This window comes from Acipenser ruthenus, chromosome 1, assembly GCF_902713425.1.
Source record: "Acipenser ruthenus chromosome 1, fAciRut3.2 maternal haplotype, whole genome shotgun sequence".
NCBI classification, from domain to species: domain Eukaryota; kingdom Metazoa; phylum Chordata; class Actinopteri; order Acipenseriformes; family Acipenseridae; genus Acipenser; species Acipenser ruthenus.
The window spans coordinates 18,465,843-18,592,818 of NC_081189.1; the positions used below are offsets into that span (position 1 = coordinate 18,465,843).

General features: G+C 38.3%; 9 protein-coding genes and 1 long non-coding RNA gene across 21 annotated transcripts; 5 read left to right on the forward strand and 5 right to left on the reverse strand.

Moving 5' to 3' along the window:
- The first annotated feature begins 461 nt into the window (after nt 1–461).
- On the forward strand, nt 462–26,920 carry LOC117409604 (testis-expressed protein 15). Of its 5 annotated transcripts, none has more exons than XM_034924188.2 (12): nt 462–603; nt 6,859–6,923; nt 8,186–8,215; nt 10,894–11,044; nt 12,824–12,989; nt 13,275–13,515; nt 13,788–13,931; nt 14,225–14,384; nt 15,308–21,771; nt 22,214–22,257; nt 24,912–25,915; nt 26,193–26,920. In XM_034924188.2, exons 4-12 carry the CDS (start codon nt 10,918–10,920, stop codon nt 26,204–26,206), a joined length of 8,364 nt encoding a protein of 2,787 aa, XP_034780079.2. In that variant the 5' UTR covers nt 462–603; nt 6,859–6,923; nt 8,186–8,215; nt 10,894–10,917; the 3' UTR covers nt 26,207–26,920. The 5 variants fall into 5 exon arrangements, with proteins under 5 accessions (XP_034780079.2, XP_058868968.1, XP_058868975.1 ...); XM_059012992.1 differs by lacking the exon at nt 462–603 and adding an exon at nt 2,764–3,109; XM_059012985.1 differs by lacking the exon at nt 8,186–8,215.
- Nucleotides 26,921–28,085: 1,165 nt separating this feature from the next.
- On the forward strand, nt 28,086–39,875 carry LOC117409015 (serine/threonine-protein phosphatase 2A catalytic subunit beta isoform). Its single transcript, XM_034014515.3, has 7 exons — nt 28,086–28,598; nt 32,283–32,492; nt 33,203–33,376; nt 33,915–34,004; nt 34,208–34,369; nt 38,101–38,219; nt 39,178–39,875. Exons 1-7 carry the CDS (start codon nt 28,497–28,499, stop codon nt 39,248–39,250), a joined length of 930 nt encoding a protein of 309 aa, XP_033870406.1. The 5' UTR covers nt 28,086–28,496; the 3' UTR covers nt 39,251–39,875.
- A 530-nt stretch (nt 39,876–40,405) lies between these two features.
- LOC117973103 (UBX domain-containing protein 8-like) lies at nt 40,406–49,132 on the reverse strand. Its single transcript, XM_034924320.2, has 8 exons — nt 48,982–49,132; nt 47,650–47,778; nt 45,705–45,775; nt 44,905–45,027; nt 44,186–44,332; nt 41,485–41,526; nt 40,873–40,947; nt 40,406–40,666 (listed from the first exon to the last, which is right to left on the reverse strand). Exons 1-8 carry the CDS (start codon nt 49,064–49,066, stop codon nt 40,499–40,501), a joined length of 840 nt encoding a protein of 279 aa, XP_034780211.2. The 5' UTR covers nt 49,067–49,132; the 3' UTR covers nt 40,406–40,498.
- A 3,625-nt stretch (nt 49,133–52,757) lies between these two features.
- LOC131740212 (uncharacterized) lies at nt 52,758–54,951 on the forward strand. The gene is made up of 6 exons (XR_009330842.1): nt 52,758–52,831; nt 52,916–52,974; nt 53,048–53,154; nt 53,549–53,671; nt 53,750–53,894; nt 54,171–54,951. It is a non-coding gene; the product is annotated as an uncharacterized LOC131740212 (long non-coding RNA).
- A 554-nt stretch (nt 54,952–55,505) lies between these two features.
- On the reverse strand, nt 55,506–62,448 carry LOC117973105 (S-adenosylmethionine synthase-like). Its single transcript, XM_059013350.1, has 9 exons — nt 61,997–62,448; nt 61,052–61,129; nt 60,665–60,787; nt 60,187–60,300; nt 59,898–60,040; nt 59,148–59,366; nt 58,443–58,622; nt 57,659–57,792; nt 55,506–56,483 (listed from the first exon to the last, which is right to left on the reverse strand). The coding sequence occupies exons 1-9, from the start codon at nt 62,076–62,078 to the stop codon at nt 56,372–56,374; spliced, it is 1,185 nt and encodes a 394-aa protein (XP_058869333.1). The 5' UTR covers nt 62,079–62,448; the 3' UTR covers nt 55,506–56,371.
- Nucleotides 62,449–62,625: 177 nt separating this feature from the next.
- LOC117408805 (vesicle-associated membrane protein 8) lies at nt 62,626–69,737 on the forward strand. 3 transcript variants are annotated; one of them, XM_059013146.1, is made up of 7 exons: nt 62,626–62,952; nt 63,522–63,614; nt 64,034–64,104; nt 64,804–64,900; nt 66,811–66,912; nt 69,091–69,249; nt 69,456–69,737. In XM_059013146.1, exons 2-7 carry the CDS (start codon nt 63,537–63,539, stop codon nt 69,597–69,599), a joined length of 651 nt encoding a protein of 216 aa, XP_058869129.1. In that variant the 5' UTR covers nt 62,626–62,952; nt 63,522–63,536; the 3' UTR covers nt 69,600–69,737. The 3 variants fall into 3 exon arrangements, with proteins under 3 accessions (XP_058869129.1, XP_058869187.1, XP_058869245.1); XM_059013204.1 differs by lacking the exon at nt 63,522–63,614; XM_059013262.1 differs by lacking the exons at nt 62,626–62,952; nt 63,522–63,614 and adding an exon at nt 63,110–63,341.
- Nucleotides 69,738–70,902: 1,165 nt separating this feature from the next.
- Nucleotides 70,903–80,739, reverse strand: LOC117408804 (heterogeneous nuclear ribonucleoprotein D0). Its single transcript, XM_059013441.1, has 7 exons — nt 80,141–80,739; nt 78,640–78,808; nt 77,503–77,664; nt 77,156–77,287; nt 75,621–75,720; nt 74,431–74,583; nt 70,903–72,612 (listed from the first exon to the last, which is right to left on the reverse strand). The coding sequence occupies exons 1-7, from the start codon at nt 80,311–80,313 to the stop codon at nt 72,545–72,547; spliced, it is 957 nt and encodes a 318-aa protein (XP_058869424.1). The 5' UTR covers nt 80,314–80,739; the 3' UTR covers nt 70,903–72,544.
- Nucleotides 80,740–84,793: 4,054 nt separating this feature from the next.
- On the reverse strand, nt 84,794–91,230 carry LOC117970743 (heterogeneous nuclear ribonucleoprotein D-like). Of its 4 annotated transcripts, none has more exons than XR_004662973.2 (9): nt 91,009–91,230; nt 89,953–90,121; nt 89,708–89,869; nt 89,008–89,139; nt 88,714–88,807; nt 88,131–88,286; nt 86,451–86,550; nt 85,940–86,044; nt 84,794–85,175 (listed from the first exon to the last, which is right to left on the reverse strand). XR_004662973.2 is itself a non-coding variant. In XM_034918490.2 (8 exons), exons 1-7 carry the CDS (start codon nt 91,095–91,097, stop codon nt 86,480–86,482), a joined length of 873 nt encoding a protein of 290 aa, XP_034774381.1. In that variant the 5' UTR covers nt 91,098–91,230; the 3' UTR covers nt 84,794–85,175; nt 86,451–86,479. The 4 variants fall into 4 exon arrangements, 2 of the variants coding, with proteins under 2 accessions (XP_034774381.1, XP_034774380.1); XR_004662972.2 differs by having other exon boundaries at nt 86,451–86,553; XM_034918490.2 differs by lacking the exon at nt 85,940–86,044.
- A 10,173-nt stretch (nt 91,231–101,403) lies between these two features.
- Nucleotides 101,404–110,198, forward strand: LOC117973120 (enolase-phosphatase E1-like). The gene is made up of 6 exons (XM_034924365.2): nt 101,404–101,597; nt 101,716–101,817; nt 103,653–103,855; nt 104,284–104,416; nt 106,998–107,121; nt 109,753–110,198. Exons 1-6 carry the CDS (start codon nt 101,514–101,516, stop codon nt 109,890–109,892), a joined length of 786 nt encoding a protein of 261 aa, XP_034780256.2. The 5' UTR covers nt 101,404–101,513; the 3' UTR covers nt 109,893–110,198.
- A 593-nt stretch (nt 110,199–110,791) lies between these two features.
- LOC117408446 (transmembrane protein 150C) lies at nt 110,792–123,498 on the reverse strand. Of its 3 annotated transcripts, XM_059013849.1 has the most exons (9): nt 123,104–123,498; nt 117,849–118,023; nt 117,659–117,747; nt 115,989–116,042; nt 115,175–115,207; nt 114,707–114,774; nt 114,037–114,164; nt 113,618–113,795; nt 110,792–113,100 (listed from the first exon to the last, which is right to left on the reverse strand). In XM_059013849.1, the coding sequence occupies exons 3-9, from the start codon at nt 117,730–117,732 to the stop codon at nt 112,892–112,894; spliced, it is 744 nt and encodes a 247-aa protein (XP_058869832.1). In that variant the 5' UTR covers nt 117,733–117,747; nt 117,849–118,023; nt 123,104–123,498; the 3' UTR covers nt 110,792–112,891. The 3 variants fall into 3 exon arrangements, with proteins under 3 accessions (XP_058869832.1, XP_058869902.1, XP_058869785.1); XM_059013919.1 differs by lacking the exon at nt 123,104–123,498 and having other exon boundaries at nt 117,849–121,874; XM_059013802.1 differs by lacking the exon at nt 117,849–118,023 and having other exon boundaries at nt 110,793–113,100.
- Between the last annotated feature and the right edge of the window lie 3,478 nt (nt 123,499–126,976).

Here is a 126,976-nt window from a genome sequence, read left to right on the forward strand (position 1 = left end):
CTTTACTTCTCCGTCAAACCAAAAAGTATAAAACTGACGTTGCTGTCCAATTTTTGAAATAATAATATGAATTATCTGTAGCCTGCCAATTAAAAACAAATATTCTTAGGTACATTATTATTGCTTGTAATGTGAAATAAAAAGATTTAAGGTTCATTAAAAAATTGTTTTTTAACTGCGCTTTGCCCCATCTCTGCTGTTGTAAACTATAAAGGCGACTTTACTGTAGCCAATGTGATTGTTGGTTAATCCTATCATTTTTGCATATTATTTAAATGTGGACTTTAAACAAAACAAGATCTTCCTACTATTTAAACAAGGCTGCATGTAAGCACGACACAGAGGTGGAACAAGCTGATTTGTTGACAAGATGACAGAGTTTTCCGGTCCCTTCACCATGTAAGGAGAAGTGGTGAGGTTGGTTACATGTGGTTAACAGTTAGTAAAAGCATTGGGGTTCCTTAGTGCTGAATGTCAGTGGTACCGAGAGAAAAGCACCATCTGTTTAAGTGTGTTATTAGAAGTGTTTGACTCCCTGGTGTGTAGAAGATGGACGTAAATGGCACTAAGCAGTCTTGATACATTTGGGTGGAGTTGTCTGTGGTAAGTACAATGCTATGTTCTTCTAGCGTGTACTGGTACCAGACTGTCAGTACCGACTGGTTTCACATACCCTGATGAGCACTAATCTTTGACTACCTTTCCAAAGGTAAAAATAGGCAGTCCCAAGATTAGTGCTGCTTAGTAAAGCCAACAGTAAATCTGTTTGTTTTTTGATTATTAAGTATGTTACAAATTGATTGAGTCCAGAGTAGGGAATTGCGCATTGAGCATAGATTGTTATCCTGGCAGGGTTAAGTAACCTGTTTCGACACAGAAAGGGCACTGCACAGCCCAGTCTTCATATAGGCTGGTAGTTTAGATTGTATGCAGATAAGTGTCATTTTTAAGTACAGATAGCCAGGTGCATTTCCAGTGACACAGAAATGTGTTTAAATGTATGCGGCATGCCAGTGCCATGGCAAGCTGATGCATGCCACATAGCCTTGAAACTTCTTTTATCAGAGGCACTACTGTAAGGTGTGTCAGTAATTTAAATGTAATTAGGTATTTGCGTTCAATGTGTATTTTGAATAACTTGTACAATAAGCACTGTTAAAATGCGCACTGGTGGCTCTAGGTCATTTCTTTCTGTTGTGTATATATAAAACAAAACATTTGTAAAAAAAAAATAAGTCAATCATAAAATTGTTGATATGTGGACTTCCTCTAAGAAAAAAGAAAACATTGCTTAATAATACTGTGCCTCCAGTTTTTTTTTTTTTTTTTTTGTTTTTTTTTTATGTGATGTACCGTGGATCTTTGTTACAACAATCCTATGCCATTTTTAAGAAAACTAAAGAGTAACTGTAGCATGTTTCCATTATCTTACATTATCATAGAGAAATCCATTTAAATACTGTTGCATTTAGACCAAACCACAGAATGTCAAGTGACCAACTTTTGCAGCCTTTTCAACTATTTCAAGTGCTTTGCAGACTGGCTGCAGTGTGTCACAGGAAGCACACTCACTGAGAAAGCATTGCAAGAAGTTATTTTCCTGAACAGTTTGTGGTTGTCTGTGATCTTAAATTAGAATCAGAGTGCAGAGCTTCTGGACGATCTCTGTTTCCCCAGGTGTGTGACTCGCCTCCCACCTGCACCTGTTGAGTTTTGCATTCAAGTCAAAGCTTTTAACCCATTTCACTTTTACTGCTTTTCTGGTGGCGTTTGTTTTCTTACTCTTTCTTTTTGACATTATTTAAATGTCGTTAAATTAATTCAACCCAGCAATGTAACTGGTTTAAATTTCCGTGTACCCTTATAGATAATATTTTTTTTATTTTTTTTTTATTAAAAATGTAGTGTGCCCAATTATTTTGCCCTTGATTTTCTCTCCAATTTGGAATGTCCAATCATTTTCCCCCTCACCGCAGCAATTCCTCACACAGCTCAGGAGAACTGAAGGTTCAGTGGGCGTCCTCTGATCCCACGACCGAGCTAGCTTCCTCTTTTGCACCCAGGAACTCGAGAGCGGATGTCAGCGCGCTACCGGCTTCTGGAGGACAAAAGCCAGCTCTGTAGGTGTCTGAGCTCACATTTCCAGAAATAATTAGTTTGTTAGTAGAGGTTTTACAGTACTTGTATCTTGTATATTTGCAGAGGTTCTGTACAGGAAGTGAGCTGTCTTCACCATTGGCTAAAGAAAAAAAAAAAAAAAAAAAACATCACATAGGGCTAACCACACTTTATATCGTTGGTGACTAGCAAGAGTTTGATACACCAAGAAGTAAGAGAAATACAGAAATTAGCTGTCAAAGCTTTTACCTAAAAAAAAAGAATTGTTTTATTATTTTAACTGAGGTCTACTTATTTTTGTTACTAAAAACCAGATGAGCATTGAAGAACCATATAACACTGAACGTTAGAAACATTATTGAGTTAGAGCGTATCAGAATCAAGGAATATTAGAGGCACCATCTGTACATCTATCACAGTTACATTCTTACCACAGAGTCATTGTGATCTGCTTCATGATACTGATAGCTCACGTGGCAGGTGCTGTATCCCACTGACATACATGTCATTGATTAGCAAAGGAAATGCAGTATTAAAGCAGAGGAAGGTGACTAGAATACTAATCAGCTAGCATCACAGTATGAGCTTACTTCAGAGTGCTCTTGAAGTAGGCACTCAGAACTATAAATAGTACCGGATTCAATTGCTGTGCTTAGTAAACAAGACAGACATCATGTGTATCATTTATGGTACAGCGCAGCTTCTGTAGTCTTTTGTGAGGGGAGCGGAGTGCTTTCATTACATGAATGGGAACTTGAGTGTGGAGGAACAAAAAAGAAAAAAACATCTAATAATAAGGTTGGCCTCTGTTATTATGCTATGTTGCACAGGCCATTTGCTCCGTTCATTTAGTCAATGCCCAGCTCTGTTGTGTTTGGGTGTATTTGTATAATGTGTTTGTATCTGGGTTTTTCTCACGTTCACTGGAAAAAGGAGCACTTGGTTGGGAGAAAAATACACATAAGCAACAGATTTTCCTACAGACCACCATGTAAGTAATATAAATTTATATGTTCTGTATATTCTAGAACAAAATCTGATGGCACCCTTCACTTAGACCTGTGACCTGCGATAGCTGCCATATTGTGGTTATGTGACTTTTTGATATTGTCATTGTACTCAGTACTGTTTTCTGTGATTCCTGTGTCAGACTTAGCCTTCACTGCCAAATTGTTTTAATCTCCAGACATATCAGTGATGACATATCTGTTTTACTTCCTGTTTACAAACCATAGGATCTCTTGTTACACAATAAATACCCAAAAGATTGTAAAACAGAGACTTGTTTTAGGTAATGCTTATTCTTCATTCTACCTGCACTATGCATTAATCAGGAACCATTCGGTGGACTACAATTAGCTATGTATTGTTTCTGGTCAAGTATTATAATACACACAGTGCACACCGACAGAGTGAATACATGTATGTCAGTTGCTAGATGCAATGTGCTCTTCATAGTGTAACACAGCAGGGAGGGGGTTAATCCTCCCTGCATGACAGAAAACATGTGAGAATGCACATTTGTTTAATTGTTTTATTGTTAATGATCCCCTGCACCTGGTAGTGATTGTAAATTAGGACCAGGTGCAGGGTATATAAGAGGTGCAGTCAGTCTGCTCAGGGCTGCTGAGGAGAAGGAGGCAGGAAGGTGTGCTCTGCTTCCAAGCAGTTGGGAAGGGAAGGGAAGGGAAGGGAAGGGAAGGGAAGGGAAGGGAAGGGAAGGGAAGGGAAGGGAAGGGAAGGGAAGGGAAGGGAAGGGAAGGGAAAAAATACTGTGTGTTTTGTGTTGTGGGGAAACGGCTTAGCCGTCCCTCTTTATAGTATAGGTGTTCATGAGTTTTAGTTAGCGCTCCGAAGGAGCTAGGTGTTTGTTTTTGTTTTGTATTTTGTTTATTGTTTGTATTATTAAAAGTGCACGGAAGCGCTGAACCCCCAATTTCTGTGTCTGGGTCAATTTTTAAAGGGGCAACGAACCCGAGTGGGTGAAGGTCTATCACAATAGAAAATAGTAATTTGTTGCCTGTCTACAGCTCTTTTCTCATGCATTGCCCTTGAAGCTTGTCTGCAGTTTGCTGTTTAGAGCAATGATTTTCATACTCCTGTTACGGTGGAGCGGCCTGAGTCAAGAAAAGCTTAACAAATGTATAGTTTACTAACACAAATTAATCCTTCTGTGTTTTTCGTAACAAGGCTACAGTAATAGCTGTATGTTTTCAATTGGACCCCCCCCCCCCCCCCCCCTTTTCATTTTTTAAGATTTGGCTTGTTAGTCCAACATCTTTCTAGTTGGCGTTTCATTTGTTGGGAATTGACATTGTTGAAGGTGTAGCTGTTGTGATATCTGTGATTTAAAAGCCTTCAGGTAACCCCCCACCCCCCAAACCAGGATAAATCAGACATCTCTGCAGGGAATACACAGCAATTATGGAACTGAGGTCATCATTTTGGCAAAAGGCCTCATTTCAGTCTTAAACATGTTTTGTTTCTTGGGGAATTGGCCCACCCAGCCACATGTCATATCTGAAAAAAACAAATCTCAAGGGTATTCGTTAGGGCCTGCAAGCCATAGATACAGTTACAGCAGACCATGTGTCTGTCATAATTGACTGAATTACATTTTGTTTTTAGAGGTGAAAATTAAGCATCTACGGTCTGTTTACATTTTTAATTACAGCATCCCAGTGATGTTATAACAAGCTTTACATTCGTTGGCTAAGTTATGGCTTTTACCCTAGCCACATTTCAAAATTCAAAATCAATGCAATCATTATTATGGATTATATTTTAAAAATACACCCCATGCTCCTTCCATTTCAACCCCAAATCAGCCAGTAGCATAGCAAAAGCAAAAACAGGCTTTCTAGCTTTTAAGACGTGTGACACATTGGGCAGTGGCCATGCCAATCCTGTACTATGGGCAGTAGTTTGTGTATCGTGCAGGATGATAGTTTCCTGCAAGTAAAAAGATTGTCAGAAGCAGGGGGGACGACAACTATAGGCATGGGCTTGTGGTGGCAGTCTATATGTGTGTGTGTGTGCGTGTGCGTGTGTGTGTGTGGCAGGGTGTCGGCTTCCCCCACAGAAACGGATCCGCACGCTTCTCGGCCTGTAGAAAGCTGCCATTGTAAAATAGAAACATGGCTCAATTGTAAAATACAAAGGTGGCTCCCCAATGTAATAGTTAATTGCAGGAATTGTTATTTAACCATAGCTGTTGTATGAACAATACTACTCAGAGACGCATTGATTGAAACGGCTGCAGAACCAGTAAACATTGCCCAGTGAAAACCACAAGAAAAAAGGCAAACCTACAGTGGAAATTACAGCTTCCTCTGAGGGATTAACCCTTTTTTAAACAAATATATATATATAATTTGTTTAAAACATGCTTTTGAGATAACTATCATGCTGTTTTTTTGTCTCGTGGTGTTTGTTGTCCCATGCTATACAGGGTTTAAAAAAGGCAAAACCAACAGCTTTCATATCTACTATTTGCTGTGTGCAAAACAATAGCCACTGCAGAGAAATGGCTTTGGTGTTACTATTCCTGTGACAAGGCCCTTGCCAGGCAGCCTTGGTAAGCAAAGCCTTGGAAGAACTGGATAACGTTACATTTTAGGTAGGAGACATAATCTATTCTGTTGTGGCAACAGACCAACATATACATCCTCAATCTCTAGCCACAAGATAAAAAACTGCTGTAGAATAAAGATATCTGCGACTATCAAGGACAAGGTCGAAAATCATTATTCCCTCCTGGAAAACCAGATAAAACAACCAGCCATCAACCGTGAAACCGATGAACGTGCAACACAAGAACAATTCATGCTCAAACATAAGAAACTCTATCCACTTATGATTGTGGTGAAACAAATGTACTTCAAACAAAGATACCAAGACACATAAGACTAAGGCCTGTCCAATTGGAAGCATTTATGTTAGTTTAACATTTTTACATGTAAATTACCTGATTTTGTCGATGTACAAATCTCAAATATAAAAAAAAAAAATATGCAAATTAATTTTTTGCATTTTTACTATATGACTTCAGAAAAACAGAACTTTTAGTTTTTAGTTGGAATACAAAAGCAAAGAAGACTTTGAGTTAAAACTTATTCCACTGAACAAGTTTTGTAAATCAGACCCAGAGTGTGACTGTAGATCATGCTGGATCAGCTTCCATCTCTGGAAAGGGGATGTGTGTTACACACACTACACTCTTTGGGTTTGTCAGTTTGTTGGGTAAAAAAGACCAAACCAAAGTAACAAGCATTACATGGTCATGCAATGGATCATAAATTACAATAAAAAGCCCTGTAAAGTATTCTGTATAATCACAATAATGTACTGTATTGATCATTTTTTTAATGCAACCTAAGCAAGGTATTACAAGGAACCCAAAATGTAAACTTTTACATTGCAAAAAAGTGTGCTTCACAATAACCAATGAAAGGAAAGTTTCTCTCAATAAGTAGAGAATGTTTTATTGGTGTTGGTTTAGTTTTCCTGCAGTTCTCAAAGAAGCTTGGTCTGCCCATCCCTGTCTTTGTTGGTGTGTAACATGATCTGTTTGTGCGGATGCACCATGCAAACTGCACCACGGTGCATTTCATTAGCTTATCAAAAGGGGGTGTAATAATGGGTTTTAAATGATATTTTACATATTAACTTCCCACTTGTTGTTGTGGAGATGTTTATTGGTAGTCTCTCTGTAATGGTAGTCTCATAATCTTTTCCCAGGTTGCACGTGTCCAGTATGAAAGCTGATTGTCTTTGAAAAAGATTACTACTAGATTCAATGACAAGTGAGTGGTAAGATTTATTTATCTAAACTTTACCTAAATCTAAACTAATTCTATGCAGTTATACCCGAATAAACAGAAAGTGTGTGCAGACAGCTAATTGTTTGGAAACCGGACTATTCAGCTGGGAACAATTCTTCCTGATAAATGTTTTTTTCTGGGATCATCAGGGACAGAATGTCTGAAGCTTGCTAAAGGAATAAAGTATTGTTCACCTTAAATAAAATGCATTTAAGGAATTAAGGCTGTAAAATCTAAATACAAGACAATTGAAACCATATCCTAGGTATATCACTTAAAAATGCCTGGCTAAATTCTTCAAGATACATAAAATGTTCCCTGTGACCCCCACCTCACCTCAACAAATATATAACATACTTTAAGGAAATGTTCCTTTCAGTGCAGTTTGGAACACATTTGCTTGTAAACTTAAGTAACATAATAACAGTACAACTATAATAAGCAATGCTAGGGAATTGAAATTAAATTAAATAGCTTCTGTCTGGTTTTTTTCCACTCTTTCTCTTTAAGCTGAACTCCTGATGTACAGGTGTTTTAGTTTGTTGCATCACAGATGTGAAATCATTGCCAACTATTACTGCTGCTTTGTGGAATTCTGATTTTTCTTGATGTTCTTTCAGTTTTGTAACTGCTGAACCCCAGATTTTTAAAGGACTTGTGTACAACCTGTCAAGTTTCTCACCATTTTTTTATTTTTTTTTACTGTTTTTCTACCAAAATGCATGCAATATTTACAGTAGGCTCCATCAAATTCTGAATTTTTTTTTTTGTTTTTTCTATTACATACTTATTTTTTTTTTAAACAGCTTACAACATTTTACGGCTATCTTTCCTCATCTAACATCTTGTCCCATGATGGCTAATTGGAACACTGCTGTCGCAGGGGGATCCTGGTTTTATAACCTGATGTGTTTTATTTTTGTGGGGGGGGGGGCAACATTCTTTCCCCTGCTCTACTCACTAAAAAATAAATACATACATGAATTAGTACATAAACTCAAAGACAAAGACATCTGAAAGTTGTATTCTTAAATAATCTAAAATATATTTATTGTGGGTAACAGACAAAAACAAATCTGGAAGAATGCTACCAGTAGGTCTAGTACCTGTAATTGCAGCCAATTAGCCACATACTCTTCAAGCTATCCAAAGCAGTGTCAGACTGCAAAGGGTATGAATGAATCCAGCAGCCCATTGTCAGGTACAGCTGCACACAGCACACTTGACTAGATCTTTTGTTTCAGACTCCCAGACAGAGGATCAGGAAAACACAAGTAAGTAATATAACTTTTTTTTTTTTTTTATATTACTAGTGGTTTTTGACTGCTTGAGCTCAGCTAATGAAATATTTAACCATGCAGGTGGTTATATTTGCAGGTATGCTTTTTGTCTTTTCAGTATAAATACACAGTGAGTGACAATATGAAAGAGGGCTTGTCTGTTCCAGCACATTAGATAAATGCAAATATGTTTGAACTGTCTTGAGAGTTAAATTGTTTGTAAAGAAATCTGACTTAATAAACTGGTTCACTAAAGATGCAACAACGCACTAGAGAACGAAACTTGAAAGACTGGAGGCTGCCAAGGATAATAGACCTTCTGTGGTTTGTTTTCCCAGGCTTAGTATACAGAGAACAATTCATGGTCAAATTTGAATTGTGAGACTGAAGCAATACACTGTACTCTCAAAGTCTGCCATGTGGGTTTTAAAAATGACTGACTTTGGCCACCATATACAATAAGCTGTGTCATGATTGAGCTGCTGATTATCTCCAGGTATTTGTTCTAACTGAACATATATATTCAGTTGATTTACAATGGATTAGTGAATCCAAGTATAAAGTAATTAAAGCTATAAAGCTTGTATGAATACAGCAATCAAAAAACAGCAAAGGCTAAGGTTACCTGCTAAAAACAGATGTTTTCTGTGTTGCCCTCTGACATAATTTAATGGTAGATTGCAAATAGTTCTTCAGACAGTGAGGAATTACTCATTGCAGCTCTGAATGAGATTTAAAATGCTCCATAACATTTTGCATGGAGGCTGTTCCATAGAAGTAAAATAGGATTGTACTGTATCTTCCATATTTATCAGTTCTGATGTGTGGCGTGTGTACAGTGTATGTTGTTGTAAGTCCAAGGAATTGCAGACAGTCTGAATCATATTGGGGTCTGTGCAAACTACCAGTAGTTGGTTTTAATATATTTGGATGATTTCAAGGTACTGTGGCAAGTTTACCATGGTGATACTGAAAGTTTTAAACCCATTTTTGTATTCGCATCAGCAGCAGTTTCACTGCCCCCCCCGACCCCCCCCCCCCCCCCTCCACCGCCTGCATGCTTTTTTCTGCTCTGCAGCGTTAAATTTGAAATATCTGTTTATCCTGAATTAATGTAAAAAAAAAAAGAACCAAAATATCTTTAAAAAAAAAAATTATAAAGAGGTACTGTACCTGTATTCATGTTACAGTAGGTATGGAAATACAGTATCACTGTGAAAACAACATCAATTTCAACTGAAGTGTTGAGAGGCTATTGTTATCATTTGAAATTTAAAACTAATTTTATTTTATAAAGTCCACCCAGGCACCTTTAATCTGAATGTCAAAGTTAAACTGGTATTTCTGCAAGCAGTAGTTAATAAATGAACTGGCTGAGACTTGTTGAAGAATACATTTTGATGCTGCATTATTCAAATGTTGGAAAGTATCAGTTTAGCACATTTGAATGCATCTCAGTACACATAGTTTTCTAAATATGTTTTTTGTTCTCTGTGAGAGGTTTTGCATAAAAGCTGCACAGGAAAAATACTCCCTGACTACATATAGCACTGCATTGTTTTCTTCAAAAATTGTCAGGTACATTTTTACAAGCATCACATAATCATTCCTGCTAATCGTTTCAAAAAAGGAGGAAAGCCTTCGTGCACTGAGTGGTGCTGCACTTACAATTGCACGGAAACTGTAAAAGAAGGGGAAAGCACAGGAACAGAGTCATGTGGACAAGGGAGCGGATCCTAATTCGTGAGGAGAGAGGAGCGTACCATAATCTTTTAAATGAGCTACGCTTAAGTTATTGCAATTTTGTTCTTATGGATCCAGATACTTGTGAGGAGCTGCTGAGGCTTGTAGGACCACGAATAACTCGAAATGACACTACAGTGTGTCAGCGTACATAGCAACAAAACGATGGATTGTAGTAGGTTTCCAAAGCATGTCATCTTCTGTAGAAGTCACCGTCTTGCATAGTCACATGATCCATGACATGCACACAGAGTCTCTCCAGATTGGCTAAAGGCAAAATGCTTTTTTGTTTGTGGAAACACGGAAGCATGCAGCATATACGAGGACACATTTTGTCTGGAAACATGTTTCCTCATGTATGCTGGGCTTTGGGATTATTAAACATTACCTGTCACGGCAGTGAAGATTTTTCTGTTGTTTATTTTTGTAGTTGCCTATGATAACAATCACGAGTACTGTAACTTAAATCATGGTTAATTCTCATGAATTGCTACTGTCTCCCTAGTTATATTATCTGTGCAGCACCCTTATAAAAGTTTACTGTCATGTATTATTATTATTATTATTATTATTATTTATTTCTTAGCAGACGCCCTTATCCAGGATGACTTACAATCGTAAGCAAATACATTTCAAGTGTTACAATACAAGTGAGCAATATGCAGTAAAGTACAGGTACAGAAAGTGGCAGGTACTTATGGCAATGTACATGTACTGTAAATGTAATGTTGGGCATTGCTAGATTCCCCAGAATGACAACTACGTCATTCATAAGCCTTTTTCATTAACAGAAATGAGAGGTCTTCATTTGAAGTCTCACTTAGAATTTGTTATAAAAGAAATCCAAATGTCGTTTTATATTTGGAATACGAATGACATCTTTAACTATGGTAACAAAAACAGCATGTCATTTTGTCATTTCAATTTAGGGTGATGCGCCATAAGAACAGAAAATGGAGGAAAGCAGCGGGGGAAATCGATCCAAAGTGCAAAGGTCATGGAATACTTCATCCGTCTGTGATGGCCAACCCTCTTTAAGAAAATTCACTATCCCAAGAAGAAAAAAGCATTCTGAGAAAAGTATGTTCGTATTGGCATTATTTGTTCCTTACCAATAGTTTGGCAGTCTGAGCTTTCAAATCCAGCTTTTTGAACACCTTATATCTCTGCGTACCCTAAAACAATACATTGTATGAGAGGCGAAAACTGAAGTTGTGTTTGAGTAAAAAAAAAAAAAAAAGTTGTTGAGTCTGTCACGCCTGTGACTGTGTATAGACCTTACTTGAATGTTAGCAGTATGTACAGATACAAATTAAATTGATGCTCCTAAACTGACTAAAACAGCCAAATGCTGAAGTATCAAATGAAAATGCACCTGAAATAAGCAGTGAACTGTACCTACGTGAAAGGGCTGCAACTTCCATGTGCACCCTCATCCTAAAGCAAGTTGATAGTCATTTTAAGAAGACCCGGTCTGAAAATGTGTAAAATAAGCACTTGAATTCAAAGGGGCTTTGTACCACCTGGATTCTTAATATCTGGAAGCCGCTTAAATGTAGATGCTTCTGTGAGCAGGTCAGTCAGTATCTTTGTTGAGCACGGTACTTTCATTTAATGTGCATGTACTGAAGACATGGAATGAGTCGATTTACTTTGTTGCTGCTTTCTGTCTGTACAGTGATTGAACTCAAGTTGCAAGGGAATTATTCATAGAGAATTTTGCGTATGTTTTTTTTTTGGGGGGGGGGGCTGTCACCCTGCCTGTGTACAAGTACGGTTTTCAAGGTGGACTGGAAAGCAAAGCAAATGTAAAAATAAATGTTATTTCCATCGCCACACTGTCAGAGCCTCGTCTCAGAGACGTTGCAGTGCTGACTTCATATTTTGAAAACTTCATTTTGAAGCCAGATTTGTTGTATCTGTATCTCACAATTTGTTTAAGATACATTCTTCACATGGCAACCTGTGTCAGTGTCCTTAAACTTAACCAAGCACGGCTGCCTTAATTGCTGTTATGACACTTTTCCATTACAAGATGATAAACGCCACACATTGTTTTCAAATGCAGTTCACAGCTGTATTATGTTTAATTGTTGGTATTATCCAATATGAAAGTTCTGTGGTCGTATTTGTTTTAACTTCCCTGAGTATCCCAATGAAATGTAAACTGTACTTACTTCATATATACATTCATTGAATAAAATCGCTTGGTTCGGGGTACATACACACATGCTGCGGCTTATCCAGGCGACGTAGAATGCTGAGCTAGAGTACTGGCACAGAACAAAGAAGCCTATAGGGACTGCTTCTGAAGCCCACATGTGCATACCGTGTCACATGGTTAATTCACTGTGATCAGCTCTAAAGCTCAGTGTTCCAGTCCTCGGCTCATTCACCGAGCATTGTATCTCTCGCTGATGTTAAAGTAATTGTTGCTAACAAAATAATTCCCCCCTGTTGGCATTTAAAAGAATGTAATCATTGTGTTTCCCATGCCTTCTGCACCAGTACCACAATTCTGCATGCTAGCCACTAGGGGCGTGTTGATATTCATACTTGTACTCATAATTGCCTTTTGAACTAAATTGTAAAAGTGAGAGAAGGACAGTTGTTTTTTGTAATCAACACGTTAATGAATGGATTCATTTAATACTTAATACAGCTAAATACTTTTTCAAGGCAATTACGAGTATTAGGACACCCCTACTACAATTTATTTTTCTTTTATAATGTAACCCTCACGTGTATTATGGTAAAACATGAACCTGTAGTAATGAAGTATAGATTTCTGTATTACAAAATCCTTGTCCTTGTAGATTTGTCTTATATATCACAGCAAATTGATTTTTTTTTTTTAAGCTTTCTTGGAAGATTGCCCGACAGATTGGAGAGAGTACAGCTCTATTCGTTCAATCTTAAAAGAATCTAGACTGGACATCAGTCGTGATATCTTTCTGACCTGGAAGTGTGAAGGTGTTAAATGTGTCCACAATGAAGAACTTGAAAAGGAATTTGCTGAAAAGAGGCAAGTTCCATTTCTGAACTACCTTTCTGAGAAGTGTTACTGCAATCTACTGTAAGCAGTCTAAAGCTAAATTGGCTGTGAATTGGTTCAAGTAAACCATTTTTCCTCCATAGCTGTCTGGTCTCCAGTATGTAATCACTTTTCAAGCTATTTGTTTACAATTCTCACTCCAAAACGGTTTGATTTTAATCCATAGGGAAAATTACTTGACCTTCAATCAGTCTTTTGTTAAATTGGCCCATGTTGTATCATCACAACAATCCTTATTTAATTGGTTCTTTATAGGTCCGAGATGCGTTCAAAAGGGCGAAATAGAAGAGAAATGGAAGAGCGTTTCTGCTTTTTAGTAACTTCTGACAGTGTGGCCATGCAGTTGTATAAAGACGGTGTAAAAACAGATGCTACAGCACCATCCACACTTGGGAATCCTTTACATGGGATTTACTTATACAGGCACGTGGATGTGGCTTTGAAGCACAGCTGCCAAAAATCATCAGACGCTGCGCAAAGAATTGTGATTTTTAAGGTAAAGGTTTTTTAATATATATATATATATTTCCCATCCTCATAGAAGTATAAGGGCCATGGAATTGACCAAGAGAGGGAGCAGCAAGCACAACACAGCCTCTTTAGTACTTTACCTGGAATGGGGGAATCTCTTCAATAACTTTATTTTTATAGAAAATAGTATTTTAAAGTGTCTTTTAAATACATTGCATTTACACACTGATGAAGACATACCATATGTGTATTGCTATGAAAGTCTCATTATGAAATCAATGTTTATGTTTCTTCAAGGTGATATTTGGAAAGGTGAAGAATGTTCAACCATGTTTCGGGAAAAAAGTTGCCCTGGATCCCACAGTAAAGGCCGACTGCCATATGTCTAATAATCCAGCCAGCCCGAAAGACACTGTCATTCAGCAGGTGGTTGGCTCATCTGTAAGTAGGAAATATTATTTATTTTTTCATCTTGTTGTTAAGAGAAAACTCTCTCTGTCCATATTTCTGCATCATTTTTCTCATTTTCAACTTATCGGGGAGAAGGGGACAGTTTAAAAGGTGTATGGTTTTCAATCATCTGACAGAGTCTTATTCTGTATTTGATTTCAATGGATCTACTAATTCAATCAATTGATTATTTTCTCCATTGCCTCCAAAAAATAAATAATTCAGATTTGTGGAGAACTTTTGAGTATGCAATTGAAATGTGTATTATTTCTGTTTGTGTTTAGATTTACTTGTTTGACTACAGTGAAGATCAAGAACTGGTCAGCAGGCCAAGACAGTGCTTGCCCTATGCAGTTGTCTCAATCAGTGGTTTAGCCAATGACACCATGGCGCCTTCCACAACTCTATTATCTTTGAAGAAGCCATACCCTAGGGAACTGAGTGGTAAGAGAAAAACAGTTAAGCTTTTATTTTGTGCCGTATGTGCATATTTATACTGCATATGGTTTTTAATTTCAAAGTGATATGTGCTCTTGTATTTAAACTACATACGTTTATTCAGGTAATGAAAATGGTTCTATGGAACATGCTATTGTTTGAGCACCTTGAAGTAAGAATTAATTCATTGCAAGGTGACTAGAACCAGCACAGTGATTTGTTAGGGATTCAAAAACACAGTTTATATGAGTGACAGGTAAGTCAATTGAATGCTAGCTTTAAGTACATATACAAAAACAGCGATTATTTATTATCCCAGAGAGACCAGCTTATGTTTTGGTAAATCTGCTGCTGCCGTCACCACTTCCTCACCTGCTCAAAACCCATGAACATTTCAGATACCGTCTTTATATTTTCATTGTTCATGGAAACTCCTCGGGCTAAGTCTAACAGGTCCCTTCACTTTGACCTGGGACAAAATATGTCTGTCATACTGTGGTCAGGTGACATTTTTGTCTTTTTGGCACTATATTGTGTACACAGCTGTATTCTGTGATTCTCTCGGTCACATTCAATTGCAGTTGTTTACAGTAAAAAATGAACCATTTCAATTTCACATTGTTTTAACCTCTGGCAATGTCAATGATACAGACCACACTTTGAGATATTGGGCTGTATTTCTCAGTGGCACAAATACTATTAATATTTCAAAACTACAAATTAACAGCTTTTTTAGACAGACTAAAAGTTTACATTTGCTAGCTAAATTTATTTATTTATAAATTAAATTATAGGAATTAGCCCTCAATTACCACGCCACTAGTATTAAGAAGGAACATGGTTTATCGGTTTAAATTATCAATACAACTAGTATTGGTTACTTTCTCAATGTATTTTCTTTTGCTTTATTTTCTTTCTAAATAATACAGGTGCAGTGAAAAATCATAGAATTGATAAGAGGAGGGGTAGAGGTCAGAATGCTACTGCAGTCTATAAACAATTTGGCACGCTGGAGAACCCAGGAAAGTCACCAAGCTTAATTTCTCCAGGGAGCTGTTCAGCCAATTACAATCCAGGGAAAACCCAAAATGGAAGGTTGTTTAAAAGGCAACCAAATATAGCAAATGAGCATGAAGGTGAAAACATTCTACTAAACTGTGGTGTATGCACTCCTGAGCAGCTTTGGAAAAGTACTTTAAATTTACCTGGAATCTCTTTGTTTCTCCACCGCATCACTGAGAAGCCGCAAGAATCAAGTGTTGCCAAATGTAGCACAGCATTGTGTGGTCCCTCCTTCACGTCTGTCGTTACTTCACGGGTTACGAAGGATCCGAGGTTATTAAGGAGAAGAGCGGCTACTTACGAAGAAAAACAAGGAATTATAGGTCAAGGGTTGAAACCTCAACAGCTGGAGTGCCGTGCTGGAAATGATCCTAAACACAATGTGGGTGCTGTAGGGATGCAACAGGATGAACAGGAAAAACAGGCAAAGAAAGCTGTAGGGCATACAGAACCTTCAGTGCAAAGTGCTCATAGCAAACTGGAATTGACTAAGAGAACTAAAAACTCCTGCCAGATGGAAACACATTCTAGTCACTCTCAACTTGGCAGTTCTAAACACCTTGAACAGGACCCGCCTGCCAGCCTGCTAAAAGAGAAGTTTAAGAAGTATGCAGAGTATCTTGTTATGTCAGACAAAGACAGAATAGCAAGAATTGAATCTCTAAAGAATGTATCTTCAGAAGTAAAGAAACTTCTGTACTGCAGGATACAGTTTTATGATCGGTACTATAAGAAGAACATGAAGTGTTCACAATATGACTCCAAAATGACCCCAGTATCAAGTGTGCCTATGTCGGAAAAATCTCCAAGTCAAAGGTTTCTATCTAAACTAAGTAAAATTGATGATGGCTGTGCTAAGGAGTACTCTGGGGTCCTGGGGTACACCGGTAATCTTGACCCAGGGCCAGGTAAAATGTCCACAGAACTACAGCAAGATGATAAAACAGCAGCTGCATGCAAAAGCAATGCAAGGTGTGTGGAAGCCTGTAACAAACCGAACAGCATGTGTGCAGGGATTCATCTTAATCCCTCTGATCCCAGCCACCCCGACCTCTGTGAAGAGAAAAAGCAGAAAAATCCAAAAAGTGGGATCACTCCTGGTCTTGTAAAGAGTAAAGAAGCAGGAGATGCTCTGAAATCATCATCGGAATTAGAGAGCGTGAAGTTTAAAGAACAAAAACAATCATTAGGAATAATGAATTGTAAAGATGCAGAATCTAAAGTGCATATGTCTGACAAATCGAAATGCACCAATTCTGTATCCATGAGCAAAGGGGAGTTCAGTGAAATGTTTGCTGAAAGCAAATCAGCAGAAATGGACCAAGAGGTTAATGGAGAACATGGGGCTACAAATCACAGCCTTCTTCAAAGCAATGGAGTGCATGAAACATCATTAGATCTGGTGGACAACAAATTGAAAGACAAAGATGCTTTGCTTATCATTAAGTTAGGTGACATTTTTGCAGAAGGCAAGTCTACAGAATTGCAACAGCATGGTAACAAAGAAAATGTATGCCATAGCACTGCTGATAGTCTAAAGGAAGCTTTAGCTGAATCAATAGACCCCCAACCCAATGTGAATGAAAATAGCAAACCTAACAAAATGTTTACAGGAATTCAGCCTCTTACAGCTAATGGCATGTGTGAAGATAAAAGTATGAAAAAACCAATGGAAGAGATAACACATAACCTCCAAGAAAAAGTACCACAATGTGATATGGAAACTTCGGAAGAGTTAGAGAACAGCAAACAAAAAGTAAAAGTACTCATTGAAGACGAAGTAAGATATGCAATACATATGTCTGCAGAATCTCATTGTAACAGTTCTGTATTCAGAGTCAGTCGAAATGATGGTATTAAATTAACCACTGGTTATCATGCCCCAGAGTCAGGTGATTTTTTAACTAAAAGCAGATCAACAGAAATGCAACAAGATGGTACCTTAGAAAATACTTATGAGAGCACTACTGAGTGTCAAATACAGTGCTCAGTAGAATTGGGAGACTCTAGATCCAATCTGCCTTTCACGTATGAAGAAAACAAACCGAACAATATGTTTCCAGAAATTCCACCTGATCCTATGAAAGAAGATGTTTGTGAAGCGAAATGTACAAAAACCCCAAAAGAGTGCATAACACATAACATTCTACAGAGTAAAAGAACACAACATTTGGAGTTCGATGATTTTTTTCCCAAAAGCCAGTCCACAGAAATGCAACAAGGTGTTGAAGCAGAAGTTGGATTAAAAACTGCAACTGAGTGTTCAAAGGAAGCCCAATGGAACGATTCACTTGAACATTGGAACGTTGAAGAAACAGAACCTAAAACAGAGGAACTCCTATGCATGGATCTAGAATCTGGTAAAATTGAACATTGCTGTAGAGAAGAAGATTTGTACATTTCACATTATGAGGAAGTATGCGGTATTGATGTTTTTGAAACTGCAGAGTGTACAGAGTCGGATGTCATAGATCTACCGATCTCTCATGTGTGCATTGAATCTGATAGAAATTGGACTGAGGGATCTGCACTTGACTGCATGTGTGAAGATTTTAGTGCCAGTGAACACGAAAGCCCCAATAATATGGACGATTTTCAGTCTTCAGAATCAGTTTACTGGTTTCTACACAGAAGAATACTGTGCAGGACGATGTCACTCTCAACCAGCCAAAGTGAAACCAAAATGGCTTCAGATAAAGATTATTTTAAAGACAAAAACCCATATTTCAACAAACATAGATCGTTTTGCATTTCTGAAAACAAACATGCACATTCTGATGTCAGAGTGGTACCGCAATTACAAATTAAAATTTTCAATGATGTAAGGACAAACTGTATTACTAAACCTCAGTTCGGTTCACTGTTTTCAAATTATACCAGTCAATCTACATGTTTTGACACTGAATATCGTACAGAGAACCTAAGCTCAAAATCTACAGCACTGGTTGATGATATTCCAACTCAGCATGTTTTGAAGGAGACAAATCCAGTGCAGACTGCCACACCGTTGTTCACTGCCAAGCATAGAGTTGATGAGCAGAGTCAAGAGCTCTGCTTTGAGGGCACTGCAATTAAGGACACACTAGAAAGTAAAAAGCCTGTTGCAGTAACCCCAAAATACTCCACACACCAGAATCTGGGTTCTCAGGTGATTGTTGATAACTACCGTTGTGTACAAAAGTTACCTGATGCACTAAAGTCAATCACACAGTCCAGTTCTCCAAGTAAGGAACAGCCATTGGTAAACCAGGCAGGCACTAAAATGATCCATTACTCAGAAGGAGATAGTGTTGTATGCAGAGATACAGTTAATGTTTTCAACGCATCAAAAGAAGAGTTAAAAAGCATTGTAAACAAACTTAAGAGTGAAGTTCCGTTATGTCAAAGCAAGAGATTGAATAAGACCCTGACCAGGGATCTGAGTCCCCTAAGCAAAGCCCTCAAGAGACTTCCTAAATCTTCAAAACAATTGGTACAATCTCTTGTAAAAAGAAACCAAAAACCAAGACAGAAAACGGGTGAGCTGGTAGAAGTGTGTGATAACTTAAAACCAAGAAAGCATCTGTCACGAACAGCTCACACCAAAAGTAAAAGAAATATCAATAGTAACCGCTATGTGAAGAAAAATGAATTATGCTTGTCAAAGAATGCTTTAAACACTCACAGAAAGGATGAGGAAAAGAGTTTAAAGCAGCAGGTACTAAGTAGTGCATTTAGTTCTGGGAATTCTAAACTGACTTGCATAAAGAATCAAGGAATCAACTCTGAAAACGGTAGAGAGCCATCTTTGACAACGGTTTTGAAAAACCCCTCAGATACTGAAAGTGGTGCTAAGGGGCTAAATTGTGAACATAACACAGAACAAGACAGCATTTGTCTGTTTGGTGAGAAAAATAGGACTTTCAATGTTCTTGCAGCCAATTGTGATCATTCAAATATACCCCAGGTTGAGGATGAGGCAAGGAAAAAAGAGTATTCAAAATCTTCTGAAGCAAAGCAACGTTGTGACACTGTGATACACAAAAAGGATGATTCTGTTATTTTAACCAAAAATGAAAATGAGAACACCATGAGCTGTGTAAACACATTTACAGCAACATTTCAGAAAGGTAATGCAGATGAGAACAAGAAAGAAACAAACACTGACGTTACTAAATCTCCAACCCAGGTAAATTCAACTGGAGAAAAAGCAGATGGTCTTAATTGTAAGGCTCTTTTTTCTCCAACTGGGACATATTGTGACACTATATTAGAAAGCACAGGTCATTTTCACACTTCAAGACCAGAGGCCGTGGAGGATATCCATTCTTGTGATGGTGAGAGTGTGGATCGTGGAGGGAAGAAGACAAAAAACTTTCAGTTGACTATTTCAGAGGATAAAAACCAGGCAGCTAAGACGAAGGAAGATTTAGAAGATAAAACTCAAACCGTGCATAAAGGTTATGCCGAGAAGGGTAAATCCATTGGTTACAAAGAGGTTGCTGTGGAGGAAGTGAGTTCCCATGCAGTGACTGATTTAAGCAATGGAAATGGGCATCAATCACAATGGGAGACTCTGCCAGAAGCACATGAGGAGAAAAGTGATGAATCACCTAGCACTGTATTTGAAGCCAATAGTTGGACCTTCAGTTGGAAGCAAACCCAAGGTGGCCAATTTAGGTCTTCTAAAGTACAAGATACAAGCTGGACATCAATACCATTCATAACTGATGAACCGATGGAAACAGAGATCAACTCAAGAAACTTTCGACCTGTGTTATCTCATGACACAGCACTCCAAAACGAGGCTCATTCAGTTAGTTTTCCTTCAAAAAAAGAGGAAGAGGTAGACTACCCAAAGAGCCTGAAATCAATGCAATCAAGTAATGTATCTCAGACTAATAAGAACCAGCATTCCAAGCGAGATCCTGAAGATATTAAAATCACAAGTTATGATGTTCATCAACTCGAACCCCACATAGAAGCTGCGCTAAGTGTTCAAACGGTTCAGATGGAATTACAGACCACTGAGTCCCCTGACACTACGATACAGATTCAAAGTGTGCATCCCAATTCAATGCAATGTAACGCTGACTGGATACGGTCTTCTGGGACACCAAAAATAAGTTATTCTTTTAAACAAGAAAAAAGCACAGAGATGAACGCTAATTGCAAGAGTAGCACTGATACTATGTTATCAGAACTGGAATCATTTTACACTACACTGTATCTAAAAGAAAAAAATGTGAAAGAAATATCTCGTATTTTAAAACAAGCTGATGGTACGTCATCACTTGATCAGCTGTACCTGCAAAGTTCAAAATGTAAGAAGATGCTTCCTTATTTTATTTCAGCTTTTGAGAGGGAACAGGGTGTTGATTTTAAGGAGGTATTTGTTTCGAGAGAGTTGTTGATCGAGAAAAACCTAAAAGATGTTGCTATGCCAGTAAAGCTAAAATCCACTGCGTTGGATTCATTATTGGAACTTCAAATGATGATGGAAGCAATGCAGTTTGTGGAAAACAAAATAAACTTTCTGAAAGGGTTACCAACATTCAGGAGTTTGCTTTGGTATGACACAACACTGTACAGTGAGCTCCTCAAGGGAAACTCAGGATATCAACAACAGTCTTCATTATATCTGTCATTCCAGGACAAAATCGACCTTGGTGGTTTTGCTGAATTAAGAAAATATCACTCTCAGTTGTTGTGTTCAATGCATCCAAACACTGAGGGTAGTTCTTACTACGTGTACCTAAAGAACACAAGAGAACTAGAGGAGTGTAAGGCTGTGTTGCAGAAGTATTCGGATTGCAGTAGTTTTTTTCTGTCGTTGCCGTTTTCTTGCGGAGTCAATTTTGGAGACTGTATAGAAGATTTAGAATTGCTCCGGAAAAATATAATCTCTTTGATTGCTACCTATCCAAGTCATCCAAAAGAGGAATGTGATGTAGGGAAGCTGGAACATCTTTACAGCATGCTTGGTATAGTTTATGGAAAAATCAGCTTCCTGAAGAACAATGCAGTACTCGACAGGAAAATCTCCTTTTTCGGTGTAGAACATATTATGTTTGATGTTGCTAAGACACTAGTATGGCAGGAACAAAGACAAGCGGAAGAACAGATTGCTGGTACTAGGAAGAGGATAAAAAAACAAACAGCACTCGGAATAAATGAAGATGCCATTTGTAAGCTGCGGAAATTGTATGAGAAAATAGCTGCAGATGCAAACCACTCCGAAGTTCCAATCACTGATCGGAAACTGAAAGCTTCTGATTCTGAGAAGAAACGACCACGTTGTGATCTTGATGATCCTGAGCAAGTCATAGATCTTGAGCATAAAAAGAGAAAGGTAAGACCATGCACTGGACATTGTTAATTTTGTTCAGATATATCATGTTTTGTAATTCGGAAATGCTCGTTAAAGTGGTCGTAGCTAACAAAATGGTTGAATAAATCTGTTGTGCACTTAGAGTACATTCCCACCTACTCACCCTTCCTATATATATGTATATATGTGTGTGTGTGTGTGTGTGTGTGTGTGTGATGTAGGTTGCACCAGCACAGTTAAAAGGCCACATTGTCACATGGTTTGATTGGAATGAGGAAGGCTGTTCAGTTAAAATTCTCCAAAAAGCTCAAATCAAGTTGAATGCCAGGTAGACGGATATAGAAAAAATATACGCTAACATCATAAAAAGACTAGGTAAACAGATACATAAAATGACTGTAAGATCCTTGCTCTTTAAAAGTCTTGAAGCTAATGATCTCCCTAAAATGGAATTTCATTTCAGTACAAAGAAGCCACTTTGGAAGACAAGTCTCCAGAAAAAGAAAGGTTAGGAAACATCAGCATGTGTGTTATTGATATCGAGTCCAGATCGGGTCTGCTCCCTTTTTTTTATTGTACAGAACTTTTCAGTGACATTTTTATGTAAGGATTTGTGTTCATGGTGGCGTGTGTGTATGTGGTTAGAGACCAACTGACTAAACATGTTTATATCTCACAAACAATGCTGGTTCCCTTTCAAGTACGAAATGTAACCATTACCGAATGGGTATTTACCTGCAGAAGACCTGAATCCTGAATATCATATCTCAAAGCTGCTCACCGAGCCTGTGACGCAGTCATGACTCCGCCCCTGAGGTATCAAAAGGACTGCGCTCACAGATCTCAGCGCCATGTTTCCTTTCACTGACCTGCTCGGAGAGCCTTGCTGGAGATAAGTGCTTTATTCACGTTATCTGTTTACACAAACGTATGTGATAAAATTACAATTCACTAAAGTAGTTTTTTTAATTAAATCTGTTGCTGGTTACGTCCCGCTCGGCCTTGTGCCCCATGTGAGGCCAGCGTCTCAAGTCATGCCTTCTCATGGATCCAGTACCTTAAGTCGGCTGACTTTGTACTCTCCCCCCAGGCTGCATAGCTCCGACTGGAGTTTATTATTTTTCTCGTTTTGCTAACTTTGCCAGTACGAGACGGTTATATAATAATTTTATAATTATTGTATTGATATTTGTTGAACAGGGAACGTTTTTTCTCTCGTATATTTTATTTCTGTTTTTCAGAGATATCACGCAGGCCTGTCTGTAATGTGGGAGACACATGAGCAACCGATGGGCTCTATTAGCATCACCATTGCATAGGCTGTTAGTGGACTCTAACAAGCAGCCTTCCCTCAGTCTCATGTTGGTGCTGACTGAGTGGTTTTGCCAGTGGCTCTTACAGGTGGGCATCCCTGGATGTCGCCACCCCTGGTGACTGCGAACGGTGGAACCATACCGAACCGTTACTGAGGTTACAGACCCGAGCCGGTACCGAACCTGGACCAAGGTTACCGCACCGATGCACGGTGCCGAACCGAGCAATAGCTGCAACCCGGTGGACCCATACCACTGCGTCCAATTCTAACCCAATACCAAACTGGTACCGAACCAGGGCCGAGGCTACTGCACTGGTACAGACCGGCGGTACTGATTCGGTACCAAAGTCACTGAACCAAAGTCACCAGTTTGGAACCAGGACAGACCCTGTGTTAAACATGCCAAACCGGTACCAAACCCTCTCAAGGGAGTCCCCAGCAGCTCAGAGTGGAGGCTTCACCCTGAGGTGGTGAGCCTCATCTGGGAGAGATTCGGTAGAGCAGAGAGAGACCTCTTTGCCTCCCAGGAATCAACCCACTGCCCCCTCTGGTTCTCCATGACAGGAGACGGGGAACCACTTGGAATAGATTCCTTGGCACACCAGTGGCCGAGGCAGCTGTTATACACCTTCCTACCGCTCGCGCTGCTCCCGCTGTGTCTGGAGAAAATTAGGCAGGACCGGGTCAAGGTGCTCCTAGTAGCCCCATATTGGTCCAGGAGAATTTGGTTTTCAACCGTGATGCAGCTCCTGAGCCTCGAGTACGACCCCACAACCTGTCCCATGGCAGGTATATTGCAATTTTTGCAGGACCGTTTTGACGAGGGAAATCTTCCACATTAAAAATCTATCTGGCAGCTATTTCAGCTTGCCATGTCAAAATTGACTTGGTCTCCCCAGGAGCTCACATCCTGGCGGGGCAATTTTTGAAAGGGGCTCGTGGCTTTGGCCTCCTGTGAAGGATATTGACCGACGCTGGAGGCTAAACGTGGTGCTTAATGTATTCATGAAGCCTCCATTTGAGCCCCTGTATTCACCTGACAAAGAGTTCTTGCTTGCTGTCACCTCCACAAAGCGGGTGAGTGAGATGCAGGCATTCTGTAGCAAAAGCCAGCTTCATTTTTACAGAGGCCAGGTCACGCTCCGCACCAGTCCTGCCTTTTTGCCGAAGACTATCGTGACGTTCTTTGTCAACCAGTCTGTGGAATTGGAGGCTTTCCATCCACCTCCTTTCCAGTCTGACAGAGAGCGACAGCTCCGTACGCTCTGCCCAGTTCTGGCCTCTTGTATACTGTGTAGACTATGGAGGCTGTCTGAACAGTTTTTGTCTGCTGTGGGGCAAAGTCCCGTGGTCAAGCCCTGTCTAAATGGGTAGCAGGCACAGTCAGAACTGCCTATGAGCTTTGGTATACAATTTTCAGGATTCCAGGGTTATGATAATAGCCTAATGTGCCACTCATTTCAATCAGAGCACCAGCATTGTTGCATGAACTAAATACACTGCAATGTTCAGAGGAAAAAAATATTTCTCCTGGCCCAGTCGAAGTACAAACAAAAGTTAACTTCCTAGGATGTGTGAAAAAACATCAAAACTATTGGGAGTATGTTAAAAACAACATTTTTCACTTTTGTAAGGATACAGCAAATGAAATGTGCTTCTTGTAAATAGTACAGGTGGTTCTGTAACACTTTTAAAGTATAATTTAAAAAAATATATCACTTTATTGTGTTGAGTATTGATTGTTTAAGCATGGAAAGTAATTTCCGTTCCAGTCTTGTAGTATTGTTAACACAGCAAACAAGTATTATCCTCATGTGAATTCCCTATTTTCTTTTTTTTTTTACAGAAATACACCAAAAAACATTAACACTAATAAGCACCCTCCTTTGATTTGGACTTATGAAAACATGGTTTGCTTAACTGAGCTGAAAGAAAATCCTGCAGAAGAAAAACCTTGCCAAGGAAACCCCCAATATCAGCTTCCTTTGACAGGAATAATGCAGTCTCCCACAACGCCTGCTCTCCAGCCTAGTATAAACACTGAATTTGCTGTGCAAGTCCATGCTAGCTTGCCACGACAGTCAAGCATCTCAAGAAGAAATTATCGTACCAAAGCTGTGAAAAAGAATCGACTGGCTATGGATAAAAATGGGAAAAGTGACCAACAGATCTGGAACCCCGTATGCTCTGACCGTACACCTGCTTCACAAAACCTTCCTCTAATGTCACAGGACAAGAAATGCACCATTGTGAGTTATGATCAGTTGAGTTGCACAGAAGGGAGAAATGTCTTGGCCACGCAGTTCTCTAAGCAATGTCGGTTTTCAGCAGCTGGGCCGAAAGAATGTCCCTCTTCCTCACTCTGTGGTGCAACCCCATCTTCTCAGTGTAATTTAGTCAGTACCCTCAATGAACAAAGGAAGGCCATTGTGGGTTCCAGCATACCTGCTGAAACACAGAGTGGTGTCCTACAGCAGCAAACACCACATGGTCAGTCTTCAAGCATACCATATCCACGTTATTGGTTTCCGTATCAGGATGACAGGGCAGAGACACACGGCTATCCCGGTGATGCAGTTTCATTTCAAAACCAACAGCTTGCTGTATCATATCCTATTCCTCCTCACACAAGCACCACACAATATGCTTCATATTTCAATGACCCGCAACACCTGGACTATAGTTCAGACTATATTTACCCTCATGACTACAATACTTGTTTAGTTTACTCTGGATACACTTATGCCAGTGGTAATTCTCAGTTACCTGATGTGGGAACTCAGCCTCTGCCAGGATTTAACGTTCCTTATTCGTACCCACAGTGTCCAGAAGCAGGATTGTGGCCATCAGGTATGTATGAGCTCAAACTTTTACAGTTTTATTGTAAAAGCTGGTAGTCTTAAGCCCAATATACACAATAAATGTGTTTCTGGGGGGGGGGGGGGGGGGGAACACAACTTTTCTTCAATTTTATTAGGGAAACATTTTCAGGAAACACATCAGGATCGTTCCTATACAAAATGTAGGTTATAAAATTACACTTCAGGTGATTTTGATGTGAAATTTGTCTTGTCATGGTTACAGTTTTTAAATAAAAGTTTGAATTCTTTTTTCCACTCTTTTTCAGTTTCTTGGTCCTAGGATTCAGGGAGGAAGTCCTGCTCCAAACAGTATTCTTCATGTTTGAGATGTAAACAGCGTCATTCCAGAACATATATCTTCACGTCCTTTCACAAACAAAATAAATGACTGTACATGTATTTGTTTTAAGAATTGTGTTATAATTGTGACTTTTTGATTTCTGGATGGTAAAGGTCTGCTTTGATCCTCAGTATCATACAAGAAGAACTACTTGGCAGTAATTTTACAAAGCTGCCGCTACCTCGCTGGCACCGCCTCATGTGCCTTTAAGGTTCCAACTTCTCTTTTGCGGGGTTATATAAACACTGCATGATAAACATGTGGGTGACCTTTACATTGACGTTATATACCGTAGCTGCCATAGAGTGTGTATTCTGTATAGAGACAGTGCTGTTTGAGTTGTCTTTACATTTGGAACACAGCTGTATTGATTGATTTTCCCAGCTGAGTTCCACAGCTGGTGTTGTCCAGTAAAATAAAGCATTTTGCTGCAACATTGTTATGACCTCTGGCTATAGCGATGATACAGATCGCACCTTTATGTTTACAAATTATTTGACCATAGCCATTCTACATTATGCCACATGGATTTTCTGTTTTTTGTTCACAAAAAAAATTAAAATAATGAGCCAGGTGGTACAACATTGTGGTACAAAAAAAAAATAATTGGAACATTGTACATAAAGCAGTTTAAACACTATTGAGTCGTTGTGTTACGTGTCTTGTATTGTTGTTAATAAAACAGTAAACATGATTTTCCGACTCTGTGAGAGTATTGGTAAGTTCCTGTGTCTGGTAGTGGCTTTTCTGCTGGAAGCATATTGTGACAGGGTGGCCAAACATCAAGCAGGCAAGCAAAAAATGAGACACGTAAGGGAAGAAAACAAGATACCGATATTTAAGAAGGGACATAAGCCAGAACCATGCCATCTGCATTACCTCCATAACATGTAAATTGATGAAATCATAAGGAATAAACTGGAGGATTGTTTATTTAGCAACACAGATTCAACCACGGTCCTGTCTGACTAACCTAGATTTTTTTAAAGACATTACTGCAAGGTAATGTGCATGAATTTCAAAGGGCCTTTGGACAAATGTACACATCAAATGCTAATTCTTACCCTTAAACCAGTAGGAATTCAAGGTGGTACATGGACATTGACACAGAGATTACATCTAAGGGGAGCAACAAAAAGTTGGAGTCGTACTCGGAAGGGATCCACAGAGATCGGTACTGGGACCCCTGTTCTTCCTTATCTACGTAAAAAACCAAATGCAGCAGCATTATAAATCCACACAAAGAGATTTTGACCACATACATAACTGGACTGAAATGTGGTAAATTAATGTAATGTTAACATGTAAACTGCTACATGACGGTCACAAAAATGTAGGTTTCAAACAAGAAATGGGGATACAGAACTAAACCAGGCAGTGTGGGGAGGCAACAGAGAGCGTAGTTATTTACTCAAACATGTAGAGTGCAAATGAAGGTAGGTCATGATGAGACTGTGTATGCACTGGTGAGACAGCACTCACACTACAATGACTAGTTGATGCCATGCCCTAAAATGCTCCAGTAATCAATATACAGTACTGTGATTCATTAATAATGACATTGGTATTTTTATTAAGTTGTTCATCGGTATTTGCAAAACTAACTGGAAAACATAGTATATTACATATATTATATATTTAAAAACAAAAAGGTATCCCCTCATTTTAAATCACTTTTCATCACCCCCCACTTGGAAGTACAATACATTACATTCAATGCATGCAATACAATGCATTATAGTCTTCTCAACCTAAGGTGGCGCAAAACAAATGATGGTTTTGTTCAAGGTTGTAAAAAGCACACAGCGTTTCCTCTTCCTTTCTCATTCGGTGTGTTATGGTGGAAATGCCATTGTGATGACGTCGAGGGGATGAGTGCGCAGAGCCGGGCAGCCATTATTATACAGCAGAGCTTCCCTGGGAAGGTCGGAGGGAGAAGGGAGGCACTCGTGCTAGCAAAGAGCTGGTCTTGTTTGGCCACTAACTCATAATACGAGGACACCAGGCGGTCTACTTTCTGGGAATATAGACCCGCCAGGACCTTTTAAAAATCTCAGCGTCTCTGTCCCGCTTCGGCACCCATTCTGAAAACGGATCCGTCCACACCGCAAACTCCCGCTGCATTGAGAGTACGGTCTTTAATTCAGAAGTATAAGTAAACCTGTACGACGACTGTAGTACAGCTAAATTGTTTCTTTATAAATTGATAGCTAATTTTAATCAACACAAAATGGATGATAAGGTGTTTACGAAGGAATTGGACCAGTGGGTCGAGCAGCTGAATGAATGTAAGCAACTAACTGAAAACCAAGTCAGAACGCTATGTGAAAAGGTAAGTGACATATATTTATTTATATTTACCGACAGTCATTATTTTACATAAATGTGTGCTTATCAAGTATTCTACTAAGATACTTCTAATGGGTATAGTGTAATAGTCGTGATGTGCTCTCTTCAGTAAATCTGTTCCTGTTTGTGAAGTGTACCACTGTACTGTAGCCAGTGGGCTGGTGTTTGGGCCACGGCGGGCCTGGTGCTAAATAGTGTGCTCTATTTTCTCTAATGCTCTTGTCAGTGGCTGACGATTTTAAGTTGCCAAATAGTGAGTTGATGGGGGAGTACCACGCATGCGTCCTTTGAACCCGTCTACTTTGATGTGGTCAGGACTGGGAGGGGAGGGGAGGGCTTCGGCTATCAGAAAAGCCTAGGCTAAGTTATGTTTTAAACCATCAGCAAAAACCTAAATACATGCTTTACCAATCCTGGTGGTCAGTTCAGAAGTACACGAATACTCTGTCGTTTTAAAGTTATCCTACATGTCTATTTTATTTTTTTGCTATTGGATATGGAACAAACCCAAAACTCATTCGGAATTGTAAACGCAGTATTGCCTAATAGTAAATGCATACAAGCATACACATCATCTTTGCTGTCATTTTATAATCAAATGTAGACAATCAAATACATGACTATAAAAATATAATTACAGTATTGCAGCAAGTCACAGAGTATGTTAGCAATTACTCCAGGCTAAAATTGAGATATAAAAATGTTGCTCTTGGGTAAGTAATTTCACAATTTATAATTGTATTTTATTGTGTACTGCCTTTATAGTGCATAAAAAATGTTCTGGTTCTTTGCTTGTTTCTTTATTACATGTAATGTGGGTTTTGATATATAGAATCTGCAAGTACATCTGTACAGATAAAAAATATATACAATGGTTTCCTTGAGCCATTCACTTCCTGTGCTGTAGGTCATAATGTCTAAGTGCAACTGCAACTTGAATTCAGTAGAGATCATATTGAAAATATTTTCATGTAAAAATATGCAGTGTTCATTGTGTAGTGCGTTTTGATTACAGATGTTATGCAGTCTGTATGTGTCCGCTCTTGGCATGTGTGGTTTATTTTTCCTTATCTATTTAAAAAATCTGTACCATAAACTTTCATAACAATAGAGTATGTATCGTCTTGCAAAGTGCATCACTAGAAGGATTGTTTACATTACGAATACTGGAGAAATCACTGTTTCTCCCACTAGGATTGAACGTTTCTCTGGGAAAGCGAAGTATCAAGAGGCCCCTACTGACAATGATCGCATTGTACAAGATGTGACGGAAAGAAAGAGTAGTGAGTGGCTGATTAGTGCAAAGCATAATAAAGACAAACAAGCCTGTAGATACAAGCTTATAAAGCCAATGCAATTTCAGTACTCGACTCCTCCATCTCTAACATTCGATTGGTTAAAGCTCCCTGCCCACCCACAGTACATGAGATTTGCTTGTCCTAGCCTGTAGGTTTAAAAAAAAAAAAAAAAATGTACAGACTTGGAATTTGTAATCAAAATGTTCAGATGGCAGCAATCTGAAATATCTGGCACGTGTTAATCTTCTCTGAATTGGCTGAGGTAAAATGTTCTCCCTCCATGGCTGCCTGGATCTCATGCAGAAGTTTAAGCAATTTGAAGTCAATCTTAACATGTGCATTTACTTCTAAAGTACGGGTTGCATGGTCTAGTTGAGCTGTGCAGTGCGACAAAATATTTATTTTTTATTTAATTACTATTTGCTATTTAACTTGTCAGATATATTTTTGCAAATATCAACAGATGGAACATTATAGTATAAGGTTCCTGGATCTGTACAGAGCGTATTCTAGCTCTTTTCCCAGTATGTAGGTATTAACAGGTTTAGTCTCCACACCATGTCACCTCACCTCACCCCCCTTTCCTACCTCCACCTCTAATTGAAATACTTACATTTCATACTGTGTACTGTGGCCCGATATCAGCCAACTTTAGAAAATGACAAAGTCCGAGGCTGATGTAATGACATGTGGTTTCATGGAAACAGAAACACTAATGTTCAGAGCAACATGCAGTATTCATTGGCTGCTGGGTAACTGCAGTTAACTTATGCTGTTCTACTTTCTCATATTGCAGCTGTATATTTCCGCCAAAAATTGCTATTTACGTAGCCTGAATAACCGATTAACATCCATGAGTGTCAGTTGTCTGTGTTGAAAGATGCTGTATGTGATGCTATTGCAATACAATTAGTGGTTTTAAAAGCAAATGCTTATTTATTATAGTTTCTTTTCTTTTATTAGTTCCTGTAACTCTAAAATAGTGAGACTTTATTTCGCTTTCTATTCCACTGGCGGTTAGTCATTACAGTAATGCTTGAAATACAATGACTTTGGTTTTTATTATTATAATGTTTGGTATAAAGTAATATGAAAAAGCAGCATTGTAATAGATTTGAGTTCATTTAAAGGAACCGAGTGGAGTGAGAGCTGCAGATGTTCCACTGGTTTCTGCTTGTTAACTATAATCAACCCTGAGTGACTTCTAACTTCCAATTTAGCAAAACATGTAGGCTTTAAATGAAACTGTGGGATTTGAGTTCTTTGCATTGATCACCATGGTAAATATGAATAAAATGACAGTACATTTCAGGAAACTTGGCTTTAGTCATTGGATATTTAACTTTGCATTTCTTAAATGTATTGATTGTGAGATTTTACTGCATTGATATTTTTTTAAACTATAAATAATTTATTAGACAGACTTCAGTTACATGCGTTCAGTACTTGCCTTTGTTTAAAACAATCAGTTGTTTACGCTGTCATCCTCAAGTTTCATTACCAAGAAAAAACCTAGCTATGGCATTGTAGCAGTGGCTTTTAACCCTCCCCTGAGGAGCCAAGCCTTGAGTACCGAGTGCTTTTCTGCTGATTCTTCTACATGGTGTTGACACGGTGAGGTCATGCGGCTAACAGTTCAGATTCAGCTTGGTGATGGGGGTTACTCTATGGACTGTGAAGGGAAATGACTTTCATCCTGACATTTCTTTTCCAGTTTGTAGAAAACCTGCTGGTCTCCCCGGAGCATGATAAATGGGTTTGCAATCATAAACTGTACTTATCTTTACAGTTCATCCATAAATTCATACACTCAAAAGTAAATGTATAAGGTAAAACAAATTCAAGTTTTGAATGTTTAATAATTGGTCAGATTTGAAATGGGGTCAGGTTGTTGATAAGCTTTATTGAGACTACATTTTGTAGACTACTTTTTTGTTTTCTGGTCCGTTGAGTTGTATTGACAAGTTTGTGGTTTTGAATGGAGCAAGTGGTAGTCTGCTTCAGTAACGGTTAAATCACGCGATCAGGCTCCTGGGTTTGCATTCCAGTCTGAATTTCAGGGCAGGTTGGGAGGTAAACCAAACAAATAAGCAACGTCGTTTATTTCGTAGTTCGAAGGACATGACATTTTAACTAAAAGGGAACTGGTATAACATTTAACACACGCGGCTGAAAACCTGAATGACTTGTTTTAAGAGCGGTGGTGGGGTGGGGTCGAATTAATGTTTTAGTCAAATAGTTGTTTCTACATTTTTGTCAAATACATGCTAAAAAAATTATTATTATTATTATTATTATTATTATTATTATTATTATTATTATTATTATTGTGACAATAACTTAACAGATTCAGGGCTTGTTGTTTGCAGGCTAAAGAAATCCTGACGAAGGAGTCAAATGTCCAGGAGGTGCGTTGTCCGGTCACTGTCTGCGGAGACGTTCACGGTCAGTTCCATGACCTCATGGAGCTCTTCAGAATTGGAGGCAAATCACCAGACACCAACTACCTTTTTATGGGAGATTACGTCGACAGAGGCTACTACTCCGTTGAAACGGTCACACTTCTTGTATCATTAAAGGTAAGCATCATAAGTGTTTTTCCTCGGTTTTTAAAGCCCCAGAGCAGTGCTGTTGGTACAGTAAGAGAAGGTGCTATCTGTTATATACAAACATGCAGATTCATATCTCATGGCCCAAGCTGAGAACCAAGGTCTGGTATTTGTACAAAGGGCCAGCTATAAATACATAGTTTCAATCATAAACCCATGAGAGTAGGATTTTTGGACCTTGCTCTTAAAACTACTGTACATGTGCAACTGTGTTATTTAGTCAAACCACACGGTATGTATTCAATTTAAGTCCACAAAGTACAGATAGCTGTTCGGTTCAAAATCTTAGACACCAAGAATAACAAATTGTGAAGGCGCTTCGTTTTATAGAACTGAGTTGTGAGATGGGGTTGTGGTAGTGGTCTGCTATTTTTGTTTTTATCAACTAGGGCCCAATAAAATGTTGGCTTGTTTAGTTTACATGAATCTTTCTTCGCAATGAACTGTGTTAATCAAACCAAAATAAAATTAGTTTTTAATTTAAAGACACACTTTTCTGTCTTTCATCATGTTACAAAGTTCTTGAAGTGTTTGTTGCAGCAGATAGCAGTTAATCTATTCTGTGATCACTGTCATGCACTATCAGGTAGGAGTACATCTGGGTTTTATTGGAACTTGGCCTCCTTTTATGGTAGTTAGTAATGCTGTTATGTAACTGTCTTTTGCAATTTAACCGGCAGGTTCGTTATCCAGAACGCATCACAATATTGAGAGGAAACCATGAGAGCAGACAGATCACACAGGTGTATGGGTTTTATGATGAGTGTCTGAGGAAGTATGGAAATGCCAATGTTTGGAAATACTTCACAGATCTCTTTGACTACCTTCCACTGACTGCTTTAGTAGATGGACAGGTAAGATTAAGTTAAAGAGCCAATGCCCACTGTTTAGAGTTAAATAGTTGAGCGAGCTCAAATAGAATTTGTGTGTGTGTGTGTGTGTATATATATATATATATATATAATGTATGTATGTATGTGTGTATATATATATATATATATATATATATATATATATATATATATATATATATATATATATAAATATATAAATTATTATTATTTTTAAAGCTTTGTTGTATGTGCTTAAATTTAGCTACTTAACACTGTACTGAACTTAAACCAACAGCAAAATAACCCTTGTGTGACGTGACTTTCACATAACCCACTGCTTCCCTAGTTGCATTTATCCACCGTAGAAGAAATCAACCCATTCTAATCATTGCCTTTTTTTGTTTAACCTTGTAAAGGTAAACTGGGGTTGTAGCATGTAATAAATTAGCATTTTAATTAAATAATCTAAAGTCGTAAAATGTGGTAATTCATGTGCTGTCAGTTGCCTGTGGAAAATATATATATATGCATGTTTTTTTTTTTGTGATTCTCCCCTCAGATATTCTGTCTGCATGGTGGCCTTTCTCCCTCAATAGACACACTGGATCACATTCGAGCTCTGGACCGTCTGCAGGAGGTTCCACACGAGGTGAGAGGATCCCGTAGAGGAAAAATATGCATTGGTACAAACATCTGTCTGCTTCAGTGTTTTAAATGAGAATACAGGCGATTGTACGTTACTTGAATAATAACTTGGTATAAAAACACTTTTCAGAGGAAGCATGTTTGTCAAGTTCACTGTGTGTAATACTTGATGAACCCAGCTGGATTTTGTGGTGCTGTGTATTTCAGGGTCCGATGTGCGACTTGTTGTGGTCCGATCCAGATGACCGCGGAGGCTGGGGAATCTCTCCTCGTGGTGCTGGCTACACCTTCGGACAGGACATTTCTGAAACCTTCAACCATGCAAACGGGCTTACCCTTGTCTCCCGTGCTCACCAGCTTGTAATGGAGGTACGATGTGTTTTGTCTTATGTGGGGGGTGGGACAGACAGGGTGGCCCAGTGTGCTTGCTTAATGCATTGGTGTGTTGGTCTTTAGGTAGACATTGAAGTGATCCGTGAGCCTTGGAAATTGGTGAGTCTTTGGGTCACTGGCATACTCCTATAAGGTTGCTATTATGGTGGTTGAGGTGTGTGATTACACACTGAGATCTGGGGAAGACGCAGAGACATCATTCCAGTTTGAATAATGTCAACAGGACAGCTGTCTCCACATCTGTGGTCTGCACTGGTCTCCAGGGAGTTTTCCACAACTCTGACTGAGCTGTTTCTAACAGGAGTACCTCTTAAAATTAGGATCATGCACAAGGAAATAGAGAGAATTATATATTGGGTATTATAAATCATCACGAATAGAGGAATCAATCTCATTAGCTAACAAGTGTTCCAACCTGAGCAAATATGTCACCTTTAGGGCTGGGTATTGGCAGTGTCTTCACGATAGTCAAGCATGAAACATAAAAATCACACAATTGTCATTTGCTTGTGCAAGTGTTTGCAATAACACTGGTAAAGCACTTTTGGTCAAATAAACTTAACAGCCTGTTTTGCTTTTGTTTCCTGTTTATTCTTTAAAATACGTTTCTTTAAAACAAAATTACAAATCAGGACTCCAGACAGAGTTTTTGTCTTAGGAGCCAATGGCTCCAGGCCAAAAATAAAATAAATTGGTTGCCAAATTCAGTTGCTGGGTGCCACTTCAGGAGCAAGTTAGTTGCTACCATATTCAACTGCTTAAAATACAACAACCCATTAAGACACTAAAGTGGTACTAAAACAGTAACTTCATGCCTGTTGTTTGTTGCCACATTCTGCTGAATGGTTAATCTATGCAGCAGCTGACTGCAATGAACTCAGCATGTTTATATTTTAAATATTTTGCAAGCGTTGTGTCTGGAATTGGTGACGGCACCTCTAATTGTGTACAGTGTAACATGGGAAATAGCATGCTGCAGCTCCCATGCTCAGTGTCAGTGTAGTCCTGATCTGACAGCATGCAACACAGACAGCTACCGTTGTTACCATTTTATTTTTCATTTAAAAACAAGTTTAAATTACAGTGAGTTAGTTCTGCTATTTACGATATTATTTGGTCACCGTCACAACTGTTGCATGAAACTGGGGTTACCAATTTCTGCTGGTGTTAACAGTAGAGTATATCTGCGCTACAAGCATTTGTATTCCATGAAAATGTTGTTATTAATATTAGTGTATTTGTTACCGTCCTTCTCACACTTCAGTTTATTAAAACATATGATATGCAGTTTTTGTCCACCTTAGACTGACCTCATAGCACATTCATAAATATTGACACATCCTTTTATAGGGAGAGGCAGCATTTTTGTGTTAACCGCAGCATTGGCGCCTAACCCCCAAAAAAACGGTTTACAATTTTGTTGTTTTTTTTTTTTTTGGCACATTTGCAACTATTTTGGTCCTAGTCTGGAGCCCTGCAAATTCGAGCCTTACACTTTTTACACACAGCGTGACTCTTATAGAACATGAGGCAAGTCCACACTGGATTTTAAACAGGTCAGATTTCACTGCCGCCCTGATTACATTAATAACCTGCCTCTGCTCAGCTTCCATTTCGCTCCGCTGCTGGCACACTTGACAAAAACACCCTGAACACAGTGATTGGTAGGTGAGGCTGCTAGAGCACATGACAATAAATAATATACTGTAATTATCATTGTTGACACAAATTAATGCATGCTCATGTTTATATTGGCAGACAGAATTACTGTATCAATCGTATCGTCAAGAAAAATATCACGGTTCACCATGTGAATCGATGAATCGGCACACCCCTAGTCACCATACCATCAGTTTGGACCTTTTAGAACCACCCTGATTCATTTAACCACAAATTCTCTTTGGTAAGGGGTGGGGTGGGGTGGGGTGAGGGTGCCATTTTTATAAGCTCAGTAACACACTCCAAGGTGTTCAAATGAGGTCCAAAATCCAAAGGCCTAAGCTGTTTATTAACACTCTCTTATGAGTGGATATTGGGCCATATTTGAACACCCTGTTGTGTATTTCTGCTTTGTAGTTCTTCACATAACTAGTGAATATTAAGGGTAAAAAAAAAAATACTGAAGTATCTGAACAGGAGTTCTACAGTACTGTTGGCGCTAAGCCAGTCATGTATACAATGTCTGAGGGAAACGTCAAACAGGACCTGCTGACAGTGCTGCTGTGAAGGTATTTTTTAATGAATACATAATCCAGCTTGTTCAGTGCCCCCACTGGGCTTTCCCAAAGCAGGAGAGTTGGCAATGATTTGATGCACTTCTGAGGCTGTAAAATTGAAGCCTGAATACCAGTGTGTGTTCTTTGACTGGATAGTTTTCTGATATTGGATGTCTGTCTTGTTTTCAGCTGTGTATCTGAGCACTGAAGAGATCACCTGGATAGAAGGCATTTTAGTTAACATGTTTTTCAAAACAAACACTTTTGTCTTCATTTTTATGCTGTTAGTCTTTTTATCTGTCATAGCCTTGGGGATCTCTCTTTTGACACTCTTGGTAGATCAGTTTCACCTGCTCAATACTTGAACGCTGTCTTCTTTTCAGTCACCTCTTCGACTATTCAGCAATCCTTGATTGAACTCAGAACTGGATTCTTGTGAATAGACCAACAACCCAGTGTTAAAACATTTTATCAAAATCAACACTTACTGTATGCTGCTTTTGTGCGGCACAAGAATATGACTGCAAATATTTATACAGGCCTCACAAAACATTTCAGCATTGAGTCATTTGTTTACTGCTGTAATTATTATTCTTATTATTATAATATATATATATATATATATATATATATATATATATATATATATATATATATATATATAAATTATATATTTGTGACTCCGTAGTCTTCAAAAAAGTTGGTTTTGTAAGCCATGTGCATGAAAGCTGTACATGTACACTAGTGGCTAATAACTTAATTTGTGAAATCAGTTTCATCTGTCTGTTTCCATGTAGTGTGCATTTTTACAAACTACAGACCCCCTTGGTACCTTATGAGAAGTAACTTCTGAAAGACTCAGTGTGTGTTCCAGTTTTACATATTCCTTTACTCCCACAATCTGGCTGCTGTGTTTTGTGTCTATTACTTTTTGGAGACTGAGACACAGCAAAACGAAATAGTAACAATGGGGCTCACATTTACACTTGTCTCCTCCAGTTTAGTGCCATTACTCCGCTCAAAAGAAGTTTAAACACACCTGTGGTGAACCCTATACCACGCTCTTAACAGATTTTGATTTTAATTCTAAACTACCTTTTTGTTTTGTTGACCTAATTTTAGTTAAGTTGTGTGTAAGATGTTGCAGTATTAATGTTGTGCATTTGAAGTAAAACCGTCCATTGTCTTTGCTAGTGTGTCAGCACAGTGTGCATCTTTCTGAGGAGTTTATAATGCCACCGCCTGGGAGACTTGCCAGTTAGGCTGATGGCATGTCCTAGTTTTGTAATGAATACAAGGCTGTTTAATATAAGAACCAACGAGTTTCATTGAGCTTTTACAAACCAATTGCATCAGATGACAGTTATAAATGTTATGCATTTATGAACTTGTAAATGTGATTTAAAATAAGCATTTATTTTGTTTTTCATAACTATGGCTTGGAATTATCAGAATTCTCAAATAACGTATCTCTTGCTTTTTTTTCTACAGGGTTACAACTGGTGTCATGATCGAAATGTGGTCACCATTTTCAGTGCTCCGAACTACTGTTATCGTTGTGGCAACCAGGCTGCTATAATGGAACTGGATGATACTCTTAAATATTCTTTGTAAGTATCTTTTTTTTGATGCTCAAACACATGTTTACAAATGTGGGTAAATTGGTAGATTAATTAAAAAAAAGATAAATATTCCTGATTTCTCAACGTGGTTGATTAGGTGGGACAGATACAGGGTGATTAGAATGTAAGTTTACCACATCACTTTCTATTCACCCTGTATCTATCATCTGTAATCCTAGATTCATTATTATGTATCTTAGTTTTGCTAGCGAGGCTTGAGACACGTCTGTGATGGAGGGTCAGAATAGAGTTCCAAACTCTGCCTAAATCTGACCTTTTTGCTGCAGTGTTTTTTATATAAGGGCATTATGCTCACTTATGACTGCAGTTTCAGGACAGTTGTACTGGGGATAGTCTATTTTCAAATATAATATAATAAGCCAAGTAAGAATGTAGGTTTTTCAGTCTGTGCAGAAAGATATCCTATGATATTAAATACTACTTTGTGCACAACCGATAACTGTTTAAAACGGTGCACAAGTCAAAAAAACTTTGAAGCTGTTGTAATAATAAAATAGGTATCTCTCTTTTGAAGTAGTGCCACCCTTTGGAATGATTCATGAAGTATTTCAAGTCTAGTAAATAAGCATGAAAGACTAGAATAAAGCGTTTCATAATTCAGCATGTTCTTCACACTGCTGTGTGGTTTTCAGTCTGGTTTAAAGAGGCTACTTATAAAATATCTGTGTAGCTGAAAATCTGTCTCGATGTAAAGGGCTTTTTATTTTCCCTATTATGTTGATACATTTCTGGAAAATATGCTAGCAAGTTCTGTTTAAGGTTTAGCCAGATATTATTAAAGGAGAAAGCATCTGAATGTTCTGTAAGGCTTTTTCAATCGTTTGTTGCTTTAACATGGTTTGAATGTATTCAAGAAATAAAGTAGGTTTTTTGAAACTGCAGTAAAAAAGCTGACTTTTTCTCTCCTCCTCATTTTGTCCTACAGCCTTCAGTTTGACCCAGCACCCCGCCGAGGAGAGCCCCACGTCACCCGCCGCACCCCAGACTATTTCCTATAAAGAGATCCTTCTATCTACCTAACCTTCTTCTGAAACTAACCTGGTGTAGAAAACACAGTGACAAAAAAATAAAATGTATGGGATCTGTTACAACATGAAAGCACCAACTTGGACCAAATGTGCCATAAATGAAATGACAAGCATTTAGCACACATTAGAAATGACCCAGAGTTTCAGTAAGACACCATATCCCATTTAGCATTCAGTTCAACAGTCGATTGCCTGCTGTATACTATTGGTAGTTTGTCATTTTGTTCCTGGACTGTATAATAATAATAACAATAATAAAGTTATTGTGGCAACTTGCTTTATTGCCTTCACTGGACATTTGTAATTTTTTTTGTTGTAGCTATGCCAGGCATGAATTTTAGGTTTTTATTTTATGAGGACAATGCTCAAGCTTATGCCCCTCCACTATTAGTTCTGGAATGTTATGCTGAAATGGGAGAGAAAATGTGCCCTGTTGGGAGTGTATGCTTTCATATATAAGGCTCTCCCTCCCCTTTTATTGTCTGAATTTACTGTTCTGTGTTTACTGTACCTTTTTTCTGTATATTTGCCATGAAGTGCTAGCATTTTACTTGGTGTATTTGAACAAATAAAGTAATTTTGATCGTAAATTAGACACAGGCTTATGGGTTCCAGTAAGTTGCTGTAGTAGGTCTGTACAAGTATGGATCTGATGTACAAATATTACGCAGACTAACTGGGTCATTACATTTATATACCAAAGAACCCAGATACTTTGTTTTGCAATTGTGTGGTGAAAACTGCTTTTTTTTTCCCCCCACTCCATTGCTCAGCAACTCATATAAACAACTTAATAAAGAAGCACTTGTAGGTTCAGTGACTTGGCGAGTTTACTGCTGTCAAAGTAATTTACTGAATTCTTCATTAATTATAAATATCTAAACCTTTTACAAAGGTCATGTATTGTGTTTCTGCTTGTATCTTTGGACTAGTACATCCATCAGGAATGGTTACATTTGCCATTAAGTGATGGTAGTTCCTATGGATTTGCTAGCTCTATTTCTTATGAAAGATTTTTGTGATGTGGATTAACACCTAGTTGTGGGGGGAAATTATGTGCCCCAGTAAACTGGTCAAGTGAGTTTGAAACCACTGCACAACAAGAAGAGGCTGATGTATCTTCAATTTATATTTAAAATACTTCACCAGCAAAGAGTTGCAGTGAATTTGTTTATTGCTTCAGAAATATGTAACATCTCCAGGTTCGGGATTTGGTATTTAAGTACAGGGGTCTTTTTCATCCACGTTCAATACAGTATCGCTTGTAATTCCAGTATCTTCTAGACTTGTCTCCTTTCCAATCTCAAGAGGTCTTCTAGGATATGTTGTACAGACAGTGTAAATGGCAGGGTGATATCCTATCTTCAACATCCAGTCCAGCAGTACCTGCAAGAAAAATATACTTTTCAATCATTTACAAAAATAAATTGCTATTTTATCAAAAACATAGTGTTGGAAACGGCAGCTGCATGTAGTAATTGTTTAACTTTGAAATGTTTAGCATATCTGTATTTTAACATTAAGGACCTAAATGCAAACAGACCCAGCTGCTATTTTGTGAAACTTGAAATGTATAGAACAATGGAACATACTTGGGTACTGTGGGACTTAAGAAACCTTCTTTTCAAAATCCTTCCACTTGGACATCTGAGGGCAATTGTAACCACCTGCAATACAATCACACTTTAAAAAGATTGACATAAAAAGCTTCCTGTTTATATATGAACAAAACTCACCTATTCCATATGCAATTAAGATGTGCAACAGGGAGGAGCGGGGTGAGGAAGGCAACCACCTGCTTAGACCTTGATAATACACCTACACTGTGTTCATCAAGCCACATGGCTTAGTCTATTACTTCAAACAATCTTCCAGAGCAACAAGCATATTACATGTGTGTGTTCAGGATAATGTAATTATTTTTCATTACATAGTAACCCCATAGTCCTCCTTTATATACTCTTACCCCTTTGTGAGGTGGTATCTTTCAGCCTAGTGCCTGCTACATGCTGGCCCAGCATCTCATCTATCCTCCAAACCTGGCACTGGGCAACAAGCTTCCACATAGTTTCGCAATTAGACTTGGTCATAATATGTGATGCTGGCCATTTAAACTATACCTGCAGATAATGACCGATCCATTGCAATACTATATCCCAAATGACAGCACGACAAAATAAAAATAAGTAATTTGTGTCACGTACCCCATCAACACCATTTGATGGCTCCTCAGGTAATACAATGATCTGTTGAAAAACAAGTTATTGAAAAATAAGTGACTTATTACCACTGGCTAAGAATATGTATGTGGCGTTTCCTATACGTAAAAGCCCTGTCTTATAAACAGAAGAACCAAGTTTAATAAGTTGAAATGTTTTGTTATCTAAAACTGGAGGGCTAAGGTTACTTGAACTAAAAGTAACCCAATATGAATGATTCTGTATCACTTATCTTATTTACATTTGTAAATGAACACTGCACCCTAATGAATGTAGCTCGCTGCAGTATCATCCTTTCTGACTACAAAACAATGGAACAGATTTGTTTCAGTTGTTTTGACAAAGTAAATAAATACTTGTGTGGAAATTTGGAGGCTCAGGTCTTGTAATGGCTTAGAGCAGTGGTTCTCAAACGTTTTTGTTTGGGACCACTAATAATTGTTTTTTATCTCGGCGGTCCACACAATAAACAGTATAGCTGACTGAAAAATAAGCACACAAAAAAAGTATAAATACTAAGAATAACCGTAGAGACTTGCCTTTCTTTGTTTCAATGCAATGGGCGGGCCTGTTTCTGTGAGCAAAGTTATTTTAAAATTGGAGTTTTAAACAACGGTTCTAGTTTACTTTTCATCAAGACGCATTTACAGAGAGGGGAAAAAAAGGGCTTATCTTTAAATTGATAATTACAGCAGAAATTGATTTATGTAAATTAATAATCTGTGAAGTTACATCTATGACGTACCAACGCAGTCGGAGCTCCGAATCTCCAACTATAATCTTTATTTATAAAACGGAATGTTTGGATGCTGCAAGCTCATTGGCTGTTGAGGATTTTTTACCCTGCAGTTAAATAGTAAACTTATTTTTTCCAAAGAACAGTACAATGAATACATTATCAATACACAACATATTAAACTCGCAATAAATATACACATTGTTGCGAGATGTCTTTTAAAGATGAGTGACATTGCTTTCGTCACATTTGATCTTTTCGGAGGCATGATAGCAGACTTGTGGCTAGAATTACAAGAAGCAAAACCAATAGACACAAAGACTTAACAAGTCAACAACCTAATGAAATCGAAGAAAACTCATTCTTGGGCAGCTGGTGTTTTTATTGATTTGATGAAACATAAAGAAATGGTAATCGACTTAAAAACAGTTTGTCTTGAAAATATAAAACGGTCTGTTACGAGAATTCTATGCTTCAGTGCGTAATTCAGGTAGTCGAGAGTAGTCAATTTTGTTCTGTTAGCCTCCGTGCTGGTCTCAATCACTCCGTAAACAGTGCTGACATAACCCGCAATGATAGCCTTGTTAGTGACCAAGCATTAAAAATGTCAATCATGTATTTTTGTATTGGCTTCTCCAGGTCAGCTGTAGTAATGCGTGGATAGTGAACTTTGTCTTTGCCTCCTTTTCTGTATCATTTCATTATCAACAAAAATACATTATTGCAATTTTGAAATGCTTGGTCACTAACAAGGCTAACATTGTGAGTTATGTCAGCTGTTACGGAGTGTGTGAGACCAACATGGAGGCTTCATTCATTTTAATTAATTACAATAAATGGAAATGTTGAAAACCTCCAGTTTAATGTTTACAACAAATAGAACCATGTTTGAGGGACTATTTTTTTCTCCAAAGTGGAAGGATATATAACAAAATTGCTCGTTTTTTTTTTTTTTTTTTTTTAATATTATTTGTATTTTTTGGTTATTTTTTAAAATTGTATCAGTTTTAGAAGCAGGTTAAGAGTCCAGGGCTTGTGTGTTGTGTTGTATTAACATAAGTCCCTCAGTCCAACCCAACTACAGCTGTATGTTAATGCAACACAACGCACGCCCTGTCGTGTGTTATCCCTTACTTTACAAGCTGCTGTGTTGAGTGCATGTGAGCGCAATACACAAAAACTTTAGAGTTTAGATATTTTGTTCACTTGGAGATATTCTCCATGTATGCATTTTCTTCCTGCTTCTGTAGCTGAGTTTTTAAAGCCTCAAATTTTGGGTTTGCAATGGGATGTATAAACTATGCTGCCACTTCCTTTCTGTAATTACGTAACCTTTCCACGGATCACCTGAAGCTGGCGGACCACAGATTGAGAACCACTGGTTTAGAGGGTTGCTAAAAAATGGATCAATGTATCCTGTTTTAAATACCTTTATACACAGCTGTAACAATTACTATATTCACACAATTATTGTTTTGAGATTCACATGACACTACCGGCAATGTCAGCGCACGGATCACACAGTGTACGAAAACTTTGGTGTGATCTACAATCTCTGAACTAACCTTCTCTGTTCAATAATAAACTAACGTTGCTGAAGAGGTTGATAATGGCGGGTAAACGGTTAGTGGCGGATATGTGACGGACGGATACACGGCGGATTACTGTATATCCTATTATTCCTGTCTTGCAAGCAATGCACCCAACAACATCTGCAAGATATCCAGATTTCATAAGTGAAGTGAAGAGTGGTGATTTAAAGTTGCTATTCCTACAATCGCAATGGAAATCTGGAAACGGGTACAGATCCTGCATTATTATTTCAGAAAATGCTAAGCTCTGGAAACTCAGCCTAAAAAAGACAAATACCTTTCCCCTCGAGATCTATTCTACAAGTTATCCAACATCCACTGCAGTTGCAGAAGAGTAAACAATGTGCCCGTCACTCACCCTCTTCTGCCTGGGTGGTTCTAGAGGCGGTGGGGGTCGTGTGGCGCTCTCTGGCAGCTTCCTTCTCCTCAGAGCCTCCTGGTTGGGGGATTCAGAAGTGAAGTCTTCCTCACCAAGGACTGCCCCTTCCTCAGAGTCTTGGTCCAGCTGTACAGATAAACATGCAGGTAAAACTAAAACCACAAGCATCAGGAATTAATATCCACCACAGCAAGCATTATAAGCTTGTGACAATAACTGCATTTTTCACAGTCCTTTAATCTACTATTGCAGTCTACCAATAATTGTGAAAAGCAAAGATCTAACAACATTCAAAAGAGACATGATAGCGATGCATACTGAGCAGGTGCCACAGTAGCAAGGAAGGTCGTGATGGCGGGCTGCACCACGTCGTTCGTCATCGGAGTGTATTAGAAATGGCAAAACAAAGGGAAAGAGGTCGCCAAGAGAGACGGGCAGAGGAAGACCATCGAGAGGCTTGTCAATGGCTGAATAGATTAACATCACTCAAACCTCCCAGCACCTTGTGGAAGCCATGTTGTGACAAGGCTATGATTATGGCAAATGGTGACCCAACCCCATTAAAGTGGCCAAGCAGTGTACAGTGTGAAGCTCTCAACGACTAAAGAATGTCCTAACCAAGTTTCAACAGTGCATCACAAGGTTTCCCAAATATATGTAAAACTGAAAGAATACAAAAACAAAAAGGAAGCGCTCACCCCAAGTGCATATCCCTCCGACAGTTTCCAGGCCTCCCCTGTCATCCTGTAGAAATGCTCTTCCTTTTTCCTGAATTTAGCCTCTTGCCGAGGTTTCAGTATGTTTTCCTGGTACGTCGATGCCTAACACGTGACAACAGAAAAAACAAATGAGTTCCACTGCCTTTGGTTTTGTTATGCAAATGAAGATGCTTTTCTAGGACAAGCTTCAACTACAATATCATTTCTAAAGCCAATATGGGCGGATAGAAGCTTGTCTAATAGATACACTTTGCAAAATCATTTTATGGGAGTGTAACAGAAATGACTTTCTTATTTTTTATTTATTTTGATGCTACTAAAGATTTCTTTGTATCCACAGCAGGGACATCTCTAGCAGAGGCAACAGTCTAGTGAGGATGGAGCTGAGGTGATAAAACTCAGTGTACATGCAACCTGAAGTGCAATGCAATCATGTGCAATGCCATATTCCCAGCCTTGTTGTCAGGCCTGCATTAGTCTAACTTCTACAGTGTCACTTGTGATGTTATATATAGAATTGTGGGGATGTAGCTGCAGCTGTGTTGCATTGTGCACTTTGAATCACAAAAGACTAATTGATTATAATACTGTCTGAATCTGCTCTTGTCAATGCCCCCCTGGCTGGAAACTAGAGTCACAATTTGGGAATTAGGCTGCGACTAGAATGTGAATTATATCTAAAGTGAAAAATGCATCTGAAATTGGTCCTGGTACAAGGACCTTTGACAGGATCTGGTATAAAATCATTAATAACATTGTAAAGAATACCCTCTCCTTACCTTCTGGCTGTATTCATCCTGCTGCTCTCTTCTCGCCAGCTTTCGTTTCTGCTCAACTTCATCTTCCGGAGCTGAAATACACAGTTCAAAACAGGACTGTTGTGATTTATTTACTTGAGATTTGAAGCTTGCCAAGATAAACTTTTTTTTTTTTTTCTTTCTGTAGCGTGTCAACATCAACACATTGTACAACTCCAGCATGTGTAGTCAAGATACAACAGGAGAGTTCACTCGACTGAACTGCACAGCTATCAAAATGGAAATGTTTTACTGTTAAAAATGTGCTGTCACTTCTATAAGAATTAGACTGAAGAGTGCTTGTTAATATGTAGAAAGGTCATTCATTTAAATGCTTACAAGATTCAGGTGAATTTTTCAGCTATTTATGTCGGTGTTTATTTTTTTCCCAGAAAGAAGAAAAAAAAACTAACATGGTTCTATTGACACTTTGGACTATAAAAGCTTGTTTAATTCCCCCTTCGTGTTTCAGCAATGGAAAGGAAAAAAGCTGCCTGAACTCCAGTTAACCACTATGTTTTATTTTCATGTAAACCTAAACCAAATCTTGCATTTCCTATTTATTCCCCAGGACACACAAGAAACCAGTTACATTATCTGACAAACCCTTTTGAAACAATTTAGAGACCTTCACTGGGAACTGATGAAGAGTGTGTGAGATTTTCCGTGGTGCTCCGAATCAAGCTATGGGAATGGAATGAAATCTGGATTCACAGAGTCTTTAATCAGCACAGGACTCACAGGTGTGGTCTCTATAGAACAGGCTGCAATAAAATCTCACAGAACGGACCTTTAGGTAATGACCTGTTATTTACAGCTTTGATTAACAGATGTTTGATTTCAGAAAGGGAAAAAAAGAGGGACAAAACACAAATAAAAAATGACATTGTGCTAACACGTAGGGATGGTTGCCACAGTTTCAACACATTGGGGTATACATTTCAATTACTTGTGCGCTGGACCCAAACTGCACATTAGTGTCTCTGGCAATAAATCATGACCATAATGGGTCTGTTACTCAGATAAGAACTGTTATATATGTTTATATATACTTAAATGCTGCTGTCTTTTATATTGATCCACTTTGTATTAATTTAAAAATAAAACCACAGTAATTCTGGCATTTTGGTTTTAATGTTCTTTTGAATGCATTAAGTCAGAACAAGTTCACCATATTTTTGCAGGAATTAGTTTTATAAAATCAGCCAATTTCACACACACAAGAACATCAGAACTACTACTTCAAGGATGGAGATAAGACTCCTATTGCACAGCAGTTTCACCCATTCCAGGTTTTAATACAAGCTTCATTAGCTACAGTGTATAGGTAACAAGTTTAGCTCACGTGTATCTTATTACACTCATATTAAAACCAGGAATGGCTCAAACCGCTATGCAATGGGAGTCGTACTTCCATCCCTGAGTTACAGATTCATATTTTGATATTTAAATGCACATCTCAAAACTCTTTTGTTAGTAATGTTTTTACTCCCTGGTCAACCATATCTGGGGTTTAAACATCAGATTTTGTTTGCATGTATAATAAACTCTTCAGTTGTAATGATATCAGAGGCTTAAAAAAATCATCATAAAAGCACAGTGAATACCTAATACAAGAGGGGGGGAAATCACATGAAGATCAGACACCGGGAAAGTTACCAGTTCAACATCGCTCCCCTGGCTTTTTTGTTTTCTTATTATTATTCCTAACCTTAGATCTGTTATGAGTACAGTACACACACACACACACACGAAACCATTGGAAATAGGGCAGGCTTCAGAGTTACACACATTTCACACTTCGGAACAACCTGCAATCCTAATGTGTTTGTAACTGACTGTACCCGTCAGAAACAGTATTACAGTAACGGAGAGCTATTACCTATACCTCTAGAGCGGTTTTTAAAAAAAAAAACAGCATACTGACCTTCAGGAAAACTCCTTGGAGGACGCAGTGCCAGCGAGCTGATCCTCGGTACCACAACGGAGACCAGCCAGCTGACAAGACCCAGGACTAAGAGGGCTCTGCCCACCAGCAGCACCAGCCCTTTCACCCCTAGAAACACAACAACGCTCACTTCCTGACAGTCACATTATATTCTTATTCCTTTTACCCATTTACAAAAAAAATATCATACTGTATTAGTACAAACCGCACTGCTGCAAATGTAAGTTTTCTAATTGTTGTATTACTTAATTACTGTATGCATGCCCTTGGAAGACAAAATGAAAAGGGGGCAAACCAGCAACCAGAAGTATCTCCAGTAACACAGTGCCCTCAAAAACATGGGCACTGCTTACATTTTGGCAGAGTTGGACCCCAACTGAGCCATCAAGAACAGTTTCTGCTGAACCATTTCCTATTTAAGTACAGGAATACTAATCAAACCCAGTTGTTCTTAGTTTCTGAGATTTCATGACGTCAGAATACTGTAAATTAGTGGGTATGGCTGTTGATCCACCTCTTTACAGACTCAGGGATGGAAATAAGACTTGCGTTGCTTAGGACTTCGGTCCATTTCAGCTAATACTGTAAGCATAATCACTTGATAAGGCAAACAGCAGGATATCTAAAGCTCGGAAACGATTGATTAAGCTCAGGTAAAGCTTGGAATGAGCCTGAAGCGCAATTCAATGGGAGCCTTATTTTACCATTCCTGCAGACTTTTATACTACAAATGATCAGGTTTGTTTTTTTTCTTTTTGCCACGCCATCACTGACTGTATCCTTCGACTACATGGGATTGCAATTAATTAATTAATCAATTAAAATTCTGAAAAAGCAAACATTTTACAAATACATTACTAGCCAATGATGTCTAGTTTACATTCCCAAAATGTACGATGGTTACAAAATGTACATCTCGTGACCAGTTTGATGGTGAATTTCGTTGTTCATTCTTATGCTAATTGTGAATTACATCTAAATCACAACATATACAGCTATAATTATTGATATATAATTTTCCGGCAATAAGATAATTATACAGTACTATTCCTTTTACTAAATGACATAGTTATGAATTTTCCAAACACCGCAAAAAACGGATGTGTCTGGTGTTGTTTTGCTCTGACCGTGTACGATTTGGTTGAAATGATCATTGCAACACAATTAGTATCTACAGCTAATTATAAATGCTGTAGCCTATGACAGTACTATTTACTCGTCATTCTTCCGTGTGTATATCCGAGTACAGCTGAACCCTGCCACGGTTTTCATTTCACTCTAACAACAGCTAATCAATGCAGTGTTTCTTACCTACATTGGAACTTTTCCAGGAAGCAAAGCAAAAGAATGACAAAGACAGAATACCAAACAGCCAAACTGTCTTGAAAGAAACCATTGTTTAGAAATTACTCTCGGACATTTCCAAATGTCCGGTTGCTGCCCGTGTTTACACACTTCCTTCACATTTCTTTTGGGAGTTGTAGTTCTGGCGGGCAAACCAAACTCATGATACGCAACACTGCCCTCTGCAGCAAAAGAAACCACCTTGCACGTGAATTGCGCAGTTGCTGCCCTGGTGGCAGCGTAAAGGAATATCCTCGAGAAAGTGTCCTGGGCGCATCAGATAATTCTAGGGCATTTGCCAAGCACCCCCACCTTTCACTTCCAGAGCTCTGCAACTCTACCAAATCAACCCACTCTGACCATAACCCAAGCCCAACCCGAACCTTAAGCAACCCCAGCCCTAAAACCCTAACCCAATACCTATCCCTAACCATTAAGAATCATCTGATGCCCTCAGGACACTTTCTAGGGTATATTCCTTTGTGCTGCGCTCTGGTCTGAGATTTGCTAACTCTAGCTATGAATCATAGTACAGTCGTACAAATATTTGAAATTGCTTAAGTGCTTTTATTTATTTTATTTTTTATATTTGTTAAAGATTGTTTATTAATCTACCATAAATTATGTATGTTGGTCTTTGTCGTGTTGATTAGTGGCTAATGTTCACTAAATGTTTGTATTCAACATGTTTTCTTGAATTGTTTTATATTAAGTGTAGGGTGTCAATGCTTGTGACTGCATGGGCTGCAGATAACTACAAGCATATCAATTACAGACTTGTCAACTCTCCCGTATTCACCGTCAGTCTCCCGCATTGTGGTCCCTTCTCCCGGACAGCTCTCGGTACAGATTTTCTCCCGTATTTTTGGTCAAAACTCTACTGTTAAACCCCCTTATGTCAGCAAACCTTTAATGTTTGCAAAGGTCCTTGCCGGTTTGTGGTTACTGCAATACCCGTCTGCACATTGCAGGGTTTGGACCCACGGGAGTCCTGTGGCAGGCAAGCATTCAGTCCGCGAGGCAAGTTACTTAGCTGCGCACCTGCGTCCCCGGCTGCTGTTTCGCCTTTAATGAGACTACCACAAGATATATTTTCACAAAGGAACTTGTGTATTTTCACTTTGTTGTTTTTGACACATGTAGGACCTACAGAAACGTCTTAGTGCCAGTTAAAACCCTACCTAGGACTTTTTTTTATTATCTACTAGCACTAGGACGCTTCCGTAAGGACCACTTGTGCAGTTTTGCTAGTTTTTAAACACAAATGATGACTGTGTGCTCCATCTTTAAAGAACTTTATTAAATATTTTAAAATGGACATAAAAGTAAGCTGACCTTCAAATGATCGAAACATCATTTGAATTACTTGTGGTTAATGGTGATACTACCAGGGTCGGGTATACTCGGTTTGTTTTTCAATTCTAATTCCATTTCAAATTCCTTTTTTAAAATCAGTTCTAATTCCAAGTCCCTTCTTTGAATTGGAATTGATTCAAACGGAATGGGAATTGGAATTGGGAATTGATGTTAAAAAGGAATTGAAATAGACTCAATGATACTAGAATGCAACAGATTTCCTTGGTAAAGAAATACATTTTCTGACTTGATATAAATACATTACTCTGGTTGCCGGTTCCTAGTTGCTTGAATCACAGGAACTTCACAATATAATGTGTGACTTAGGTGACACATTTCTTGTAATATGCAAAGGCTGAAGTATATAGGCTAGTTCCAACAAACTCCATCTCTCAACAGCTGCCTCATGTGATTTTCCTATGTGTTCAAGCAGTTCTGAGCAGATAATGAGTAGCTATCGTGCCAGTACCACAGTCAAATGTATGCCTTGTGAATTACAGGAAAAAAATGATAGCTGCTATTTTCTGACAATTATGTACAGTTAGAATACGTTATCTTTACTCTTCTGTATGTTGGGTACTTTGGTGATTATTTGGCAATTCTATTAGCATTAGCCTTTCTTTCCCTTCTTAGGTGAGACCACCCAACCCCCCGAAACGCCAAGCAGTCAGCAGCGTTGTGGGAGATATAATACAGATTCTCCATGGCAACAGGAGCAAGCTTATCCACCTCTGGAGCTGGAGATTTGCCGCTCAAAGAGTGCTTTTTGGATGACGTTTTCTTTTTGCCTGGATTGGCGCTGTGCAGGGTTTTTTTTTTTTGTCTCCACTTTTGGGAGGCTGAAATGACAGATACAGAAATGACAGATACAGTTACAGCTGTTTTTTCTGTCACTGTTCACAAGCCCAAAGGTGTTCACTTGCTTTATGCAGTATGTCTCAGTTCTGACATGCTTCATATTATTATTTGTTTATTTAGCAGTCTTTATCCAAGGCAGTTTATACAGAGACTAGGGTGTGTGAATTATGCATCAGCTGCAGAGTCACTTACAACAGCGTGAAAGACAAGGAGGTTAAGTGACTTGCTCAGAATCACAGTGAGTGAGCTGGGATTTGAACCGGAAACCTCCTGGGTACAAGCCCTTTTCTTTAAACACTGGACCACACAGCCTCAAACACATTACTGGTTTCTTTTTATAGCAATAGTGTTAAAGCAATTTAAAGAAGCATGTTGTGAAACACATGGGTATTGTGTATTTAAAAACATAGCTAGGGCATAATGAAATTACTTTTAAAAAAGCATACGGTTCAAAATAGAAACATAAGGGTTTGATAATTCTATTCCATAATTCGGTGCAGACATTCTTAAACAGAAGTACGTCCTTCCCATTAAACATTACTGACTAAAGATATGTTTCATACAGCTAAAGACACGGCTGATTTTATAAATATGTTAAGTATGACTTCTGGTCCTGTTTCTGTTCATGACCTAAAAACCAAAAAGTGCATTAATAAAATTAAATTGGTTGTTTTTCGGTCCTAAGGATAGGAATCCAGCATTGGTTAAGGGTTGAAGGCAGATTTGCTTCAGTGCACCACATAAAGCTGTAATGATAAACATCAAGGATCCCTCAAATTGAGATTATTGTTTTTTAGGGACTGCAAAGTTTGCTATCATTTTTCTTTTCATTATGTATTAGATTGGTTTTATTTATTTATTTATTTATTTTTAGTTATCATTATTTCAAAATGGCATGTTTTAAATACACTGACAGCTCTGGCCAAAGGTTTTGCAGCACCCTATAGAATTAGCTAATTTTGCTTCATAATGTTAACATATTTAATTACACACCCCTTTATAGTTTTTCATATACTTAACGAAAAACTGACAAAAAATGAAACAAATGTGACATTTTGAAATCTAACATGAAACACTGTACTACTATTATGGCTTCCAGTAGACTTTTGGGATATCATTGTGTAGTTTCTTTGATCACATGATGTTAAATAAAATATCTGAATTATGTTCACATATTTTTTAAAAAAAAAACAATTATGTCTCAAACTTTTGGCCATATTATACATGTCACTATATAGTTTGTTCCACACTCTGCCAAACTTAAATTCAAAGTACAATCTTCTAAATGGGTTGTAATATAATTTCAAAAGTATTATTATTATTATTATTATTATTATTATTATTATTATTATTATTATTATTATTATTATTATTATTATTATTTCTTTTAACAAACGTACTGGTTGAAAATTAGAGGATTAATATGAAACAGGTGCGTGCATTAATTGCAGCCAATTAGCTCACATTAGCACCTGAACCTCTTTATAAACCCATTGCGCACTAATGAACACCAAACTCAACTACTGACTGTTTTTTCTTTAGACCGAAGAAAGAAGTTCACGGTTGCCTTGGATTTAATGATGCTGTGCTGTCTTAGATTTGGGTAATTGTTGACCTTTTCTGTACTTTAGAAACGTTAATTTTATTGTGTGTATTTTTCACTTTTGTCTATTTTATTTCAATGCAGAATAACATTGCTGTTGGCAGTGTTAGTAACTGAAGTTTGGATGCGAACCCCCCCTCTAGGTACGATAATGGTAGCTTCAACAGAAATGTCCTTTTAGCTTCCTATTTATTTGCCGGTTGTATTTTTTTCAAGGGCCGTTTTCTGCAGGCTCGGTGAGGACAGAATGTTAAGGCAGTGTGATGATAATGATGATGATGGAGAAGTCTTTTGGGGGATATGTTTTCGTATCGATGTGATTGGTGAGTGACTTTTTCTGAATGTACAAAGCCTGTTGATTCCTAATTGATTGACCTCAATTAAGTAGAGTACTCCTGCACTGTGGCATCAATCAGGCTTCATTTTTGCAAAGTGCAGGGTAGGAAAGGCTCTTACGTTGGCTTTAAAAGCATGTTGCTGATCACACTAAACCTATGCTGCTACAACCTTCATTTGTTGACGCAAGTGCTCAGAAATAGAAATCATTTACCCTGAACTTACTGTTCTGAATGGGTGTTTATTTCTAATAATAATCGTTACAAAACTGCAAGAAGTAGATTGAACAGGGCAATGGGGGTGTTAACTTTGTTATCTCTCTACCTTGCTTGATGACATGTACAGTTTTGTTAAAGGGCAACCAAATTTCTATTTCCATAGACAATAATGGGGTGCTTGTTTCCCTCCAAGACTGGCTGCACAGTGTGGATATAGCTTAACCTTTGACTTCTTGCGAAATGTCAAGTTCCTTGCTTCTGTGCTGAGCTGCTTTGCTCGAACACAGTAAGTCTTCATTTTATTTCTTATAAACTTGTTTCTAATGGTTACATGTTGTGATTTAACTTTAGCCTTTGTTTCCAGAATGATGACCCCTTCAAACTGACAGTACAAATCAGTATCTTCTCAAACTGTGCTATGACTTCAGCTTCCTTTTATGTTCAGAGCATGACGTGCCCCGATTCTCCATGGGCAGAGAGAAATTCTGTAGAAAAGAAACTACATGGAGGTAAGGGCTGTCGGATTTGATATGTTTAGTATAACTTTGCATGGGTTGTTGTTTTTTTTTTTTTTTTTTTTTTTTTAAATTGTCACTACAGAAGTGCTTCATTCCTGACTATTGAGAGTTGCCTGTCACTATCTGGTCCATGACACAGAGGGAGGAGGGGGGCGACACATTGTGGTCATCATGTGGCTTGCATTGGGTATAACTTGGAAATTTTAAAACATATAGATGCTGTAGTACTGTGTTTCCACCTGTAAATTCTCTGTTGCGTCCCTGCAGATTCAACCTACAATGACCTCCTATAGAGCTCGGGATTACCCTGTTGTGAAGTACTTAAGACCCTTGTATTTTGAGGTAGAGCTCCTGTACAGCAGGGATCTACAGGCTGAATTGTTTTTGGAGAACTGCTGGGTAACCTATTCTGGGTGGGGAGGGCTGAGTATTTATTAATACTCTTTTTGGAAAGTGTATTAATAAATAAATCTAAACTATCCCACAGTTTCTGAGTTTTGCCCCATGCAGTCTCCCTTATTTTGACAGCTCCATGTTGACAGGTCTGAAATAGTCCTGCTGGGTACAATCACATCATAAAACACAAAATTTTAGAGGCAGGCCTACTATCCATGTAGTATTTGGTTAAATAACATTTCTGATCTTTTATCACAGGTTACTTAACATACAGCAAACATAAACCCTAGGGCTATTATATCACATTTATTTTTTTTACATACAATTACCCATTTATACAGAGTGTGTGGTGGTTTTACTTATTTATTTTAACTGGAGCAATGTAGGTAAAGTGCTTTGCTCAAGGGTACAGCAGCAGTGTCCCCCACCTGGGATTGAACCCATGACCCTCTGGTCAGGAGTCCAGAGCCCTAACCACTACTCCACACTGCTGCCCTTTTCATATGTTTTTCCATGGCAAAAACATATTAGATACTTGATTTCTGCTTAATAAAAGTAAAAACTGGGCACTGCATAATTGTACTGCTATATCTGGTGTGTGTATTCATTACCCCATTTAAAGCATTTACTGATGGAAGATCAACATGTCACAGACCAAATACTGCAGTGTGTCATGTCATCCAGTTCAAACTTTAGGACACAATAGTTATCAAATGACAATGATAGTTGCATTAGCATGTTTCCATAGGACTGTCTGTGTTAACATCTTCATGTATTTATTTAACTCAAGCTTTCACCAAAAGGTGAAAGCCTCAGAATTTGAGCTTCCTGTGCAACTCACCTATTAACCTCTTGAATGTAAATAAAAAAGCTAGAGAATTAATTACGCAACATCCTGGGGTTAGTCAAATCATTGCTGTTAAATAAGGTTGTGTGTGGGTGTTTTTTTATTTTTTTTAAATAAATCATAATCTTGTGAACTTTCTCCTCAATAACATAGACCTGCCCTGGAATAGAGTCATCTAATCAAACATTTCAGATTAGCAATGATGCAATGTAAACAGGGACTTGTATCGGTTCATTATAGTTGAGCTCATCAAAGGCTAGCTTGTGAAAAATATATATATATATATATATATATAAAGGCTTTATTGTAGCTTGTTTCTTCAAGGTGGGACAAAGACTGTAAACTACAGTAGACAAACAAAATTTTCATTGTACTTTATTGAAATCTTTAATGGAAACAATTTTACATGGAACACTTTTACTGGCAGTAGAGTTCAGAAATGAAACTTCATGTATTTGCGGTCTTGGAAATGGAAACAAATTCTCACTGAGTGCCTAAAAATCAGCCCTCAATCTAAGTCTGTTCTATCTGCTGTCCTTCCCATGAATGATGCGTCAAACCCTGAGATACACAGAATAAAAAGAACTGCTTTTCTGTATTTTTTTGTAATTTTTTTTTTTTTAGCTTCTGTAGTTACCTTGGCCATTTTTCTCAACACCACAGTGCTAGTTTAATTATTTCTCATATGGATTTCTCCAGATATGACTGAGATAATAACCATGAACAGACTTAGCCTCAAGATACACTCTATAAAACTCAAGGTGTTTTGTTGACAATGTCCAAGTTGTAATTAAAATAGGCCTACTTTATTTTAATTTTATAAGGCCCATGTTTTTATTAAAGTGATTTATTTATTTCATATACACTATGTTTTGCACTTCTCTCCTGGTCAATACAGCTTGTTCACAACCAGCAATGTCAGGTGACCCACACAATGCTGTGCAGCAGCAGCCATTGTTCTGCCCTTCTCCTTTCAGTCACCAGATGGTTCTTCCCACAAGGAGAACATTCAAGACTTTGGACACACAGGACACAAATCCAAAACATACCAACAGAGCGTTCAACCGGTTTCTATGGCCAGTGGAGTGCACGCTAAAATTATAGATTGCAGATTATACAGCTCCTACGCAGAAAACACACTTGTCACAGACACTATCGTTTTGGATTTTGTAGAATTACATTTTTTCCCCCAGAAGGATTAAACTGACTAGATTATTATTATTTTTTAGTTCTTGTTGAACACCAACGTTTTTGGTTTTTCCCAAGGAAACTCTTCTCTGCCAAAGTGCCCATAGCATGCAGTCTTTTGGTAAATGGGCCTTTTCAGACCTAGCTCCCTGTTGGTAAGAAGAACAGGAATTGGTTATTTTACAACACGGTACAGTAAGTAACAGTTCATGATAACTTTCACACCTCAGTGGGAAATACGAATGGTTGGTTCACTGTACAGTTTTAATTTCCTTCTTTAGCACTGGAATGGGTTTTTGAGGATTTATATTGTTGTCTATGCCCATGTATAAAAGAGCAAATCTACAGTGATTGATACAGATTCCATAAAAACTGGAGAACTGCAGATTAAAGCACTAGAACCAGGATATACAGCTCTGGCCAAAAACTTTGCATCACCTAGAATTTTAGGAATGAGACCTAATTAAAAAAAACTATATGAACATAATTTAGATCTTTTATTTAACATCATGTAATTAAAGAAACTACAAAATAATATCACAAAAGTCTACCTGAAGCCATAATAGTAGTACAGTATTGTTAGACATTTTTCAATGTTTGTGTTTTTCGTTAAATATATGGAAAGCTACAAAGCGGTATCTAATTCAATATGTTAAAAATGAGCTAATTCTATAGGGTGATGCTAAACTTTTGGCCACAGCTGTACACAAGGGCAGATATCCACAAGATGTTATGTGAGCAATTGACACCTCCTATATTACCATTCCCGTAATATAACATAAAACATATACAAATATGCATCCGCCTTACATTAAAAATGTCACCTTGCTCACAATGAAGAATTCTGGCTTCTGGCTGGATATGGCAAGAGGGTCAGTTTAACATGATTGATATATTTTTATGTATTTTTGTCTCTTCCTACTTCGTTATATCGATGTAGCCCTCAGAGGACAATCCCATCATTCTGCACAATGAGCACTTGGCATGGGTATGGCATGGGTATTTACTGGACAGGCATGGGTATTTACTGGACAGGCATGGACATGGCATGGGTATTTACTGGACAGCATGGGCATGGCATGGGTATTTACTGGACAGGCATGGACATGGCATGGGTATTTACTGGACAGGCATGGCATGGGTATTTACTGGACAGGCATGGACATGGCATGGGTATTTACTGGACAGACATGGCATGGCATGGGTATTTACTGGACAGGCATGGCATGGCATGGGTATTTACTGGACAGGCATGGACATGCCACGTCTTGTGTTATTGCTGCCCAGTGGATGAACAGAGAGATCAAAACAATATATTTTATACCTTACAATTACTCCAGGCCGCAGATCAAAGTTTTTCTGTATAATTTCCAAGAGCTCGTCTTCATCTTTACTTGAGGTGCCATAGTGAAAGACTGAGATCGAGAGCGGGCGGCTCACACTAATTGCATAAGACAGCTGATGCAAAAGAGAAAAGCAAAACAAAAAATAAATACAATTTAAAAACAGTTTTTTATAGCTCAAATATTGTCTTCAAAACTTAACACTATCCCACACTGGGCCCCAATTGACAAAGCTTGAACAAGAGTTCCATTATATATCAGCTTGCCTGCAGAATCTGAAAGTTTCTGATTCACTTCTGTGGACTCTGTATGTGCAGCAATATCAATGTACAATACGGTGTCGAAGTACAGTAGGTCGGCATAGACTGATAATAACTCCTGATGTTTTTTTCTGGTCCCTTATAATTATTATTATTATTTATTTCTTGGCAGACGCCCTTATCCAGGGCGACTTACAATTGTTACAAGATGTCACATTATACATTATTTCACATTATACAGATATCACATTATTTTACATACAATTACCCATTTATACAGTTGGGTTTTTACTGGAGCAATCTAGGTAAAGTACCTTGCTCAAGGGTACAACAGCAGTGTCCCCCACTGGGGATTGAACCCACAACCCTCCGGTCAAGAGTCCAGAGCCCTAACCACTACTCCACACTGCTGCCTTATAATACATCTTGAAGAGAACTGACTGTTTTTAATGAAGTCATGAGTTAGTAAATCGGGCCCCCTGTCTCAAGGCTGGATCTCCCTCACCTGGACAACTCTCTTGCAGAGACCAGCCTTCACCAGGGACTTGGCCACCCACCGAGCTGCATAGGCCCCCGAGCGGTCTACCTTCGAAAAGTCCTTTCCAGAAAAGGCCCCTCCACCATGACCACCCCACCCCCCATACGTGTCAACAATGATCTTCCGACCTGTGAGTCCTGCGTCTCCCTATAAAACAACAAAAAGAAACAGACTCAGACCCCTGTGAAATGGATCACTTTCATTTCCCCCTCCGCTAGTTAATGTTCACTAGCTCAAAGCTCTCTATACTGGCCAGCTGAACATGTGGCATGCAACAGTTGTGTTCCTTTTAATAACATACTACTTTATTTGCATAGTAATTTATTTACTTAATCAAGGGTAAAGTTCTTTACTTTGATTTTCAGCAACTCCTGGTTGGTCTATCTACACCTGATAACGTTTTTTTGCATACGCCAACATGGTCAGTCGTCTTCCACAGATTTTCTTTTAAAACAGCAGTACCATTTTGTACCTGCAAACCTCTGACTTCACCGATTTATAGTGTTCAGAAAATATAATTGCCACGGTATGGTAACCCCTCCCCTGTCTAGAATCAGTGTGGACGCCACATACTTTATAGTATAGAAGCAGGTTTCATTAAAATAAAAGATTTCATTGTATTCTGTCTAAAAGAGATCTTAAAACAGTATAAACATGAAAGACTTGCTGTACCTGGGGACCACCCATAATAAATTTTCCACTTGGCAGCAGGTGGTACACGGTCCTGTCGTCAAGGTATTTTTCAGGGATGACAGTTTTAATCACTTTCTCCTTCAGGTCCTTTCTGATCTCTTGCAGTGTCACATCCGGGGCGTGCTGTACCGATATGACCACCGTGTGAACTCGCAATGGCTCCATGGCACCGTCGTTATTCCGGTACTCCACAGTGACCTATGATCAGCGTTCAACACACAATCATGGACTATGGACACATTATGGACGCACTGTTTAAAACCCTTTTTTGTTGTCAATTACAGAATGGTTTGAATACATGGGTTTGATCTTACGCACTAGCTAGACACACTGTAGGACAAACTCACTCGATAATGTTAAATCCAGAGAGCTGCTTCTCCAGTTACGATGAAAGGGACATTCTTCAGCACAAGTCAGTAAGAATACAAGAATCCCAGGCTAACTTGTCTGCCAGTATCTCCATCCGCATCTCCAAACTATATTTTTTACAATACATATTTGTTGGGGGCAAGACTGCGTATGAAAAGCAAAAACAACTCCCTGCTGTCTCGAATATTTCCCAACACAAATTACCAGCACCAACTTTGATGTATTTTTTTTTGCTATTACATTTAAAGGATTTATCCCAAACTAGCCTTTTGTGTATTACTATTGATGAGTCAAAATGCAAACTGTTTGCACTAACTCATGATGCTCTGCTCTGCACAGAAATCTTGCCATGTCACTTACCTGTGATTTTGAGTCTGGCCGTATCCATGGGCACACTCCGTTTCGGGAGAGCTCCTTTAACTTTGCATTCAGTTTGTGAGCCAAGAGGATGGTTAAGGGCATGCATTCCTCCGTTTCATCAGTCGCATATCCAAACAAGACCCTGCAAAGAATCAGCATACATATATATATATATATATATATATATATATATATATATATATATATATATATATATATATATATATATATATATAACCCAGAAAGTTTAAAATGGCATTTGACTCTACTCTGAAGTAACGGCTATATACCTGATCTCCAGCTCCAATATCATCTTCATCCTTTCCTTCAAAAACACAGTCAGTAATTTCACTGCATTGGGGCTCCAGAGCCACCAGCACATTGCAGGTTTTGTAATCGAAACCTGATGGAAAAAAAAAGAAAAAAAATGCAGTCTATTAGCCAACTCTTTTTGAGACTCGGATTTATATTTAAACATACTGACAACACCACTTCTAATAGGATCTGTTTGATCCAATAAACTGGTAAAACAATGCTCTACTAATAAATTCCCAGAAAATTCTGACAATGTTATGTTAGGAAACCAAAACAGTCAAAATGAGTCCAAACTAAATCTCGTATAACTTAATTAATTATGAAAATCTAATGCATCATATTTTAAGAGGAACAAACGATATGCAAAATGAAGAAGAATCCAAGCACTACTTCTATAGAGATAACTGCACACCACCTGGCCCACTATCCAGTACACTAGGATTCAGATGTACCTTTGGAAGAGTCATCATAGCCGATCTTCTTGATGGTGTCTCGGACGACTTTCTGAAGATCCACAGTCGCCTTTGACGTGACCTCCCCGCATAGTAAGACCATGCCGGTCTTTGCCACGCATTCTGTTGGGTATCAAGCATCATTTTCATCTATGCACTGCAACAGCTGCCTTTTCACATACTGTACAGATATGAAAAATAACTTACACTTCAACTGTTGCAAGCACTTCATTTTACAAAAGTTACTTTGCACATTGAGCACGTGGTTCTAAGTCTGACTGCTTCAGGTGTGGGTTGGTGGTTTAAGGAATTACCACTAGGTGAGTACAGTGGTAATTTCTGAAGTTAGAGGGTTTTGTTTTTAAATATCATTCAAGCTCAACTTACCACAGGCAACTTTGGAGTCTGGGTCCAAAGCTAAGTATGCATCCAAAACAGCATCACTGATCTGATCACACATTTTATCTGAGTAAAGAAAAAAAAAAGACGTTTGAAAAAGCCTTCTTATGAGAGTTTCATGCAATGCTCCCAAAACCATGAGACACAACACTAGGGCAGGGGTGCAGTTTTTACCTTGCTAAAGTGAAATGATTCAAGTTAATAAGTAATAATAAAGAAAGAATCATGTAAAAAAAATGAGTACCCCATCCATGTTTAGCCAATGTATCCGGTCCCCACAAAATAATTAAAATAAAACGTGTAAGTTACGCCTTCAATTAGTACCTGAGAGAACGTTCGTGATGGTTCTGGACATTGGAACTTTACCTTCTATAACAAATGTTCAGTCGGGTAAAGTCTGTGTGTGGCGTGATATGCTTTACCTTTGTCAAAGCAAAAACTTTAGAAAACGAGAGAATTATGTTGTGTAAATGAATACTATGTGTACAGCTGACCCAGTCTCCACACTTCGGGTGGGCAAGAGGACTGCAAAACATGGCTATAAGTTTTATGAAAAATAATGTACTTTTGTGAAAAATGAGGAGCTCAGTCAGCACTGGATTATCATGGTGTGTAGTCTATAATAAGGTAGGCCTATGTAGCAGCTTACAGTTGGTCAAAAACACATATAATGTCTAAATAAACGCAGTAATATCCAAGTGTTCTTGGTCGTTGCGTGCATGGTATTTTATTCAGAACATTAAAAGTAAGTGTGTTTGTGTGTGTGTGTGTGTGTGTGTGTGTGTGTGTGTGTGTGTGTGTTTAAATTAGCGAAACCAGCTGTGCAGCTGTCCCGTGTTGTCTGCCCAAGCTTGTTCATATCCATTATTGTGTTCGGCATACAGAAGGCTAAACTCGGCGTCTTAAGATGTTAACCAAATACCATTTACTCACCGGAATGTCCTTCCCCCACCGATTCCGACGTAAACAGAAATGTTTTCCCATTGTTAAATTTACCGGCGTTAGTGTGGTTCATTTTTACCTTGTTAAGACAAGCGCAGACATGTACCACGAGCAAAGATTATACGAATAGAGAGGAGGAGTAATCTTTATACGCTAGGCGTCGTATTACACAACTTCTGACATTAAACTTTTATTATCGTGGAAGTTACAATGTAAGAGACTGATGCAATCCCAAACCAACACTTACATTACATTTCGAAGCAAGCACGCAATACTTGTTGGTCGTAAGTCTATTAGGCCTATTACACAACTCGGTGCAAGTTTAAGTCTTAGATACGAACTCTCACCTACATTTTATGATTTTCAAAGCAAAAATAAAAAGAACAGCATTATTTATTTATTTTGTTTAAAGGAAAAAAACACAATTGTTTAAAATCGCAATTTCGATATTGCCTTTTTGCTGGAAGCCTAAGTGAAACACAAACATCACATGAGGCGACGACTGTTAAAAAAAAAAAGGCTTTTGCTGTTATGGAAACTATACCGTATTATTTTGCTGTTTTTTTTTTTTGTTTGTTTTTTTTTTTATAAAAAAATATATATGTACATTACTTATACTTATATATATTACTTATAACACATGTGTTGGTCATACAAATCCATATTTGAAAAGTTCCATGCAGCTATCACTTTGAGCTTGACTCGCTCCTGTTAGTAATAAACGCTCTCGGCGTGCAGGTAGCTCAGCAGAAAGCGCCACCGTAACGCTCTGGAGCGCTCTGTCGTAATGAACTCAAGCGTAGACGAACCTGTGCATTGGATGAGAATATCATCTCGAGACTTTTCAATTAGAATATCGAACCGCGTGGAAACGGACAAAACACAGCAAACAAATGGAAGGAAGGATTATCAAAATAAAACGGTCACTGATCAAGCAGGGCTGTTAGGTGAGAAAGCACTGATTATTCATTTGTTTACTGTTTTATTCATAAAAAGTTGTAGTACATTTAAAGCAGATTTCATGAAGTTTTGCCATACCTGTGCATTGGGCGCGAATTTCCACCAAAAAAAAAACAAAAGAACGGGAGTTTTTTTATTGTATTTATTTTACTTTTTATATTTGATATAAGATTATTAACTGTAACGTCCAGGATTCACTTGGGCCATACTTTCTTAGTAGCCTGATGCCAAAGCGCCGGCCATACAGCATGCCCATGCCATTAGGTAGCCCAAGCTGTAGTTTATGGGGACTTGTGCATATTGACTATTTTTGAAGGCAGTCTTAGAGATCCGTGGGAAATGGATTTGCTTCTTGTCAATAATAACCAATCTACAAGTGGACGCTCGGTAATAATCAGTATCAACAGTTTTAATATCATCTTATATTCCAGCAAATCCATTATTATTTTGTAACGTATTATTTTTTTAAAAGTTGTCATGTTAATAATGTAATTTTGTTGTCAATTAGAATGTGATTTCTTGAACAGCTGCATGACCGTTTACTTTATCTCTACAGATCTAACTTTAAAACATGGCTATAGTGTACAGCTGCATAGCCAAAGGGCACATTATCCTGGCTGATGTCTCACTTAGAGGCGGGGATTTTCAGGTAGAAATGTACCTTAAGAGATTTAGACAATCCTATTGCTTGTTTATCGCATCCACAAATCAAAAAGTATTTTGAATACAGAGGAGGCTGATTAGTTTGGATAACAGATGTGTATGAAATAAAAGACTGGATAATGGTTAAAGGTTGTACTTGCTTCAATATTACTCCGCCATGAGTTGACTTTAAGGCTTCTGTATCACAGGTCAGTCTACCATTATTATTCATGAAGCATACGCTCTTTGTCAGATCCTATCTCATCCCCATTTGCTTTGAAGCTGGCTCCCTCTTCATGAGCGAGTGATTCAGCACATCGGAGGACATCTAATTGTATATAAAGCTGCTGTGTGTTAACTGATCATGTGCAGGGAAGTGCATACTTATAACTTAACTGCCTTCAAAGGTATTTTCTTAAATTTTAGGGTACTGCTTTAAACTTGATTAGGCCAAGCCCCATGGGTCCATTATCAAGAGACAGCTTTCAGAGAGGGAGGTAAGAAAAGTTAATTTGTCTTTAACTTGTCTTTTTTATTTATTTATGTATTTATTTATTTATTTATTTACAAAATTCTCCTAATCAGATTGTCCATTACTCATTTAAATGAATGGGTGGATAATGTTATCCATTAAAACACCCTTACTTGACTGATTAATGGATTAATTCATTAGCAATAAAACCTTTTTTTCATTAATTCCGTAAACTAAGCAAAACATTTCCACATGACAAGTTTTATTTTAAATTACATTTTACTGTTAAAAACACAAATCCCATCACTATAAAATAAAGGATAGCTGTGAGGAATACAACAATTGCTCTGGTATAAAACTATCCAGAAGTAATTTACTGTGAGAAAGGAGCAAAAATAGACACCAATCCTATTTTTTTCACATCGCTCTAGTGTAGCTTTAGTGGAGCTTCAGTGTAGTCCCGTCGCATCACATGCAGTGCGAATGGTTCCTATCAAAGCTACTTCTTCCTTTTTCTTTTGTCGTGGCGCGGTGTGACGGTCCCAGCTCAGTTTGGAGATCCCCCTCGAGTAGGACCAGCTCTTTAGACAGTCTTATGCCCAGTCTTTGGATGATTGTAAGAGAGATTGTGCTATGTGCTGTGTACTGACTTAATCTGCTTCTACAATGCAACATTATTTTATAACTGCAGCCTAATAATAGCCTTCTGTTTCCCCCCTCACAGTTTCAATTACTATACTCTGTTTAATAACGGAATTACCTTTGTGTGTGCAACAGAAAAGAACATGGACTCCTTAACAGCATACAGGTTTCTTGATGAGGTAAAGAAAAAAAAAATGTTGTTTTTCTAATATTCTTTATTAAAGGCAGTTTAAACATGGCCCCACTCAAAAACTGTTTGAGTCTATTCTTTGTTATACATGTCTAGGCTGTTGTTAATGAAACTAACAACAATCTAAAATAGGGATGTAACGGTGTACCTGTTTTACGGTAAACCGCGGTATAAACTGGCACGGTTTTGAAACCACAACCATATTTCTATACCATGATTACCAAGTTCACACGGTTTAAGGTGATATGGGCGCGTTTTTTTTTATTCACCGTTTGTCCATCGGTGAGCGACTGTGTTCATTAGAACTAACTAATGAACACAGACATCTCAAGTTCTGAAACCTGCCATGCATGAGATTATCCGCATAGGCTATTAAATAAATGACGTCATATTTAATATAAACCGCCCTACTAAACAATGATCGCTAGCAAGCGATCACAAATACTTGAAAATATCAGCAAAAACAAGGCACTGTAACTTTAAATCACTGCCTCCCTATTAATTTACCAAACCAAAGAAGTAACAGTAGCTATTCACCACCTGGAAGTTGGTTACTTATTCCCGGTTCCTTATTTGCGATGTAGTTGACAAAGCAGCGTGTCCTTTTTCTGTGTGTTTTAACTCACTTACACATCTTGCTCAATTAATATATTGCAACTAATATATTGTTCCTTCTTTAAAAAAAACGAAAATATTAATAACAAATCTGTATCAGCAGCATGGCGGTACCCTGTATTACCTGTTTGTTTCGCCCCATTTAACCCACCTTAGATGCCTTGCTCACTAAATATCGAAGTATCCCTAGATAGGTTATTGTCTCCTCTTTGCAAAAACACTAAAGATTTTAGTGAGCAAGCCGTACCCCACGAACAGCAGCACCCCAAAATGTAGCCCATTATAACCTATACAGAACTCATGGGGGCACGTCTTTTGATGCCCCATTTACCCCCCTTAGACGCCTTGCTCACTAAAATCTTTAGTGTTTTTGCAAAGAGGGGTTGATAACCTATCTAGGGATACCTTGATATGTAGTGAGCAAGCCGTCTAAGGGGGTTTTGGTTTATATTTCTCTTTAACCAGTGCACAGTAAATACAGCGTTGTGGTCCTTTTAGTTTAAAGGCCCAAACCATTTGATTACCATTCTGTTAAGTGCTGATCTCAGACCTGTGTGGATTCATCAGTTAGCTGTTTTTCTGGTCCACATCCTATACAGGTAAACACTTCATTGTGTAACTCATGGAACTCTCAAACTTAAGAAAGTCAAATAAAACAATAACGTTTAATGAAGCTATGGACTTGTGTGTTAACTAATCTATAGTTTCAACCCAATTCATTAATTATATGTAATTTTGGTGGCGCCATTCTCAAGAAAATTGGTCATATTTTTTAACTTGAGTAATGTAGTTCAGTAAAGCAACCTGGGCCCTTCCAGACCATGTCTTTGTTCAAACTGTGTCATTAACTCTTTCAGCATTAACTGTGCAAAAAGACACCCCTACTATAACTAATTAAAGAGTTTAAGAAGTAAATAGATCATGCAAAAACTGTAAGTGATACCAACCAGGTCCAGTTAACTGGTCTGCTGTGTTGAGTGGACTTATTTTCTCAGAGTTCTGCAGTGTTGAAGGAGTATACTAATACATTATACTAAGTAAAACTGACCAGGTCCTTAAGTTCTAGCTCATTCAAGCCTGTTTCACAGAACCTGATGAGCTCTAATATTGGACTAGCTAAAGTTACCTTGGGTAAGGTTGTCCACGAATAGTGCTAACTCAGGCTTCTGAATTATTACTGGTCACCAGCAAAACACCAGTTGCCATAATTTGAGAGAGTAAATTATACCTTAAAGCTGCTACGTATAGAATGATGTGAGCTTGACATCTTTTTGTTATCTTTAGATTTGCAAGATCTTTGTTGAAAGTCCTCTGATAAACAAAGTGGCATTTGCTCATCCCTTTGAATTGAGTGCAGACCTTAATCAGGTGCTGGGCCAGAACATGGTATGTATCGGTAATAATAGATAGTAACTTACCAGCCAATGACAGTCAGCGGGAATATGTTTGCTGCTGTTGTTAACTTGTAAACTAGGGCTGTGTCCCTCTCTTAGGAAATCTGAGCAGCAGAGAGCACCTGATAGACTTTGTTTGTTGGAAGCCGTTGCTGCTGTAGCTGCTGTCTCTTTAAAATGTGTTCTTCTAGACACAAGTGTGGATCAGTAAGGGAAAGTTAAATGTTAACCAGGAGTTTGAACATTTGTCCTCATTCTTGTGGCTGTGTTAATCAGGAAAAAGAGGGGTATACAGTACTAGCATCATGGTAAGTCGCTTATTTTGTTTAATAAAGAATGCAAATATGATTTAAAACAAAAAACAAAGTCAAGACTGAAGAAGTTTTTCACAGAGGTACAGTAATATGTGTCTGTTAAATAAAGAGACACTTAAATATAATTGTTATCTTTATTTACTCCTGTTTATATATTTCAGACAAAAGTTTAAACACATGATAAAGACATGCAACATGCCTGATACTGTTGCAACTCAACTTTAGTACTGTATAAAAGCAATACAGATCCGTTTTACTGGAAAAAAAAAAATTCCATGCATTTTGATAATTATGTTTTCCAAATGTTCATATGTAGCACAAGAGAGTATTACAAAAAGATACTTTTTGTAGTAATTAAATTAGACAAACATGTCGTTTTAAAAAAATATTTTCCAGATGTTGTCAGATGTTATCAGATTTCCCAACAACACTTATGATAAATACTGTTCTATTACCAATATTGTAGACAGAATTTCTGTATAAAATGACTTACACACATCATAAATACAATACCACCTGCTGCTTGCACGATTAGCACCTGTTAACTGTTTAAGGTGATCATTATTCTCCATATTAACCATTTATAAATCTTAGAGTTAAATCTTGTTCAGACTTTGCATTGTCATGAATCTGCTTTTTTACTTGCTAAATAAGATGTTAATTACAATATCAGGGACAAACTTGAACTTTATCATGGGTACAGTCATGTGTCAGGAAGTGAGTCTTACAGTAAGTGAGTCTTACAGTCATATTCAGATACAACCCTTCAATGTCAGTGCTCACTTACAGTATGTGTGCTTTCTCAAAACAAACAACTAGTAACTTGGAACACTTACAGGGATTGTAGAGCTTAATAATAAATCTGACCTGCTGTGCATTTCCATTCAGTATATAGGTCTCAAATGTGCAGCTTTGCAAGAAATGCATCATAGTAAAAATTAAGGCCTGGATTAAATCAACATTATGGTAGCACCATAACCATTTAAAAGTATGGTTAGGGTGCTGCCATAAACTTTCATTATTCAGATCTAGGTTAAAGACACCTCTGTTTGCAAGCCATGCTTTCATAGTGTTTTGCACTTCATTTCACCTGAAGGGTGAAATTGTCCCCACCTGTTCAACGGCTTCTGTACTGTCATGAACCAGCCAGCTGCTTCCCCCCATTGACTGACATGCTTTCAGCCAGTAACAGACTTCTGAGATCAAATCACCCAGGAAGTGCACATATAAGACCTGTGTAGCTAATGGCACTAGTCACTTTAAGTGAGCACTAACGCTTAAGGGTTTTTTTTTCTGAATATGGCTTTGCTGTACTGATAATATATCTACAGTATTTGTTGTGTTATACGAAAGCAGGTGCATAAGAATTTGGGAATAATTACTTGTTTTTTCTACCACCTAATATAACTATGATGTCAACAAAAACACACGCATATTGCTGTGCAGGTAACCATGATGAAGAAATGGTATGTCACTCTTTTCCTTTTGTTAGTTGTCACTTAGTGGCATCTGAGCATTTCTATCTGCAGCCTCTCTTGGCTTGGGAGTTTAACCTTCAAGTACTTTGTGCTGATTTAGGATGAGTTCCCATTGACCAACAATCCGTCGGATGCGCTATTACTGTACAGTATGCTCACATTCATATGCAATGTGCATCTGACCAGACAAAGCTTGTCACATGCATTGTCTTCTATTTAACTTAGCTGTACCATCTGTTTTACCATTCTTGCCTGTGCTTTACTACACTTAGCTATACGTTTACCATATTAAAGTATACTACTGTCACCTTTTATAAGGGCACTTTGGCTAGTGTGTTTGAAATGGTTAATTTGTTTCTATCTTCGCCCTTCGTGTAGGCTGACTATAGTGCAAAACCGAGTTCTGGAAAGCTGGACGCTGTACAGGAGCAGGTTAACGACGTGAAAAACATTTTGTCAGATAACTTAAACAAAGTTCTAGAAAGAGGAGAAAGGCTGAATGATCTTATAGACAAAACAGATGACCTGCAAGCAACTGTAAGTGTTTTGTTTTCGTTTTTTAATTATACTCTACAGTGGCCCTGGTGTTACTAGAAAACTGTTCCATAAATTCTTTGAGGTCTTTTCAGCAAGCCATTCTGCACTTGTTTTAAATCGTTCGCTCTTTAGATTGTGTAAATAGACCTGCCCCAGTGTATTTGCTTTTCAATTTACAACTCTTTAAACATGCCGTCTCTTTTCAGGCCGAGACTTTCCAAAAAACATCAACAAGGATTGCTCGGAAGATGTGGTGGAAAAACAAAAAGATGCTTGCTATTATTGTGGTGATAGTTATAATAATTATAATCATCATAATTCTTTTAGCCACAAATGTTATTCCAACATAATATCCACCCAGTGGTTTACATTTATCAGACTCCTGACTTGTACATGTTTTTTGCACATTACGTTTATAATTTAATACATTGTAAATTCAGACATGTACATAATTGTATTTCAATAAAAATGTGTTTTGTGCTTACGAATGCAAGATCACGTTACATTATCATAAAAAAAATAGTATAAAAAGTAGAATACTCTTTGTATCCATTCTTTGGAATAGAACAAACCCTGTTTCTGTCTGACACTGAAAAGCAATTCCCAATATTTCTTATTATTTATCTCTCTATACAGCCTTAAGGTTAGGGTTACAAGACACCAAGGAATTTATCCAGTGCATATACTCAAAGCTTGCATCCTGAAACCTTAAAATCTGCATGCTGAAAATTTTTGCATATTGTTTACCCATTTACCCAAGTAATGATATCTATTATTCAGTGAGCAAAATTTCTGCTGTAGTTTTGATTGCATTACATTTATCCCACTCTACTGCCTGGCTACTGGAGAAAGTGGAACCATGCACAAAAATCATCTTGCCAGTTTTAAGCTTTGACTTCTGTACATCTTTGCATGTTTTACATGGTTGTTAGTACTGATGCTGCTTGGGGAGCTATTTGCAACCAACTGAAAAATCACTTGGCTCATTTTGATTCTGGATTGTTAAAGGTTCATGTCAAGACCATAACTTGCATACAGTGACTTTATGAATACTGTTTATTAGATTTATATTGCACAGCCATTTACAAAAAAAAAACCACGATGTACAAAGGGCATACTTGATAACACATCAATATTTTCTGTTGAGAATTTGTCATAAATGTTCATTTCTTAAGTTTTTTAATATGAAGTGCTCACCTCATTACAGCATACAAAGGTGGTCATTTCAACCGGTTGAGTTTCATGAATTATCGGGTGGGGTGGGGGATCACTAACATATCTTTCTCATAATTAAATACACTATTCACATATGAAAACATTTCAGATTTCTTCTTTTGTAACCACTGTGCTACAAATATAATAGCGTCAGTAAGTTTAAAAAAAAAAAAAACACATTATGATACTATATTAGCATGTCTTTGCAGCAAATATGTTTTCCTTTGGCAATGATTAACTAGAAGTCAACTGTGGTCTTCAGGTGCCTTCCTTTTAGCCAACCAGATCATTTCAATATTTCCCATTTTCATCATATATTCCTGGAGTTTTCTTCCCATCCTGAGCTGCAGGGGACCTGCTTCTATTGATACAATTGAATTATCTTTCAATTGTCAAGGCTGTATTTAAAAAAGTGTTTTTAATTAAACACACAAGCAATACTTGTACAAAAAGGTTTATTTAGAAAAAATAACCCAACAATTTTAGAACATCAGTTCACCACAATATCATAACAATACTTTTTCACAATAAACCATATTAAGGAAAAAAAACATAAGTTGGTTGCATTTCAAGCCTAGGAGTTGCCACACATTAAAAGTAATAAAAGCAATATTTAAGTAAATTTAGGAATGCCATTGCACAATGAATCAGTGACTTAATTCAGCCATACAAGATAAATATTAAACACAAAAAAGTCTGAAAAACTGCTATCAGAGTCTAGCTATAACCACCTCGTAGAGATCTTCTATCTGATGTAAAATACTGCTCCTTCACCTAAAAAAAACAAAATAATATTTGTCAATGGAAATCTGTATGAATTCCTAAATATCACATTTTGAATATGTCCCATTAACATTTAAAACAGACAAATATATATTCTATATATACATATATACACACACACAATTCTACAACTAAAGCTTAAATAAATTAGTCCATAAGCTAGAAATCCTGAAGTGCAGCAAACGGCAGAAGTGCCAGGAATCCTACTAGCTGATTAAAAGGGCAAGACCTTTAGGCTCTCCTAAAACAAAACATATTATATTATATATGCATTATGCTTACATACATGCTTACATACATAAATAAATACATACATACATACATACAAAAAGTATTTAAGACAAGTTTTTGGTTCTCACAGTATTAAAATATGAATGAACTACTTAGAAAAAATGATCATGATATTCAGAAGAACATATTTAATCCACTTGATTGTCTCAGAAAACAAAACCGTATACACAGTATACAACATTATATGGATCTCTTCAGAAGAGTGAAATCCATGCACAGAACAGGTTTTAGCTCATGGACTACTGGCAATTACTGCTACAAGGGCTATAAACGGGGAAAAGCAAGCATTACAAATAGATTAGGAATAAAATATATTATGACACTGGAAAATCCAGAGAAAGCTGTATCCTTAGAAGAATAAATAGTTATTTTTTTCAGTAAGTTGTCGTATTTAAGCATTACTTGGGGCCTGTAAAAAATTACATTAAAATTACATTATAATGTATATGTCTATATAAAAAAAGCAAAGAAATAAGTGAAGGCAAAGCTTGAAGTATCCATTGTATTTTCTAATGCTGATACAGGATGTTGGAAGAGACCATACCAAACGGCAGCATTCGAGAGCGTGAGCATCTCGTACCCTGTCCGCATTGAGCGGGCCTTTGAGAATCGTGAAGTCAGCGCGACACACGGCCTGCAATGAAGTTCCCGCTGGCGGGTACAAACAAGGTACAATATCAGAGTTAGTAGGCAACATTCTTCTTTCCTTTCGTTGTAACTCCTTAATTTGTACCCATTAGCAGTACTTTACCTGTTAACTTTACAGTTACAAAAGGGCAAAAGCCATACGCTTAAGTGCACCAGTGGTACATAACTCCAAAAGAAGTCTCTAAGTTACCATTACAGAAAGCACGTCTGGGTGCTGTGAAACTTTAAAGAAAAAATTCAACATTATAATACGTTAAACAAAAGGTCAATATAATAATTAAAATGAAATTTATATTAATGAAGTGTTGCTATAAGCAATGTTTCAACATACCTGCTTGTTAAAAGTAGGGATTATATTTTAGTATGGCTTGTAACTGTTTTGGTGACCACCTCGCCTTGGGGTTTTGCCATAACCACTCTGCTGATCTAGAGTTTAAAACAAAAATCTAATATTACACCTCAGTTTACAGAATGCTGTCGCAACTGAAGATTTAATGGTGTACTCAAACTACTTCATAAAAAACTTCTAATCCAAAAATTGACACTGTTTAATAAAAAAATAATAATAACTGCTACATTCCAAAAAACTGAATCTTGAACTACCCTACAAACCAAACCACACCAAACAACTAGCAATGTTGTGTAAATGGCAGATTTTAAAAACGAGAAAATGTCAAATAAAAAAAAATTATGAACTCTGAGTAACTAAAATGATCTTTTGTTGTGTGTAATTAAAAGCGAAAATAAAACATTTTGAAAACCGCATCTCAAATGCACCCGATTTATGACTGGTATCCCCGTTCACTCTGAGGAAATCTGTTTTGTCAGAATTTTATTTTAGGGATACAATTTCAACGTTCCAATGCTTTAGTGGTCAGAGAGTTCAACTACAACTTTGTTTTCGATGACTGCAGTGCAGTCATTCTTTACTTTTTGATCCCCAAAACTCCTTCACTATATAATAATTCCCCAAATTGAGGTATTTTACTGTAGAAGTCATGTGTGGGCTGTATCTTCTTGACAGATAGAACTGCAAAGGAAATGGTCCTGGCTTCACTGAGCACAGTGAAAACTCTTATGCAATAAGAGATCCTCAACACATTACAAGTTACAAATTACAATAAAGAAAATCATACTGATATTTTACGGCTGATATTTTACCTCCTACCCTAAGAAATGTATTAACTTACAGCACGATTGTTTTCAGAAAGTCATTCAAGATTTGAAAAAACAGATTAACAAGATCCATTTTACCAAGGTACCGTATTTTTTTTTTTTCCTGCTTTACTGTTTTATGCACAGGGTGACATCTGTACACAGAAGATGTACTGGAAATTTGACAAATCTGTGCTTACAAATTTTATCTGTCACTTAAAGGTTTAACACATTTTTGATTTAACAGAAACCCTATTTGGCATATGGTTCTGTGCTTAGCTTTGACATCTCTGGGGTTTTTGAAACTTGAAAGTATTTGATGTTGGGGTTTTGAATTTCCAAATGGTTGTTTTCATGTTCTTTCACCATTTTAAAAATCGAAAATGTAGAACAGCATTCACCTGTTCCAGGTACCCTTAAGCACAACAACCAATGGCTGAACATTCCAAAATGAGACTTCCACTGCACCAAATGCTCTGAATCCATTCTATAGTGCCACCTTGAATCGTTGAAATTGTCTCCCTCAATGTAGAAAAGCCGTCACTGTCAGTTTGTTTTTGACACACTTAAGCCTTCAACAGTCCAGAAAAAAAGGATACAGCAGGAAGGCTAAGAAACACATGTAGAAAGGAAATTACTTTAAATAAGTAAATAAGTGTTTTTATTTAGAGAGATATTTTGCAAGTGTTGCAAAATATGGAGGATATTGTGGTATACATTGCTGACCTATTTAAATACTTCACATTGTTCATATTACATATAAAGATTAAACTAAAACATGAAGATCCCAGACTAATAATGCCACTGTTTCCTAATCGTACATTAACAAAATAAGTGATGAACAGTTTGTTCTGATATTAGAATATATTGCAATAATATGTATACCTTATAATGAGTTATGGCGGCATTATAGTCATTCTATAATTAAGATGTGTATTGATTTCCACAAAACATAGAAATGGCAGATGCAGCTTAAATAATTTAGTAACAACAAAAAGTTGGAAAAAAACAAAAAAAAAACAAGATGTTGTGATGCCATATCATTTTCTTCTTTTTATTATGTGTGCTTTCACAAACAAGTTTACATACTGCTGTAGTCACCATATCCGTAGTAGTTGTTATAACCAGAGTAATCATAGCCTCCATATCCTCCATAGCCTTGGTTGTTGTATCCGTAGTTATAATTGCCATAACCTTGATTCCAGTAGTTGCCATATCCCTGGTTCCAATTTTGGTTTGGACCTGTAAAGCACCATTTCTCAATTACTAACCATTAACTGTTTATTTTGCATTACAGTGTGATTAGAATTATTTAAGCATGTGAGGATTCATAGCAAGACTCCTCCTCTTTTTAATAGAAGGTACGCTCAGTGCAGTGCCACCTGGTGTCGAAAAGCAAGGTTTATAATCAAGGCTTTTTTTAAATGGGATTTCTGCATAACATATACCGCCCAGTGGCCAAATGCTGTAATTGTGGTTTCTATTTATGCATACTGTTAAAGGGAAAGTTCAAGCCACATTTTCTGCACAGCCACAGCAATGTACTAATCTGATATTTGAATTACATAATACAGTCCTCTTACCTCTTTATGAGGTTTCCATTTATTCTGAGTGGTTCGTGTTGCAATTACTAAAATATTTGTAATTACATTTTTGGTCTACACTGTGTTAAGGTACTGGATCTAGTAGCTGTTATTATACAGGCTAGATCACCCATAGCCTGCATATGTCTATGGCAAGAAATGATCTTTCAACTACAATGTAGGTCAAAGCACCTTAACCCAGAGGATACGATAAACTGAATCGAACACAATTTTTCAGCACTTGCGCTTAGAATGATTGGAAATACCATTGCAAGGTATAAAGAGAGAAAAAAAATGAACATGTAAGTAGAAGCTACCTTCTCTTTAATACAATGAAATATTACCAAGACTAGGGTATTACTTCAAAGAACACACACAGTTTCCTACCACATGCTGACAGATTAAAAGATTAACATGAGAGTAAACATTGCAATGCATCTGATCATGCAAATGTCTTTTTGCAGGGGGCCAAATAAAGAATCCAGATTCCTGCCAACATGTGTTAACGGCACTCATTTAAAACCACTGCGTGGATTATTTTTTCTTTCTATTAATCACTTGGCTATAAACCTTCTGGTATCATTTGAATATAGTAAAATCACAGATTGATATACAGTATAGATTTATGGTTTTCTCTTTCAAACTCCCAATCTGCCATCTGTTAACTTGCAACAATGCAACCTATTTCCGATTTACCTCCTCTTCCTCGAGTTCTCATGGCAAAGCTGCCCCTGCCTCCCCAATGTTGTTGCTGCTGTTGATACTGCTCCTTGGACATGGCAACTTTGATTTCACACTGTAGTGACAAAAAAAGCCTGTTAGAAAAATGAACTCCAAAAAATAACATGTTGATTAATAGGGGTATAAACATCCTTTACTTCGAGATCCTCGAATACCTATGACAGGGCTGTTTTTCTGTTCAAACCAGGATCTAAATCTACACTTGTTGAAGCTCTCTATGTACATCGGATTACAATGTTTTGTTTTTTTAAATTAAATACAGGGACAGGTTAAACACAAGTCTGGAATTTTAGGGCTACTAGAATTGGAGGGAAAAAATAAATAAAAAAAAAACCACCCACCTGCTTGAACCTGGACTATAGCTATGGCCAAAAGTTTTGCATCACCTAACTAATTTTGCTTCATAAAGTAGAATGAACTGCTGAATTATGTTATGTTAACATATTGAATTACATACCGCTTTGTAGTTTTCCATATACAAATTGAAAAATATGACACTTCGAACTCTAACATGAAACACTGCACTACATCATGGCTTCCGGTAAACTTTTGCGATATCATTTTGTAGGTCCTTTGATTACATGATGTTAAATAATAGATCTAAATGGTGTTCATATATATATATATATATATATATATATATATATATATATATATATATATATATATATATATATATATATATATATATTTTTTTTTTTTTTTTTTTTTTTAATTATGTCTTAATCCCAGAATTCTAGGTGATGCAAATCTTTTGGCCATAGCTGTAGATCACACCACCTTATTTAGGTTCTTTAGCACAGAGGGACATTGCATTGTAAATAGTTTGGGGTAATTAAAAGGGAAGGGTTGTGGTCCATTTCTAAAGTGAGTTTCAGTTTCCAAATTCATGTCAATAAATCTTCAGTCATACAAATAAAGACAGCATTTAGTGTTGTTGGCATTAACGAAAAACAAACAAACAGAATCGAGTCTGAAGAAAGTTAGTTAGTCAACTCTCAATTATCCATGGGGAGATTATCCGGGTTGCAGATTAACCGTGCTGCAAAAAAGGAAGAAAAATACCCGTGTACTGTACAGTAAGCATTCTTTTCCGCATGCGCAGGTTGCATTAGGCCAGTGACTCAGTGCCATTGGGACTGCAAACATGTCGGCAAGTAAACGTAATCGCATAGCTGTCACAATTCAAGAAGAACTTGAAATAGTTGAGAAGCTGGACCAAGGTAGTCCTGTAAAAACAACTTTCAGTGTAATATGGAATTGGTGAACATGCGGTTCAGGACTTCACAAATGAAGAAGCGGTTTGCTAAGAGGAAATCAATGAAAAAATCAAGGATGATCGACTACTTTAAGAAACTATCATGTAAGTACAGTACACTGTACATGTTTTATAGGTTTCTATAGGTTTTGCATTATCCATGTTTTTGTTTTATCCGGGGCATTACCCAGGATAATCGAGAGTTGTGACTAATTACAAAGTAAGAACTTACTTTACTGAGCCCAACATTGTGGTATTTCTTTTCCATTATCTTCTTTACAGGTTCTTCCTCTTTGAATGTAATAAAGCAGAACCCTCGCCTTTTATTCGTCTTGTTTTCCATTGGCAGTTCTATTGACTCCACCTGCGGGCATTTGAAATTTCAGTTAAAATGAGCACCTTTCAGGACCTCTATCCTAACATGCCTGCCTCATGAGGGCAGCTAGGCCTCCACTTTCACAAGAATGCTCCACTCATACACTTCTTCTAGGTGAAGTCACAGGCACATTCTCCATAGGTGTCAACTAATCAAACCATACTGTGAAACAACAACAAAAATAATGAACTTAAGAATATTACCTCTCCATAACCACCAAAATATTCCCTAATTTTCTCTTCAGGGGTATCGGGGGAAAGGCCTCCAACAAAGACCTTCTTCACTGGTTCTTTCGTTTTCATAGCCTTGGCCTTTTTGGGGTCAATTACTTTTCCATTCAACTTGTGTTCTTTTTGCGCCATAACCTACAAAACATCAGCATTGTGTAAAAAGAACAATCTGAACGATCAAGGTTGTAAGTGCTGCTAAAAAGTTAGACATGTTCTAGCTTGTATTGTTGATTACAAAGTCACCTCTGTCAATTACGAAATGACAGAAGATAAAAACAACACAAACTTTAAATACAAAAATGCAAACTTCATAAAACTATCGCCTGGTTTCCCGGACACCGATTAGCACTAAACTTGGACTAGCTAATGTTACAATGCATTAGGTTAGGTAGTCCATGATTGGTACCAATAGATTCTGCTGTAATAACTACAAATCATTTGGTTATCTGCAAACATGCTCCCATTGCACAGCAGTTTGATACATTCCAAGTTTTACTGCAAGCTTAACAACTATATGGATGATGATGTGCTAAGATGTTGTTCACTAAAACTGTTCCATAACCCCTATAGAACTTATAATCACCGTTGAGCTCATCATTCTATTTATTTCCAGTCATAATGGGTCCAAAATACCACCACTACACCTCATGCTCAGGTGGTGCCAATGAGTCTATACGCTTTCCGGACCAGTTAGGATAAGAGCACAAGACAGGGATTGAAAAGTATTAAACTAAACTAGACTAGGGAATTTTTGTGTTTGCTGGTCAATCAATATATTTGCTTACAAAATAGGTGTTTTTTTTTAATCGTTCTTGACATACCACACGGAACCACTGCATACGAAACAATTTGCATAACTATTAAATGCAAGCTTTTATTAAGGCTTACACAAGGACAGACAGTAGAAACTGCATTTCAATGTTGCTCGGGTGCAGAATATGTGTTCACTGATGCAGCCTCTGATCCATTTAGAAAAATAAATAATGAATGAAATTGGTGCGGGAGTGAGCGTTCAATATTACTTTATACCCCTTCTACATGCAGAACAACATGTAGCTGTGCTGGATACTCTCTTTAGAGAAGGCCGTTATTAATTAAGAAAAGAAATACCTTATCCACACTGTCAGCCTCTTTAAATAATACAAAGCCGAATCCTCTGGACCGTCCAGTGATGGGATCCAGTTTTAATGTGCAGTCTACAACCTCTCCAAACTTGCAAAAATAATCTTTCAGGTCCTTCTTTGTGGTATCCCAGCTCAGCCCTCCAACAAACATTTTTCTGTTAAAGAGTAATGTACATTAAAAAAAAAAGCTTATTTAGATGGGCAATCAACTTGTTTCCCCCCCCCCCCCCCAGAGATAACTATCAAGTAACCCTTTTTAAATAAAATATACTACCAGATGTACAGGTTAACAGCATTTTAGTAGTAAATGCATGCTTTCCTGTTCATTTGCACAATATTGTTCCCAAGATTTCAAATACACAAATATTTTTTATTAGAAATAATCAGATTAAATTTGTATGCCAGAATAATTAATGTATCAGATTAAATGATGGTTATACTTGTATTTGATTCAATTGCACACGTTCCACTCCAGACTGTCGGAATCCATGTGTCACTCGACAAGGGAAACAAACTACACCAGCTAATTTTGTAATAAATGAAGCTTCACATCCGTCAAATGTAGAACGAGCAACACGATCTAAACCAAACATGACGAACAAGCCACGGAGTCACTTCCAAGGTTCTGGTGCAGTCCAGCTATTTTTAGCAGAAAAACTGGATCGCTAATTTTATGTCATATCATGTGGGCCAACCTCAAGCGACACTAAGAAAAGGGCGGGTCTCATCTACTGCAGGTTGGTACTCTGGCACAGGCTGTATTTCTAAACCTCTCGACGTGATACTGTTGCAGCAGGCTACTGATTGAACAACGACTCAAAAATATACAGCAAATATTGTTACAGTATACAAATAATATATTAAACATGGTGCTTGCTACCGCATCGCCGCACTGTGAATTCGTGTACCGGTATAGCATTAGTAATAAATAGCAGCACTGTCAATTATGCCATGATACAAACGACATCGATAAGTACAGTATTTAATCCTTATATACCTTGATGTTTCACTGCAGGCATCAGGGTCGTTCCTGCGGGGAAAAAAGCATCGCAAGTCATTTTTTTCAGCGACTCATAAAAAAAATAAAACTTACAGTACCAAGGCAGGCTTAAACTATGCGCAAAAATGTCTACACTTGAAAATGAGTTTACAAACGACAGATTTAGGTTACAGTATTTAGAAACCCCCACAAACCTAAAAACAAATAAAACGGCGTGTAGCTAAAATGAAACTAACATTTTATAATGCAGCAGGAACAAACATCAACTAATCCTGTGTCTCAGTCTAAAGCAGGAGCAACGCCTATTTCTGTATATACCGGTATATAATCTGACAGTACGAAAATGCTGATAACCTGTCTTTGTGGTAGATTCATCAGTGGCAAAGCAAGAAGCATGGCAAGTTTGTACTACTGGCAAGCTTTTTCGAAGTTAACTTTTGGCCTAAGTAATAATACGTCGTTATCAGCGGCTCTCTCAAATTCTTACCCTTCATCTTCCTCGTTCCTACTCGCATCGATCTTGGCTCCCTCGGATTCCCCCGCTATGCTTTCGCCGGTCGCCGTCTGCACTTCCTCGCTGCTCGCCTCCTCATCCTCCTTCTTCACCTCCTTATCCTCCTTCAACACCGGCTCCTCTCCGGCGTGCTGCTCTTCAGACATATTTACCGACGGATATTACGGCACCTTTGAATTGATTACTTCGGGGTTCGTTTTTCTTCTTTAAAGGGGAGGCGACCCGAAGGAAGGAGAGCGCTCGCTCACACATACATACACACACACCACTCGGTGACAGCTCTAAAAGCTGTTTGTTTTTTTTTCTTTAGGTTTTTTTTTTCTCTCTACACTCTTCAGATGTTAGTAATGGCGCTGCTCACAAAATGGCCGCAGGAAGGAAGCAGTACTGGGAAGGACTGTCGGGATGGGACCAATCCGAGACCACATGAAAGCCACATACTAGTCACGACCTACTCAGCAATACTAAGGTAGAGTACGGTAGTTTTACCCACTTTTGTAAAGTTTCTTGGTAAGGGAAGCAGTATCGGGCGACCGTTTGAAGTACTAGGATAGGGCTGTGACAGCAGACTATCAGGTCTGAATGAAAGCTCTAAACGGCAGACCTATGCCCCCCCCTCAGTAATATGAATGTGTATGCTTTTGGTACCGGTGTCACGGGAAATTGGTAGACCGTGAAGAAAAAGAAATCGCCTTTACTGAGCATGCGCAGACTTCTGACGTTAAAGAAGAGTTCACGGTTCCAGTTTCTTATCTGTAAACTTTAATCGTTGAACACACTGTATGTAGAACATAAGAATATAGGAAAGTTTACAAACGAGAGGAGGCCATTCGGCCCATCTTGCTCGTTTGGTTGTTAGTAGCTTATTGATCCCAGAGTCTCATCAAGCAACTTCTTGAAGGATCCCAGAGGGTTCAGCTTCAACAACATTACTGGGGAGTTGGTTCCAGACCCTCACAATTCTCTGTGTAAAAAAGTGCCTCCTATTTTCTGTTCTGAATGCCCCTTTATCTAATCTCCATCTGTGATCCCTGGTCCTTGTTTCTTGTTTCAGGTCAAAAAACTCCCCTGGGTCGACATTGTCAATACCTTTTAGGATTTTGAATGCTTGAATCAGATCACCGCGTAGTTTTCTTTGTTCAAGACTGAATAGATTAAATTATTTTAGCCTGTCAGTATGCCTTTAAACCCGGGATAATTCTGGTTGCTCTTCTTTGCACTCTTTTTAGAGAAGCAATATCCTTTTTGTAACGAGGTGACCAGAACTGAACACAATATTCTAGGTGAGGTCTTACTAATGCATTGTAAAGTTTTAACATTACTTACCTTGATTTAAATTCAACACTTTTCACAATATATCCGAGCATCTTGTCGGCCTTTTTTTTATATAGCTTTCCAACATCTATCGTTTATCGTTTTAGTTTTGAAATTGGTTACCATAACATGTTGTACATAGTTAAATCACTTCGTTTTAATAATAACACGGTTTAATATGACACAGGCCTATCGTTAAATGAATTTATAGAATATACTGCATTTTTGGTTGTTATCTATTGTTATCATTTAATCATAGTGGTTAACTTTACCTTACTACAAAGGGTGGTAAGGTAAAGTTACATTTCTAAACAATCAAATAATCAAATAAAAAAATAATTTTATAAAAATTGAACAGTAATTTGTATGATCCCCCGCCCCCCCTTCTCAATACAGTTCAGTGGAAGTTTTTTTTTTTTTTTTTAGTAGTCTATATATCAATATTGAAACCGTATTCATTATTTTCGTTAATTTCGTTAAACAAATAGCGTATTTTTTTAATCGTATTGATATTTATTTTGCGTGCAAACATGCACACTAAATAAATAAAATCACATTTCAGCTGTAATGCAAGCCACCTCTGCTAAATTATTATTTATTCAACCCTAATCACAATAACAGTTACAACTCTTTAACCGTGTACCATAGGATAATGCATTGCAAACTTAATGCTGCATATTGAAGCATTAAGATATTGTGGTACAGCATATTTAAAACATGGGAAATGCACAGGATTTTTTGTTTTGTTTTCACTGTCTGCCGTCCCTTGACATCGGTAATGATTTATTTAAATATTAAATGTGTTTTGAAGATGTAGCAGTCAAAACAGCTTAATAAATGCATTTTAAAATATATGATATGTCATGTGGAACCTCTATGCTATTTCTTCATTGGGATTACCAATCCCCTTTATCATTCGAGGCTGATAGCCGGATGAAAGACGGTGAAGTCTGAAGCGAATTTTTAAAAAATCTAGGATAATGGAAGATACAGGCAGCATCTAGTGTACTTCAGCTCTAACACTCCACCTTGCTGATATGACGTCGGTTTTATCCTTAATTAATGTATACACCATTACAACCTTTCTTTTTCTTCTCGCTAGTATTTTTTTTTTAAATTTTATTTCATGTTTGTGAAATGTACAGGTAAAAACATACACATATCATGCATAAAATAGGCCTATCTAAAATAATATATCACACACAGATAACACAGTAATTGTGTTTTGTTTTTACAAGATATTGGTATCAGTGTTATTACCTGAGACACGTTTTTAAGTAACCGTTAATAACATATTTCATTAAAAAAAAAAAATCTCAGTGTTGCTAATGCTCTTTGCCATTGCGTGAAAGGCATCGACCACTTCAGCGTACCGTTCTCTTCACATAGGTGGGGGAGCGTGTATCCCGTGTCAAGGATTAGTCTTTGCTACCTATGAAAGTACACCATTGTGTTTTTTTGGTCATGCCTAATTTGATGGCTTCACATGTCACCTAATGTGAAAATTCTTGGGTTGAAACGATTTGATACACCAATCATGTTATGTTTCATTTCCATCCAAAAGGTTTGTATAATTGAGCATATGAAAGGTTCATGTGACATAAATTATTAGGACTCATTCCCATTGAAGGTAGTTTTACTGGAATGTAGTACTATGATTGAAGAGCCTTATATTGTATTAATTTGTGGGTATCTGTCATAAAAGGCTTTCTGACACACTCCAATTGCTTGGTCAATTAAGGTTAATCTCACAACCTTTCTAGCCACTGAGATTGCTCTGTTGCAATAGATACATACACTACTGTGCGCTTTTCATTTTACACATGGAGTCTTTTTTATGCTGTAAGCTTTTATCCTTGTACATTTCATGATGACTGTTGTATGAAACCTGAAATTGATTAAAAAAAAATGTCAGATTAATTCATACCCCAATCATTTTGTGATATATCCCACTTGAGACATGCATTATCAAAAAATATATATATATATATATATATATACACAACTGTTGTAATTACAGAAAGTTTGATTATAGCATTTTAATGCCTTACTAAATGAAGTGATGACTTACTGTTACATATTGAAAAACAGGGATCACAGTGCCTCACTTTTACAAATTGCAATACATATGTCACATAATGCATTTGTAAACACTATATCTGACATATACAAGTATGTTACATTGGGTCCTGTCATATAAATAGAACATGTTGCTTAGGTATGATGCTTATACAGTAGTAGATAACTAGTAGGATCTGAATCTAAATACTGTGACAATGCAAAACAATCTATAAATGATTTTTTGTTTTGTTTTTAAATACTGTAGACGTTGGCATGAAAGCAGGAAAATACATTTGTGCTTTTACTGCACTTCAGTGATTTTTGCACCGTAAGCCGTTTAAGTTCTGGATCAAAACAAATTGGTCAAGTGCTTTTTGTACTTGTTTCCTTTAAGTCAATTATAATAGTTCATAAAAAACATGAACAGTTACCAGCAGGACAGGGCCATTTGGCCTAATAATGCTTGCCTGGTTCATAGTTCCTTATTGATCCTAAAACTTTGGTTGGTCAGTTCACAAATTCAGCCACAAATGTGGCTTTGTAAACTATTACACAGTGTATGAGATGCTACACTTGATGCAGCTGTTAACACAATGGCCAAGTTACACACAGGTGGAAAGTATTTTTATATATTGGGTCTCAACCATGCAGTATCTTTAAACATGTGAAAAAGATTATATAGACTAAACTCAAAGGCAAACCAAGGTGTTGCATCAAGAGGCAATATAGAACATACAGTAGATTTTGTTTTCTCCACAGTAAAAACATGATTTATCCCTAGGTGTTTTTCGGAAATAAAAATAGAATTTTCAAAACTTCAAATGTCACATATACATTATATTGGTAAAAGCAGTAATTGTTTGAACATGAACAACAGCAAGTGTGAGCAAAGTCATTTAAAAACACAGTTATTAGTTATTCTAGAGGCATGTTGCTTAAGTGTCTGTGTGTACTACTGTCAGATTTCAAATAAAACAAGAAAAAAAATGTTTAATAGAAGCATTACACACCTTTTTTTGCTTTTCATAGGAAAGGGGGGAGAACAGACACTATCCCCATCAAGAATTGTTGCTCTCCTTTATAAAAATGCTAAAACTACAAGTGGTTCACATTTGTCTTCATAATTGTGGATTGTAAATATTGAAATATATTTAAGTGTCTATAACTGGTATTGCAGGATCTTTGAAATTTCTAATGATTTTGCTTGACTTTACAATTAACTATAGACCGAAATAAATTCAGGCACAGCAGTTTCTGTATTCATACTTTAATCCCTTCACGGTTTTGGAAAAAAAAAAAGAAAGGGAATTACATTAAAAAGATGCTGAACAGAACAATACAAAAGAAAATAAGCTGAACAGATTAATTGCAGCAATACAACAGCCATGTGGCAAAGGACAGATGTGAACACTCCAATAAAAATAAGAACTGTTCAGTAGCTATTTACAAAATGGACACCCGGTGTGCCAACTTCACACTGATGTTTTAGGATTACAAAATAAATGTCATCTCAAAATGGGGAAAAAAAAAAAAAAAAAAAAAAAAAAAAAAAGGATATTTTGGATTTAAAAAGGATTAGAACCTCTCGGTTGCTACCAGGATAACTAGCAGAATGCTCCTCCGGATCTCCCACCTGGAAAAAAAAAAAAAGACAAGCATGTGTTAAACCTTTGTACCAAACATTACATGAAAATTAGAAAAACGCCCAAGTTGCACTGATTAGCTTCTTGTGCTGTCAACTTTAAACTATTAAAAGGTTTTTTTAAAAGATCATATGTAGAACATGCAGATTTTTTTTTTTTTTAATTATACAACCAGCCCCATATTTAAGTTATAGAAATTCAAATTTTACAGGTGTGATCACTTACTGTGGAGCACAATTAATTTGTTAACCCATTCCTGCCACTAGTTCAACACCCCCCCCCCCCCCACCCCCTCCAGATATTATATAGTACAATCAACTTGCTTTGCATTTTATTCATTGATAGTGTACATTTGAAAGGTTTATTTGTTGTTCCTGGGAAAAGAAAAAAAAAAAAAAAAAAAAGCCTGTTACATATGATCTTTAACACCTATATTTAAAAAAAATCTTGATCTTGTTTATCATTTGACGGTTTCTCTATTAGCTATGAAGAAAAAGCAAGCATTAAAGTTTAAGCATTTACATATTTTTAAAATCACTGAAGGTCCAGAACTGAAATACAAAAATGACACTAAAATAAAAGGAGAATACAATTAAGCAGTTAAGTCATTTACAAAGTTTTTGTTTTAAAAAACCAAAAAATTAAAGACTCCTGTAAAAAAACATTTATGAAAACAAAAAACGTTAAAACCACAAAGTCTGAAGTTTCCATTTTTAATCTTTACGCTGGTACAGGAAGTTGGAAGAGACCATACCACAGGACAGCGTTTTCTTGTGCATGCCTTGCTCTCTGCCCGCTATGTGCGACTCCCAGAGAATGACGTGGTCAAGGTGACACACGGCCTGCAATGAAGTTCCCGCTGGCGGGTACAAACAAGGTACAATATCAGAGTTAGGAAGAAAATTAAAATAAATAAAAAAACGGTCCTTAATTTTGTACCCTTTAGCAGTACTTTACCTGTTAATATTGCTAATAAGTCTCTTAAGTTATTTCCATTAGATCACCTGTTACAAAATCAACAGAAAAACTAAAACAATTGCTATACAAACTTAGCAAATTAAAGATCTATAGACACAATTTAAACAAAAAAATGACATTTACAAAAACTGAATGCATGGCAACATGTGTTTTTTGTTGTTTGCCTCAAAGTGTTTTTTTCTTCAAGTCTTTATTTAATTTTTTTTTTTAGTTTAATGGATTTGTCTATTGATCTTTAAAATTACAAAAGCACAGCTAAAAATTTCATTTCCAGGTCACAAGCTTACCGAAATCCCAAGAACTGTGCGGTTTCCGTTTAGTAAGGCTGATAGTTGTTCTGGTGATTGGCTCCTCCCCTCAAAGCTTTGCCATAGCTGCTTTGTTGACCTACTTAAAGCAGAGGTTTGTTAGGTTTGCAGAAATTTGAATACACATACAAAAGTAGCTTTCTCTTTAATTAATTCTGTCAAACCTTACAATTTTTTTTTTTTTGAGCTGTCGTTCAAGAATTCTTGTACAAATGCTGTAGTCCTACAGCATTGGCCCGTCTGTGTTTATCTACATATTAATATTTCCTATAGCCTACAATCTAAAGGAAGCACTTTATCCTTAAAACACATCCATAACAGTCAATCACATATAAATCTAAGTTAAACTAAAACATCTTTGTTTGGACAACAAATATTATACATGGAGAAAGATGCTGGGGGAACATTTGTTTTTCAGTCTTTGTCTGTCCCTCCGTCCCCCCGTTTTTTTTTTATAATTTCAACACTGATCCTTAAAATGCTTTGATTTGATCAACACGTGTGTTTGGGTGTCTTTAAATAGCCAGCAAAAGCATACCTAAATATTTCAAATACTAATACAAAAGACAGACCTTTTTAGCTTTACTGTGATATCTTGCCGTGGCATGAACTACTAGCTCATGTTATGTACAAATCTTCTGCCTTCAGTCTGAATAAATTGGCTAAAATGATAGTGTATACCTCCCCTTTCTAGTTATGATTGCAAAACATTACGAAGCCAAACCAGTATTGGCTTTTAAACAAATGGAAAGCAGGGTATTCTTAAACTAAATTCTAAAAAAAATAAAAGTAAATAAAATGTTCATAAATAAGGTTTTTCCTGAGAGTGTTTTACCTGCCCAAAAGATTGATGCTCAACTTTTAGCATTTAATAATACCAACCGTTTTGCAAATATTACTCAAAAGCCCATTAGAACACGAGGAGTGAATTGACAAGAATGCCACCTGCACAGGCAGCAAAAGCTTTTGGGAAATTGTAACACTTTCACTTAAGCCTCATTCTTGATGAATAAGGTTATTAAACAGTGAATCTGCAGCTGACTTAGCATGTCCCCCTTCCCTCAGGCCTGTCAGGCTTTCAACCACCAAGGCTCTTGTAGTGCAAGGTATTGCAGTCCTAATCAGACTTCATATCTTTACATGTGCAGAGCTGCAGTCTGGCTCAGGGGTGTGATACACATGTTAACATATCCCCCTCCCCACCCAGTGTGTATTCTTGGCATGTCTCAAACTTTATAGAAGGTCAACTAACCTAAAGACTGCCTTTCCCTCAGCATGGTCTTTACATTAGTAGGGACATGGCTCTTTGTGGTAACTGTTCAGTACCAAGATCTTCCAGCAGAACAAATTGTTTTTACAAAAAATCACACACATGTGGTGTGGTGGAGAATAAAAAAAAAAATGAAGTGTATATTTCTTCTATTCTATGCAGTGTCATCTAATTCTGATACTGTACAGTGCTTGCATGTCAGAAAAGCACTTTTGAGCAAATAAAATGAGGCGTCATCACAATCCTTATTTATTGAAATTTCTTCTGCATTTACATACAGGGGAAAAATTACAATAATTTCAAAATACTGTACAGGAATACACAGGACTGACTTGTATCTAAAAGCACCAACTACTGTTGATCTGAACATCAGCAATAATTATGCTTACCATTGTAGTCGTCGTATTCCTGTCCATACCCATAGTTATACCCAGAGTAATCATAGCCACTGTAGCCATTGTACCCTTGATTGTATCCATTGCCGTAACTTCCATAACCTTGACCATAGTAATTGTTATAACCATGGTTGTAGTTTTGATTTTGACCTGGAACAAAAACGACACGTTTTAGTCAAATAGACCATTTAAAAATCTACTGTCTGCCCTAAGTTAATTACAGTAATTCAGTGTGTGTGTGTGAGATTATATATATATATATATATATATAAAGAAAAAGTGTACAGGTACCCAAGAAAGTGATCCAAATACATTTAAGTTTTCATTGATAAAGGGAATAGGTCAAAATAGACTTCTTTTTTATATTAAAAGGTGAACATTCCCCACCCATGAACCCAGTAGCTATATAACCTGCTAACTTGCCCCATTCTATAGCATCAAACTTCCAGAAACAGATAGCGTTTTCCGTTAGTTAAATTTAAACCAAACGTATAAACTGAATCAGATCACACCTGAAGCCATTTTCTACAACTATATTAGGCCGAAACAGCAGAACACATGCAGAACTAGAACTCACCTCCTCTACCACGTCCTCTTGAGCCCCCTCTTCCGCCCCTCTGTTGCTGCTGCTGTCTGTATACTTCTTTGGGCTGGGCCACCTTTATCTCGCACTATACATAAAAAACAAAAGGGTTAAATAACCCTAGAATGTGTTTGTTGCAAGGCATTTTAGAATCAACACAAGCTTGTGAACCAACATGTAAGCAACAGAAACACCACCCCTTCTCCAGCTATAGGCTGGTAAAAGTTTCCAAACATCTAAAAATACCTAGAGTAAAACTTCTTAAATACAACTAAATGCATGGTCTACCTTGCCGGATCCGACAAGATGGTATCTACTCTCCAGCAGTTTTTGTACTGGTTCTTCTTCAGCATATGTAACGAAGCAGAACCCCCTTCTCTCGTTCGTTTTGGTGTCCATGGGAAGTTCGATGCTTTCAATCTGCAAGTAAAGTGGATTTAAACCTATAAGCTTTATACCACAAAAAGCAAACTCATAGAAAGCCTGGTTGGTACCTTAAGGTGTTTTTTTTTTTTTTTTTTTCACCTGAACTGCATGATATTCTAAATAAGTGAAGAGAGAGCATGGTTTGCAGGTCTTATTTTGAAATTCAAGTGCAGTTAGACATTAGGAATACCTACCAGCACTGTTAACAAATGCCATCAAATTTATCAATGCATTTCATTATGTTTGTAAACCATATTTAATGGTTCACTGAAAGGCGCTGGTTTAAAACACCATGCAGCAACATAAGTAAAGAGAAGCGCATTTAGATAGCAGCAATCCTTCCACACAAACAGTGCAATTCAAACATGGGTTGCCTGCAGCTGTCTCAACCAGCACTTTGGGCTTCAATCAACAATCCTGTAAAACAAATCTGCAAAGCTTTCTATGCAGAACTGCTGAACAGGAGGATGCATTAACAAAACTGGTGGCATTTTAGATTCTCAAACTCCAAGTCTGTCCATGGGGTTGCACAGCCTTAAAACAAATAACTTAAGCTTCTTACATCTCCAAATTTTCCAAAATATTCTCTGATTTGATCTTCTGATGTATCCGGGCTCAAGCCTCCAACAAACACTTTTTTGGGTGGCTCTTTACCCTTCATTGCTTTGGCTCTTTTAGGATCAATAAGCTTTCCATCCAGTTTGTGTTCTTTCAGCTCCAGCACCTATAGGAAAACATAAATGATTATATGAATGGCAACTGCCTAATTGCATTTTACTATTAAAACTGAGCTTCTGTTTTACCTACCCTGTCCACACTGTCAGCATCTTTAAAGAGGGCGAAGCCAAAACCTCTAGATCTTCCTGTAATGGGGTCTGTCTTAATTGTACAATCCAACACCTCTCCAAACCTCGACAGGTAATCTGTAAGATCTTTCTTGCTTGTGTCCCAGCTGAGCCCTCCAATAAACATTTTCCTAGAATCAAAGTAGTTTGTTTTAAAAAACAAATCTAGTTAACCCAGAAAAAAAAAATATTACACGATAAATAATTGAAAGTTCCTATACACTGAGGTGTTTGTTTCAATAATGCAGGTACATACATGATAGCGATAACAGATAAATATTAATTCAAGTGGGTAAACTTATTCAAAAGGGCTAACTCAGTCCCCACTGACCATCGCATTTTTCTATATAAAATAAATTACAATTCCTCATATTTATAAATATTTAATAATGTATGTCTATAAGGCGTACAAATGTGTGTTCCCAAACACTCAATTCGCGTATGGGCATCGTCTTTATTCTTCAATAGTGCAAGTGCATAGCTCAGTGTGATATCGTCTGTGTGTTGTTCTACCACCAACAAACGTGAAACCTACGAGCTGCGAGAGACAGCTGCTCTCTCCACCACCAGTTCTGCAGCTTATACTAGGCTGGGCGTGAACGTGTGCAGTGACGTTAAGGGGAGATATTGTACTATCTATATAACCCCTCCTTCAATGACAAAATTAGGTTAGTATTTACTAGTAACTAATGGGAACAAATATAACAGCGGTCATTACACATTTCCAAAGCTTAAAAATGACCTTTCGTAGATAAATACATTTACAAACATACACTTGTAATGTTACAACAATTTAGTGTCGCATTTTCCACTAAACGGCCCGTTGCCAAACAATGCCAATAAAATGATTTTTTTTTAAAATCCAGAACTGAAATAACCGAGAAATGCATGCACAATTATAAAGACAAACGGATTTATAACAAAACGCCGTTTATTTTCACTGCGTTTCCACCAAATATTTTATTACAGTACATTGCGTTTACGCCATCTTTGTCGTATAATTAGTTTGCTATCCTACCCATCGTCCTCCTGATTTTTGCTGGCGTTAATTTTGGATCCTTCTGGAAATTCTTCCATGCTGAAATCGGACTGCCCTTCAGCTTCCATTTTTGCGACAATCTACTAATTAAAACAAACTTAAATAAAAGCGTTGTTTTATATTATTTTACACGGCACCGTAAAACGAAAACAATTACTGCCGCGTTGCATAAAATGGCGGATTGAGAGGCAGAGAAACTCAGGAGCTGTGTTTTATACGTCGCGTGACTCCGCATCAGCGAATCACAACAGGAATACCAAAAAAAAAGAGCATAGGACAATGATGTCTTAAATGGGCGGAGCTAAAATAGGGGGGAGTACCTGGAGCCCAGAAAGGCTATTCTTGTTCAGATTATGTGTGAATATTGGTATGAACACATTTTGCAGATATTTTGCAATGACTACTAGTCCAGCCAAGTTTGAAGAAAGACTGGAGTAACACTGCTGTGACTCTTGATAGTCAATGCAAAATTAATTCTTATACTGTATTTCTTCAATAATCGGTTTTAAAAATAGGTTGTTAGTTATATGCAGAATCGTTATATTGCATATGTACCATTTATTTATTTATTTATTTATTTATTTATTTATTTATTTTTGGTAATTTTCTAATGCATACAACTGCTACCGCCAAACAGTGTCTTTACTGCATTAATACTGTATTTCATTTAAAAGTTATTGTGACACCATGTGTTTAAATCTCACCTCTGCTGTTTGTTTAATTAAACATTTTCAAAAACGTATTTCAAGTATTAAGTGAAATATGCAGACAAGAAGTGGTAAAACAAAGCTAGTTTTTCTTTCAGTATTTGTATAGTTTATTGCTCCACACAGCTATGATGCTCATTCATGAAATCAGAATTGAAATAGCCACTCTTTGGGGGAGCATGAACAAACAAACACGTGACAAACAGGTTTTTTTTTAAGCTTTTTAAACATTTCAAAACAAAGAACATAACATGTGGTAAAGTAAAATGTATGCATCACACCAAATATTTAACATGTACAGAAACATCGGCAACTCCCTATGGATGAAACTAAGTTCAGTTGTTATGATTGTATTAACATGTTTCAAAAAAGCCATTGACAAAACTGAAAGCTGAAAACCATTGAACAAAACTGTAACCCCTGTACATGATGGAAGCCATGCAAAGCCAAGGGTGCTCCCACACCCCTCAGTGCATTCAAACCTTCATCAGGGCATCAAAGTATCCTGTAAACAAGAATCACACAAATATATACAATGGCAGATAGAAAAAAGTAAAAAATGCACATTGCATAAAAAAATAAGTTCTAATTCTTCATAGATAGTTAAAGTCATAAAGTGCATAAATAATCAGTCTAGGAATCAGACGACTCTGATTACAGCACGTTGAAACAGAACAGGCCTATTAGATATATAAAGATGTAAACATGTTCCAAGGAGCACAGACACATAACATGACAGAATTACACAATCAGTTTCAACTCTCATAATTATAGATTGGTTCTTAAAATATCTTACAAAATTAGAAATTGTAGAAAAGTCTGTTTCTTCTTCTGTCCAATGCTTTGTATTACCCTCACAGAGTGGGCTCCAATAATGGCGCCTGTAGTGATATTCACACTGAACCATGGGATAGCACGACTGAGCCATGGGATTGATTGTCCAATCCTTTTATTTGTACTATCCTTGGAATAGACGAGGAACCAAATACACACTGGATGCGTTCTAGTGTACGCAGATTCTTGTAGATATGTGCAGAGCTACACTATCCTTAGCAAATGGGTCACCCAGGTACCTGCGCCGACTGAGTAGCTACAAAAAAAGTGGCTGACTATTTAACCTGTCCAGTAACACCAAATGTTAAAGAAATTCACTTTAAAATAATTAACTGTATCCATCCATAGCAACATTTTTTATTCGATGCAGTGAGGTCCCTGAACCTAAAAACAGCCCCTTTTCCCCTGAGTGACTGTAGCGCAGTGTGCTCGCAACCAGCACGGTTCGGGTGTCCAACTGGGTTGGGTGGCGGAGGACACAATGTCCCTGTACCGAACTGGTAGCCAGCGGCAGTGTTGTGGCCGTGCCTCACCTTGGGGAGAGTCCCTTGCAGGTCCTGAGCTGGTGGCAGGGGTCTGTGGCGCTGTTGGCGAGCCCAGGGGAGTCGGTGGTGTGGTACCTGGTGAGGTGACTGCTGGTGAAGGGGGTCTCGCTACTGGATCCGACCAGCGATAAGGGGCGAGGCAGTCACGGTGGAGGACAACTTTTCGATTTCGGATGCAGAGTTGCACCTGGTAGACCACCTCACCCACTTGTTGCAGCACGGTACAAGGTACCATCTAGGTCCAGTTTTGGAGACCGCCCCTTCTTCTGGAGAGGGCTGTAAACCCACACCAACTCCCCAGGCTGAAAGTGGTGTCCTCTCTCCTGCAGGTTGTAGTTTCGCCGCTGTCGGACCCCGGTGGCTTGGAGCTGCTCTCTGGAAAAGGCGTGAGCGCTGTCCAGGTGGTCCTACAAGCGCTGGGCGTATTCCATCCCCGGTGGCGCCTTTACCCCTGGCGCTCGCACATACGGGATTGCAACTGGCATTCGCAATTCCCGCCCCATCATCAAAAGGGCGGGGGTGCAGCGTGTGGACTCCTGCACAGCGGTGCGACATGCCAGCAAGATCAGTGGCAGATGCAGATCCCAATCCCGTTGGTGCTCGCTGGTGGGTGTGAAGGGGGGTGCGGGTCTTGCTGATCCCCAGCAGCTTGCAGACGTCACTGGAGACCTTGCCCTCGAAGTTCCGCCCCTGGTCAGAGTAGAGTTTCTGGGGGACCACGAACCTGGAGATGAACCTGCCGATGAGTGTGTCCGCCACCGTCTGCGCCTCTTGGTTTGGCACCGCATAGGCTGTGCACTTTGTGAAGTAGTCCACCGCTGCCAAAACGAACCGGTTCCCGCTATCTGAGGTGGGGAAAGGGCCCATCACGTCAATGGCAACTCTCTTCATCAGTTTGCCAACCTGTTACTGCTGCAGGGGGGCGTGGGACCCTTCTTGGCGGTGCAGTCGTCACACCAAAGGGTTTCCACGTCACGGCGGCAGCACCCCCAGTAGTACCAGTCGTGGCACTTCGACATCTTAGTAATGTCGAAGTGCCCCACCCCTGGCACGCAGTGGAGTACAGCGCGCTGGAGTGAGGCAGGCACCACCAGCTGAAGGGCGACGTCGTTGCCGTGCTTCACTCCTGGTCAATGTTGTATGACCAGCTTGTGCGATTGGAGTGTCTCTAGTCAGCAGCCTACCTGCCCCTCGGGTTCCCTGAAGTGCAACAACCACTGCAGGGCAGCATGATCAGTAGGGGCGGTAGTGTTTGATGGCTTCCAATACCCCCAGCAACTCCCTCCAGGTCACACAGTAATTGCGCCCCGCTTCACTGAGGGGGCAGCTGTAGTACACCTCAACCCGTTCTCCTTCTTCAGGGTTCCCTTGGGACAGCACCGCGCCGATTCCCTCGTTGCTTGCATCGGTGTCCAGGGTGAAGGGGGCTTACACAGAAGGGGCTGTGAGTACAGGAGTGCTGGTTACAGGGTGTTGCAGCTGGGCAAAGGCATCGTCGTGCTCGGCGGCCCACTGGATGTGCCGATCCTTATCCAGGAGGCGGTGCAGGAGGCGTACGATGGTTGCGAACCCCTTCACGAATTTCCTGTAGTAGGACGCGAGGCCCAGGAAACTTCGAGCTGCCTTGTGTTGGCCGGGGGGCCACTGCCAGGGTTGGTGGTGATGCCCTCCTTGCTGACCTGGTGATCAAGGAAGGTTGTCTGTCGCCGGAATAGGTGGCACTTGTCAAGGTGCAGTCACAGTCCGGTGGCCTGGATCCTCTGTAGCACCCAGTGCAGGTGGAACAGGGCCTCGGAGAAGGTTGAGGCGTGTACCAGCAGGTCATCCAGATACACCACACATGCTTGTACCCTCGCCATCAGCCATTCGAACGTGGACTGGGCGTTTGCACAACCAGAACGGCATGACATTGAACTGCCAGAGGCACTGTCCTATAGAGAAAGCGGTCTTTGGCTTGGCGGGATCAAGCTCCACCTGCCAGTAGCCGCCTCTCAAGTCGAGGGAGCTAAACCATAAGGACCCGGCGATAAGATCCAGTGACTCATTAATGCAGGGGAGCGGGAAGTTTTTCCGGGTGACTTCGGTCAGTCGGCAGTAGTCTATACAGAAGCGCAGACCCCTGTCCTTCTTCCTGATTAAGACCACGGGTGCTGCCCAGGGACTGTTGGACGGCTTGATAACCCTGCCTCCTGCATCTTCTGAATGATCTTCCCGGCTGCCTCGCAGGGGAACAGGGATAGCTGGCATGAAGTTTTCCAACTGGGTGGGGATCGGCCGGTGTCGATCCAGTGCTGGACCATCCCGGTCTGTCCCCCATCTTCCGGACGGACTGCAGAGAGGTGCCCGAACTCCTGTAGGAGGGCACAAAGCTGGTTGCGCTCTCGTGTGTTGAGCCCCTCTTGGCTGCGTTGGTATATCCCTTCTATGGCTTCGCTGAATTGTTTCCGCGCTGCTCCCAGGCAAGGAGCGACTGTCTTGCCCTCCTCGTGCCCCACCCTTGACTCATGCCCTTTGCAGGAGCACTAGCCGGGGTTTGGGTGGGGAAAGGAAGGTCGGTGGGGATGGCGGCTGTGGCTGCTCCTGCTCCCTGCTGATGCTTCGCTCTTCGGTCGCGCCCTCTGCAGGAGCCCTTGAAAGGGCTGGCCTTCACCAGGGTGCCTGCGAAGACCATTGCACCAGGATTGGTGGTTTGCGATGTAGTCATCACACCGCTAGCAGTGAGTTTCCCGCGCCAAAGGTCACTGTCCATCTTGCCAGATCCAGCTGCCCTCTCACCTGCTGAAGGAAGTTGAGTCCCAGGATGCACTGATCCTGGTCGAAGGCGGTCTCACCCAGGTTGACAGTGGACCCAGTATCAATCAGCGCAGTGAAGGGCACAACCTCCACTAGGCAGTTTAAGTGGAGAACATAAGAACATAAGAACATTAGAAAGTTTAAAAATGAGAGGAGGCCATTCAGCCTATCTTGCTTGTTTGGTTGTTAGTAGCTTATTGATCCCAGAATCTCATCAAGCAGCTTCTTGAAGGATCCCAGGGTGTCAGCTTCAACAACATTACTGGGGAGACCCTCACAATTCTCTATGTAAAAAAATGCCTCCTTTGTTCTGTTCTGAATGCCCCTTTATCTATTCTCCATTTGTGACCCCTGGTCCTTGTTTCTTTTTTCAGGTCAAAAAAGTCCCCTGGGTCGACATTGTCTATACCTTTTAGGATTTTGAATCCGCATAGTCTTCTTTGTTCAAGACTGAATAGATTCAATTCTTTTAACCTGTCTGCATACGACATGCCTTTTAAACCTGGAATAATTCTGTTTGCTCTTCTTTGCACTCTTTCTAGAGCAGCAATATCCTTTTTGTAACGAGGTGACCAGAACTGAACACAATATTCTAGGTGAGGTCTTACTAATGCATTGTAAAGTTTTAACATTACTTCTCTTGATTTAAATTCAACACTTCTCACAATCTATCCGAGCATCTTGTTGGCCTTTTTTATAGCTTCCCCACATTGTCTAGATGAAGACATTTCTGAGTCAACATAAACTCCTAGGTCTTTTTCATAGAGGTGTGCCCTGATACTGGTTCTCCCCACGATTACTGGCGCGTTGGTAGTTAGATTTGGGTTGGAGACTCGGGACGATGTTTCCCCTTTTTACATAGACCCTTTCTCGTTTCCCGACGGTGGTCAGTTGGTTTCGGGTCCCTGCACCTGCCGGGGGTAGTAGAGGTGGAGGTGGCCGTGCTGGCCACATCCCCAACAGAGGCAGGGACCGGTGGGTGGTGGTTGTCCCAACATGGCTATCTGGACGGCCACGATCTCCCAGGATCTCTGTCAGTGGTGCGATGCTCTGGATGGTATCGCTCTCCCCCCTAGGTGGCTACCAGGGTGTGGTAACTGCCCATCTCCTCCTCAGCCAGGTTCAGCAGCACTCTTTGGGCGTCTCCTCTAAACGCCATCAACTGCTGCGCCTTGTCTCCCTCACTCCAGCTGCACAGCTTGCCCAGTACCGTCACCCGAGCATGAAAAGGCTGTACTGCCACCACCGTCAGGTTGGTTGGTCTGCAGTCTTGCATGTCTCTCCTTGCTCTGGGTATCAGCCGCAGTGCTCTGTGGGACCCAGCTGGGCCCCAATGCACTCTGCCGTCAGTGAATGCCGCACTCTAGCTCTGGCCAAGACTCATTCCTCCATCTGGGTGATCTCCCTCTCACACTGGAGCAGCCACTCCAGCACGCCGCTCGTCTCTCCATCTCCTAACTGCTTCTGCTTGACTCTCGTGGGTTCCATCGTGAATACCGCTTCTGACGTCACTGTAGCGTTTCACAGGAGGCAGAAAGCAGGAGAGATGCTTGTTTCAGTTCAACACTTTATTTACCAGAGTCCAGAGCTGTCAGCTTCTCAGGATACACAGACACATAAGGTAAACACGGCGGGGGAGGGAATACAGAGCTGGGGAACACAATTACAGCGGGAAATACAGAGTGGGAATTACAGTACACGGAACTCTACATTATGTTTAAACCTGCTACTGCCACCTAGGTAGTGGAGGGTAATTACGGAACAGTCGGTTGATTATATTGACTGAAATTATGTTAAGTTTTGCATTTAGTAAAATAATAAAGTTGTATTTTCTAACCTGATATTTATGCTACTGTGTTGATGGAATGCTGCTCTTGAAAGTCTGTACATATGTGATAGATTCTGTATTTTTTATTTTTTAATTTTTCCATCCACGGTTCAGGACTTCTGCAGTTAAATGATATACAGGAGGTGCATTCACGACACCCAGGCGTTTTCTTGACGTTTGCTTGACCTCAGCCGGATTTGACATCAGAGGTCATGCAGACACGGGCTGTAGCTTCTGAAAGCTGCTGCACTGGAGCAGCCTCGGCTTAAAAAATAACAGAGGAGCGCTGACTGACAGAGAAGGGCATTTGCAACCACATACAGTCATCACTCAACCTGCTACTGCCACCTAGTTAGGGGGTGTGAATAACACAAAATCGTCTTCTAGTCATGTCATTTTTTTTTTTTTTTCATGGATGACATACTAGATACTGAAACCCATAAATGCACCCCTACAGTCACTGCCTATACAAATGGCATTGATATTACAATTCCTAAAAGTATCATTGCAAATGACTAAAAGGTATTTTGTATTAACTTGTTGTTACAAATTTAAAAAAAACAACTTCCAGTGACACCAATAATAGATAGTCTTGAAGCCCAGGTGTTAAATCAGGACAAAGAAAGCAATGCAGAATAAACATGAGTCAAAATAATGGACACAAATTCAAAGGGCATAATAATAGGAGCATGCTATAGACCGCCAAATTCAGATGCTGAGCAAAATAATCTATTATACAATGACATTCGAAATGCGTGTAGAAAAGGAGAAGCCATACTAATGGGGGATTTCAACTTCCCCCATATAAAATGGGAAAACCCGATGGGGGGCACGACGGATGAAACTGAAATGGTCGAAATGACAAATGACTGCTTCCTAATGCAATTTGTCAAGGCACCGACTAGAGGAGAGGCATGCCTTGATTTAGTCTTTTCAAATAATGAAGACAGAATAACTAAAACAGAGGTCAGAGAGCCATTGGCAAACTCAGACCACAACATGGTCTCATTTGAAGTATTTTTTAAAACCCCAAAAGTAATGACTAAAGCTAAGGTTTACAATTTTAGAAAAGCAAACTATGAAGGTATGAAACAGAGACTAACAGAAGTAGATTGGAGTAAAATAGAGAAAACATCCACAGAAAAAGGATGGCTGTTTTTTAAAAATGTAGTACTAGAGGCGCAAAACAATTACATCCCAAAAGTAGACAAATCTAAATCTAAAACAAAATGGCCAAAATGGTTTAATAGATCAATTAAAAAAAATATTCAGCGAAAAAAGGCACTTTACAGAGCGTTTAAAAGGGACCAAAAACAAAGTACACAGAAAGAGTACTTGGAACTGCAAACACAAGTCAAAAAGGAAGTGAAAGGCCAAGAGAGAGATAGAAATCAATATTGCTAAGGGGGCTAAAACCAATTCCAAAATGTTTTTCCAATATTATAACAGCAAGAGAACATTCAAAGAGGAGGTTAAATGTCTAAGAGACACAAATGGCAAAATCATAGATGAAGAAAAAAAAATAGCAAATATATTAAATGATTACTTTTCACAGGTTTTTACAAAGGAGGACACGGACAACATGCCCGACATGTCGACCTGTTCCTATCCAATTTTAAATAAATTTAGCATAACAGAGGCAGAAGTGTTAAAGGGACTAGGAGCTCTTAAAATAAACAAATCCCCTGGGCCGGATGAGATCCTCCCAGTAGTACTCAAAGAAATGAAAGAAGTTATTTACAAACCGCTAACCAAGATCATGCAACAGTCTCTTGACACAGGGGTTGTACCGACAGACTGGAAAATAGCAAACGTAATACCGATCCACAAAAAGGGAGACAAAACCGAACCAGGTAACTACAAACCAATAAGCCTGACTTCTATTATATGTAAACTTATGGAAACTATAATAAGATCCAAAATGGAAAATTACCTATATGGTAACAATATCCTGGGAGACAGTCAGCATGGTTTTAGGAAAGGGAGATCGTGTCTAACTAACCTACTTGACTTTTTTGAGGATGCAACATTGAAAATGGATAATTGCAAAGCATACAACATGGTTTATTTAGATTTCCAGAAAGCTTTCCACAAAGTCCCGCATAAAAGATTAATTAGGGATTAGGCAGTAGGGATTCAAGGAAATGCATGCACATGGATTAGGGAGTGGTTAACATGTAGAAAACAGAAAGTACCGATTAGAGGAGAAACCTCAAAATGGAGCTAGGTAGCCAGTGGTGTACCACAGGGATCAGTATTAGGTCCTCTGCTATTCCTAATCTACATTAATGATTTAGATTCTGGTATAGTAAGCAAACTCATTAAATTTGCAGACGACACAAAAATAGGAGGAGTGGCAAACACTGTTGCAGCAGCAAAGGTCATTCAAAATGATCTAGACAGCATTCAGAACTGGGCAGACACATGGCAAATTAAATTTAATAGAGAAAAGTGTAAAGTATTGCATGGAGGAAATAAAAATGTGCATTATAAATATCATATGGGAGATACTGAAATTGAAGAAGGGAACTATGAAAAAGACCTAGGAGTTTATGTTGACTCAGAAAGGCCAACAAGATGCTCGGATATATTGTGAGAAGTGTTGAATTTAAATCAAGGGAAGTAATGTTAAAACTTTACAATGCATTAGTAAGATCTCACCTAGAATATTGTGTTCAGTTCTGGTCACCTCATTACAAAAAGGATATTGCTGCTCTTGAAAGAGTGCAAAAAAGAGCGACCAGAATTATCCTGGGTTTAAAAGGCATGTCGTATGCAGACAGGCTAAAAGAATTGAATCTATTCAGTCTTGAACAAAGAAGACTACGCGGCGATCTGATTCAAACATTCAAAATCCTGAAAGGTATAGACAATGTCGACCCAGGGGACTTCTTTGACCTGAAAAAAGAAACCTGGAACCAACTCCCCAGTAATGTTGTTGAAGCTGACACCCTGGGATCCTTCAAGAAGCTGCTTGATGATATTCTGGGATCAATAAGTTACTAACAACCAAACGAGCAAGATGGGCTGAATAGCCTCCTCTCGTTTGTAAACTTTCTTATGTTCTTATGTTCTTATACATATATAACATTCTTCAACTGTTTCATAAGAAAACATTGGATGTGGATTGTTTCCTCTACCCATGTTTGGTCTGCCAATATAGACATATGCATTAGGAAAATTAGTACAGTAGAAAATTATGAAGCAAAGAATTTCAGTGAAGTTATAACACTTGTGATTTTAGAATAGATATGGATGTTGTTTAACACAATATTACGTATATGTGTCTTTTACTAAAGATGATTCAGTGAATGAAATAAGATTTCCATTGACCTTCATGTTACACATACAATGGGCATAACTGGCTGATATGCAATTCTGACAGCACCCTATTTCACCCTCCCAGTCTGCTCTTCTGCAGTTCCCGTACCAAAGCTGTCCACAGACCGTGACGTCAGCCACAGACGCTGCAATCTAGCAGGCGAACAACTATCGTTTACGCAATATTGCAGCAAGCTGCAGGAGGCAGATCACTTTTAGTATCACACGTCATTTTAGCGCCACCATGATTTTTGGTGTGCTCATTTGAAAGAGACCGCCCATTAGTTTGTCTCGCGGTTTGATTGCAAAGTGGGCTGAGCTTACGTGTTTTTTTTTTTGTCGGCTGAGAAAGACAGTTCTCTGCTTTTAAAGGGATAGGCGGTGAACACGTGAGGTCTGTTAAAATATATCTTTGGTTTGCTACGGAAAAGATTTTATTGTTTATGCTGAAGGAAAATGGCTAAGGTAGCAGTCCCAGGAAACGGCAATGTATTTTTGTTAGATATTGAAGGAACCACAACTCCTATTACATTTGTAAAGGTAATTTAATCTAATTGTTATCGGGAGTTGATGACTTGTCTTGAGAGTGAGTGAGCCTTGGGCTTCATTTAAGATTGTAAAATATGCATTTGGTTCTTTTTTTAATTATTTTTTTTAGGACGTTTTATTTCCATATATAAAGGACAATGTCCAAGAGTACCTTTCTGCACACTGGGAAGAGGATGAGTGCAAGCAAGATGTACATCTTCTAAAAAAACAGGTATGGAATTATTTTAACTGGAAGCTGCAATGTATACGCTGACAGGTCGCATAAAGAATGAATAAGAGAGACGTCGGGTTATGTTAGGGTGAAATATATTTACCCGCACCCATGACGTAGTGTGTTGTCGAAGATACCAAAAACCGAGCCGAGGATTCAGTTGGATTGCGTCTGCAGTTATGATGTATAATATTATCAAAATACGAACACCACGTTTGCTTTAGGTACCGACTTTACTGTAAAGGGGCTGGTTTCAGTCAGTGTCGCATTGGGGGTGAAGCACCTGATACGTAGTGTGCCTCAGATTTTTCTGGATTATTAGTTTATGTATTTATTTTCGTGCAGGAGCTAGCCTACTAAAGTATACCCCCACCCCACCCCCAGCACAGGAACATTTGGGAGAAGGGTCTAAATTGTGCGTGACAAAAAAATGTATTACATTTTGGAGAAGTAGAAATTGCAGTACTGGTGACTTAAGTCCTCCCTATATGAATCCAAGTGCAAGAAATAAACGAGAAGTATAGGCCAAAGTAACGTACCAGGTACTCTGTGGGTTACATGAGTTGAACCTGCTATATTAAGCCCTGCAATATGGCACACGTGACTGAATAAATCTGCAATGGTCCTAATGATCTTCAAATCTTGAAAACAGAATTAAAAACATGGGGTTACTTGCGGTATGTAAAACCCTGTACACTCAATACAGTAGGCTAACAACACCCCACAACATCACTGCTGTTTTTCAGAACCAAAAGTGTTTCACAGTCTCTTCTTTAAGCACACACTGATTTTGCTCTCGGTTGAGTCAAGGTCTACTGCTAGTGTTCTCTCTCTTTACTTCCAGCCTTAACCTGATAGGCACCCCCTGCCTCAGGTTCTTCACAACATTGCTATTTCAAAACCTAGCTGTGCATGCATGTTTTGGGGGTTTGGGTGCTGTTATTCCAAAAGTAATTCTTCTTTTTTTTTCTTTTTTTTTTTAAAAATCATCATTATTTATATTTATACGTCCCTTGAATTGGAAGTTACCTTTATCATTGGGAGTCCAAATAAAAATGCATTGAAAGCAGGGGTGTGGTCAAGAATTATAATGTAATTGATCTGGGAGTCTTTTTAAAGATACAAATAAAGGAAACCTAATATATGGCTACTAATGGTATTTACATAGTAGAGTTTGCCTCTCCCTTGCTCTTGTTTGAAATTTTTATTCATTTCTGAATGGCTTGGAGTTTTTAGCTCCAATATTGACATTTTTATAACTTTTCTCTATTGTCTTACGTCTGTCATCTTGCATGCAGACCTGTGTTTTTGTCATTTAAAAACAAAAATTAAAAATTGCCTCCTGGTTTTCTAGAAATCATGTTGTATTGTGATATTCCAGTTCTGTTAACTTCACCTGCTTCATTGTATGTAGACAGAGTTCAATAGTTGCGATGTCACATAATTTATCAAGACCAGGAAGCAAAAACATGAATTGGGCTGGCGCAGTTATTTCTGTAATCTGTCAATGTATTAGACAGGTTTCCACTGTGAGCCCATGTGAGCTTGGCATGACTGTTTGGTGTGTGCGATAGGTGGACTGACAACTGTGAAAGCTCACAACCATTCACAGTACAGATAAAACATTTTAAAAAAACTGCTGTGTTATTTCATCAGGTGCAGGTTATATCTATGATGCCACGTTGATTGATCAAATGGAAATGGGAATAATAAAAAAATCAACTTTCCAATCGCACATTGAAAACATTGCATGTTTGACTTTACTTGTCCTGTTGTAATTCCGATGGTCTGTCCTGAAGGGAACCAAGTCTAAACTTTGCTTTCCTTTTGTTTAGGCTGATGATGACTCCAAACACCACAGATCGGGACCAGTTCATTCTTTCGATCAGACAGTGCACACAGACGAGGAGAAAGCGATCCAGGAGGTGGTGGACAATGTCCTGTGGCAGATGGAGGAGGACAGGAAGACCACAGCTTTAAAACAGCTTCAGGGTCACATGTGGAGGGCAGCCTACACGACTGGGAAAATCAGAGGCGAGTAAGTAGCTTACATAAAGTGAACTGGTCACCGAATCGCTTATTGAAGTGTCTAGAAATTGGTTAATTTTAATATTATCATGCCCAAAATGAATTCATGCTAGAATTATCCAGCTAAATCTAGAGGTAACCTAGAATTACTGTACTTCTAACCCAAACAGTTAGATATTCCAGAACAGCCGTGTTTGGTATAGTAACCTAAGCTGCAGCAACAGTAGCTGGGATAAAGTTTTTCAGATTGGATTTCAGATATTTTGCATATTCTGTCTTGGTGCAATACCAAACTTTGTATTTGCATGTACTGTACTTTCAGCCCCCCCTTCCTGGAGACAAAGGCTTGTAAATCTGCCCTGTATAATCTGGTAAACAGACCCCTCTGATCCATGTGTTTTCACTCTTTTTTTATTTTTTTTTATGTCTGCGCAACAGAGTGTATGAAGATGTTGTCCCAGCTATCAGAAAGTGGAGGCGGTTAGGAATGAAGGTGTATATTTATTCATCAGGCAGTGTGGAGGCTCAGAAACTGCTCTTTGGTTACTCCACAGAAGGAAATGTTTTAGAGGTAAGCAATATATTGTAACAGTTTTGAAAGCAGGCTTGAACAAATTCAGGCAAGACACAAGTGTGACTTGCCTTTAATAAGATGATGTGACTCAGTGGGTAGCGCAGTGTCCTCTAGGCAATACATTTTTCAAAATGTCAATCATATCCTTTGCAGGGTGCAACCTGGACCAACTACAGTTGCCTTGTGTGGAATAAAAGAAAGTGAGGGAGTGAGCCTGTTTTTTTTAGTAGTAGCTCAGTTTAAGTTCATCAGAGCCTTGCAGTAATTCTCCGCTCTTCAAAGCCGTTTGCTAATGGCTGATTTTTTTTAAATTTAGGCAGCTAATTTATATAAAAAAATTAATAAGGGCAAGTATTTACAGTTTTTTTATAGCCATTAATCATAATCATAATTGTAGCACTGCTGCAGAGTTTTTCATGATAATTCTGTTGTCACATCCCCTGTATACCCCATTAGCAATTATTTAGATGGATCCAGACCTTTGCAGTTCAGTGTCATGCCAGGGTTTTGTTTTATTGTTATTGTTTGAATGTGTTCAGTAAGTTACCAGGAGTCTCACTTGTCCCGCCTGCACTAAATTGAACAGGTTTTCCTTCCATGGTTCCCTGGATTAGAGGTTTGCTCTGGCCTAAATTTAAAACCCAACCTGACCCAAACCTGACCAAACAAAATCCTTTGAAATATTTGCATACCTGCCCCGACCCGTCCATCTCCACAAATAAATTCCTAACATACACTATTGCAACCAAGTACCTTCAGTGTAGAGTGTTACTGACTTCCAGTTAAAACGTAAATAAATAAAGAAAAAATCACTCTCAATTAATCCTATCTCATTTACTTCCTTTCCTCATAATCCAACACTGCATGATTTAAAAGAAGACAACAACAGGCTTCTTCAAAACTTTGTTATCATAAATAGCCACACAGAAGATGCTCTTTTTGCATACTCATTTTGGACAAACCTATATCATATCAAACCGCTAAATTAACATTCAATAACAAATATGACTGGCTTTTAAAACAGCTACAGGACGAATACATCACTTTCAGTGTGCCGCTGCAGAGATGAATTTCCCATCTTTTTGCTGTCATTCTTCAGTAATATTTTGCAAGTTTTGCATTGTACAAAGCGACGTGGACTTTTATTATCGCTGAATACAACAATGTTGTAACTTTTCCAAACCCTTCCAGCAACGGAACGCTCCACTGCTACACATTCTTCTATTTATATATTTTCTTTTTTTTCTATATACAGATGAACCTGCTTTTATATCCTGAAAGCTGTTTTTTTTGTATGTGTGTGCATTTGTATGAGACTTACTGTTAAAATTTGGTGACGTTGGTGTTTTGAAACTGAACTGTACCCCGTTAAGTCCACCCACGCAGCATTTGTTGACAGGCTGCACAAAACATCAGTTTATCAGCAGAAATGATTATTGGTTGTTAGTTGCGTTGGAAATTAATTATATCCTGTGGTTACTTAGTAAAGCCCAGCGACGCAGCATTTGACAGGCTGCACAAAACGAATAAGCGGATTTGTGAGACTATATTAGAGAGTGCTTTTTCAAAAATCGTGAAGCAGGAAGTGAGTTTTAGGAAGCACTTGCACACAGAGGAAGAAGAAAATACTCACTTAAAATTAAAAAATGCCATAATCAACTCACTGATAACACTAACCCGACCCGAACCCGAACCATAATATACAAACTACACCCGAACCGACCCGAACCTGACACTTGCTGTCGGGTCCCATCTGGCTCAAGTCGGGTAGCAAGTCTCTACCCTGGATCTCTTCCAGGTCCTGCAGACTGGCGCAAGACATACTTCTGACTGACAAACTCCTGTAATGATTCTTGTTACTGTAGTTCAGAGCCGATTTGACATGATGGTAGCTGGTACCTGATCGATTTTAGTAACCTGTTTCAACATTGTAGATATAAAAAAAAAATCTACTTCATCATTGTCATATATGGGTGTGGTAATGTCCTGGTATACTTGCGTCAGGCGGCCGAGGAGAACACATAAGAGACTGAAGTAGGGAGATTGACGTTGTTACACTGACACAGGCGCACAGGATTTAATTAATAAATACAATCAAAAAGTAAACGATAATGTCATGTGACGCTACCAGCCCAGAGGACGATATAAGACTGTAAAAACACTAAAAATAAAACACAAAACAACAAACTATAAATCAGAGGTGCCATGAAAATGACAGGCCTTGCAGCAGCTTAACCATAACAAGGAACAGATAACTTCGCTACGCCCCCTTTTGTACCGTCAGTCATGACCTCATGGTTAACTAATGCAACCGCTCCTCCAATCCGTAGCTGCCACGTCGTTTCCCTTACGGGTTGATAATTTAGTGTATTGTAGCTCCGCCCCCTTTCTAGATGACCGACTTCCTTCTACCCCTGGGAATGAATTGTCTGGCCATCCAGTCCAGGGCACTCTGTTCCCTTTATACAGCGCCCTCACAGGTCGGGAGAGAGATTTGTCAGAAAGAATCATTCTCTGTCTTGTCACATACGGTCAATGCAGGATTGTAATAATAATTTATACAACATTCTATTTTCAGTTATTTGATGGTCATTTCGACACCAACATTGGAGCCAAAGTAGAAAGTAAAAGCTACCAGAGGATTGCTGAAAGCATTGGATGTTCTGCTGATAACATCATGTTTCTGACTGATCTAACTCGAGGTATGTGGATAACTTTAGTTTTCTTCTTAGAACACTACCCTAAGAAGTGGCAGTAAATGCACCACCCCATCTGTCCTGCATCTGTTACTCTGTACATTATATATATATATAAAATGTGGTTACTTACATTTTGCATCATGCATTTACAGTTGGTTTCATTCCTAGAACAGATCGGAAGGACAGACTGAATTTTAATAAATGGAGAGGCTGGTGTTTTGAAGAGTATCCGCTCATTTTATGTAAATGTTACCCCCCTGCACCTAGAAATCAACCCTTTCACTGCCACGTTGCTCTGGCCATATCAATGAAACAGACCCCATGCTTTGACATGGGCTCTGTTATAGGTGGTACTCGGTTGTATTCTGTGATTTGCTTGATTACATTTCCATTACAGGTGGTGTCCAGTGAACATTAAGGGCCTCATGCACTAAACAGCGGTAACCAGTTTACCACGCAGTAAGCCCGTTACTGCATGCTTTGTACACCTCCTGCTATATTCACTAACCAGCGGCAAATGAGTCTCGTGGAAAAAGATACAGCGTGCGAGTCATTTACATACAATTAATAATGGTAATCCATGGAAATGTATTCAAATTCTAATACCGTGAGGGAGGGACTTGATATAAAAACCATATTTACTTAAAGGTGCTAACTTTCCTAAGTGTCTCAGCGCGTGTTAAGTTTACCGCTTATTGAAACCAGGTAGTGTCTGTCTAAATCACAATATAAATAGAGCAGACCACAAGTAGTGCTGTGTGAGAAACATGATAAACGTGTAGATCTGCTTTCAGGTACTGTATTTCATTTTTTCCAGGATAAACGATTGCCTGTGTTCTACAGAACACTACAAATAAAATGTCAGATATAGGCTACATAGGATGTATTTCGTTGGTTTTGTGGGCAATATTTTAACATACGGTCTTGTAATACTGTACATAATTATATGATTCTGAAAATGCAACTTACCAAAAGATGACTGCACGTGAACTGTATTACATAATTACCTTTATTCCGATTCCAAAGTGTTGCTTTCTCAATGCAAGATGCATTGTAGGAATAGACAGTGTTGTATAAAATCCCATGATGTACTGTATTTTTTCCATTACTGCCGAAACGGCCAAGAGACAGTTGTGCTCTTTTAACACTTGAATTACACTTAATTATTTCGGCTCTGAAAACATTAGCATTTTTGTCATGCAAAAGACAACAGTGAGTACTGCACACATTGTGACTAGCCTGTGCAGCACGTCGAAATCGCCGGATAAGCAGCTGGAAGGTTAAAGTTTCATAAAAGAAAAAAAAGAAATAAACCGCACACTTGCAATCACTTTAAAAGAAACACATTTATATTGAGCCAACGTTTCGGTACCAGAGTACCTTCAAAATAAACCAGAGGGGGATAAAGGTGAACAAACAAATATTTGTTTTCAGTTAATTATTTTGTGTTTCTCCACTTTGACCGTCTCAAAGCAAGACATTCCCGGTGTTACGCAGAATTCTGTATCCCCGCATGATTCCATGCCTGTGCAGATGCAGTTTTTCAAAGCTGGACGTGGATGCGTGATATTCCTGTGCTTCAGCCCCGCTGTGTTCTCAAACACTGCCATTGAGTTCTGCAGCAGTTTGCATCAAATATTGAAAATAAGACCAAACTAATTCTGTAGCAAAATAAAACAGCACATTTGACACCACTGATTCTCTACAGTACGCTCAGCCTCCTGCGTGGCTCAAACACACGAAACCCTTGATTAAAAGTAACCTTATAAAACTGTATTTCTCTTTTAAAACACATTTTAATTTTATTGCATGTAAATACTATTTAGAAACATCAAGCTTTCATGTATAGCGATCTTGATCTACGCAGGCGTCAAATCCTAAGGGGATACAGAATTCTGTGGGGATACAGAAATCTGCGTAACACAGGCTGCCTCCCCTCATCCTACTGAGACCCACTGAAGATCTAGCTGGTGCCAGGTGCTGCCTCCTTGGTCTCTGTCATTCTGACAAAGTGAGAGACGGACTACCTGTCCTTTGGAGTGCCCATGTACTAAAATAAAGGGTGTGTAACGCGTGCAGCATTTTGCGTGCTATGATGACTGGCAAATGAATCATTTAGCTCACCTTATTCGTGCATATTATTATATTAGTGAATAGAGCGGTCACGCCTTCCTTTTTGCGCGCAGTATGGGTTTCTCTTACCACACAGTATTTCAGGTAATTTACCACAGTTTAGTGCATGAGGCCCTAACTGTTTCAGTGCCACATTTTTTTTTAACCTCTGGATATATCATTGATATTCACATATCCATTTTACTTTTACAAACCATTTCATTGGATATGACGTGACCCTTAGATTATGTTAACGCAGATGCTTTATTTTTATTCACAAAAACTCCTAGTTTATCCTGGGGGGGGGGGGGGGGGGTCAACTAGAGCACTATATTTATTAAAACTATATTTATGCTTTTTAAAAAAGGCATTTTGATATTTGGTCTCTAAGCAGCTATATGCTCATACGTTGAATCTGAATGTGATGTTCTTCCTCCTGTTTGACCTAGACCTATTTTATATCTGTATCTTTGTCATTATCTATGCTTTTAAAGGTAATTTGTTTATTTTTTATTCCGGTAGAGGCGAAAGCTGCTGAGGAGGCAGGAGTGAAAGTGGCTGTTGTGGTGAGGCCTGGAAATGCAGAGCTCACAGAGGAAGAGAAATCTCATTATAAACTGATCACATCCTTCAGCGAACTAGCATTGCCTGACTCAGCATAACACAACCGGGCAACACAACCTAAAGAAGTGCCAGTCGGGGATGGGGGATGCGATTGAGAACAAGAAGCAGGCATCATTTCACAATCACATGATCTTAAGTTTTCAAGGTGCTGCTTGGATTATTATTAGTTTATTTTTTTAACAATTTACAGAAAAACACATTTTACTTTTTTAGTTAATTATACCATATCCAAACACCTGTATAATATTGCGGTATTCTAATTTTGTAAATGTTTATATTGTTTTATCTGCATAAAACCCAAGTTGTGACTGTTAGCCCAGTAAAACCTGTTTCATACTGCCAAATATATATTGTCTTTTATTTATTTTTATAAGTTAATTGGAAGAACCATATTCACACTTGCCTTGTACATAAAGTAATATTACTTTTTAGATACATGTTCAGTACTCTGTAGTTTTCACATTAGCATTTAATACTTGAACTCTGTATTCTCTTAGTACCTTGTTATTCTTACAGAAGGAAGAAGTAACAATGAAGACATTTCCCATATTTTTTGATTGCATGTAATGTACATTGGACATATTAAAAGGGTCTATCAGGGGGCTCCCGAGTGGTGCATCCGGTAAAGGCGCTCCGCGTGGTGCAGGATGCGCCCTATAGCCTTGATGTCGCCAGTTCGAGTCCAGGCTGTTCCACTGGCGACCGTGGACGGTAGCGCCCAGGGGGCGGCGCACAATTGGCCGAGCGCCGCCCGGAGGGAGGAGGGCTTAGGTCGGCCAGGGTGTCCTTGGCTCACCACGCACCAGCGACCCGGCCAGGCACCTGCGGGCTTGCCTGTAAGCTGCCCAGAGCTGCGTTGTTCTCCTATGCTGTATCTCTGAGGTGGCTGCATGGTGGGTCTGCACTGCAGTGTGTAAAGAAGCGGTCGGCTGACGGGACACGCTTCGGAGGACAGCGTGCGTTTGTCTTCGCCGCTCCCGAGTCAGCGCAGGGGTGGTAGCGGTGAGCTGAGCCTAAAAGTAATTGGCTATTCTAAATTCGGAGAAAATTATAAAAAAATACAATTGGCGAATACTGAAAAAGCTCTACGAGATCCAGTATATAATGCAGTGTACGGCAAGGTCACGAAGATGAGGCACGGTGCTTATTTGATTTAATACTGACTTTAATTCAGTTACATCCACATCCATAACAATGCAAACAGCAATTTACACAAGAAATAACATGCATGATGAGAGTATATTTTATCATGGCATGAATATGTATGTTACAATATATTTAATATTAACTGATGTGTGTGTGTGTGTTTGTTCTTTAATAGTCATACATATGAAGTGTTTACAGTAAGAAAAGATTTTACATCATACACAATATAAAAAAAAAACATACCCCCCCCCCGTTCTCTTTTTGGACACAGCTGTGCATGGCATAAAAGCTTATCTTCATGACCTAGGATTGGTCATAAGTATAGTACCACACTTTCTGGTCTGGATAAAAAAGTGTCACACATATTCTCACACATATTTCCACAAGGAAAGTTTAATCTCAGCTTTTTATATTGAGGTAAACCCATAAGAAACCCTGGTTAGGCATTAGTCGAAACATTTGTCAATGTGATTTAGTTAAGGATTTTATTAGGATTGTTAAGGAGCGTTGTGGCCCTTGGCATTAATTTGCGAACCAAAAAATGCCATGATGAATTAAAAAAAAGTTTTGCAGCCGTTCGATCTTTAGATCTCAGAACTTAAGGTTTGGCTTTGTCAGTACCCCACGTTGCTATGGGTATTCTCCTCCCTATTCCCTAGGTCTCCACAGTAAATGAGAATTAGATTTTGAATTGCTCCGACATGGTTAGATAAAAGGATTTGATTAATGTGTAATAACAGTACATGCTGTAACCACCATGTTAACTTACCGTGGATTATCCAAGAGAGTGAAACCTAAATAAACACATTTAGGAAGTGCAGTGTGTTGCCTATATTATTTTAGACAAGTCACTGGCATGTCTTTCAACAAGCATTTCACTCACTTGGGTCCTTCTACCAAAACTCTTTCACCTCATGACTGTAGTTGATTTCTCTTTTTTTTTTGTAAGCATGTGTAAAGGTGCTCCCTTTTAATTAGTGCTTAAGACGTTTATAAACCAACTGCCATATAGAATGCTAAGTTTTAAAACCATGAACCTTAATGCATGAACAGATGTTTGACAGTTCAGCAGTGCAGTACATCATGGTGGCAAGGGTTAGCCTGGACAGGATTCAGAGTGCTAGCATTTCTCCATCCCTTTTATTACATTAATTAGGACACTTTAGGTAGTTATTTCTGAATAGTAGGTTTAGACAACAAGTCTAAAATGTATCCTGAGGGTTTAAGCTTTTAAATGATGGATGTTGCCTCTATTACAGTAGTACTTTCATTGCATTAAGTGATTCTGGGAAAGGGTATTTTCTGAAGTATACTGTTGCACTCATTTAGTAACTGATAATATGGGTTCAGTCTCATGGGACACCTCAATTTTACAATTTTATAAAACACACAGAACTTGTTTTAAAAAAAAATCATGCTGATAGTGAAAACTGTCTGACCCTAAAAAAGACGGGGATACTTTTAGCTTTACTCGTGCCATGCAAATATCAGCCTTTTATTTGATTTCAGTGATGTTAGCTTACATTCTCAGTCTTATGACCGAACAGTGTGGGTGCTGCAAAGAGGTTTCCGTGACAACAAACTAGGACTGCGTAACATCATCTGCTGGCGCCTGTCAGTAGCCTCCCTTGCAACAAGGAATACAATGATTTATTATTGATGGGGATAAACCTGCGGCTTCTCATTCTGAAGTGCCAGATTCAAAGGATTGATATGTACATCCGTCCTTTCCAGCTCTTGTAGATTCAAGAAGGATAAAGAAAGTCTCAGGCTTTTACAGTATTTTTTTTTTCATGCATGCCTGAATAAAACAGCCTTGCACGCCACCAATCCTTGATCAAGTATAAAAACACAAGATAACTGTAAGGTAGAAGATGCTGCTGCTCAGTCATTACAGCTGGTCAGACTGGTGCTCTGAGATCTCAGAGAAGGTCTCAGATAGACTCAGAATGTTGTCTTGGTCGTCTGTGCACACGATTTCAAACCTGTAGTGTCGGAATTCCACCGCAAAGGACCCCAGGAAACTGATGAAGAACATCACGAGAGCCCACTGGACTTGGGCAGCGTGCATGTGCAAACGCTGAGCCATCAGGATGAAATCTGCAGCAGCACAGTCAAGGAATCAAAACTCTCCTTGACCATTAAATCTCCTGATTTCTATTCAAAAGTAAGTAGCGGAGTTCCAAAAAATATAGCATTACACGTCCCCACGTGTTGCTACAACTGTTTAAATAATGTACCTGTAATTTGTCTTTGTTAACATCCTGACAACTTTTTACACTTATAACTTTAAAGTCTGTTTCAAAGCTTTTTGGCCGCTCTAGTGTACTGACAGTGTAACGATTATTAACCACATTATGAAACGGGTAACTCAGCAATAATGATCCATGATGTGGTACGGAACAGATAAGCCAGAGCACTTGTTATGATGTTTTCTTTTTTTTTTTTTAAATCTCTCTTCCTGCAGTGATTTATAGGACTCAGTGCACTAGTGCGGTCATTTTGAAAATAGCTTTGAAACAGACTTTAAAGTTATAAGTGTAAAAAGTTGTCAGGATGTTAACAATAAAAAAAGAAATGACAGGCTCTACTGTTCTGCACCGTACTGAAAGGATACACAGGAGCACACTGAGAGTAATAGCAGCTGAAAGCAGGACTCGTGGAATTCCGATTGTCCTCCCTTCGTTCTTTAGGTTGACTTTGAGAGTCACGACAGACTGAAGCCAGCATGCAAGGGTCCCAAATCCAAAAGTCATCGATGTCCCTACATTGTGTAGCTCCTCGTCATTTGAAAGCTGTAAAATGTTGCAATGATTGTAAAGAACAAAACAAAAAAAGACAAAAAGTCCCAAATTCTGAAAATCTTTTATTTGTATCCAATCTACCTGTCAGTCTCTGAAATGGTAAAACTTTTCACTAAAGAGTAACAGCTAAACCCACAGGTAATACAATGTTAATTCATTTTTGGGACTGGATTAGAGTAGACTATTTGTGTGTATGACAGTTACTCTTACAGCAAACAGATTGCAATCTTACCTGAAAATTTCCCAGTAAGGTCATTCCAAAGCATGCCAGGCATAAAGCAACCAGGCTGCCAATGTTTAGCCATGGTGTGTGCATTCTAGGCTTCAGCTGAATATATCTGAGACCAGCAATTGCAAACGCTGAAAAAGATTTAAAGCAACAGCAACAATAATAATACTAATAATAAACCATTTTGTAAATGTTTACTATATTCCAGTTACGAAATTATTATTAAGTGAAATCTTATTTTTGTCAGAAAATCTGTCTCAAGTCTATGTTTTAATATGAGAATTTTCTAAAGGGCAATTTTAGCACAAGGACAGCCACAATGCTATGAGCTCCTGGTATGGTACTGCAGGGGGAGCATTTACCGATTTCTACCTATAGTATAACAGAGAGACCCAACAGACACTGCCACAGTACCATCTCAACACTGTGCAATGTTGTTGCCATTGCTTGTAATGCTGTGGTCTGATAATGGTTTCTAATGCCATGGTTTCCACAGGTCTTATAATGGTGCCCCAATGGTGCCGTATCTTCCTAAAATGTAGTAATAATGAGGTCTGAATGAAATGTGAAATGCTTTTTTATCTGTTGTTGCATTTTAGGTAACAATGTGAACATGTGATGACTCTGCGGTGTCTATTTACATTTTAAAAGAAAACATTAGGTCCATTCCTACCTACAAATCCGGCCATGTTCATGACTTGACTGAATACACAGCTTGCAGGGGGAGCATCACCTGCAATACTTTAAAAACAGCACAGCTCATGATTACAATGACAATTGCTCTTCATTTGCATATTTATTTAAAAAATAAACCACCTGAACCAGGATTTAGCTTACTCCTGCTTTGATAGTGAAACCTTGAAACTGGAAAGCTATCTCCAAACCCCTATACGGTTTCACGAGTACCAATCAATCAATGAATCTTTATTTTATATAGCGCCTTTCATAGTGGACCACCATCACAAAGCGCTTTACAAGATGCAGTAACAACAAGAAAATCCATAATACTTTAAATACAGTGAAAAGTGCATAATACATGATAGTAGAATAATACATGAAATAGTACATTAAATACTGTGGAAAACCTCATTGAATTCATCACACAGCCTTGCTGCCATATTAAATAAAGCATAAACATTACCTTATGTAAGGTGGAGCTTTAGATCCTTCTTTTCTGAAATAAACAGACAGCAATATTTCAGAGGCCAGCTTTACATAATTATTTCAGAGCTTTACAAACAAAGAATCTCCTCATGTAATCAATGAGTGTGTAAATGCATCATTTCCACATTACATTTACAATAGCTGTGTTCTATTATTTTGAAATCATTGATAAGTCTTTACTTGACAACGTCTCTGATAGGTACTAAACGGCTGTTGATCAATAACAGGAGAAGATCTAGCTTGCCTTATTGATAGTAATCATTTTCAAAAATACAACAATTTTAATAAGACAAGCAAGAAACAACTCTTACCTGCAACTAAGGATTGAATGAAATTAAAGTGTATGGCACCTCCATAAATACAGCTGATAATGGCTATGGCTCTAGTTTTGATTTAATCCATGTCCAGGTTGTTTCTTGCTAGTTTTATAATATTTATGTTGTTGTATTTTTCTTCCAGAAAAAATACACAGGCGAACTTTGTATCAAAATAACATCTGCCCCAGGACACCCCACAGGGCATACATGTGCCACTAGCATGCAATGCTTATTAGTGTGACAGGTAAATAGAAGAGAAAGAGATGTTGCAGAAGCATGACTGTTTTTAAATTGAGTAGAAAAAAAGGTAAATGCCCAGTAATATAAAAATAGACATAGATCTTTAAGGTCAGAAATTAAGACAATTTCTTAGGTTAAGTTCCAGCAGGTGTAGCTGGACTGAGCTTAATGCACATGTATTCCTGCATGCAATTCTGTTTACAGCTCTTACCCCAATTCCAACACATTGGTTACCTGTATTCTGAGTTCAGTGGTATTATTTTATCATCTTCCACAGCTATGAAATACCTGTAAGATAACAGACCGTGGGTTAGTCACAAATGAGATGTTGGTTTGTGCTGTCCAGTTTATATTTTATTATTTAATGCTGGATATGTTGACTTCACTGAACAGCTGTGTTCAGAGCAGTCTCCTTGGTACAAACAGCAAACATGGTCTACAGTAATAGTGTACGTTAACGAAATGGTTTGCTTTCTACCTTGACGACCACCCATGTGATGCTGTTATTTAGGCATTTCCTTATCCGTATTTGCCCTTGAGTAGAAAAGTATTTTGATTTATTCTGGTACTGCAGCAGTTTCTAATGATTTACCAGCGTGGCACCTCATTCCACATTCCATGTTTTAACTGATAATGTCACTTTGTACCAATGGTACTTTATTACAGTGCAAAGGTTGTTATTAAAATCTTACTTTATAATAATTTTCTTATCCAATATCAATTGCTTGCTTGCTTGTTGTGGTACTAAAAGACACCAGGTCCACCATATTTTGGTTTTCTCCTCACTTTTCTTCTACTTACTCTGCTAAAACTTACAGTACCTGCAAACTCTAACTGGCTTACTTGCTTTGACTGCATATTCTTAATACATTCATTATTAAATTCTGCTCTAAGCTTTGAATTTCAGTTACATTTAATGAATCTGGTTTTAGCAGGAATACTTCTGTCCACCTATTTTTAGTCAAGTTTTCTATGAAAGATTATTTGACACTATGTCATTAAGTATTGAAAAGTATATTATGTCTGGAAGAGGGCTTTTTGAATGAATAGTCAAAACAAATATGACCCTTTTTAAATTATTGTTGTGATATAGTGTTCCTCTCCTCATTAGCACACATAGATACCTGTCTTGAGCATCAGCAGTCTCTCTTATTTTCTGATCACATCAATGTCACATTTAAACACTAATCTGGGTGCCCTACTTAATGCAAAAAAATGCCAGTTGCTTCAAGCAAAAAGTATGTTGTGTCCCATGTTCCTATGCCACTATTTGATTATGTGGATCTCATATATTTATCCTTGGTTCTAATAATAGGGTGCATTATTAGCATTTACCATGCTACCTCAAACAGGACGTCGCCTGCTGACAGATGGTAGGCCGAGCCTCCGTTGTAGAAATTGGATGTGCAGTTAATTGAGGTCTGACTTTACCTTTGCTGTTACAAACCTTACAACATGGGCCAAACGATGGCACTGTCTGTGTGCTTGGTATAAATAAACCCATGTTTTGGGATATCGCCACACCTCTGTTGCGTTGTGAGGCAACAGGTGAAGCAGAGTTCTTTCAACTAACACGAGGAGGAGTGGTGATATGTAGTTTCTTATTTATTAAAGAAAGGCTTGTCTAGCATTATCAATGGTCTCTAACAGCTGCAGGGCAGCAAGATGTTCTGTTATACAAAACCATGGTTACCATGCTTGCCTAGGATTGACCTTGCTTTCACTATGTTTACCTACATTTTGCATTGTTTTTAATACAGTAGAAAAGACATGTCAAAACTAAGTTCAGAAGGCATTTTTTAAAGACTGCATCCCTGGATAACTTTTACACTAGAAATACATAACTGAAGCTTAGACCTGGCCTTAAAATGCAGTGAACAAAAAATGGAGTGATCCACACTTACACGATCCAGAGTCCTGCAGTGGTAAATAGAGAGAACAGAATGGGTAGAAACGCCCAAATACTGAACTTCCTCATTGCTTCTTAAAAGTCCTTTGAAAAAACAGAATGAAATTAATGAAAACTTCCTTTTTACTGGAGTTTTACATGGTTCCGACTTTTATTCGCAATCAGGTAAAGAAAAAAATTCTTACCTTGAGCTATTTCCTGTTCAGCTGCTCATGCATTCATTTACACACATTGACCCAGCCTGTGGTCAGGCTTTTTGGAGTTCCTGATTTTAAACAAAAGGTGGAGCTTTGCATTCTCTCTGTGTCAAGACAACAACTCCCATTCCAATACCCTCCAATACCACATTGAAAAACATGCCTGAATTGACAGAAAGATAAACAATGACATGGTCTTCAGTATCTTTCTTATACAATGATAATGGCCACCTGCAGTTTTGAGAGGAGCTCTAGACCTATGTAAATGTCTGTAGTGTTATCCCGTTCAGTTCAATGTCACACACACACACAAACCAATCCTTGTTTTTTGTATTATTATTATTATGTACTATGTGCACCTACTTTACAGAATGAGTACTTTATTGACATGCCATGTTTGTTTACATTGCCAAAAGGTTACCTGCTTCCCCACCCCTTGGATCCTGTATCACCCTAAGCACCACAAAGGCAAACCCGTGTTTCTACGTGCAGCAGTACGATGCTATAAAAAGTCACAACACTGAAGCTCTGTTGTAGACCAGGAGTCAACACAGACATTAAAAAAGATGAGGGTCTTTTATACAAGTGTTTTTGTTCTACCTGTGACATTGTACAGGAGAGTTTCAACACTGGGCGAATGTTAAAGGTAATCTTCCTTAATAAGTGTTTAAACCAGAGTGGTGTTTTGTTCATTTCACTCAACCATTTCTCCTGTAAAATTCAATATATGTATATCTGTGAGCCCATATACAGGTTGATTAGAAAGTAGGTTTACCACACCAGTGATATTGTGCGTTGATGTGGTAAACATACTTTCTAATCACTCTGTATAACGACACGGCTTGCACAGGGTGAACACCCCTTCCTAATTGGACAGGACAGTCCCTAAATGTAAAGATCAAGTCCTGGTCCTGGACTAAATGCCTCTGGGACAGAATTTTCCTGGATTCCTTGACACAGTGCAATCTTAACAGTTTAGTGCCACTGTTAAGCATCTAGCATATCTGTTTGGAGCAAAGACCCGCCCCTGCCGCATCATTTTGCAATGCCTTTCATGGACTCAGAATGACTGACACATTGGATAGCCAATCCAAGACATAAAACTATATAATCCCACTATCATGTGACTTTTTACACTCACATCACATGTTCCCCAACAGCCTGACACTGCTTTGGCGACAGCAGACAAACTAAAATTCATATATTTTATTTCAGTGTTTTCTTTGTTTATGCGAAATGGCTGACTAAACGTTTAAGAACATAAGAAAGTTTACAAACGAGAGGAGGCCATTCAGACCATCTTGCTTGTTTGGTTGTTAGTAGCTTATTGATCCCAGAGTCTCATCAAGCAGCTTCTTGAAGGATCTCAGGGTGTCAGCTTCAACAACATTACTGGTGAGTTGGTTCCATACCCTCACAATTCTCTGTGTAAAAAAGTGCCTGCTATTTTCTGTTCTGAATGCCCCTTTATCTAATCTCCATTTGCGACCCCTGGTAATTGTTTCTTATTTCAGGTCGAAAAAGTCCCTTGGATCGACACTGTCAATATCTTTTAGAATTTGGAATGCTTGAATAAGATCACCACATAGTCGTCTTTGTTCAAGACTGAATAGATTCAATTCTTTAAGCCTGTCTGCATATGAAATGCCTTTTAAACCTGGAATAATTCTGTTTGCTCTTCTTTGCACTCTTTCTAGAGCAGCAATATCCTTTTTGTAGCGAGGTGACCAGAACTGAACACAATATTCTAGATGAGGTCTTACTAATGCACTGTAAAGTTTTAACATTACTTCCCTTGATTTAAATTCAACACTTTTCACTATATATCCGAGCATCTTGTTGGCCTTTTTTACAGCTTCCCCACATTGTCTAGATGAGGACATTTCTGAGTCAACATAAACTCCTAGGTCTTTTTCATAGATTCCGTCTTCAATTTCAGTATTTCCCATATGGTATTTATAAAGCACATTTTTATTGCCTGCGTGCAGTACCTTACACTTTTCTCTATTAAATGTAATTTGCCATTAATGTAGATTAGGAATAGCAGAGGACCTAATACTGATCCCTGTGGTACACCACTGGTTACCTCGCTCCATTTTGAGGTTTCTCCTCTAATCAGTACTTTCTGTTTTCTACATGTTAACCACTCCCTAATCCATGTGCATGCATTTCCCTGAATCCCTCTGCGTTCAGTTTGAGAATTAATCTTTTATGTGGGACTTTGTTAAAAGCTTTCTGGAAATCTAAATAAACCATGTCACATGCTTTGCAGTTATCCATTGTCAATGTTGCATCCTCAAAAAAGTCAAGCAGGTTAGTTTCTCCCTTTCCTAAAACAATGCTGACTGTCTCCCAGGATACTGCTACCATACAGGTAATTTTCCATTTTGGATCTTATTATAGTTTCCATAAGTTTACATATAATAGAAGTCAGGTTTATTGGTCTGTAGTTTTGTGGATCGGTATTATGTACAACCCGTTTTAGGTTGGTAAAAGAAGGAGTGTACCCTAAAGGCCTACTGCACCAAAGACAAAAAGTAAGCACCTGTGCAGCTTAAGAGAGGAATGGGTTAGGGTGCGTTGCTAAATTCACCGCTGCATGCACCGATATAAAGAGGATTCACCAAACCGTTGTTAAATTCACCGGTGCGTCACCGCTGAAGCAGCGGATTCACCGGGGTTGAGAGTTGGTGAACTGCAGCAAAACCAAAATGGCCGCTCCCACTGTGGAAGTTTGTCTTGTACAGAGATACTATTATCAATGTAACTGTAGATTCAGAGATGCCAAATCTTTTGAAAATGGGTATGGAGTTGTGTATTTTAAATAAATATATAATAGCGCTAATAAACAATATCACATTTGCCAACTTATCCAGAATAGCCAACTAAGCTAGTGACGTACAAGAATTCGATATGAGAGAGAGAACAGACTATTTTTTTTATCATGTATGTTATTTGTCCTTTTATATTTCAAACAAATATGTTACAAAGTTGCAAAAAGTGGGCGAACTGTTTTTGAAAGTGTATCCATTAATATTGTAGCGTGCACGGGGGAAGGCAGCAGCAGCGCTGGTAGGTGACGTAATCACACATGAAGTCATAAGCCCGATATAGCCGGCTCCTTTTATACAGTGGTATTGGTGCTAGGCTTTAGTGCGAGAGAGAGGTCTCGGGTTCGCGCCCGCCCTCCGCCTGTGTGGATTACCTCGCCCTGTGTGATGCGCTTGCCTGCATTAACGGAGATCGCTACAATATATTCATATTTATAAATATTTACAGTTGTAGGCTAGCTGCTTTCTACATTTTAATGTAACAACAAGCTAGCTCCTATAGTCGGTTAAAGATAACTAAACCTTCATCCCAATAAGCTTTCAGCTCGCACAGGTCAACCACAGCCTTGCATGACGCAGCAGCAACCTTTCTATTATTATTATTATCAGCTATGTTGGTTCACCAAACTGTTAAATTCCTTGCACCTATGAGCACCAAGTGATGTCACTTCCGACTCAGCCATGCAGAGCACTGATGAATTTAACGAGGCACCCTTACTTGTAACGGTCATACACGTGGATTTGGAAAAGTGCAAATGACTCAACAAGAGTTTCTTAGACATTATGGAGAAAATATTTTAGAATTGGATACTGAGGTGAAAACGTTGTTAAGAAGAATTCAAAGTTGATAAGTGGATATTTAATTTTGAAATATTGTTATTAAATATACAGTATAAAATATGTAAAAATATACAATACCCCCCTCATAAAAATGGTAGGTGTCCCGTTTTTGCATTTTGAAAGCTCATCACAGCACACCAAATTCGGCCCTGCAAGGAAGTCTATACTAGACATTATTCCCACCAATCAATATACAGTATTTTTAAATGTATGGCACAGTAGGTGAGACCGAGGTTGGTTGTCACACGGGTTGGTTGTCACAGTGCTCATAACTATGACACTAGATGGTGCAGGCAGGTGATACTAACACTGAAATGTGTGTCCTATTGTCTGGAACTCAACCATCTTATAACATAAAGGTTAGCACATATTTCATTTTTTTTCATACCCAAAGTAAACAATGTATATGTTATAACTCTTAGTAGTATTGGAGTTTGGTTGAACTGATGGCCATGTTAATAGAACCAGATACTGGCTATCTTTTGGTGTAAAAACAAAACCAGTAGGTTCTCCCAGTAGTACTGAGAGGATTAAATTGTCATGTGAAGTCGGGTTGGGGCAGGTTGTCACATAGTTTTTGGGGTTGGTTGTCACAAATCCTATAGGAAGAAGTCTTATAATTGTTCTTTCTACTTGTTTTACACCAACATGTGGGATATGTCACCACATAATGCTTATTTAAGTTATTTACTCTTTGTCCTCCGGTTCTGTGGCGGCTGTGCTATTATTTTGTAGCATGGGTCAACATTTCAAATATATATAGGTCTATATTTGTTATGTTCACATAAAAAGTAAAAATACAACTTTTTCTGTCATTGTACACAGTAGAAACTTTATGTTATTAAAAAAAAAAAAGTTGCATTATTGTCTACTGTAAAACAAAGAAAATACTTTGTGACAAACAACCCCAGTATGGGGCAGGTTGTCACAGGTGACTGGCGCATTTTCAACCGTCTAAATATCATATTTGGAATAAAGTTACAAAAAAAACATCAATTTGTACGTGAAGAGTTATTCTTCAATATAACGAGGCACAGAACCTCGCAGAATGTCACCAGATTGAGGAAAATAATAAAGAGTAAAACGTGTGACAACCAACCCCGGTCTGCCCTACTGTTTAATTAAATGTAACACATACCAGAAACTAAAAAATATCTATTGTGCCAATACCTGTATCATAAAATAAGCCAGTTGCCATTTCTATGTCATATTCTATATTCATACTCTATATAGAGCCTAGATAAAATAGAGCCTAATAAAAATAATAATGTAAACTACAAGTTATTGCAAAATGTTGTTTTAAGGTAAAAGATTTGGGTGGCGTTGAATCCAGCTAATTATAGCCATCTTTCACTTATAAAAGGCCGAATGGATTACGCATAAAACACACACAGGACAATCACAGTGCCGTCCATAATATAAAGTTAGTGTGCACTCATATGCAGTATAACTTAAATAATCCTTGTAGAAAAGACGAACATGCCGTTTTTAAAATCGAGTACAACTTTCCTATAATATTTCGTCTCCGCTACCGCTGTACTTGCCTGTATAGCTATAGAAACAAAGCCATACCTCTCTGAATTCCTTGGGCGTGCGATTCGTCTTTTCTCGGTTTCGTTCAGGCTGCTCATGTATTTGTCGAGGTAGAAGAAATACGCAGTGCTATGTTTCATTACAAAACGCGCTACTTTTCCCTTTGTACTATATACAAATTGAAGTAATGCATTTAAATCAATTGCGTAAGGAGGTACGTCTTCTCTCCCTCTTCCTCCGTGCCCCGCTGCATTCTCCGGCGTGTTTAATGCCGAGCGGTGGTGTCGCAGAAACTGCACTGTTGGCAAAGATGCCCGACAAACGTATTCTTTAGAAATTCGACTTATGCATATGCTGTGTTTGAGAGAATAGAAAACGTGTAGTCTTATGCAAAGTGACCGAGTAGCCTACTGTAGGCCTACTGTAAAAATACAGATCGTGGCGGAGTCGCTCAAAATACATGACTAAAAGGTACCTGGTCATTTAAGGTAAATTAATTAAACACATTGTGAACTATTTTGAGATTTACATATATACAAATAAACAGATTCATTCCTCAGCATTATGCTGCAGTCAGTTATTATTATTATTATTATTATTATTATTATTATTATTATTATTATTATTATTATTATTATTATTTTAGGTTTTCTACTGGGGACTGGACCAAAAATATTAACACCTGAGATATGTGGTATGCATTTGTGTAAATGAGCAGTGCCCTACGCGACTAATTACATTGTTGATATATAAGAGTTGCATTTCTAAGGTAGGCAGTTTTTAAGGTAGGCATTATAAAAAATAAAAAACAAACAAACAGAAAACCAACTGTTTGTTAATATGATCAGCTGTCACATTCCTGTGTTATGCTACATTAACAATTCCTCAGTGATAACAGCCTTTAATTTATGCCACCTGGGATACTAAGAACAAGAAGCTCCTGCCAACTGAGCACCTATTATCAACCTCTTATGACACAAGGAAGCATTGCAGATTATGCCAACAGCTGTATTAAGTACTTATACACGTCCAGCTTTTACTTTTTGGTGAGAGGATGCTTATTATTGTTTCTACCCATACGGAAAAATAATATATTTTAGTATATGCCAAAGCAATATATATATATATATATATATATATATATATATATATATATATATATATATATATATATATATATATACATGGTACTATATTCTCATCTCTTTCCTAAATATATGCTGTATAGTGCAATATATTTTAAATATATTCTCATATATTTCAGAAAACATTCAAAGTATATTGCGGTACATTCCTACAAGAATGCAAGATATATTTTATAGATGACAGAATTCTAAAATATATTTTGGATTTCATCAAAATATATTGCAATAGATTCTAAAAAAACAAAGGCTCCTTTGCGTGCCGTGGTGTGCCCACACTGTTTCTGTGACAAACACATTTTCTTTAGTGCATTTTAACAATTCTTAAAACGTTATCCCTGGTCTAAATTTAATTCCTTACCAGACATTATATTTCACTGATATAGGAAAGCAAAGGAACACGTGTATATTACAGTTTTCTATTATTATTATTATTATTATTATTATTATTATTATTATTATTATTCAAACTGCTGTACCATCTGGTTATGCTGGCACTAGTGCCCAGGAACCAGCAGCCGTTGCTTAGGGAATTGCAGAAGACAATGAAGAGGAGTCCAGCATGTAGATGTTGATTATGAAGAATGAGAAGGATGAAGAGTAAAGATGGTTAGCTGTTGTGAGCATGTCATTGAAACACCAGTGAAGTGTGGTGCCTGCCTGGTGACACCAATCCTCCAAGCCCTAGGCTGAAAGAGGACCAATGGGTGAGGTGCTTAAATAAGTAACAGTCTGCGTTTGCTTTTATCACACTTGTAATGGGTTTGTATAGGGCAGGATGTTGACAGCCGTTGGCTTGTGCCCATGCCTGGCTAAACATAGGATGGTTTTCTCACTTGTCTTTTTCTATTTAAACAACTTTTCAATGAATAGACTCTTTGTATCCTGCTCATATTTCCTAATCACTGAAAAGTCATTTCCATGGAGTTACTTAGTTATGTCTTTCTTTTTGGTTTGCAAGCTTCACAAACAGCACTGCTGTTTTTCCATCTGACTCCTTACTGTGTTTGTAGCTGGAAACATTACCACAATATTATTACAAGAGATTCTTGCGAGTTTATTTCACAACAGCTACATCCATATTGAGAAAAAAATAATGCAGTCCACATTTGGCATTACAAGAGATTATGGACCAGTTTGGCCTCATTACTCCAGTCCATAATCTCTGGTAATTCCTGATGTGGAGGATATTATTGCTTAATTAATTATTTGTGCTTCACAGTTGCTGAACACCTTGAACAGAGACAGGAGAGCAGGGAGGACAAGCAAGCTTTGTTACATTCGTCTCTGTGAATTGCTTCATAAAAGGGTCCAACGTGTTTACGTTTCCAGAACAACATCATAAAAAGATGATTCGGACAAGGCTCCTGACTTAAATATTTTGTAAGCATTCCTTTTAGAAAACACTCTTTGTCTGTTCTGTCTAAGGTTTTGTAAATGGACCTTTCACAGAAACTGTACAAAAACGCCAGACCAAATCACTGTACAGTAATTAGTAGAAATATGTCAGTGTGAATAGCTCTGCTGAGGCTGGATATCCAATGATTACTGGAGACTGGGCCTCCACGTGTACATGCTTCAGCTTTAACTACTATTGGGCAAAGCTTTGGATGTGACCTCATGTATGCTAACAGTACAGTGCCCTACATAAAATCTGTGTCTGTTTGCATGATTACACATTATCTGCTATGTGTGTAACTCTGGGAATCTATTTTGGAATTGACACTGTTGTAATGGGGGATTCGGGGACGCAGTGAAAACTAAGAAGTTGTCACATGTGTAGTCTCTCGACCTGGATGCTGGTGTGCCCTAATTGCGCAGAAAGTTCTGGAACTCCCACACAACTTCCAGTAAACAGAAGCAAAACTGACCTGGCATGCACTGCTTCACACCAAGCAGCACAAATGAGACCAACTGCTACATGTCAACGTAGGTGAACAGCAGGCTGTAATCTCTCTCTGCTCTAGAGAGCAATTACACTTCAGGAATAATCTAGAAACCTCAAGGTGACCGTTTCTAATCTTTTTCGATAAATTGATTTTAAATATAAAACCATCTGAATGAAAATAAAACCTTTACTCTATGGTGGTCAAGGGATAGTAGGAATGGAATGTTAGTCCTTTTTTATGCCAGTAGATTTCATTTTCCACTTAGAAAAATGAGCCATGGTAAAAGCAAAATAAAGTGTTGTAAATCATAGTGAAAAACATGGTAAAGAGTAGAAAGGTATGTTAAAGCATGTTAAACCCACAGTAATGCATGGTAACCTTTCGTAGATGCATCCATTGTGTATTGCATTAGTAAAATATATAAACCGCTGGGCAAATACCTTTATATGGGTCCCTGGAGAAAACAAGTTTTGATTATGACAAAAACGATATGTCAGGCCAAGAGCCAGCAAGACTGGTACTTCTCTTATGACGTACAAAAAGCTTAAATGTGGAGCCTCTTTGTTGTATTTTTTTATATATTTAATTTTCAAGCAGGTCCTCGGTATCATGGAAATAGCTATAAATTGGATTTTTTTAATTTACCAAGCATAAATGTCTACAAACGTATACAGTGCAGGTGCCTATAAATCATATAGTCAGTGTAGGGAAGGCAGTGTATAGGCTTGTTTAAACTGAGAATTCACAAGACAACCTGAGGATATTTTTCATCCTGCTGCTCTGATTACAAACCCATTTCAATGTCATCCTCGGGCCAGAGAGAAATGTTCATTTCTGCAGATTCTTCATGTCTGTGGGATTTTGTCAGTTTAAAATAGAGC

Excerpts from the sequence above, each read along its gene's own strand:
- LOC117409604 (XM_034924188.2), top strand. The coding sequence starts at position 10,918 with ATGGAGGAAAGCAGCGGGGGAAATCGATCCAAAGTGCAAAGGTCATGG. Across the intron at positions 12,990-13,274 it reads AAGGAATTTGCTGAAAAGAG|GTCCGAGATGCGTTCAAAAG; the intron begins GCAAGTTCCATT and ends GGTTCTTTATAG. Across the intron at positions 13,932-14,224 it reads AGCAGGTGGTTGGCTCATCT|ATTTACTTGTTTGACTACAG; the intron begins GTAAGTAGGAAA and ends GTTTGTGTTTAG.
- LOC117973105 (XM_059013350.1), bottom strand. The coding sequence starts at position 62,078 with ATGAACCACACTAACGCCGGTAAATTTAACAATGGGAAAACATTTCTG. Across the intron at positions 60,301-60,664 it reads CTATGATGACTCTTCCAAAG|GTTTCGATTACAAAACCTGC; the intron begins GTACATCTGAAT and ends TTTTTCCATCAG. Across the intron at positions 59,367-59,897 it reads GGCCAGACTCAAAATCACAG|GTCACTGTGGAGTACCGGAA; the intron begins GTAAGTGACATG and ends CGCTGATCATAG.
- LOC117409015 (XM_034014515.3), top strand. The coding sequence starts at position 28,497 with ATGGATGATAAGGTGTTTACGAAGGAATTGGACCAGTGGGTCGAGCAG. Across the intron at positions 34,370-38,100 it reads CTCACCAGCTTGTAATGGAG|GGTTACAACTGGTGTCATGA; the intron begins GTACGATGTGTT and ends TTTTTTCTACAG. Across the intron at positions 38,220-39,177 it reads GATACTCTTAAATATTCTTT|CCTTCAGTTTGACCCAGCAC; the intron begins GTAAGTATCTTT and ends TTTGTCCTACAG.
- LOC117970743 (XM_034918489.2), bottom strand. The coding sequence starts at position 91,097 with ATGGAAGCTGAAGGGCAGTCCGATTTCAGCATGGAAGAATTTCCAGAA. Across the intron at positions 89,140-89,707 it reads ATTTTGGAAAATTTGGAGAT|ATTGAAAGCATCGAACTTCC; the intron begins GTAAGAAGCTTA and ends CTTTACTTGCAG. Across the intron at positions 86,554-88,130 it reads GGAATACGACGACTACAATG|TAGGTCAACAAAGCAGCTAT; the intron begins GTAAGCATAATT and ends CTCTGCTTTAAG.
- LOC117408804 (XM_059013441.1), bottom strand. The coding sequence starts at position 80,313 with ATGTCTGAAGAGCAGCACGCCGGAGAGGAGCCGGTGTTGAAGGAGGAT. Across the intron at positions 77,288-77,502 it reads ATTTTGGTGGTTATGGAGAG|GTGGAGTCAATAGAACTGCC; the intron begins GTAATATTCTTA and ends AAATGCCCGCAG. Across the intron at positions 75,721-77,155 it reads ACAATGTTGGGCTCAGTAAA|TGTGAAATCAAAGTTGCCAT; the intron begins GTAAGTTCTTAC and ends TTGTCACTACAG.
- LOC117408446 (XM_059013849.1), bottom strand. The coding sequence starts at position 117,732 with ATGAGGAAGTTCAGTATTTGGGCGTTTCTACCCATTCTGTTCTCTCTA. Across the intron at positions 116,043-117,658 it reads ACTGCAGGACTCTGGATCGT|GTATTTCATAGCTGTGGAAG; the intron begins GTAAGTGTGGAT and ends GTTATCTTACAG. Across the intron at positions 113,101-113,617 it reads TACTCTCAGTGTGCTCCTGT|ATTTCATCCTGATGGCTCAG; the intron begins GTATCCTTTCAG and ends GTGCTGCTGCAG.
- LOC117973103 (XM_034924320.2), bottom strand. The coding sequence starts at position 49,066 with ATGGTTTCTTTCAAGACAGTTTGGCTGTTTGGTATTCTGTCTTTGTCA. Across the intron at positions 45,776-47,649 it reads TCCAAGGAGTTTTCCTGAAG|CTCCGGAAGATGAAGTTGAG; the intron begins GTCAGTATGCTG and ends TGTGTATTTCAG. Across the intron at positions 41,527-44,185 it reads AACCACCCAGGCAGAAGAGG|ATCATTGTATTACCTGAGGA; the intron begins GTGAGTGACGGG and ends GTTTTTCAACAG.
- LOC117973120 (XM_034924365.2), top strand. The coding sequence starts at position 101,514 with ATGGCTAAGGTAGCAGTCCCAGGAAACGGCAATGTATTTTTGTTAGAT. Across the intron at positions 103,856-104,283 it reads ACTGGGAAAATCAGAGGCGA|AGTGTATGAAGATGTTGTCC; the intron begins GTAAGTAGCTTA and ends TCTGCGCAACAG. Across the intron at positions 107,122-109,752 it reads TCTGACTGATCTAACTCGAG|AGGCGAAAGCTGCTGAGGAG; the intron begins GTATGTGGATAA and ends TTATTCCGGTAG.
- LOC117408805 (XM_059013146.1), top strand. The coding sequence starts at position 63,537 with ATGGCTATAGTGTACAGCTGCATAGCCAAAGGGCACATTATCCTGGCT. Across the intron at positions 64,105-64,803 it reads GACAGCTTTCAGAGAGGGAG|TTTCAATTACTATACTCTGT; the intron begins GTAAGAAAAGTT and ends CCCCCCTCACAG. Across the intron at positions 69,250-69,455 it reads CAGATGACCTGCAAGCAACT|GCCGAGACTTTCCAAAAAAC; the intron begins GTAAGTGTTTTG and ends GTCTCTTTTCAG.